Source organism: Pelecanus crispus, chromosome 3, assembly GCF_030463565.1.
Source record: "Pelecanus crispus isolate bPelCri1 chromosome 3, bPelCri1.pri, whole genome shotgun sequence".
In the NCBI taxonomy this organism is placed as follows: domain Eukaryota; kingdom Metazoa; phylum Chordata; class Aves; order Pelecaniformes; family Pelecanidae; genus Pelecanus; species Pelecanus crispus.
The window spans coordinates 126,285,628-126,429,806 of NC_134645.1; the positions used below are offsets into that span (position 1 = coordinate 126,285,628).

Genomic DNA, 144,179 nt, shown 5'->3' on the forward strand with positions numbered 1-144,179 from the left:
GTACATAAGATTTCCAGTAAAACTATTTTGACTTCCTGTGAAAGAATACATATTTTTTACCATAGCTTTGTAGTACTGATAGGTGCTTTGGCTGTTCTTCACTGTACTTGGCCAGGCTGTATCTGGAAGAACAAAAAGTGATTACAGCTCCTAAGATATGGTTACCAGCAGTCAGATCGATGAAGGGGTTAAAAGTGAGACAGCCCTATCTTTTACTTCAGTGGAGGTGTAGTTGTTGATTTAAAGCGCTCAGTAAATGATTGTTGGAGATCTGCCATGTGTAGCAGAGCATTCAGAAAGCATACCACAGACTCTGCTTTGTCCCAAAGAGCATTTGTCTGGCAACATCTCACTTTAATTGTAGTCTTTTAAGGTACCAGAAGGCAGGCAAAACTCACCAGCCAGCAGTCATGGAAGACGAGGTCTTTAACAACATTTATCAGAATGCTAACACCACCGATATCTGTGAGATTCCAGACTCTGAGGAAGACAAAGGGGATGATCTTTATAGTCATGACCATGAAGATCCAGCATCTCCTTCTTCCATCACTACTATCCCAGAGAGCGTGGCTAGTAGTCAAGAGGGCTCAGAAGACAGCAATTCTGTGGACTCTCAGCATGGGGCTGATGAGGAGGATGGTTCTTCTTCATCTCTCCATGGTGCTGAAGAAGACCACCCGTACCAGGAGATGGAACTGATGAGCCCGACTCTGGAAGATAAACACGTAGAAGGCATGATGTTTGACAGCAGCACGCATTTTCCTCCAGGTTTCCAGTTGCGTCGGAGCCAGAGCACCTCTTCCACCTCCTCAACTTCCCTCAAGTTCCCCTTTAACAACAACTTTGGAGAAACTGACAACTTTCAGGAAGATTATGAGATTTTCATGTTTGTAAAGGTAAGAGTGTGGGTGCTCCTAAGAATACAGTAGTTTTAAACCCCAAATCAATGTATGTGTCCTCCAGATCAGTAAAATGCAGCTACCTGCTGCTTTGTTCCCAACTCTGCTGCCTCTGTGCTGAGGGGGCCAAGCCATTCACTTACCTCTTACACCTTAAGGCACAAAAAGAGAAGATTTGTGTTGTGTGGAGATGCCTGGAATTTCTTCTTTCCAAGTGGAAGTATGAGTATGGTGAAAGTATCCTGATTGTTGCTGCAATTCATTTATTCTGTGGTATCTCCCTGCTGTTACAGCTAGACTATTACTACTTGAACTGTTTTAGTTAAGCTAGTTCAGCTATCCCCGTGTTTCACTTTCTATCTAGTAGCTAACAGCTCAAAAGAGATAGTTATTCATGCTATAAAGATGACTAAATATATAGTTTAAATAATGGCAATAAAATTTCCACAGATATCCCCGAAAGAGGTCTTTCTTTTATTTCTGTGATTATTTAGATGAATGTATTTCTGTGATTATTTAGATGAATGTATTTCTGTGATAATTTTAATGTGTTTTTCATTAATTTCAAGTTAAGTTTAAATTACTGAAGGGACTTTCACACTTTCTCTAACCTTGTAAAGTATTACTTAGATTTCTAAACCATAAACACCTGTGTTCTTAAATAAACACGATACTTCTCTTCATAAAAGCTCTTGTTTTCAACATTTCTCAATATTTATTAGGCCGTAACACAGACCTGACAGTTCCTTCTTTTTAACTACGTAAGAGAGAAATATTTAAGTTCTTGTTTCCCTTGAATAGGACCATACACCCTAAGTGTGATACTGTTGTTTCAACAGAAGTCTTGTGAAGTTTGTCACTTTTCCACATAAATAAGATTATCAGAATCTGTTCCTCGGTTCTGCAGGTGCTTTGAAAACAGGATTAAGAGATTTTGTTACCACACATAGTGAGAAATGTTTTCAGCAATGTCTGTATTTCGTTAATTTAGTTTATTGAAGCAAGAACACGCTGTAATGTTTGCAGTGGGGTGAGATGCTGGTTATCTTGTATGAGCTAGGGGAGATCAAATGGCTTGGTGGACTCTCCTGATACTTCATTTGGTTTCTGTTCTAAATCTTGGATTTCTTGGAAAACTGAGTTAGTTAAAAAGTTATCCGACGTTTACTTGTAGGGTAAAGGAGATTGTTTCCATAAAGTATCAACAGAATCTTGAGATTCTTTTGAATACATTAAGAAAGTTATGATTTAAATATTTTTCCTTTGTGTTATGTCTTCCTGTAGATGAAAACTTGAAGGGGGCTTCATGTCTCCCTTCTCTATGTGACAGTCCTTTGTGATTACTTTTCTAATTTTTGCATAAAGATAGACCATTTAAATTATTGAGAAATTAAAAAAACCCAACCAAACAAAATGGAGATGGCTGTCAGGTTACTTTTTCTGCATAAGACAAACAGCATCAGCTGTTTCTCTTGAAATTCAGTATAACTACAGCTACTCATCTAAAAAAATGTGTATCCTTCAGGAGAGGGAGTATCTACTACTTGCTGGGTCATGAATCGTTCTGGGTCCATGCGTATTACCAGAAGGGGTTTTTGCTACTGATTTCTGTAGAAGTGGGCTATGAGAGCCATGTGTGAGGGCACTTGGCCTTTGTCTTATCTTCCTAGTACTTACGCTGTATGACTCTTTGAAGCGGCAGCTGTCCTATTTCTGTGACTGGATCGTGGTTGTTGCTGAGAATATATTAATTATGCGGGCAAAGTAATATCTATGGTGGTGTTTCTAGTTCATAACTCTCCTTGTAGTCCTGCATACGTGTACCAAAAGTTGCAGCAATTGAGCATATTTTCTTTGTTAGTAAATTCATGGTGTTAGCAACGTGAATGTTGTATTTTGACTTTAAAATAATCTCTCTTTGTTCCTTAATCTTTCACGTTGGTCTTGTCTCAAGGTAGTGGTGTCCTCTCTTTCCATGCATGAAAAAAGAAGATGCATGCAGATGCTCCTATTCAAGCAGAGATGATGAGGTTAACTTGAATTTCTGAAAAGTGAGAAGAAGGGCATTTTGAAAAGAACTATCATGGAGAAAGGATTGTGGAAGTCCTTTTCCTTGCTTTTGTTGTGCAGCATAGCGGAGTATCCCATAAAGGGGCTTATCAGCTAGTCTAGAGACAAGCACAAACTTTGGACTATTCACTTGCCTGAACGTAAGTGCCTAGTGCCGTCTGGGATGTCCTTGAGCCCCAAGACATCCCTGCCTGGCTGGAAGATGTGGCATGAGGCTTTCAGGTGATCTGTACTCTGATCCTTCTCCAGCAGGAGCTGGAGGCCTGGTGGGCAGGGTGCTGGATACTTCTGTGTGGGGGCCTGAACTGAACTCCTACGACAGCATTTTATTCCTTGAGAAACTGATGACGTTTTCATTTTTGGATTTTTGCTTCTCTTTCTGGTATTGAGGTAATAAAGCACAAACTCCATGAGTGCAGAGCCAGCTTCACTATCTTTAATTCTCTAGATAGCAAAAGTCAGCCTGTAGAATGGAAGGTCATAGAGTAATATATAACAAGAATTGTGAAATACCCGAGGGCTATCACTTCTTGCACGTAAGAACCAAATCTCTCAGTTGTGTCAGTGGCCATTATTCACAGAGGGTTCCTTTCTGATATGGTCTCTAGTCCACCTGAGGCCAGAGTTGCTCTGAAGTTGGGTTCATCTTCTGGATCTGCTTTTCTGCAGACACTAACAGTGACAGCAGGACCTTTTGCTATGGGAGAATAGTGGTAATGACAATTCTGCCACGACTTAGCCTTTCCTTTATAGCACTAATAACCTCTGTGAGTGGCTGGAAACATGAGTGTCAGACAGAGGTTGCTGCTGACTGAAAACCAGAGAAAGTGGGAAGATTAAATGGTATCTGACCTGCAGTCTAGATGGTTTAGTTGCAGTGTGCTGCCTAGAATAGAAATTTAACTTCATCAGAATATTGAAAGTGCTGTTGCTTCAGGACCGTAGTTTCAGACTTGACAACCTTTTCTGTAGTCCGTTCTATGTCATTAGACACCAAGAGAATGTTTAAATCCCATTAACTCATCTTTCACTCATTATCAGTACTCGGTAACTATGTCATCGTCGGTGGACTATTTCAGGATGTGCCGTAAGGTGAAAAATTTTGGCTTTCACCAAGGAATTCCCTGTACCTAATAGCAGAATATAGCATGTACCAACATGGAGATGTTTGTGTGAATCCAGCATGTCCAGGCTTGTCACAGCCACCTTAATGCCCTTTCAGTAACATTGTAATTTCTTCAAACAAAAGCCTTTGAAATTTGAGCAGAAATAGGTTGACATAGGGGCTGTGTAACTGAGTGCATAGAGCAGCTTGACCCCATTGTAGCTGTTGCTCAGAGGTCCTTTTCACTTGTATGCTGCATTTCCCTGGTTAGCAGTGTGTTTGTTCTGAAGGTTTCTTTGAAAATTTTAGCTTTTTGTTTTCCTGAAGCTTGAGTTGTTATTTAAAGAATAGTCCCTCTATCTTCTTTTCAGGAGAAAATTATTGCCCTTCTGGTTTATTGACGACCTGAGGTTGGCTACACATTATACTGTCTCTACACATTTGTGCTGTAGGAGCACAGTTCCCAAAAGAAGGAAGGTAATTCTTTACCCTGAGCAATAAACACCTTGTGTTGTGCAAACAATACAAACTTAATGCAGTGGTTTAGCACCGTGGAGGTGTGTTTCATCACTCTGCTGGGGTAACAGAGTTACAGATGCTGGAAGGCACCTCTGGAGATCATCTAGTCCAATCCCTTACTCGGAGCAGGAACACCTAGAGCAGGTTGCTCAGGGCCATGTCTGGTCAGGTTTTGAATATTTCCAAAGATGAAGAATCCACAACTTCTCTGTGCAACCATTCCAGTGTCCTACCCTCATGGTACAAATGTGTTTTCATATGTTTAAATGGAATTTTGTGTATCTCAATTTGTGCCCGTTGTCTCCTGTCCTTTCACTGGGTACCAGTGCTTATATTTAAGAATGCTGTTTTAAGAAAGATACTGCTTTTAACTCCTCTGTACATCAGAACTTAAACTTTTAGCTGTTTCCATTGGGATTATTGCATCCTTTAGTAAGGTTTCTTTAAGTCAGGAGCTGGGAAAGAAAGGACATTTCTGTTTTTCCTGCAAGATGCTTCCCACTACCTTGTTTTCAAGTCGGGAAGGTCTTGAGGGCTCTGACTTGATGGCACAACCCTGTGCTAGCTCCCTACTGACTCACGAAGTTGAGCTGAACTCTTGTGAATGACAGACCATGTTCTTAACAGGGACAGTGAGATTATTCGCTTGTATCACTGCAAAAATCACGCTCCTTCCCATTGAGTTGGCTTTTTTGTTGTTTTATGGAGCATTTTGGTATCTGTTGAGAAAGTTTTGTTTAAGAATGTGTAATAATGGTTTAGAACATGAAGTTACAGGACATGAAAAGAACAGCACCAAATTGTAATGTAACCACATGGATGCCCAGTCTGAAGTTAGTGCTTATGTTGGTGCTTTGCTGAGCAGAACTGAGCATTTTGTAGAAGGAGATGAAAAGTAAAAGAGTACCCAGCACAGACAAACATTTGTAGCTTTTGGGAGGCAGTCCTGCAGGGGCTTTCAAACAAAGGGATGGATATCAACATTAGCGAGAATATCAGTTTTTCACATTTTCAACCACTTCTTACTACACTCATAGTCTACAGAGTAAAACAACTGTGCTTGCGATTTTGGGGTGGTAGATATTTGCAAGCATAATTGGGTGTCCAAACACCTTTTAGCAGTGCAAGCCGGATAGTCTTTTATTTGACTCCAATACAGCACATAAGGCTGGTGTTAAACCATACCTTCTCCACCGAGGTTTGCAGGTGTTAAAAGGAGTTCTGGCTGAAGCCAGGTGGCAGGTATAACTCTCATTATGTACATAAAATTATAGTAATTTGGCTTTTTATGACATTTTCGCTTTTAAGAATATTTTTTATAATAAATGTAATGGAAGTAAGCAAATATTATTTTGGTCTTATGAATAAGCTTAGAAAAAGGTTAAATGATTCATAATCCACCTTTTAAATAGTGGTGACTGAGCAACTTGAGCAAGGAAAAGATCCAAGAACTATTTTCAGAGTTCTGCAGTCACGGCAGATTTACAGACCAAGATGCAATGTGCTGACGTTAACGTGCACAGCAAAAAAATTACTAATGGGGAGCCAATATCCTAACGGGATACCTTTTTGGATAATTTTAATGAATTGATATTTTTTGCTGCAAATAGTCTTATTTAAGATAGTTTACAAGTACAATTAAGTATAGAAATACAGGTCTGGAATATCAAGTGGTAAAAATGTGTCCTCCTGCTCTCAGTCTTATGTAGACTATCCCTAACAGAGGCTTCTTTGAAAACATTCAGTGATGCAGATTCAGGACTTACACCAATTGGTCTCTGCCAGCGCTTAATTATTTTCCTCAGAAAAATATTTTCCTTTATTAAAATTCTGTTGCTCTGAGTTATGCTATTTTTCTTTTTAATAGATAGGTTCTTTATGATTAGAAGACGGATACCAAATTTCCTTCAGTTTTTGCTTTCCTAGACTAAACAAATTCAGTTCCTTCAGCCTGCCTTCAAGCTTGAGTTCTAAACTTGGAGTGGTTTGGTGTGTTGTGGGGTTTTTTGTTCGTTTGGTTTTGGTTGGTTTTTTTAACTTTTTCCAGCCTCTCTCCTGTTAATTTATATATTTCTTAAGCTCCAGTTTTCAGGTACAGGTAGTGTATTTAGCAGTGCCAATAAAAATTACTACAGCAGGTGCATCTTTAATTCATCATCTGTCCAACCCTCTACTTGGGAGACTTTATGCACTGTATTTTAGCATATTTGTGTATCCTTTAACACTTTGTTTAGGATTACAAAGTTCATCTTCCAGCCCTGGTATTTTCCCAATAAATGCTTCTGTAATGGTCTCAACCATTTATTACTTAATTACTTTAATGGTTGGACTGGATGATCTTAAAGGTCTTTTCCAACCTCAACCATTCTATGATTCTATGATACTTGCCTGCTTGCAAGCAGCTGTAATACAGTACTACTACACAGTTTGCGCCAGCTGTTTGACTTCAAGAGCATTAGGTTTGTCCAAGTGATGTGATCAGACCCTGCTCACCCATCACTGAAAACAGCATGGTTTTGAAGTCAGAGAACTGCTCTGATATAAATCTGATGTGGAGCATACTATCACCAACGCTTTTGCTGTACTAACTCAGAAAATAGAGATACACCTGTAATACCTCCACACCATAGTATGCAGAAAAAACATGGCTTTATGGCTACCTCCTAGACCCTGTCATGGTTAGGAGCCTGGTAATCTCTTAAGTCTTATATGTATATAAACCTAGTAGCTATGTAACCTTTATTGCTGAGGAGGAAAACTGTGTTGTGGGTCTCTTCATAGCTTGATTTATGCTTATGTGAATTACTCTGTGTGCGTGTGTGAAAAGATTAGCAAATGGCAGTTCTGTTACAGATAACATCCAGTTCCCGACTATCAGTTATGAACAGAACGTGTGCTTTAGCAGCAGAGCATAGCAGTTTGCTTAATCTTTTGGATACAAAGGGTAAAAGGTCTTGCTTCTGACCTCTGCTGAGTCTGTGCCTTGCTCATGCACCTTTTCTGCCTCCAGGAAGGTCCATGAATCAATTTTCAGCTGACGCTCCTGTGCCACCTGCAGCTTTTGGCTCCAGCAGCGACTGTGGCTGGGTATAGCGCAGTAGCGTAGCAACAGCTTCAAACTACGGACCCGTATTTTCTAGGAAATTGTTACTGCACAGTGATTGCGGCAATAGCAAATACAATGTAAATATGTAGGTCATACTGAGAGAAAATTAAAATGGGATTTATTTACTTGTTTCTTTTTCTTACAATTTTCTTTTGTGACTCCCTCTTTGATGTTTTGAAAATAAAACTGTTATCCCAGCCTGGTTCCTTTTGTTATGTTTTAGGAGAGGAAAATGTTTGGATTTGTGGATTGATTACTTTTTTGCTGTCCCTGACAACTCATCTATGCAGTGGTACTGTCAGCTGTTAAATGGTTTCTGTCCAATATAGAGGGATTTGTATTATTTTTAATTGTTTACTGCAGAAGTACCTAAAGAGCAGCTCTACTGATATTGGTGTTTTACAAACACAAAGTAATAGATAGTCCCTGCAAAGTGACTGGTAATGATGTATGTAAACTATTATGGAATCTGCAAGAGGAAAGCTGCTTTTCTGCTCTGCTTTTTGTTTTCTTTAGGTATTAAGGGTTGGATTTGGCTCACCCGATGTGAGGTGTGTCTGTAAGCTATTAACTACATCTCTGCAGGATATCTAGGCTCCTTGTGCAGTAAAAAGCTATCTGACATCACACAATGGGATGTTAATTCATGTGGCCAAGGGTAGGCATCAGCTGCAGGGTGAGGTTAGTTGTTCTGCAGGCTCCTTTAGTTGTATCGAGTAGGTGCCTCATTCAGTTTTCCAACCATAGGCATCCAGTGCTGCTTTAGAAGCCTTAAGACTTCCCTCCTGGCCTCCAGCTGCCTCTGCAGAAGGCCACGGGTCTTCCATAGATCCTTTCTCATATAAGTTTACAGATTTCCTCAGCTATCCTAGGGCCTCTCAAATGCTGCTGGATATCTAGGTTTAGGCAACTGAATCAAGCCATAAACTTTCGCTGTGTACAATGGCATGGTCCCCTGAAGTTAAATAAACTGAATGCCACCAGTGAGAGTTTAAATACAAAGCCTGGATTACTAGGTTAGACTAGAAGCTAATTCTGATAATGGGTATCTGGAAACAAACTTCGGACTGATTATATCCCCCCCCGCCCCGGCTGTTTAATTTTCCTTTTTCTTTCAGTGTCCACACTCAGCAACAGCTGAAGTGCAACAGTCAACAAACATTGCAGTGTTGGACAGTTCAGTGTTCACTGTACAGTCTAACTTAATCAGATAAAATCGTCTGATACATCTTAGCATCTTTCCAAGACTGAGAACCAGCACTTTCTTTAACATAACCTTTATCCTTTGCTTAACAGTAACCCCCATATATGTTTCTTTCAACTATATTTGTTTTGTAGTTACTTTTTTATTTTAGACACCATAGTGGAAGAGAAAAAACAACTGAATTTACTAGGTTTGAATTCCTAGGTACGAGTTCAAACACAGTTTAAGATTTTAATTGTGAAAAGAAAATCTGTGTTGTTTCTTTGGGTCATAAGACCCTGTATTGGAGGGAAATGTTCCGCTGTTCTGCAACTGTATTTACTGGTCCATTAGAAATATTTTCAGTGTTCTGATACACTGTGATTGTGACTGAAAAGGAACACCTGACTATTTTTCTGTATCAGTGGCAATTTTTTAAATACTTGGAACTGTTTAATGGCAAATGTTAAGAACCTGTATGAAACTGGAACTACCTTCTGGGGCGGGGGGGCAAAAGGAGGTGGCATGTCACTCTAAAATGAGTCATTGATTTGTTATCTGCAGGTGTGATTTTTATATTTAGATGACTAGATGATCCTTTTCATATCAATGATAGAATTATGGTTGTCTTTTTACTGTTGGTATATCTCTGATATAATGTTGTAAGGCATCAGTGACCTTCATGAAGTTATAATGGTACAATTAGGAATAGAGGAATGAATTGGTTAGCGCACAGGTCTGGTGTCAGTACAGGCAAGCAGTGTTTGAAACCAGAGGTTTAATTTGTGAGTTAATTGATTTTCTGTTGCAGCCTCCATGCAGTCACCTCAAAGCAATCTACAAGTGTTAATGAAGTAAAACTCAAGAACACATCTTCCAAGAGAAAAAACAGTATTTTCCTGCTTATATGTTTATTAAAAAGTGAGGCGTAGAAAGGTAGCAATCTTTGCACACTCACCAATATGGTTTTTTGGGGGGGTTTGGTTTTTGGGCTTTGGGGTTTTTTTTGTTGTTCCTGGTAATCTGAAAAAAATTTCATGGGACTGGAGGTTACTTTTTGGGACATGAAATAGAATCCTTTTCTGTCACAGACAGCCTCATCATACAGTACATAATTCCTAAACTGATCAAGGTTGATCTAAAAACTAAGTGGCCATTATTATTCATTTTGGAAATCTGTTTCAGAATATCACTGCTCTGGTGATTTGATACCTTACTCTAATTTCTAAATGACATTTATTCATGTGCAGCTAATACATCCTTATTCCTGTGCCAGCATGGTCTATTAGCATTCATTCTTTCATTTAGCACTTCTTAAAATCGGTTTAGGCTTAGACATCCTCAGATGTTTTTGGGCTAAACCAGCCAATCCTTTTTGCCTCCATTTCTTCCCATCGTCATAGTAATTCTGTTCTTCACATATCTGCTTTCCACAAAGGTTCCTTTTTTTTCACAGCTGCTTCATGTCTCAGGTCACTTCTACTTTTATAGCTAGGCTAAACAAGCAGCAAAAAAGATTCTTTTAACAGCCTCCTGGTTTAAGATACCTACCATTGTTTAAGTAAACACATCGTTCTATTTGAGGTGAAATGTCCTGATATAAACAAATTAGAGTCAGTCAGAAATAGCTTCATTAATTTCTTCATGCCTTTCACAGTTTTTCACTTATCCTGACACCTGTTTTCCTTTCAGCAACAATAACGTTTTTCTAGCATCATTGTAAGATTCCCTGTCTGCCTGCAGAGCACCAGCAGGGCATAATTCCCACCGGTCTGGAATCTTAAGTTCAGCAGCTTCAAAGGGCTTCTCTCTGGATCCTTAACTGACATTTAGATGGGGTTGTTCACTCATCTGTGTTACTGTTCTTTGGGAAATCTTAGCATCTGAAGCTCAAGACTATATGTGCGTAGCTTGAGGGCTGCTTGAGAAGCAAATGGAAGGAGTGGAAGTTCTGCATCTGAATATATAGGTGTTTAATTTATCTTCTGACCTCTGCTCACATGTATTTGTACCATTTTTTGATTTATTTTAAGATGTATTTTGATTAAAAATCTGGCCAGTGGAAGTGTGTTATACTTGCCCTACAGAATGGATCGTTTATACTTGCTCTATAAATATGTGCCTTCTTACCTGTACCACTGATAGTGTGGTGGCTCCTCATGACAAGAGGGGCTCTGCTAGCCAGAAATGGCATGTGGCTCGTCGGTGAGGTGTCTAAATAATACTGGCAAGTCCTCATTAAATAGGAATACCAGGAGAAATAATTTAAACTTGTAAAGTTTTATTTCTTATTGTCCCTAGAATTTTTTCCTAATTATTTTAATGTCTATTAGCTAGAACCTTTCCAGATAACTACTGGAGAAAATAATGCAGGAATCCTGAATTTCATAGAGTACGCTTGTTGACCTAAGAGTCCTTTTTTTAGCTGCTTTTTTTTTTTTTTAAATATCATGCTGTGATTCAGGCATGGAAGGTTACCTTTCCTGTACATATCATGTACATACCACAGGCCATCAGGAAGGCCTGCTAGGAGCGAAGACTGCACTCATATCCCCCCCCCCCCCCCTTTTTTTTTTTTTTCATTTATCCAGGAGCTCAGTGCTGCAGCATGCTGAATGCTCTGATACTTATCCATAAAAAGTATAAAACACATGCCTAATGTCTTATGATATACAAACTTTCATTCACATTTTTCTCAATCATTTTAAATTAATAAAATTGTGTTTCTATTTAAATACTTCAGTGCTTTGGGAAAAGGAAGAATAGAAAGCAGGACTTTTTTTTTAAAAGCTGATGAACCTTTGGAAAAGAATCATAGTTTTTAAGTAAGAGGAAGTTCAATGGACAACACTAAAATGCCATCCTTTGCTTTATGAAGATAGGTTAATTTCAAATGTTATGATATAGAGAAATTATTGATAAATTTGGAAGTAAGGTATGAAACTATAAGAAACTAATTGCTATATTTTTGTTTCAGTCTCTAATGTTTCAGTCTGTCATTGTGGGGACTAAAGAAAATTAAACTTGTCAGTTCAGATGAATATTATAAAGGGCTATAGGGCAAGTATTTTTAATCAATCTATTCAATCTGGATCAAAGTTAATATGCTGTCTGCTCAGTGGGTCTTAGTGAGATTTCAGGGATATTTCTAAATAGTAGCATGCTCAGGCTGAAAATGTGAGCCCTGCTGAAATTAATGAGAGTATTGCACTGGTTCAGTGCAGAGAGGATGTTACTCAAGGTACTTTGATGCACCTGGCTGAGGTGGAGTTAATCTTCCCCACAGCAGCCCTCACAGTGCCGCGCTCTGTATTGGTAGCTGGAAAGGTGTTGATAACACCCCAGCGTTTTGGCTACTGCCGAGCAGCGCTTGCACAGCACCAAGGCTGTCTTGCCAACATTTCCCCCCCATCACAAGTAAGCTGGGGGTGGGCAAGATCTTGGGAGGGGACACAGACAGGACAGCTGACCCAAACTGACCAAAGGGATATTCCATACCATATGACGTCTGCTCGGCAGTAAAAGCTAAGAGAGAGGAGGAGGAACGGGGGACACTGGTTATTTATGTTTGTCTTCCAGAGCAACCGCTACACATGCCAAAGCCCTGCTTCCCAGGAAGTGGCTGGACATTGCCTGCTGACGGGAAGTAGAGAATAAGATCTGTTTTCTTTCTTTTTTTGCTTCCACATGTGGCCTTTGCTTTTGCTTTTTTTAATTAAACTGCCTTTATTTTGACCCATGGGGTTTTTGGGGTTTTTTTTCATTTTCTCCCTACCTGTCCTGCTGAGGAGGGGATTGATAGAGCAGCTTGGTGGCACCTGGTGGGTCAAACCCGCCGCAGCCCTTTTACCATCCCACTTCCTCACGTCCTCTCCCAGTCATGCAGGAAGAACCATAGTGCACCACGCGGCATGCGGCTGGGGCTCCCTTTCCCTCTGACCGGGTCAGGAGGGGACTGATTTCTTGGGGTGCTCCTGACAGTCAAGGTGCTGGCCCGTAGAGATGAGGAGGGACAGAGGTTTTCTTCAAACTTTTGGAGCTAAGAAGATCTCTCTCTGCAGTTGGTGTATCCGTATCTGGGCAATACATTGCTGCCAAGCTGTTAGAATATGATGCTAACAAAGTGCTGGGGCACTTTGAATCACCTTACTCTACATGCGCTGTGTGCACAGGACATCCTCTGGATCTTTGGAGACCTCATCATTGTCTAGATCACTGTAGATGACTTCCAGCACCCCTAATTCGCTCAGGTGCTGGATGCCTTCATTTGCGGTAGTCCACTTTCCTCAGTAGTTCACAAGATCTTCCTTGAATGGATCTCTTGCCCTCACACTTGAGAGAAGCCGTCTCCAGAGACTGCAAATTGCTGCTTTTTTTCCAGTCCCTCCCTGGTTTGCAGCAAGGGATCCCAGTTGTTGGGCTTCCTTACCTTCCAGTTGCTGACTGTTGGCCCCATTATCCCAGCATCGGAGCAGCTAGGCAGCAATGTGCTCACCTGGCTGGTGGCTTTAATCTTTCCATATGTCTCGAAGTTCTGATGAGGTCAGGGACCGAGTAGTTTCTGCTTCTTGTTTGAATTCTCTTACTCCTTCCTCCAATTTCTGTATCGAAGGACCAGCTTCTTGATCAAACCCTTCTTCTTCTTCCTCCTCCCTTACTAATCGATGATACGGACCTGTTGTTCTCCTTGTCCGCTGTTTCTTTTTCACTACTGGGGCAATTACCGTAGTTGTTGTTTGGGTCCCTATCTCAACTGTGGTCTCCTCAGAGGCAGTTTGGGTCCCTGCCTCAACCACAGTCCTCTGAGAGTACTGAAAGGTGGCTCGATAGGCACAGGCCAGGCCCCAGTACAGTGCTGGAAGCTACTGGTTTTCATTGGGGTAGGCAAGGGACCCTTCTATCAGGTGGCACGTCATTGTGCCAGGGTTGTTTGCCTCTTCAGGTGTAAAGTCCCAGGTTATGGGAGGTGATAACTGTCCTAGGAATCTGCCCAAGTCCTTCCACACACCCTGACACCCAGGGACCGGCCACCTCAAGGCACATTTCAGTATTGCCTCACCCAAAAGTTGTCTTTTGTTACACCAGGATGAGACCAGATTCCACAAAACCCATAATATGCCAACAGTATTAATTAGTAGTATTAAACAGCTCACGTAAGGGTGAACAAGAACCTCGGGAGCCTGCATAATAAAACCATCCACATCAATCCCGGGTAGGGAGAGGGAGACATATTCTCTCACCCTCTCCACAAGGTATCTGCCCCAGCACAGCAAGGCCATCAATGCCAGGGCAAAGCACTTAGCTGTTATTTGTATTAACATGTTCCCAAGCTCAGCAAAATAGAGATAAGCAGTGCAGCCAACAAACTCCATGACCCACACAGGAGTTTGCCCCTAAATAACTGCTGTAGCTATAGCACGCTTAATACAAAACTACCGTTGTCAAGCCCCATGCCGGGCGCCAGAAAGGACTGTGGTGGGTTTGACCTTGGCTGGACACCAGGTGCCACCAAGCTGCTCTGTCACTGCCCTCCTCAGCAGGACAGGTGGGGAGAAAATGAGATGGAAAAAACCCCAAAAACCTCGTGGGCCAAAATAAAGGCAGTTTAATTAAAAAAAGCAAAAGCAAAGGCCACACGCAAAAGCAAAAGAAAGAAAACAAAGATTTTATCTCTACTTCCCATCAGCAGGCGATGCCCAGCAACTTCCTGGGAAGCAGGGCTTCGGTACACGTAGCGGTTGCTCCGGAAGACAAATGTAAATAATGAATGCCACCCCTTCCTCCTCCTCTCTCAGCTTTTATTGCCAAGCAGATGTCATATGGTATGGAATATCCCTTTGGTCAGTTTGGGTCAGCTGTCCTGTCTGTGTCCCCTCCCAAGATCTTGCCCACCCCCAGCTTACTTGTGAGGGGGGGGGAAATGTTGGCAAGACAGCCTTGGTGCTGTGCAAGCGCTGCTCAGCAGTAGCCACAACACTGGGGTGTTATCAACACCTTTCCAGCTACCAATACAGAGCGCGGCACTGTGAGGGCTGCTGTGGGGAAGACTAACTCCACCTCAGCCACAACCAATACATGCACATGCCATCTGAAGATTGTTTGGATTTGGGGATTCATCTGTGTAAAATTTATGAAGTCTGTTTTAGTGATTGTCTGTCAGACAGAAAAATTCTTGAACATTGGTCTGAGCTGCTTGTTTTTCTCTTTTGTTTCCATGGTGGAATAGAAGCTGAATATGGAGAATGAGTAATTCTTACTTTGGCTAGAAATGGCGGTTCACAAACCTCAGAGACAATCTGTTTGAGTTAAACACCCCAGGACCCAATACAGACTGCCTTAAGGAATTTGTCCAGTCTAAATTTCTTGGAGGTCAGTCACTGAGTTGTAGATCAACTAATGGGTAACTCTGATCACCTGATAAATCTGACCAAGTACCACCTTAGAAAGAGCAGCTTTCTCAGCTGGGGAGGTGATTCACTTGCTGTAGCGTGTAAGAGGTCTGATCCCATGAAAAGCAACTACTGGAGGCTGGGCAGGATACCGCGGGGCATCTAACATGGCCCCGGAGGTCTGTGTCTGAGCAGGCTAACCCCACCATCAATTTCTCAAAGCCCAAATTTACTACAAGGTTGTATTTCTGTGAAAAAATACTAAACATATATACTGGACAAAGGTCCAGTATCAAAAATTTGTTATATACCATGTGGCCTATTTTGAAGAGGCGCCAGTCTTCTTTGGTGACCACAAGGATTTATAAATAATCAGCAATAAATAGTTTCTAGTTACATAGTGCATAGTTACAAGGTGACATAAAAAAGAACACCTTTGAAAAAAAACCACACAGATGGTTTTATATCTATATCATACTACAGGACTGCATACTTTGTTAGACTTCATGAGGCACCTTAAATGGACTTCTTTTCACCAAACATAGGCGGGGTGCTTCTCTGCTGAATCAGTAACTTCATCATGGTCCTACTGTTCATGTGCTTTGGTGCGCTAGTGCCTTGCCTTGTGTTAACGAGCCCGTATAACGAACAGCAGAAGTTTAGAGCAGCAAATTCACGGTCATTTGGCTCCTCCCTGTGAGATTGCAGAGAATGAAGTTTGGACAGGAGCAGAGTTTCTTGCAGGCATCGGGCGCTGATTGGCCCTGGGCACGGAGGCTGATAACAGCTAAAAATAGCACGGGTATAAAAGCCCAGCGAGCAGCACAGCTGCCCTGGCATTCCTTCCTCCACTGCCAGCGAGGGAGGAGACGGTGTTCTCCAAGTCCCTGCAAATATGTGACCAAAGAACATTCTGCTGCTTAATTCCACTTAACAATTAACCCATCAAATAAAGACACAGATTGGAATCTCTGACTCATGAGGGAAGCAACCAAGTTCTACTTTAAAAAAAAAAAAAAGACGCAAACTGAAGGCCAGATTTTCCAAGCAGGTTTTCTGAGCAGAGCACGACAGGTGGGCTGGTGGAATGTCTTTGGCAGTGTGCCTGCAGAATATCTGTATTTTTATGTACAAGAATGTTGTATATATACTCACATAATCACCCGTACAGGGAGTATACTCCACAATGATGGAATTCTGAACACTTGGAAAAACAAATGTGTTTTTATTTGACAATGGTTTGACTAAGTTGGCATTGAGGCATTCAGGAGTCTATTCTTAGCCTTGCTGTTGGTTCTGGGGAAATCAGGTCACTTCCTTGCATTTCTGTTCCCTTTCAAGCTCTGCCTGTCTTCTGTTTTGAACTGTAGGCTTTGGGGGAACAGTGACTTCGGTGGTTGATTGCATCGCAAGATAAACCTTCAGATGTCTGAAGTGCTTTGGATGAATAAAGAAGGCAGACATCTGTGTTGAAGACCTCCCATTGTAAAGTCTGGCAAAAGTTACACTGAATTGAGAACACGGTGTAATCAGGCATTAGGAAGTCTTAAAAATAGGTGGCAGTATCAGCCCTATCAATAGTAAACTATTCCCTTCTATATTAATTCCAGTTGTTCTGAGTCCTCCTCTTTGATTTTATGAAGCTTTTCACTGTGGAATTTGTATGGCTGGATTTCCTTTCAGTTTAGTTATGGTGGGGGTTTTTTGTTTGTTTGTTTGTTTGTTTATTTGTTTTTCTGGTTTATAATAATATACTGCAAGGTTTATAATATCCTGGAAGATGGACAGATGACCTGGCTAACTCACCTCCAGTTTTGATGCAATACACTTAATTTTCTGCAAAGGTCACTTATAACTGCTTAGCCATTTTACCTTTCATAAGACCATTCAGTTCCCTTTTAGTTTATTTTTTAATTGAGAGAGATCTCATGGCAAACAAGATAATTGCAGAGGATGTTGGTTTGGCTGTTCTGTAGGCTAAAGTCGTCTTTTTCTGGTCAGGAGACCCAGCATGAGCAGTGGTGGTAGAAACTGCCACATAGCGGCTTCCGCCTAGTTGAGAAACAGAGCTGAGAGGAGTCAATCCTTACAGCACACCTACCTCACCCTTCTGAACTCTTTGCCTTTCCCCTCTGAAAGTCAATTTTCTGTGTTAACACGTAGCCCAGAGATAACCTGCGAGTCTCTTATTGGTGCCATGCTCTGCAGGGGGATTTAGGCTTTCTCTCAACATCATGAGATAGCTTTATATATATTTATGAATTAGACTGGCATCAACTCTCACTTGCTGCTTGGGCAGGAATGGGTAGAAATTGCTAATAATGAATAAAGGGCTCCATATCTCATTAGCACTTTTCAAGCTGATGTAGGTCTCCCAGGAAAACCTAGTCCATTTTCTAGAGTTGTATCATAGTTGTCACCAAGGTCAGAGCAGCGAGACTGCACAGACTGCTCTGTGCTTTGACATTTCAGTGATCTATGAGGTTGCTTCCAAGTATTGCAGCTGGTGACCAAGGGCCCACGCCTTCCTTATAAATGTTATACCTGCCACATGTACTATGTTGAGGAAAAGATGAAAAATTTTTGGCAAAGTCTTCCATTTAAGAGGAAAAAAGTCTTATATCTTTCTAGTTAGACTACCCAGTAGTTCCAATTCTGATAGACTTAATTGAGACCCCATCGCTATTCAGACTCTGTGCTCAGAGCTGAATTTCATACTAATATTTACTTTTGGTCTGAAGCTAAGCTCTTCTTTAAGAATTGCCACCACCCTCTTTCATTTAAAGATGTGGGATGCGGTCTCCGAAGTCCTAAAAACCTGCACATGGCCATCACCTGTGAAAATCTAGTAACTTGAAAGTGTAGTTGCAGTAGAGGGGTTCATGTCTGCGCTTAACCACATTGCTCTGATTTATCCTGGTTGTCTGCATTAACTCTGCAGTGAAAAGGGTCCTCAAGCAAAGGAAAACTAAAAGGAGATATAGCCAAGTCAACGTCAGGTGCTTCGAGGTATTGAACTCTCACATGGAAGAAAGAAGGGAAAAAAAAAAAAAACCCAACCAACCCACCATTCATTTAATAACAGCTTGAGGTGATGCACTAAGGAAAGTGAGCTTATTCACTGGCAAACTTTGTGGAAATTTTATCACAGAAGTACCAAAAGGTGAAATGAAAAATGAATGAGGGCAATTCTCTAAGGAGAATGGAAGAGTTCTGCAGTTCACCGTAAGGCTCAAGGTCAGCCAGCTGCGTTAACCCAGGCATACAGCGCTGCCGTTGGTGGGGTGACCATAATGTGTGCAGAGGTTAAGCTTTGCTGCTGTGAAGAGAGATGTAAAGATGTTGATCCCTGCTATTTCATACCCAACAAGCGTGGGTTTATCAGGGAGCAAAAAGCCAGAAGCCCTTTTCCTAAGCCAAATAGTACGTACACCACAGAGGATCCTGTAATCCGCTGTGCAGATCCACGCACGTAACCTGCTGTGCAGGTACTTTATCGCTTCATCTGGCACAGCTAAATGTCACTGATGCCAACATTGGAACCCATGGGAACTCGTCTGAGTCACAAATAATTTCAAACTGAGTTACTGAAGGCTCCATCTTTTAGAAATAACATGCACCAGAGTATAGAAGGTAATTTCTGCTTTCAGCCAAATTGCTTAAACAACAGAGTGAAACACAAATGTAACCAATGAAATCAGCAGCAATTGTGCATTATTTGGGTCTTATTTACTGGGGGAAATTGAAGCCTAGCCTGAAATCTGCATGCCATTTTGAACACTTTCTGTAAATAATAATTCATAAATTGGGATTGGAGCAGTGTGCTGTGTGCTGGTCTTTTGCTTGGGGGGATTTAATCCTAGTTTGCATGTACATGCTTCAAATCCTGATTAATTTAGACTTGATTTATGACAAGAAGCATACCAAGAAATGAAAAGAAATAATCTAAATAGGGACTTGCGCTCGGAATGCTTTTAAATTAAGACAGGGATATGCATTACTCTGTTGCAGACTTGTAAGGAAAATCGTGTGATTTTAGTTCTGTGACAGCAGTGAGTCAACAACAACAGGTACATCACATTTACTTGGTGGTGTTTTTCTTCATAACACCTAACAGTACAGAGGATTTATTTTGAAAAGCAAGGGCTGAGGATATCTACATTCCTCCTTTCATCAGCTACATTATCCATCCAGCCCACAGTTCGGGACAATCTGTAATGCTCTCCATTGTATCCCCTACAATGCCACTTTCCAGAGCAGTCTCAGTCCCGTTTGGAAGTATCTTTTGTTTTTAATTGAAATGACAGTTTTGGAATGATAGTAAAATAAAGAAATAAAGGAATAAACCGCTGCCCTGTAGAAACCTCTCTACTGAATGCGGTATTAGGAGATGATTTTGTACCTTTTAAGTGCCACTTCCCTGTGAATGTTTAGCTGTGACTGTCTCAACGTGAGCGTTGAGGTAATTATCCATAATGGAATCCCTCTTCACACTGAACGGCAGTGGGTTTTTCATAGAATCACAGAATCATAGAATCGTTTAGATTGGAAAAGACCTTTAAGATCATCCAGTCCAACTATTAACCTACACTACCAAGTCCACACTAAACCAATCAAGGGTAGACTAGACTAAACCATGTCCCACAGTGCCACATCTACCCGTTTTTTGACCACTTCCAGGGATGGGGACTCCACCACCCCTCTGGGCATCCTGTTCCAACTCTTGACCACCCTTTCCGTAAAGAAATTTTTCCTAATTTCCAACCTAAACCTCCCCTGGCGCAGCTTGAGCCCATTTCCTCTCGTGCTATTGCTAACCACATGGGAGAAGAGACCAACACCCACCTCACTACACCCTCCTTTCAGGTAGTTGTAGAGAGCGATAAGGTCTCCCCTCAGCCTCCTCTTCTCCAGGCTAAACAACCCCAGTTCCCTCAGCCGCTCCTCATCAGCCCTGTGCTCCAGACCCTTCACCAGCCTTGTTGCCCTTCTCTGGACACGCTCCAGCACCTCAATGTCTTTCTTGTATTGAGGGGCCCGAAACTGGACACAGTATTCTTGAAGTTGTTAATGCTTATTAGTGTTACAGTAAAGTTTGACACTGCATCCTTGTGAAAACATATCTAAAAATAATTTCATGCTTTTGGTCTAGAACTCACTTTGCCAAACTCCTGTCTGAGCTGATTCTAGTGATCTACCATCCCGTTAAACAGCTGAGTTCCATCCAGAGACATTTAGAGCCAAAATAATGCATTTTCATAATAAGGTAAAGGAGAGCTGCTGTAGCTCATGGCTATGACAGGTTCATAGTGTCTGGGGGATGGATGTAGAGCAAGCTATCTAAAATTTGCCAGTTAAGGGGAGTGCGAAGTTTTCTGGCTTAGATTTTGCTATTCCATTCCATTTCTTGGGACATTCAGGCTGTATGCCTGTTGTATCACTTCATGTCTTTTGTTCCATGCCCTTCAGTGTGGGACAATTTATAAGAAGGAATGAAATCACAGTTCCTCCATCAAACCAACAGGTTTTGAGGCACTGTACGTCTCTGGGGTTGAGGGAAAATATCTGCTCACCCAGCCTTGGCACGAGGCTAAGGAGAAGAGCTTTGTACATCCTTGCATGTCTTGTATATCTGGAGAGGGGAACATGCAGCCTGGCCCCAAACACCTGAGACAAATCCCTTCTGATTTTTCTGAAGATCAAACAAGAACTTGATAGTGAGGCATTGTAATTCAAAAGGAAATTAAAACTATTGGATTGATTCCTTGCCTTTGTTAACTTGTTAAATAAGTAGCATGTCAAAGATACTAGTATGCAATAAATGCAGTTGCAAGTTACCAGTAATTTGGAGCTGTTCCTGGAAGTTATATTTTCATAATCCCTTCAAACATGCTGGTTTAATACCTGGTTGCTGCTTAGTTGTGTTTATTTAGGCAACTAAGCAGTTAAATAATTCCCAGGTAAAATCATAGCCCCAAATACCATTTACTGCAGCTGCACCAAGATTTTACTTCTTCTTGTCAACCATAATGGAAGTTTATTCACAACATGAAAAATATTACCTCTGTCACACAGAACTTGTAACGCCCCACTCTCACAGGATGGGCTGGGTGGCAGCACCAAGCGAGCACCGGGGGATGGATGAGCACTGTGCCCCGATCCTTCTGGGTGACTTCGCAGTCTGCTGGAGAACTCCATGATAGAATTACATTCTGGATGCTTGGCCTCTGATTCACCCCCTCGGACAAATCTTTGCTGGAAGTGAAGCCTGGATCAGGCCTGTGAAAGCTGATAGTGCATCCGAGTTCACCTACAATAGAGGTCTTATGTGGAGATGTGGCGGTTCCTTTTCTGAAGCTGTCCTCTTCTTTTATTAATGGGATGACATGCTCATATTCATTTATATATCTCATAAACCTCAAACTATAATGACTTGGCTTATGAAGAGTTCATAATTCAGTGTCTAATGTTCTTGCACGTAACTCAAAGCCTCTGCTACTTCTGACTTGTGAGAAAATGATAGGCCAAACTAAGCGACTCATTCTTTGCAGTAAAATGAGAGCGTACTAATTATTTATCAGTGTCTTACCCTTATTTTGGCTGAAGAAAGAGCTGATTTCATAACACAAAACAGAGCTGTGTGAGCAATAATAACCATTATACTCAAAAAGGTTCCACCCAGACGTAAGCGATAAGTCAGTTTTATAGGATAGCAAAGCAGTAAATGCATGAATAGATTCCTGAAGTAGTACATATATAAATATATGTATTTCCTCCTACGCACTGCCTCCTACAATGTTTATCTTAAATCAGCCATTCAGAATCTATTTTTAAACACACAGCATTTGTATGAACAAGGACTCTGTTTTGCTTGGTCTCTTCCAAGGGTTCCATAGGGAGATTTTTGAAAATCAGAGGTTTTTTGAGGTGGGCTGGGTTATTCTCTCCGTGGATACCTACAAGCACAGCTGGAATACCAGATGTGCGGTATTCACACTACGGCTTCTGTAGCTTCTGAGCACCCCATATCAAGTCCTGGGGCAGGGGATGAGTACAAGGTGGTGCCTCCTGGGTGAAAGCGGATGGGGAAGGGACCTTCCAGGGGCACTGCTGCCCAGGAGCATCTTGAACCAGGGAGAGTCTGGCCCCTTCCTGCAGCAGCTTCTGCCTGGGTGAGGGTGGAAATGGCTTCAGGGCATCTTAGCTCCCTTTATATTGCACAGTTTCCTCTCTGCTTTGCTGAGCCTCAGCACAATAATCTTCATCTTGCAAACTAATTATAATACACCACTAAACCCAGACAGTAATTGGGAAGGAAGGACTTAAATGTTTTGACACGGTGAGCTTCTACCGAAATTGCTACATCTAGAGTTTAACTTTCCGAAGCGCAAGGCATGCACACCTTCTGAAGTGGGAGATGACACGTGCATAGAAATCAGGCACTAAAGCCACAGATTTCTTTTACTTAATAATTACAGCAGGATTTGTCTGTAATGTCTTTATCTGAGCTTGTTACCCTGGGCTCCCTTTATTACCAGTGGAAAAAAGTAGGTACTTCTAGGGCACGTTTTTTCATTCTAAAATAGACATCTAAATAGGTCACATGCATCACATCTTATAAGCCCCGATATCTTGAATGCTGATTTTATTTAAACATTTTGGTTTAACATTAGCAGTGTTACCTCCTTACTGTTCTCATAGCTGGCAGTATTTTCTCTTCCAGTGCTGATATATACGCTCCTGTGATATAAATTGTTCAAAGCACTTGCCTATATCAAAACAGTGTTTTCAATGCGGCTGGAGCTACAGGTAACCTCAGTCGAGATGACCCACTTCCCGTTGTTTCCAGGAGCCCTCATTAAAGGGAAATTACATCCTCACTTGAGGTGCTAAAACAAAACATTTTTTCAGCAAAATCAAAAGCTTATAATCATGTAGCTAATAATATGTTATTTAGGGATGCATTTTAGAGATACGGTGACTATACTTGTGTTTTTGGCAGACTTTTGTAACTATTATATAATTACAATGCAATGATTCTTTTTGCTACATGTAAGTACACTTAGCCTGTGTCCTTGGAAGTTTGCCTGTAGGCCTAGGAATAATTATACTATAAATGTTTGGTAATTAATGTACCTAGTCCAAAAATTACATGTAAAAATTTGAAATCAAAGGAGTAATAACACTTAATTCTCTTATAGTTAACCTTCCAGTTATTTGAATGAGTGCTAATTAGATCTAAAAACCATAAGCGCACTTTTACGCTAATTATAGTTGATTATATTGTAATTACAGTTGCAACAGCATAATGAGATTTGCTTGTTAACCGTTTCAGTGCTTCGTGGCGTGCGCACGAAACAGCTGTTGTGGGAAATTCCCGTAGAGCTTACCCAAAGAGCCACGGAGGTGTTGGCTGCTGCTGCCCTGGACCCGTGTCAAATGCCTTGGGGTCACGGGAGGGGATTAAAGATCATCACGAAAGCACACAGCTAAGAGCACTTTCAGGAAGGGCGAGTGTTTGATCGTGTCAGAACCATACCCAAAAGGCCTCTCTGTGGCAGAAGGGGAGGGTAAATCTGCTCGTGCCTGGCAGCGCGAGCTGCCGACAGCCTGCGAGCCGGAGCTGCGGCCGTGCCCAAACAGGAGCAGAGGGCGGGGGGCAGAGGTGAAGGACGGGGCTCTCCCGGCGCAGGAGGGCACGAAGGTAGCCAGCCCCTCTGGGCAATGCTGGCAATGAGGAAGAGGTCCCACCCGCCCCCTTTGCCTTTGTCCGCTCTCCTCTCCGGTGCCAGCACTCCCTTCCTCCATGCCTTTCAGCTGTGTCAGGCCTTTCTGCCGTGTGCCACCTCTCGCTGAGCGTTGCTGCGTGGTGACCTCTGAGTCACGCGAGGAATGCGGGGCGAAGGAAGGGAGTATAGATGACGACAGGGTAGCAATAGCAGGCTGAGGCCCTTGAAAGTTTTCTTCCATACTCCACCCCAGTGTATCATCACCCTCCTGTCCCCCCGCTACAACCAACACCCCAAGGCACACATTGAGAAAGAGTTATGGCACCCAAATATTTTATTTTCCCAGGGCCCTGAAGCTCTTTGTTCTCCTGCGTCCTCTGCTCCTGAACTCCATCAGGAGTGGTGGCACCACGGGTGCTTTGCTCACCTAAGAGTATTCGGTTTCAGCTCCTGTACCGCTTTGTACCACACACAGGGGTTTTTGCACAGGCAGAGCTCTGCTCTTCCGCACGCTCCTGCAACCGATGCAACAGCCAGTGCACCGGGTGAAGAAATTAGGCTCTGTTTTCCTTACCATTCTTAGCAATAACAATATTAGGTGTTTGAAGAGCTAGAAGCGGGGCAAACACCCTTCAGAAAAGCAGGAAAAAACATCACTGTTGCTTAAAGCAATGAAACCAGCCTGCTGCGGACCTACCCTCTTCCCCTGCCACTGGTGCTCCCAGGCGTAGAATAAGGGAGGGAACAACAGAAATGCTGAAAACGGGGAAGAGCAGCGTTATTTGCTCAGAGACTGATCCTGCCGTAGGTACCAGGAGCTTGTCTCCTCCCCTGTGAGTTAACCCCACCCTCTTTTTTTATGCTCTGGGCTATTTTGGGCAGGCAGTGAGAACTGCAGTTCTGACAGATGAGGATACTGTACCAGAGGACAGCAGCACTTGTTGCTCTGAAGAAAACTACACAGCCGTAACAGGGACTGCTTCTCTGCTGCCTGCCTTTTTCTTAATGATTAGTATTTATTTATTAACCTGCAAACCTGTTTTTGCCACTGGTTTCGAGCTTTATCATTACAAATGATGTTTTAAAAGCTTTGCGAGAGCTGTTTGGAAGGGAAACCTGCCCGCTGTGCAGTTGAAACCTCAATTTGCCACTTAATAGCGGGAGATCAGCTGGTAGCCTTGGGGGTGAAAAATGACAGACTCTGTTCCGGCTAATGGGGAAGGAAAGGACCCTGAAATCGAGCTCTTTGTGAAGGTAAGTTGCGCTGTGAACTGGACACTGGTGTGACTCTCAGATCAGCTTGGTTTCCTCTGAATAATCCAACTTTAATTTTCTGGCGCTGAGCAAAAGTGGTGGTTTGACAGCCTGTTATCTCTTGCGCACATGTTCACATGTCTTTCTTCTTAGTGACATTAGAATTAAGTAATGTTGTGAAGGGAGACTCAGAGTTCCTGTATTTTATTGTTATTTCTCTCCTCGTGAGTTTGTCCTGTTATTCTTAGCCTGCTGCCTGCAATGTACTGTGTCCTAACTTTAGAGTTTAGACTTTAGGGTTTTCACTAAGAATCCTGACTTCCTTCTCCATTTTTGGGAAGAGAGCATGAAGACCTGAAGGGTACCATGATTTGATACCTCAGCAGAAGCTGTCAGGTCTGAAACACTAATGGATCATAAACCAAAAAGGGTTGAGATAAGCTGGCAGTCTTTGGATTATTTCCTGCAATACTTTTTTTTTTTTTTTCCCCTAAGAAAATGAAAACTAAATCAGTTTTACTCTCAGTTTCCTCAGCCTGAAGCTCATTCTGATTTTATGAAAGGGTAACTGAGAACAGAAACTGATTTAATGAAAATATAGAAAAATAAGTACACCTGTTATATGGCAGGATTTCAGAATGTTTCAAGTTGGGTACATCTGTTGGTCTTGGGCTATGAAAATCTTACCATTAAAATCAGTGGCACCATTCAAACCCATTACACATACAACCTTATTAATAGCAAACTTCATGCAAACTCTGTCCCAGTGAAGAGCTCAGATTTTTTGCTGTTCAGAGCATGTTTCAAAGCCTCTACGTACATCGAGGCTGAAATCCACTATGCCCATACAAAATGCAGATGTTTGCTCTCTCTGAGCCTAAACCACTCCTGTAAATCAATAAGATTATTATTAATATGTGGGAGCTACATCAGACCCTTTGCAAACAGAGTACTGAATGATTGGGAAAACAAATTCCAGCCCCTCCCTTCTGTCAAGTTGAGGATATATAATTGCTTTGTACTCCCTGATGGATATATTGGGCTGTAAGTCAAAATGTCAGCCTCATCCATGATGTGTATACATGGCCTCTTCACGCATCTTCCACGATCAGTCAGTTCAGGCGCAGCCTTTCTGACCGAGGCAGCGTCAAGGTCTTTTTCCCTAGCAAACAGATTTTACAAGAGTTTCTGGTTTGTAAATGCCTAGTAGATCCTTTGAAGGAGCTTGATGTATTAAAATGGACCTGCATGGGTCTGTACACCCAGATACCTTGCCTCTTACAAGTTGTTTCTACCAAAGTGAGTTTAATGGAGATGCTTGTGGGCTAAAAAATAGGTTAGTGGGATCATTTGGCACTCTGTCATCACAAATGTGTTCTGGAATGCAAACCTTTAGCTACTGATTTGTTTTAGTGCCCACACTATTTTATTGAGGCTAATTACGGATGTTTGTGATATATGGTTCTTTGGCTGCATGAGCTGTTAAAGTGAAGGTCATTGCCCAGATTCATTGTGTGAAGTTCTGGATACATAGGTTACAGGAAAAAATTCGCACTGCAGTCAATTGAGCCATGCCATCACCTGAAGATTTGTAACTCCAGAAAGAACATTTTTAGTAACATGACTTCCTGCATAATGCATGTTACAGAATTGCATAGGGACTCTCACATAAAACTTGTAATTTGCAGAGCTGGAGCAAAAGAATTAATTGGTATCTTCCTGAAGACTTTCCATTTAGGTAGAAAAACTGCAGTTCTTGATGTTTTGGAAAGGTGCCATTAATTTAATTAAAAGTCTAAAAAGTTGTATAGTAAAGCATATAACCAGAGTATTAAATTATATAGCTCAGAAGTTGAAAATAAAAAAAGAGAAGAACACCCAAACAAGAGATGAGCTAAAAACTGAAAAATAGGAGCATGTAAGAGAAATATGAACAGATGAAAACTTTTCTGGAGCATGAAATTTAAAAGAATAGGATATTAGTAAGGGGAGATAAACAGGAAGGCTGATGCAGGAGAGAATCTGCAAAGGAGAAGGCACTTACTCTGTCTGTCTTAAGGCTGGAAAGAAGAACAGAAAGGTGGCAACTTCTGGAGGAGTATGAGATAGTGGGACAAGTGGCAAATCTAAATATACTGGACCACACCTGAGGCAAGTTCTAATAGCAGGAGATCTTGGGGTCAATGGGCATTTCATAATTTGATTTTTGTGGAGTTAATACTTCACCTGAGGAAAAGAGTTCTCTCCTGCATCCTTGAATGAACACACAGCCAGAAAATGCAGAGATCAGTGAGAAAAATGTAGGGCAGTAGATGTGGCCTGGAGAAAACTGTATCTTCCACAAGGACAAATAAACCAGCAAGGGCTGTTTTTCACCAGCCATAGAGTCTCTAATAAAAGCAGTTTCTGTCTCAGGTTAAAAAAAGAAAGGTGTTACACAATTGCTCTATTTCCTTTTTCTATTTAACAACCAGAAGAGCGGGAGCCTTAGGAAGACGAGTAGAGATGATTGTAAACAAAAGAGCCGTGCTGTAACCTAATGCAGGTTAGCTCTCTCCTCAGCTATGCCGGGCGGCCGGGCGCCGCCGGGAACTGAACCGCTACGGCAGAGACAGGTTAAGCGGTCATCACACTGATCTGTTATCATCCCCACTGATTTTACTGTTTTTCTAACAGTGCCCTAGCCTGGATCTGTGAGGGTTTTTTTGGTGAATGACTGTTTGTTCTTGAAAGATGCTTCACTGACAGTAACCCCCCCCCAGTCTGGAGCAGGACACAAGCAGGCTGATGGTGAGAACGGGCAGAGCTGAGGAGCGCTGAGGTCCGCCGGGGAGATGGAGCCGCCTTAATCAGATCTGCAGTTTGTGTAAGCAGGCCTTTTGTGAACACTGAAACTCTCCGGCAGCAATTCCCCCTCTAAACTTGTTTGACAAGGAATTGGAAGAGGCTGCCAGAGAAAAAGGCTTGATGTGCGGTAGCGCGAGATGCTGGCAGCAGCAGGTTGGGGGAAGTGAGCGTCGGGGGGTAGCGCTTGCTCTGTGCTTAACCCAGCTTGTTGTAACTCAGGTTAATTTTAATGCTTTGTGTGCTGGAGAACCAAAGTGCTTCTGTATAAATTACACCCTGATGGAAGGTATATTTAGCTTTTTCTGGCAGTCTTGCGCCTGTATACTTGAACATAATGACTAAACTGAATGGTGCTCTTTTTACATACAGACTATTAAAATCCGTATGGGAGGATCACAGAACTTTTATGGCTTCTTTCTGTTTGCAGTGGAAACAGGTGTTTGGAAGTACATTCCTCGCATTTCAGAATTAGAGTGGTGCCTAATATCTGGAAAGTTAATTTGAAGGGAGATACGTTGTATACATGGAAAACAAAGCATGATGCAAACAAGACTTGAGAGTACAACTGTCTATTTGCATTGGTCAGGATGAGTGCAGTCTAGAAAGCAAACAAACCACACAAATGGTCCAAAGTACATTTGATTTTAAAAATCTTCCTGCTTTAGAACTACTCTATAACAAGATCTATAATAATCCATGTTTCTGGCAATCATAAGACAGTAGTATCATCATGGTAGTAGAAGAATGAGTAGTGAGCTGGTGGAGAGTTATTTCTGCAAGGAGTCATTGTCGTATTGAGTGATTAATATTCTGGTTATGTTCATCAGCTCAAGTGTGCAAGAGCTTTTGCTTAAAAGGTGTAAGGCTTCACTTCTCAAAGAGTTCAACCACAATCACACCGAACACCCGTCTAGAGAAAACATGAAGGTGCTTGCAAATGTAAGAAGCAAGAGAGACCTCTCAAAGGCCTTGAGCTTCCACACTCACTGACTTGTACATGGAGCGTATTCCCGTTTGCCAGCTGAAGGCATAAAGGCATAAGACGCACCGAACGCTCTCAGCCCATTCCTCCCATTAGGAGCTGGGTGTTGTGCGTGACCAGGCACAGTGATGGTGTATTTGCAATGTCTCAGGGATACAGTGCCAGCCAAGGTGATGTTCAAGGACTAACAGCATCAAAGTATTTGTAGGGTCCCTTGCAGTTATTTCCTGTTAGAAGATATTCACAAAGAAGAGAGGTTAGTCCTGGTATGCTCACAGTCTCCTGGGCATGCAAGGAACCTGTGAGCCCTTTGTCATCTCCAACGGTTTCATTTCGGAGAGTTTTAGGTGTCTGTTAGGAGTACGTTTAAAAGCGATGGCAAGATTTGGCACCCAACTTACTATCCCTGAATGAATGTCAGTCAGGGAGCCTGGCTGCCCAGGACAAAGCAGTCATCCTGCTGATTGAGTGTGCTCTGTCAAAAGCCCAGGAGTTCCTGCTCTCGGGAGGGCGTAGCTGCCCTTCTCCTCTCCTTTGGCCAGAATTATCCCAGAAGTTATCCCAAGGAGGTGCAAGATTTTTATGCACTCTGGAATTTCTTTTTGTACCTTTTCTGGACTTCTGTTTTTTTTTTTAAAGTTCTCTCTGCCAAAGGGTGATTTCAAACTAACCCTGGTTTGGATTTTGGTGAACTGCTGCAAGGTAGCCTTAAAGGAAGATATAAATAAAAAAGTTACTTCTGCTAGAAACAATCGTTCCCTGCTATTAAGACTTTTGTGGTTTTAAGGTAAGAGAGTCACTCTGATAAGAAAACTGATTTCAGTTTCAGAATTTCAAGGTTGTCAAAACTAATAATGGCTTTACAAACTGGGAGAGAGAACTTGACAGGAACCTTTTATAACCATATATACTATGATAACAACACAGGCTCTGTATTTTATTTGATTCGTAGACTGCCCTCAAGAAATACTTTGATGATGAGGTAGAAATCACGATCAGATCTGGAAGGTACAAAGTTCATTTCTGTTTCTTGAGAAGTTTGGGTAATTTGCTGGGTATGATGAACTCAGCTTTTGGCTTCCATACAAAATCATTCAGTGAAACTTTCTAGGTAAAGAGGAAATAGTAAAGAGAGAAAAGCACAAGGAAGAATAATTATACTGAAACATCTGGTCCAACCTGTCTGGTCCAACCTGTCTGGTGCTCCAAGACCAACAATAACATTTTTTTGGATCCTTGGTCATGTGGTTGGCCAAGAATTTCACATTTCGAGAGAGACTTAGACACCCTGCAAAGCAGACATGTACCATGCATGCAGTCTCCAACACTTTTCAGCTGTCACCCTGGAAGTAGCATGAGCGTGGGGGTTTATTATGGGTCTTGCATTTTTCATCCATTTGGAGCTGCCGAACAGATGATGGGCAGCGTGGTTCATGGCTCATCCAAAATTATTTTGGTGAGGCAGTGTATGATCAGCAGCCTAAGTCTCTTCTTCTACTGTACTGGCCTTGTGATCAGTGTTAAAGTTACCAAACTTACAAGGTTTACTGGTAGTCTGGACACCAGCATACATACTGGGAAGAAAATATTTTTACAAGGTTTGTTTAAACGTCTATAAACGTGTTTCATAAGCTCCATGCAGGGGAACTCGGGTGTTTCAGTGTAATTCTGGCTCAGTTCCTACCTTGCTCAGTTCTTTTCAAATCAGGAGTGACTCCGTTGAAACCCATAGAGTTTATATGTATATAAAATGGCCACAAAAAGAGAGTCAGGCCTCCTAATTTTGAATCACACTGTTTAAACAAGAAACTGAATAGCAACCCACTACAGACCCAGTTAAATCAGGGATATGCTAGCTGGACTGACAGTTACTTCACCAGTCATTTTATTAAGCATTTTCAATGAAATAATAGAAAAAAATAGTCAAGGGAAAAACATCCATCTTGGCAAGACCTAATTTTGCTTTAATTTTATATTGTTGAAAGAAAATAATGCAATAAATTAACAAATAGCTGCCTAGCAAATGTTTTAAAATTACAAGTTGCTTGTTTTTCCTTGTGGTGAAGAAAATATTTTAAAGAAGCTTTAGCCTGAGTTACACACCACTGAGTCTGTATGTCTGCGTGTCTGTTTTCTCTCTGAGCATTTGCAGATTTTGTTTTGCGTCAAGACAAGTGCCTCACTGGTGGGAACATTAGAGATGGCAGCGAATAGTTTAAGCAGGCCAAATTTATAAAAGGACTTGGCAGGGATATAATCAGTATCCCTGCCACCTTGAACCTTGCCTAGAATGCTTTTAGAATTGCTTGGGAAACCAGATCTCAGGATTGAGGGATTTTCAACTATGTCTCCTTCTGCCTAAGTTCATGATCTAATCATTAGTGTATGGCTAAAGGTGAATGATACCCTTATCTGCCATGGTTTGGGGTTTTTTTCCTCATATAAATGGCTGTGACTGCTTGCTTTTTATGGAACTTGATGGCGTCAATATATATTTTAATTGTAATCAAAACATCTGATTAAAGTGAAACATATTCAAATGCTTTGTTGAATATGCATAACTTTATTTCTTTAAATGCCTTTATAAAGTGGATCCATAATTTGAATGGTTAAGACTTTAGAAACATTCAGGGTGGGTCATATCCCAGGGCCATAAAAGCCAGTCAGGTTTGTGCTGCTGAGCCCTGTGGCAGCAGAGTTAGGCCAGCTTAAGTGCATTTGAGATCTTGTTTAAACTCCACCTAGTAACTCCTTCATTTATTCCAGCTTTTCTGAGCCTCATAGTCAAATCAGGTGAATACAGTATTTTCATTCTACCATGAAGAATTGGTGATACTCATAATTATTATTGCTCGTACTTAGAAATAGCCACCGGTATGCTTTGGGTGCTCTATGTTTAGCTGCAGATAGCTCTTTTTCCATCTCTGGCAGCACACGTCTCGTCAGGCTCACAGGTTGTTGTGTCATGGTTCAGCAATGACAGTGAAGCTCCAGTAAGTGTCCCCAGGAAACTTTTATTGGCAATATATGGCTCTGCTGTGGCTATTCCAGAACAACAAACATCGCAGAGATCATTTGACATAGCATCCCAAAAATACACAGGGATCCTTTCCAAGAGAGCCAGTAGGAAGTACTTTGGAGCCTGTGCTCCAAAGTTAAATGTTAGTATCAGTTCACCTGGCTATGTCAAATATATTTTGATGGAAGGCTGGGTAAGTATCATTTAGGATAACATATTGATCATTACAGCAACAACATTGCTTAGTGCTTGCATGACACCTAATTCTTCAAAATCTGGCAGATATCAGCAAAATTCCCAGCAATACTGCAAAGAGGTAACATAAACACTAGTATTGCCATTTTGCAGGTAAAAGCTCTGGTAGAAGATTTTCCAAATTATTCTTTTTTAATAGAGTCAGACAGATGTTAAAGGTCTGTGGGTTTGTGTGTTAGTTTTATACATGAATAAAAGAAGGTTTCAATGATACCTTTTTTTTTCCCCCAGCAAAGGCTGAGTCAAAGTCATAGGGAGAATCAGTTGGCATAAGGAAGGGTTGGCTTTGTGCGGGGTTCATATTTTATTCAAATCTATAAATCTTATGTGAACGAGGAAATCAGAGCAGGTACCTAAAGTGCTATAGTAGGTACTTTGAAAATAGCTTCGAGTAGTAGGTTTGACACAGGAAATTTTAACACTGACAAAGTCCAAAATAGATCCTTATTCTCTTTCCTTCCTTGCCCCTTGCTCTCCCCATTTGTTTGCCCTTCTGTATTGCTGACATGCAGTAAAACTCATCTAGATGCGATAACAGTGATATATATGTACATCTGGAGCTATGAGTTAAAAAAAATCTTTGATTTCTGTAGGTCTGATGCGTTTAATCAGCATCATGTATTCCTGGCATGATTTTTGATACTAGACTTACGAGTTGGAAATTATTACAGTGGAACAAAAGTCATTCAAAATGTATTCAGTTGTGTTCTGAAGATCCAACTTGGTAGTTTTATCTAATAATACCTAAGGGTAGAACTTCCTGTAACTGATTACATTTACAGCATGTCGTTGCTGTTTGCTACGCCACTTGAGTGCAAGTTCACACATAAATGTAGAACAGGTCGATAGGTTGTTTTCTCTGACTGTGTTAAATTAAGTGATTCTTTGTAAATTAGAATCATAGAATCGTTTAGGTTGGAAAAGACTTTTAAGATCATCCAGTCAAACCATTAACCTAATTAGTATTATTCTGTCCCTCTCAATAATAATTTCATAACTTATCTTTTAGAGTATTTATGATGTCACCCTTCTATATATATCCTTTTTTAATCATGGTGTTCCATGATAGAACACAGATTCCTCTTCGATTCAGCGACCCTGGTGTACCACAGAAATTGCATGGCTACAGCATCATAGGAGAAAATGTGCTCGAAAAGAGACTGGGACACGAAGCACCTGAGATACAGTTCTGTAACATGCCATACATAACAAAGTTTTGACATGTTAAGTGTTGTCAAAATCCAAATCAACATATTTTTTACTTTCCACTCAGTGTTTCAGCACTTTATCTTAATACAGAGCAACAGCCACAGCTCCCGCCAGGTGGTATTTATTTTTTTTGTACAGCTCTAATCAAAACATGAAAAGGTCCTGCCATGCAAATTCTGCAGCATGTTAAGGTCAGTAATATTGCTGGGTTACCACCCAAGTTCTTGGGAGGCTTTATTTACTTTTTTGCTCTTCTGCCTCCTTCAGCCACCCAAGGCAAGTTATTCAGGCTCTCCTCACCTTGATAAAATGCTGATCCCAGTTCTTCTCCACCAGATGTGGACTCATTGTGAGAGCAGGGAACATTCTTCACCCTTATCCTCAGCATGGCATCCTGAACGCCGCTTAAAATAGAAGAGGAATATATGATGGGATGAGGTCTCTGGTATAAAACTGTCTCCTGACAAAGTATATTGAAAATCTCGATTTCATGGACATAAAAGAAATCAAACCAGAGGAAACTGGGCATTTGTCTGCTCTCAGGTACAGGCTGTTGGGTGCTTTATTAAGTGTCTGGACATGAGCTCTAGCCCAGAATTTGTGCAGCCGTGTCAGCAGAGCGCTGTGCCCAGGCAGGTAATGGTGCAGCGGGGAGCTCAGTTTGAGCTACCTCCTGCAGCAGCTGAGCCAAAGCTCCTTTCTGCTGGTACCCTGTCCACTCTTTCCTGCCCTCCTTTTTCCTTCTCAGGGTCTTGTATCATCTGTAGTGCCTTCCTTTTCAACTTCTCTGTTTTTTCTGCTTGTTCTCACAGGCATTCAGACTTACAAATTTATACCAGTGTCCTAATCCCCATGATTTCTATATTGGTCCCCAGGGTACTCTGGTTCAACTACCCGAGAGGTATTGTACATCTGGAGCTCAAGTGCTTCTCCAATTTTTTTCCCATGCACCTGATTGCCAAAAGATGTTGAAATAGCTCCTTTATATGTATTTCTAGCAACTCTGCATAAAACTGAGATAAAGCACTAATTGAAATGTATTTCAAGAGGGTTATGTTGTAATAACTTATTAACGCCTCTGTAGGACAGTAGGAGTCGAACCTATCCCTGCTATAGCTACTTGGGCATAAATGACGTTATGTTAAGGATGAAGTTGCTCAGACAGTGATAGTTTGCTCTTCTAAATCTTCATTCCTGATAGTCACTAATTTTGTGGGCAGAGCAGGTGACAGAAGCAAGTGGCATTTACCCGTGTGTGCTTGATGCAAAATGTAGTAAGAATGTTCAAGGCCTAATATTCAAGGCCGAAGCTGATTTTCATTTACTTTAAATTCTCTAAAACTTGAATTTCACACATTTAAAACTTGCAAAGATTATATATGGGAATAGTATTTTTTTTTCCCCACCTTATGTAAGTCAGCCTGTAAAAAAGCCGTTCCTGGACTATTTTTGTTGCTTCTCTTGCATTTGTTGGTTTCCTCTGGACTAAGAAAAAAATGCCATGACTCAATTGTCCATTCACCAATATTTCAGGTGTTAATACCTGTTCTTGATACTGGGAATGGAGTTTACACACAGAAGGAAGTTTACTTGATGTAGGTATGGCTTTAGTTTCCCTTTCTGTTAACCATGAAGATGCCAAAAGAGATATAAAATTGTCTAGCTTCTGCTGCTAATAAAGTAAGTAAGTATAATGTTCTACTGTTTGGAAAAGGGCAAATCATAGAATCATAGAATGGTTTGGGTTGGAAGGGACCTTTAAAGATCACCCAGTCCAAGCCCCCTGCCATGGGCAGGGACACCTTCCACTAGACCAGGTTGCTCAAAGCCCCGTCCAACCTGGCCTTGAACACCCAATGATGGAGCATCCACAACTTCTCTGGGCAACCTGTTCCAGTGCCTTACCACCCTCACAGTAAAGAATTTCTTTATACCTAGTCTAAATTCTATCCTCTTTCAGTTTAAAACCGTTCCCCCTGTCTTATCACTACACTCCCTGATAAAGAGTCCCTCCCCATCTTACCCCTTTAAGTACTGGAAGGCTGCTGTACGGTATCCCCGCAGCCTTCTCTTCTCCAGGCTGAACAACCCCAACTCTCTCAGCCTGTCTTCATAGGAGAGGTGCTCCAGCTCTCAGATCATCTTCATGACCCTCCTCTGGACTCACTCCAACAGGTCCATGTCCTTCTTATGTTGGGGGCCCCAGAGCTGAACACAGTACTCCAGGTAGGTTCTCACCAGAGCGGAGCAGAGGGGGAGAGTCACCTCCGTTGACCTGCTGGCCACATTTCTTTTGATGTAGCTCAGGGTATGGTTGGCTTTCAAGGCTGCAAGCACACATTATCATAGAATCATAGAATCATAGAATCGTTTAGATTGGAAAAGACCTTTAAGATCATCCAGTCCAACTATTAACCTACACTACCAAGTCCACACTAAACCAATCAAGGGTAGACTAGATTAAACCATGTCCCAAAGTGCCACATCTGCCCATTTTTTGAACACCTCCAGGGATGGTGACTCCACCACCTCGCTGGGCAGCCTCTTCCAATGCTTGACCACCCTTTCCGTGAAGAAATTTTTCCTAATATCCAATCTAAACCTCCCTTGACGCAGCTTGAGCCCATTTCCTCTCGTGCTATTGCTAACCACATGGGAGAAGAGACCAACACCCATCTCACTACACCCTCCTTTCAGGTAGTTGTAGAGAGCAACAAGGTTTCCCCTCAGCCTCCTCTTCTCTAGGCTAAACATGCCCAGTTCCCTCAGCCGCTCCTCATAAGGCCTGTGCTCCAGACCCTTCACCAGCCTTGTTGCCCTTCTCTGGACACGCTCCAGCACCTCAATGTCTTTCTTGTATTGAGGGGGCCAAAACTGGACACAGTATTCCAGGTGCAGCCTCACCAGTGCTGAGTACAGGGGGACAATCACCTCCCTGCTCCTGCTGGCCACACTATTCCTGATACAAGCCAGGATGCTGTTGGCCTTCTTGGCCACCTGGGCACACTGCTGGCTCATGTTCAGCCAGCTGTCTACCAACACCCCCAGGTCCTTTTCGGCCAGGCAGCTTTCCAGCCACTCTTCTCAATCCTGTAGCACTGCATGGGGTTGTTGTGACCCAAGTGCAGGACCCGGCACTTGGCCTTGTTAAACCTCATACAGTTGGCCTGGGCCCATTGATCCAGCCTGTCCAGGTCCCTCTGCAGGGCCATCCTACCCTCGAGCAGATCGACACTCCCACCCAACTTGGTGTCATCTGCAAACTTACTGAGGGTGCACTCAATCGCCTCATCCAGATCATCGATAAAGATATTAAACAAGGCTGGCCCCAAAACAGAGCCCTGGGGAACACCGCTTGTGACCGGCTGCCAACTGGACTTAACTCCATTTACCACTGCTCTCTGGGCTCGGCCACCCAACCAGTTTTTTACCCAGCAAAGACTACGCCCGTCCAAGCCATGAGCTGCCAGCTTCCCAAGGAGAATGTTGTGGGAGACGGTGTCAAAGGCTTTGCTAAAGTCCAGGTAAATGACATCCACAGCCTTTCCATCATCTACCAGGCGGGTCACCAGGTCATAAAAGGAGGTCAGGGTGGTCAAGCAGGACCTGCCTTTCATGAACCCATGCTGGCTGGGCCTGATCCCCTGGTTGACCTGCACTTGCCTGTTGAGTTCACTCAATATGAACCACTCCATAATCTTCCCCGGCACTGAGGTCAGGCTGACAGGCCTGTAGTTTCCTGGGTCCTCCTTCTGGCCCTTCTTGTAGATGGGCGTCACATTGGCAAACCTCCAGTCATCAGGGACCTCCCCTGTTAACTGGGTCATGTTGAGCTTCTCATCAACCAACACCCCCAAGTCCTTCTCCTCAGGGCTGCTCTCAATCCATTCTCCACCCAGCCTGTATTTGTGCTTCGGATTGCCCCAACCCATGTGCGGGACCTTGTGCTTGGCCTTGTTGAACTTCATGAGGTTCGCACCTCCAAAGAATGTGTGCTGCTGCAGGCTAGCAATGGAGTTCAAAGTATGATGAGCTAATCCATGGAGAGGTATGCTCCATCTCAAAAAACATTTGACAGCTAAGCTCAACAACTGTCTGCAATTCAGAAAAGGTAGTTTAGCATACGTTTTAAATGTTCCATAGTTGCTTTAAAAAAAAACCAAACCACCTCACCTTAGTAATAAAACACAGGGTGATAATAGAAGATCTATAACCTTCCTGGATGCTGATACCTATTAAGTGCACTTAGACCCCAGTTCTGCAAAGGAGGCTGTGCAGGCTGCTCCTTGCTTTCGCAGTGGCAGATACCTTGGCAAACCAGAACAGGGCCTGGTTCAAACACGGAAGAAATCTTGGATTTCTGTGTCTCTGAAAGACAGCACAAATTTGGTCAAAACCAGTCTGATAGAAATTATGTTCAGAGGCTGCTCGCGTGTCTTAAAATATCTCTTGGTGTCCTGGCTGTGATAATGGGATGGGATTAGTTCAGGTAGTGATTAAATATGTAATTGCTCTTTGTCTGGATATGCAAGGGCCAGGCTTTGGAAAGGCCTCCAAAGGCTGAAACAGATGCTGGCTTGGCCGGGGCTCTGAACTCTGTGTCGGTACGGGTCAGACCTTGTGGCTGAGATGAAGGAAGAGCTAAACTGGGAGATCTGACAGCTGAATTCCCTTTCTGTTTGTCATGGAGCCATAGCCTATGTCATGCCACATCCCTGTGCCTTGGCTTCATTTCCTATGAAACATTTGCACCAACATTCATTTTCATATCTGTGTAGCCCAGTAGCTTCTCCAGCTAAAATTACTTTCCTTCTTTTCTCTTTACATCAAAGAATGACAGTAAAAGCTACTCAAGCATTGTGGTTTAACACGTCACAAAATGCTGACTTAATTCTCCAGCTGGGCAGGTCCTTCTCTATATCAATTGCCAAGCTTGTCCTTCCCATAACATTTCAGCACCCAAATAAACATCCTGAACCTTGCCACCCACTGCATATAGCTATTGTTGTTTTGGGTGCTGGTGCATGTCTGTACCTGTGTATTGTCCAAACCAAGTGGAATTCAGATAAACCGGCCCTGATGTATCATCGCTATTGTTGTTGGTGTTTTTCTAGATTGTGATTCAATTTGCGTGGGTCAACAGGCACGTTGTGTTACTGCTTTCCTTTTGCTTTTAGCTGCTGAATGGGCAGCTTCAAACAGATACGAATGCATATCATGGGAGGAAATTATTTTCTTTCACTGCCCGGTGTTTTGTGACAAGTCATTGCTGCTGATTCAGTGTGCAACTGGAGACCTGTTTAATTTGTTTATTTTATTTATAGCATTTTTAAAAAAACTGTTCCTGGATGAACAGGGGTTGAATCATGGAATATTCTTGCAGGTTATAGGATCTCTCAGAATGGCAGTTTAGTCATTTATCTGTGCCCAGTTCTTTTAAATACTCAGGACATGCCAAGAGAATCCAGTGCTCCAAACCCCTTCATTATTAAGCCTTTTTTTCAGACTTTCACTGTCATTTGGATAATTTTAATTTTCTTTTCTTGTCTGTTGACTTGCACATGCAGTTTGACAAGGAATGGCATTTTTGCTTTCATTTACTGAGTTGCCCTTTCTTCTATTGAGGTGCTCTAACTATGGATTTTTGGTTTTGTTTTCTTTTTAAAGTCAATATATCTGAGTCCCCCAGTTAAGCTCTAGATCCAGTTCTAGAGCTGGGTCTTGTCTGAGGTTCAAAAGTGATCTGTGGTTCCTCTGCATTAAGCACTCACCCTGTTCCAAGATGGAGCCACAAGGATCTCCTCAGAGTGCATGAATGTAATCCTTTGCGGTTTACTTCACCTCCAAGTACATATTTCTCTAAAGACCCTGTAAGTTTTACTTACCACTATTCAGTCTGTAAAGAAGGCAGTTGAACATGCATGCAGGAAGACTTGTTTCAGATTGGGAAGTATCTACCTGCCCATCCTGGTATGCTGAAACCAGCACCCTTTGATAATGATCTACTGGGGGGGAAATCATCCTCTTACTGGGCTGAGCAGGACCTCTGCCTGATGGCCTGATGGTCGGGTGTTTATCTCAAAAGAGATGATTCTGCAAAAATAATAATAAACATTTTTCAAAGTGCTGATTATAGACAGCTACTCAGGTCCAACCTTGGAGAGCCTGGAAAGGATGTGACCAGCAGGGGAACTTAGAGGGAGTGCTGTCCAACTCCCCTGACAAAGAGACAAACCTTGAAACGGCGATTTTCTTTCCAGGGTGTCGTGGTTTAACCCCAGTCAGATCCCCCTGTCACTCCAGACATACAGATGGGTTCTGCCCCTGTATAGCTTGGTGGCATTAGGGTACACTGTGCACCAGTGTCCACTAGAGCCTTATACTCCTGTGGGTCTGATGTGCCAGGCCATCGAATCCACACAGTCCAGTAAACCCGGTTGTCCCTTTCCTCCAGCTGGCTGGAGGCAGGGCCCCTCTAATCATCGTCATAGTATTTGTTACTCACTTCTTGTACATATGAGTCAGGAGTCCCTTTATTAAGATCAGAAGTAAGGTCAGCCCTTCTACTCTGTCTGGGGAACTGCCCACTGGAAACTGGAGCAGCAATTTTCCTGAAAGAACCCCCCTGTCCTTGCAGTTCATGTCCCCGTGCCTCTAGGATCGAAGTAGGTTTTCCATCCCACTTCCTCATGTCCTCTCCATGGTCACTCAGGTAAAACCACCAGGTACCCCTTGGTGTGTACTCTCTACTCTCTCTATCCTCTCTCTTGAGCAGAAGAACACTGACTCCTAATAGCTGAGATATTGGTCCGTATAGGTAGAGAGTAGCACCTATTCTCTTTGAGTTGCTGGACCTCCCGGCACAGTTTCTCTACAGCTGAGATGACGGAGGAAGAGACACTTTCTTCATATTCCCGCAGCTGGCTAGCCACTTCATCCACTGTTGGTGCGTCTTCATCTTTCCAGGCCAGTATTGCCAACAAGTTGGCATATGATGCTGGTGGGCTCTGTATCACCTTCTGCCACATGGGTCGTGTGCACTGGACTTCAGTTGGATCTTTGGATAACTGCTTGTTGTCCAGCTAATCATAAATCACCTCCAGCACGCCTAATTCCCTCAGGTACTGGATACCTCTCTCTCTATGGTGCTCTATTTGCCTGGGCGATATATAACATCTTCCTTGAAGAGATAGCTTTCCTTTGTGCCTGACAGTAGTCATCACCAGAGGCTAAGGACTTGTGCTCCTTTTCCAATTGCTTTGTCAATGCCCCCATCCCTAGAAAGGGATCCCAGCTGCTTGGCTTCCTTACCCTCTAATTCCAGGCTACTGGCCCCATTATCCCAGCATCGGAGCAGCCAGGTGATGATGTGCTCACCTGGACAATGGCTGAAATCTTTTCGCATATCTCGCAGCTCACTCAAGGATAGGGTTCGGGTGGTTTCTGTCTCATTTACGAGTTCTTCCTCTTCCTCTTCCTCTTCCTCTTCCTCTTCCTCTTCCTCTTCCTCTTCCTCTCCTTGTGATGGCCCTGATTTTTAATAATCCCTTTCTAAACAAGCTGAATTTCACTTCCAAGATTTCTTCTTGTGTATGGGGGCAGCTGGTACCAACGCAGGTTGGTTCTCTGGTTCAGCTGCAGTGCCTGTCGCCAGGGTTTGAGTAGCCACAGTGCCTGTCATGGAGGTAGATCTCTGGATGGTATTCTTAAATAGTTGTTTAACCCTAAGCAAGAGCTGACACACATTCAGGAGACATAGCGATAGGAACATGCTGGTTTGAACATCCCAAGGATATTCAAAATTCTCAAGAGCTATTGTAATTAGACTGGAGGAGAAGGGGAAGATGGAGGAAGGTGTCTCACCCATAGGTTGGCTCTCTGAGGAGAAAAAGTAAAAAGTGTAACTATTAATAATTTCTGATAGATGGTTCCCAAAGTACAGAGGTGATGGAAATGCTGAGTACAAATACAAGATTGGTCTCATGAGCAATAATTTTTTCATACCGTAAGCCACTGTTACACAGTACAGCAAAGCGGTAACCTTAATCCATCTACCAGAGGTGATAAACAGCACATAAAAACTGATAAACAGTATATATGGTAAGTAGGGTGTTACATAACACAACTCTGAGAACAAATGCAACAACTCTGAGAGCAAGTAAATCAACATTGTGACCAGCGATTACTAAACTAATATAACAAATGCTTATAACAAATTTGTTTTAACATGCTCTGGTCAGTTCTGTCGTTATCTCAACCCTTCAAGCCCCACACTGGGTGCCAAAAAGGATTGCTGTGGTTTAACCCCAGTTGGCAGCTAAGCACCACACAGCCGCTCGCTCACCCTCAACCACCCCCAGTGGGATGGGGGAGAGAATCAGAAAAAAAGAAGTAAAACCCACAGGTGAGATAAAGGCAGTTTAATAGGACAGCAGAGGAAGAGAAAGTAATAATAATGATAAAAGAATACACAAAACCAGTGGTGCACAATGCAATTGCTCACCACCCACTGACCAATGCCCAGCCCGTCCCCGAGCAGCGATCGCTGCCCCCCAGCCAACTCCCCCCAGTTTCTATACTGCCCATGACGCCATATGGTATGGAATAGCCCTTTGGGCAGTTTGGGTCACCTGTCCTGGCTGTGCCCCCTCCCAGCTTCTTGTGCACCTGGCAGAGCATGAGAAGCTGAAAAGTCCTTGACTGGTGTCAGCACTACTCAGCAACAACTAAACCATCGGTGTGTTATCAACAGTATTCTCAACCTAAGTCCAAAATACAGCACTATGCCTGCTACTAGGAAGAAAAATAACTCTATCCCAGCTGAAACCAGGACACAGGGGAAGGAAAAGCCTCTCCCCCCTGACCTTGGCCACCGTTCCCAGCCCATCTGCGCATGTGGCAGCACCTTGATGCAGCTCCTATGGGCAAGGGTTTTTTTCCTATTTAGCCCCTGGGTACTGAGGATTTAGTTATTTGTGGGTTTTTTTTATTTTAAATCTTATTTAAATATTTATTTAAAATTTGTTTTAAAAGCCATATCCAGGACCTTCGAGAGTGAGTGCAGTTAGTAGTAATCATGTTATGCCATGCTGTCAGTCAGAGTGTTTTTGTATTGACTGACATTTGGCTGTTCATTGGAAGTGTGAATTTATAGGATTTCTCTATATTTCTTATTTTTCAAGAACCGCCTGTGTGCTTGAGACGTCACAATAATAAAAAAAATCTCTGTTTCAGAGAGAATTATAAGTAAACAAGAAGAAATAGCTAATTCTTCGGAGCTTATTTAGGTACTTGAGTGAATTGGGCCTAGCTGTACAAAAATGTAAATAAAATATTTGGAAATTCTCTTGCCAAATGCTAGTTTCTCAATTACCTCATTAACCTGGATGTTCCAATAAGCTTTTTTTGGCAGGTGCTTGGCATATGCACTTCAGGTGACATTGTGCAGATTGCAGTTGTTCAGGCTAACAGCTCTCCGACAGCCTGCAAGTGGAAACTGCTGCTTTCTCTGAGCAGGAGCACAGGATAAAACAAAATGCTGCCAGAGAAACTTCTTAAATGAAGCAGGGTGAGATTCAGCCCTTCTCTAGATATGACGGTTAGGCCTAATTACCTGTCTAAGAGTGTGGCACCAGAAAGTGCTAAGGTATGAATCATAACTGATTAACCATGCTGGGAAAGAGATTAACCATGCCTGTTAACAGATTGCACAACAAACTGTAGATATAAAATAGAAAATAAATAATATAATTAACATATATAAAGACATAATGTAATATATAATAAATATAATATTGACTATAAAATGTATAACAATTTATACAAAATGCAAAATATAAAACTGTAAATATAAAATACATAGAAGTGGTGTAGAAGACTGGAAAGATTGTAGATTGATAGCATGAAATCTCTGCCTAATTCATCTAGAATGAAATCTAGGTCCAAAGCACACGCAAAGCATAGAAAGTACGATGTCCCGCTTGCAGTGCTTTAAATATCCAGCTCTATCAGCCCGAACCTGAGTGTTCAGGTTAAACTGGAGCAAGAAATTTTAGTGAACGTTTTCCTGTAGAACTGACAATAGGAAGAAGGTGCAGATGAGATTTTGTGTCTGTTTTGTTAAGGTTGAGAGAGGAAGAAAACTGTGAGAAAGAACTTGTTTGTAAGAGTGCCAAACAGTGATTAGGTCTGCAGTGTTGCAGATCAGGAAAGGATCATGAAAATCAGAGGAAAACCAGAAGCCAACAGAATAAAGATTAGACTTACAGTGTATGGTTGAAGCATGTCTTCAGAGGAAGAGAAGGTGGCACGGGGTTATGAACTTAATGATAAATGGGTGAGGGAACTTACAGGGCTTGAACTCCATGTCACACTCCATTTCCACCATATCAAATGGGATTTGTTTAATGTAAATACGGCAGTTGGGTGACAAAGTCAGAGAAAGAGAGTGGACAGGCAGGGGAACGGGTGGGAGGTGGGGGCAGATTTCAGTGTTGCCATCACTGACTTGGTTGGTGAAGCCAATGAACAGAGTATGTGGCTCAAAGGTGAGGAGCATAAAATGAAAGAAAATCAAGAAAGTGGTTATTTTTGTGGACGGAAGAGAGTGAACAAGAGAGATTTGGGGAGGAGCTTACTGATTGCTTCTGAGACAGGTATGGTAGGAAGGAATAGGCTGGAGAAGCGTTTTGCTGTACGACCATGCTGGGGTCACTGCTGGTCTTCTTGTACAGTGGTTCACTTGGAGCATGAGGGGCCTGGGTGAGAGAGGGACTCAGGAGTGATGAGAGAGAAAAATTAAAACAAGATTATATTGGGAATAGACAGCATGGTCAAGGATCCCAGAAGCAAGAGGACAGTAAGAGGTAAAGAGGTGCTAGGGAAATTGCAATAGCATAATTAAGTAAGATCATAGAATCTTAGAATCATAGAATCATTTAGGTTGGAAAAGACCTTTAAGATCATCCAGTCCAACCATTAACCTAACACTACCAAGTCCACCACTAAACCAATTAAGGGTAGAGTAGTAATTTCGTGTTTCCTGGCTTGGGGCTGGATTATTTTTTAATGAAAGTGAAAACTAGGAATCATTAAGGTTGGAAAGGACCTCTAAGATCATCAGTCCAACCATCAACCCAACACCACCATGCCTACTAAACCATGTCCCAGAGTGCCACGTCTACCCGTTTTTTGAACACCTCCATGGATGGTGACTCTACCACCTCTCTGGGCAGCCTGTTCCAATGCTTGACCACTCCTTCCGTGAAGAAAATTCTCCTAATATGTAATCTAAACCTCCCCTGATGCAGCGTGAGGCCATTTCCTCTCGCCCTATTGCTAACTACTTGGGAGAAGAGACCAACACCCACCTTGCTACAACCTCCTTTCAGGTACAAATACAGCAGTTTTGGCTGACAAGAAAATATTAAAGGTGAAAAAACATCCCTTCAACACTAAACTCTGTAATGATTTCTCTGTGAGTAGCTAGGAATCTGAAAATTTGTTTGTATTGCATTTGTATTCTCATAGCAGTAAGGCTTGATCCAAAAGGTGGTAATATTGTACCGATAAATATTTATTTTACTGAAGGTATTGTGGGTTGCATTGGGAAGTCATACTGAGACACAAACATCAAACCAAAGACTAGTTGGAGCCTGCCATGTGCTGCTCCTCTGCAATGCAACTCAATCTGCTTTCAGTGAAAGTCGTAAACACTCATCACATCTTGGGATGAAGCTTCTCTCATACCCTCTGCAGCGCCTTTAAATTTGGAGATGCAAAAGAAGGTAGAAAGACCAAGCCCTGCCCACTGCAGGATACCTCCTGAAAGTTACCAATTGCTCTTTCATCTTTAGTCAACAGAAGTCACCGATGGACAGTATTTATAAGACGTTAAATAAGATACAAAATGAGGCCATCGAGGGCAAATTATGGCCTGCGCTGGTGGTAAATGCCCTTATCAGCAACACTCCCCCGTTCAGACCTGTATTTGCAGTGCCTGCAAGTGACTCTCTATACTAACAGTGCAAATAAAGTCATGGAATTTCAATAAATAATTCAGCCCTGGATCTGATTTCAGGTTCAGCATTAACTTTCAGCACCTGGCTGCTGTTATTATTTGTTAGTCCGATACGCTGCTTAGAGGCACGGAAATTTGGCTGCAATTCATCGACATTTGCAGAATGTACTATATGACCAGATTACTGTCCCTGGCTCAGAGATTTTTAACAGACATTCAAATTCCAGATGTGCACATGCTCAATTCTTACAAGAAAAACTGCATGCAGGATCCTGGTACTGTAATGGGAACTGGAGCTCTGCATAGAGCTTGCTTTGGAGAAATGACTCCTTTATTTGCACCTGATCTCTACTAGAAACAGGAATAATTTGACTATAATTTGCATTGCCTGTGACACCTTTTGACAATGAGCTATCTCATCTTTTTTCCTGCAGCTTTCCTGGGGGAATTAATTTTTTACATATCTAATCAGCTCTCAGGATATGGAATCATCAATATTTGAAACACTTATAATTGGTGCTTTGTGAACAACTAAAACAGATTAAGTCCCAGATTCTTTTTCCAGAGCCCATAAAGCCACTTGTAATTTTAATCACTTATTAGAAAGAAACTAGTGAATCCGAAATATGACAGTGCTCTCACTGAAGTCAGTGGAATATTTGTCATTAGTGGGAATATTTTGTAAAATATTGACTGTGATGGAAGCAGAACTAGATCAAGTGCATTTGAGTATAATCTATTAATAGCTGTGGCACCAAAAGGCCAAACCCAGAATACGACCCTATAGGCATAAGCTTCCAAAACATAGGAGCTGCATTCTGTATGTGCAGAGCATGAACAGCCATCTAATACGAATATGTTGCAGGACAAATTTGTCTTAAAAAAAGATTCGTGGCTTTCTTGTTCAACATCCTTGCCTCTTCCTATGAGATACACCAATGTAGCCAAGACAACCAAGCAATAGCTGATGCTTGAACATCTCTATTGACTTTAACTAAGATTTGGATTAATTTCTGAGTCCTGCTGGGGCCTGACTCCCCAGATCCTGTGACTAAGGTTCCTTCTACCAGTTTAACTCACATACAGCAATGCAACTTATAGAAAAAAAAACCCCAAAACCCACAAGCGATGGGGTAAATTAGCTACCTTTAGCAAAACCCTACAAATAGGATGTTTGTGGTCGACTTCCCTGGGCATGAGAACTTCACCCTGCAATGCAAACATAGACCACTAGAGGGGATTTTACTACCACTCTATGTCTAGCATATGTCTATCCTGAAAAAAAACTTTCAAAACATATGTTCTAGTTCAACCACAAGATGTTGGCTACAGACTGAGTGAAATCTATGGTTTGTATTATGCAAAAGGTCAGGAAAGATTATTATAATTGTCCCTTCTGGCCATTAAACCTATGAGTGAGATTCTGGTCCCGTCAAAGTCACAGGCAAAATTCCCATTGACTTTACCAGGGCCAGACTTCATCCTGTGCAGGTCAGAGGAAAGCAGAAGTCTGTGCCACCAAGCATCTAGCAGTGACAGCAAGAACAGCTTTGCTGTCAGAGTTACTAATATATACTGGATTTTATATAAACTAATATATACTTAGGATTTTAAAACATCCTATGCACCTTCTCTGCTCTGCAGTAGGATGAAATAAATCAAGACCAGTTTTACCAACTTTTTTTTCTTTTGATTTCTTCAAAGCCTCCACTAATGCAGATTACACAACCTCCTTAGAAAGCATGCTTTGTGTTTCATTATTCTTATAATTACACTGGATTTTTTTCTTCCCTAAAGCTTTATTGTTGCAAATTAAGCAAAATATTTAATCCTATCCTCTGTGGGCATGAACAACAATGGATCATCATCCTCTTTGTAAAACAGTCTTCTACATGCTTGAGGACTGTTGTGTAGTGGTAGAACATCACATGTACATCGCATTATCTTGTTGCTGTTGCTTGTAGATGCGTACGCTGATGATTCATATTGTTTGTGATTGACATAAAACCTCCTTTGCTTCATCCTCGCAGCCTCACCAGCTGTTCCCCATCCTGTATTTGTACATTAGATTTTGTTCTTCTTACGTCTTATACCTTGAGGTTTACTTTCCTAAATTCCATTTAAGTGATTTCAGACAATTTGTTCCAACTTCTTAGCATCATTTTGGAGTCTACTTCTCTCCTGGGAAATACCAATAACTTCTCTGTGCTTGTTGCTGTCAGAAAATTTTGTAGGGTTCTGTCTATTCCTTCCTCCATTTTGCTCATGGAAACATTAAATATGACTCATCTTGTCGTAGACCTTTGTGGTACCTCTATTTGTTAGGTGTTTCTAGACTAACAGCAAACTCGATTATTACTACTCCATAAGTATTTTTTTCAACCACTCATACAGGCACTTTGCAGATATTTCATACAGGTCCTATTTCCCTACTTTGTTTATGAAAATACAATCTGGAGCTTATATCAGAAGGCTACAGAAGCTAGCTTCTATATACCGGCTGCTGCCTGCTGCTTCCTCCCTACCCACTGTGCTGGATACCCTGTCAGAGAATAAAATTTGGTTGGTTTGATATCATTTGCTCCTGATAAGTCCTTATTGTCTTGTCTTGCCAACTTTACATCTCCACATGTGCTTGTGAGCTTACTGTTTAATCATTTGTTCCAGTATCTTTCTGTACGTTAAGCTTATGTATCTGTAATTTCTTGAGTTCTTTTCTTGTTCCTATGGCATCTCACTTGCAACTGATTATTGATGGATCCCCAAAAAGCAAAGCTTTTAAAAGCGGTTCTCTGTGGTTACATCCAGTGGCTAATGTGGGTACACAGGACCCTGTGCCAGGATACTGGTAATTGATGGGAACACAATTGCTTTGTTAGGTTGGAAAAGACTCAGGAAGAAGTGTAAAGGATGATTGTTATTAGTCTATCAAGGCAAGAAAGAAACATATCTGTCCAGTCCACTATGTCCAGAAGCACATGAACTTTGTGCATAATCTGCTAATGAGAGCTGTGATGAGAATGGCAATTTTGGGTTTTGAAGAATTTCAAGATTTTGCTCTAAATTGCTCTAAGTCTAAAAAACACATTTTAAAACATTTGCAGTGTTATTGAACAGAAGCTGTGGGTTTCCTTTGAGAAGGGAGACTGAAACAGACTCAGTAATTCTGAAAGGAAATTTTGGTGGCTGGTGGGTGGGCTGCAGGGCAGCCAGGAGCCCTGCGAGTCCTGGCCGAGCTGCATGTTGGGACCCCGTGCTCTTAGGACTTTGTGTGGTCCCAGCACCCTGCCCATCCTCCCGCTGGACTGCCGCGGGTAGCCAAAGACCAGGGCTCCAGGCATATTTCCAAGGTGGTATGGCCAAAGGCATTGCACATGTCCACCAGGTATTTGTCAGATTCCAAGTGTGCTCCTCAAAAGAATATTCTTCCAATGGAGATTTTTTTTCAACACTCTTACATTCATTTTTTGCCTAGTTGCTCAAGAAGCTCACAGTCAGGGATACTCCCAAAGCAGATCTAGAATATTCTTACTAAGACTTTTAAAAACAGCTGTTTCTTCTGGGTGGCTCCTGGCCTGATTTTCCAACGGTGGAGAGCTGATACTCAGCCGCCTTCAGATTGTCTCACAGGATCTAAAACTGCTAGCCACTTTGAAATTGTCAGCCTGCATTTACCACCCATCCTTTAGCTGGTCTTTTGCTGACATTAAAAGAATCCTTATAAATGAAAGCCATGCTATATGTGGTTTGTCTCTGTGATACTGCTGATGTTACTTAATGACTCTCACTCTTCTGGGGGCTTTTCCCTTACACATCACCGTATGAAAATTAGATTTGGTATGCAGAAATTCCTCACAGCAAAGTATGATGGAATGTGATCTCCTAGAAAAAAAAGGTATTTTGGTCCCATCCTTAGTTCGGGAATTGTTGTATATATTTTGGGGTAGAAAGTTTCATTATAGTTCCTACTTCCTTTGATTATTTACTATCAATAACTCATTAAGCTGAACGCATGCAATGATAAGTAAGGGATCTACAAATATAAATGAGAACAAAATAATTTCTTGGTCCAGCGTGTCAGATCAGTCTGTGCTTTTCTACTCTGTTGATATTATCAAGTCATAGACCTTGAATCATTTTCACATGCTGAGTCTACCTGTGACTAGTCTGTAGTTTCCTAAATTCAGACTGTACCTGACTGATTGGAGTTCTGAGGCATCTCAAAGTTTATTTCAAAGCAAAACATATTTCATGCAGAACATATGCAGTGACCAGTGGCTCTAACAAAGCCCTTGAGGAAAACCAGGACCTATTTGTACAGGTTGATCACTGTGCATGTAGCTATTCTGCCACCAGGACCTCAGCTGATGTGGCAGATGAATCTGCTCTGCTTGAGACAACTGATCTTTAACTATGAACATCCTAAGCCACCATGAAAGGATCACTAGGAAGAGGCTGACCTATATGATTGATTCTTTCCTGCCCATGCTGCCATTCATGTGAATAGAAAAGCTGAAAATAATGAATTACCAAACCTAAAGAAAATATTTGTCGTCTCTTAACTACTGATGACCACAGGGTCTCTACCTCCTGAAAATCCTCCAGAGTACAAATGCATCTCTCCCAAAACTGCAGAGATCTGAGAAGTACAACAGCAGCTCCTTGGAGATCCTCAACTCTACTGACATGCTGCTCAGCCTGTTTGAACCAAGTGTAACAAGCCAGCTCCCTCCAAATTGGCCGACAGTACAGACCAAGTTAAGCTTATGTGCATCTATAATATATGTCTGTATGTATGCCAGACTTGGACAACATTTTGGCTGGCTTTTGGGGAGCTGGCTAAAGAGTTTCACCACTTCCTTTTTGTTTTGTTACTACCCTGACAGTCTTTCTAGCAAACGCTCTATTTTTATTTGACATATATGCACTTGGTCCATTTCCATGTGTGTGTGCTTAGGAATATATTCCTGCTCTATCTTGCCCTCCCTTGGAAGGCTGCTGCTAAGAGTTTCTCCTAGCAAAATGAAATCTCGGAAAAAGTCCAGTGAAGTTAAAATGCTGCACAGCAAATTTATTATTGTTGTTATAGGCCCCTATTCAGGAAAGTACTTAAGTATGTGCTTAAGTCCCATTGAAATCGTCAGGACTTAAGAACATGCTTGAAGTCAAGCATATACTTCCTCTGAATTGGGATGTATTTCAGCACATGCTTAAATGCTTTCCTGAACCAGAGCCACAGTCAACAAGAGTGTCCTGTGATACACAGGACTTGTGCTACAAGATTTACTTCTTACTTGAGACCTACCAGTGCTGCTCTATGAATATACACGTCTTAGCTTGCCTCCCCGTTGGTGGCACTCCAAATAGCTTACTGGCTTTTACATTTGGACAAGAAGTTGTGAAAGAAAAGAGACGAGAAACTGGAAAAAAATGATCCTTACTAAAGCAATACCTTGGCATGTCTGATCTCATGTTGCAGCCAATGATTTTTCCCTACAATGGAGATTTGTGCTATTGTGTGTGTGGTATAATTACTAAGACAGATTTTTTTTTTTTAATGGCACAATAAATAGGATATTTCCTGGCCTGCTCTGCATTTCAAATAGGATTTTCACTTCCCCTTTGGGTTCTGAGAGTAAGGAGAGTAAGTGTCAAAAGCCAGGCACTTTCCCAATTTTAAAACAGAGAGGGTGTAACCATGTGTAATGTGAGTCTAGATTTTGATTGTAGGGATGATGAAATCAAATCCCTCCTTAATCCTTACTGGGAAACATTGAGGTAAATTAGCTTGCCTGCTTTGGTTAACTTGTTAAAATCCTTTTGAAAAAGAAATGTGTTTTAGTGTCATCAAAAATATCTGCCTACTTTACCACAGAGTCTAAGAGAGCACTGAACCGTTGTGCAGAATGGCCTCAATGCAGTGAAAAATGAAAAGAGAGGGGAATAGATAAAACCAAATATATTATTTTCCTGGAAAAAACACAGTCCTTTCCAATATGCAACTCTTTCCAGCACTGCCATTTTTAAGCTAGATGCTTAGTCATTATTAATGATGGTATATTTCTTTAAAGCTGCTGTATTTTGGCAATGACTGGAAATGAAACTTGCTTTTTTTCCCCCCCTTAAGGTTAGTTGAATTAATATACAGTTGTCTGTGTGCATTGCAGTCACTGTGCATGTACCAGTTGGAGTATTTTTGGAACAAGTGAGGAAGTTTATTCCCGTTATTTCATTTATAGCAAAGTAGTAGCTTGAACTTGAGAAGAGCTCCCTGTTCATGTCATTCAGCTGTGCTGTGCAGTGGTTTGAGGCTCTGGATACTACTGCTACTTTACAAAAATATTTGGCACAAGGTCATAAAATCACTGAGACTTTTTTTTCTCCCCCCCGAAACCTTCTTAATATTTTTCCTTGGTAATGTCGTGTATATCCCCGACTTGTGCACACAAATATCTTTAAGGTTTAATTAATTCATTAAAAATAGCTGAAGTATTTAAGGAGGAGTGCCTTATAAATAATAAAGGAGAACATCTTGTTCGTTCTTGCCATTAGTCAGATAGAGGCAAGCAGCTGGTATGGTGGTGGGGTTTTCCTGATGTGATTATACCAAGTTCCAGAGCAGGACCTTGCATCAATTGCTGTGAAGTACCTATACGGCTGGAGGTTAAGCAGAAAAGCATCTTTTTTTAGTAGCTAAACTAATAAGACTAAGTTTGTGTGAAGCAATGGGAGCAGAAAGTGATGCTTCCAAGATGGAGCAAAATAATTCTCTAGCGATTAGGCCTCCACGGATTTCAGGCTTATCTGTTAGTGGGGTCTGCATTCATCCCACCTAAATTCAGACACTCAATGGATTCCATCAAAGTGAAAAGTGGCCCGATTCATCCTTTGGATGTGCATCCCGGGCTTGCCTGCACAGGAGATCTTCCCTTAGGCATCTCAGTTAAACTTCAGTGGGATGAGCATTGGCCAAAGAGTCTCACCCAGCAAATCCTCGAATCTGTTTTACTCTTCCACAGTCACTCTGGGAATTTGCCTTTTCAGGTGAGGTCATTCTCCACAGGGAACAGGAGGGACTGCTCATCTACAGAGGGAAGGTGGCTCCGAAACCCTTTCACAGCTCTGGGAGTTATAGTGCACTTTAAAAACTCTGTTTCCTTGATCCTAGTTCCCACAAAGCCTCAAGTCTATCCCTAGTTGCAATCATTAAATCAGAAATATCTGGTGTTACTGGCAGGGAGAGCACATATATCATCAAATTGCTCCTTTTTATAAGTGGTTGATCACTTTTGCTGTGCTTCAGGGAAGCTATGTGAGAAAGCTTTTGTGCTCATTTGTGAATAACAGCAGGGATAGATGGTGTTTCTCCAGCTTGTCAATTATTTGTTCTTTTCTTTCCATCCACTATTTGTGTTCTTGATCTTGATGAAGGTATTATTTAATTCCTGCACTTCTGAGCCCTTAACCTTGGACAGATACATAATAGGCTTGTATTTAGGCACTACTGGGGTGCTTTAAGCAAGCTGTTTTTCTTTGAAGCTAAAAGTGACTAAGCCTGGGAAGTTCTCTGTTCTTCCTCATCTCCTTCTCTAGTTAATAGACTTCACAAGGGATCTCGAGACACTCTATTAAGCCTTTGAAGTTATTACCTACTAAGGTTTTGCTCTTTCTCAGTGCTGAACATTGAATTACTGACTGCTGTTAGAAGCAATGAGAAAGGATTCACAAACCCGACAGAGCCTTGCCTATAATTTCTGAAGAAAAAGAGCTGAATTTAATGGATAAATTGTGTTGCTGGGGAGATTTTGATTCTCTTCCCTCCTCTGTCACCAGTTTGCCTTGTTATTTGTGGTAGAGTTTTCAGTTATGCCAGTCACATGAGATCAAAACCCATGAGTCAAACTCCACCCAAATCATGAGCCTGGCTTCCAGATCCAGGAGCTTTGAACAGAGATCATATCATACTTTTTCTTTAGTTTATCTTTAATTTCTGGAATTTCCTCTGTCGATTCCCAATGTGTCTCTAGCAATTGATGTTTCCCACTCTTTTGAAGTGTTGGGAAGATATTTTCACCACTTGGGGCTGTTGGAGGCCTCGTTTGACCTCCACAATTAATTTTATTTTTGAAGTCTAAGTGAATCTTATTTCTTCCAGACTCTGCATCTTTCTCCTGTTCCCAATGACTTCTGCATCCCTTAACCTCACATGACCCATCACTTCTGTGTCTGCATTGCCATTCATCTGCCTTGTTCCTCCATTAATCCTCTCTGGTCTTGCGAGGGTTTTTTACCATTGCCTTGCAGGATGAAGAATGTGTAAAAGATACAGATCTGGGTAACCCTTAACATTTGTATGAGAATATATAATTGGAGAGAGCAGGGAAATGGTCTCCCTGAGTCTCTTTCCTGAAAAAGGTGAAATTGTTCCTTACAGCACAAGAAGAGGGTGATGAGGACAGGCGAGAGATTGCCTCCATGCAGGATGGAAACCTGCAGGCGGGCCAGAGCTTTGCATGTTATTGTGAGACAAGACCCCTTTGCTCACAAGGTATTTGCAGGACTTGCCAAAACAGAGTTTTACACTCACTTTGAAGGGAGTCAGGTGAAGAGTGAATCAAACTCAATGGAGTTATAAGCCAAAGTAAATCCAGAGAAGGTAAGATGAGAATCAGCCCTTTTCTGTCTGCACTCTTTTGCCCTCTAATTCAGTCATCAATCTGTTTTTCTTCAAATTTTAGGTTTGTAATATATCGTTTGTAGACTCAGTCAGCCAACTCCATTATGAAGGATATGATTATGATTGAGATGGTGAAAAAGCCAAGGGGAAATTTGGTGTCATATCGCTGTTTTCTCCTATAGCATTTGCCTCTTTTCAGGAAGGGTAAGAAGTTAAAAGTTCTTGGCAATGGTTTAACAAGCCAAAGCCAAAACAACAAATGTGACTTTGCAGTAATTATTGCATGCAGTATGGTGGTGCCTGGTATTCCCATGGTAACATTGTCATTGTTTTGCCAGGAAATTTGCAGAACAGACCTCACTATTTAATTAATAAAATTTTGCAAATCTAGGCTACTCACACCTCAGGCAGAAGGAAAAAGGCATCTTCTCTTGCTCATCCTCATGCCATACCACTCTTTCACCCACGTTGTTTCTTGGTTCTTGCATATGCCATGTGCCAGGCTTATCGCAGATCCATAATTTCAAGTAAAAGCACAGCCAAACTGGACCCCCATATCCAAATACCTGTAGAGTCTGAGTGTTTGGAACTGAGTCTGAACCCAGAGAAAAACTCTTTACATAGCCCTAAACTTTACGATAGGTTGTCTCCAAGCCTTGAATCCACACTCACTCCATATTCTGGTGGATGGGAAATCTGGAATTTGTTTTTAAACCCAGAATCATCAAAAGCTGTGTTCAAGACATGAGAAAGGTTCATGACGCCTACCAGAAAATCTTTCAGCTAAGCATGTCACATGCAAGGCCTGAATTTGTATTGGATGCATCTCAAAATGTTTCTGGTTGTGCTGTGAATGTTTCTCAGAACGGCAATAATTAGAAGCGATTCCTTCTTTAAGGCAGAGAAATGCTACCTCACAGCTTGAATATTAATAAGATAAAATTTATGAGAGCAAACAGAGTAATGTAATATTTTCTCCAAAGGAAAAAGGCATGTATTTGCTTAGCTCTTTCATCAACTGTTTTCGGACACACACTGTGTGCAAAAAATACAGTTATGCAACCCATGTGGGTCAACAACGGAAGGTTGGTTGCTTCACCAGGATTATAAGAAACTTTAAAACACAATGGTACCACAAATTAAAATGGAAGTCTATCAAAACCATTATCATCCTGAAAGCTTTGGCCACAAGCATAATTATTGTAGAAGGATGTTGTCCTTGGACGCAGCTTTGGCTCAGTTCAGCTAGCGTTATTTGTATCCCTCCATGGCTCAAAGTCAGAATTTGCATGGCTAAGGACCATAAATTTTTAGAGGAAAAAACAGGCTGTTTCCTCAATGCTAACACTAGCAGTTTTTTATTGTTTTGTAGTGGTTTGTAGGCAACTCATTAGGTACTAGAGATAGGAACAGACAATGCAGTGGCTGAAATCTGTCTTGAACCTTGGAAGGATTTGGGTGGAGATTTCTGTCTGGATCTGGTTGTTTGTGTCTGAAGCTGTTGCTTTACTGGACGTGAACAAGAATGAGTGAATGTCTGGAGTGCTTGGGTTTAAATCTAGGTCTGAAAATACACATTTTGGGGTAGTAAAACAGTGAAGCAGATCTTAGGCTGATATAAGCTGCAGTCCACAGACTCAAATAGAGTAGAAAATCTGTCCTGAGTCTTCTGGCATGTCCATAAACAGGCAGTCCTGTAGGGATGAGAGTAATTGAAAGTATATACAGTCTCCTGGACGTTGCTTGCCATTGGCAAGGGACACATCTCCTTCACCCAAAGCTGCCCTGAGGCGAGGCAACAGGTTGCTTGCTCAAGCTCCAAACAAACACTGAATCCTGGAGTAACTCCATTCTTGTGTTGATGATAAACTATATCAAATAACAGGCACTGTCAGTTATTTTAAAACTGGTTATTTTTCTTTCAACATCCAATTTTCCATCTTGAGGGAGGTAAATGACTAACGAGTCTGAAATCTATTTTTCCTCTCTTTCCATCCCTCAGGCTGGTATAGATGGAGAAAGCATTGGGAACTGCCCATTCTCCCAGCGTCTCTTCATGATCCTGTGGCTCAAAGGAGTTGTGTTCAATGTCACCACTGTTGACCTGAAAAGGTAAAATTTGTTCAGTTTAATTGAAAATAGTTATATGATCCAGTGTTTGCCCTATAGAAAGGCCCCACCAAGGTTAATCAGATTTGTATCTAGCCTAGAGAGTCTGTGGTGCACAACAAAATAGTTGGGATTCAGGTTTGGGGTTTTTTTTTTCACTTGTGGAATGTTTTTATATTAAACAGGGTGCTTGGGGTAGTTTCAAAGTTTTCTAACCACAAACTACAGAAAAAAAAAGAAGAGCAAACTGATTTTGTAGGAACTATAAATACCTGTGCCACTACCTGACCATAAAGATTACTGATTTCATGACTTTTTCTCTCTGTGCAGGAAGCCAGCTGACCTACACAATCTAGCTCCTGGGACCCACCCACCTTTCTTGACTTTTAATGGAGAAGTCAAGACAGATGTTAACAAGATTGAGGAATTCTTGGAAGAGACTCTTGCACCTCCAAAGTAAGAACGTGGGATTTTTTCAGTCAATATTCCATTTCCTAGGAATGAAAGATGTCCTAAGAGGAGTTCCTAAAAAGCACTCCCTCCTACAACCTTTACTTACAGGAGTAATATTTATTTATGAAACTTGCTGGCTTCAGTAAGATGACTTCCATGTGTGAAGGTTACTTGTATGACTAATAACTGCAGAATGTTTTCTCTGTACACATTTCAGGATGCCCTTGTATGCAGAATTAAGGAGACCAATACTAGAAAATTTTTGTAGGGGTCTGGTGTCCACATTTTACAAAGCTAAAAATAACTTGGAATAGATGCCGAGAATTGCCACACAAAATATCTGTGCCAGGAAAAGCATTTTACAGCAAAAAACTGGAAGTTTCTGAGTTCTATGGTGTATTAGAAAGGTTGGAAGGGGAACTGATTACAGAGTACGAGAGGCTCTGGAGGCAGAAAAGTGCTCATTATTCTAGTCAAGAAATGACAAGGGCCCATGACTGGAAGTTATAACCAAACTAATTTGGATTAGAAACAAGGCACAGATTTTTTCAGTATGGATGATTAACCACTGGAACAAGCTACGAAGGAAAGGTTTAGATTCACCAGATATGCCTAACTTAGTCAAACATTTCGGACTTAATAGGAGGATAATGGGAAAAAAAAAAGTTGGCTTGTGTTTTGGACTTTAAAATCTAAGAATCAATGACAATTGGCTCAGTTCCTTATGGAGTGTTTTACCTCCAACTGAATCAGCAGCTATAGGCCAGTCCTGAGGCAAGAGATCAGATATTTAAATTTTCTATACTCTGGTCCAAGACCACTGAAATCAGTAGGAGTCATTCGTTTCTGTTGGTCTTTCAAATCGATATATTCCTTTGCACCAGATGTCTATAAAAAACAATTCAGAGACTGAAAACTTTATGTTCCTTCACCTGGGTAATACTAACATGCCTTGCTATTACATCCTGGAGTACATTTTCAGCGCAGGGAATTAGACACGACTGCCATTCATAATAGAGAGAGCTGACTGCCAAACTCCCCTGCACCTTTCTGGAAATTTATGCTTCCTTCTGATTTAAGGCCACTGTATCTTGGATCGTGGTCACATAAAGTGCCAGTGCAATTACCTTTGTCGTGAAGCCATCTTGTGTAACCATCCAAACGCCTGCCTTGACAGCCACAGATATTACTAAGAGGGACTTGCCAAGCTGTTGTTTTGAGATAAATGACAGCGCTAATTGCAGTTCCTCGTACAGGGCTTTTTTCTTTCTTCTTGTAAATTGTGTTTGTAATCATCACTATGTTGCTGGTAACAAGATGTTACTCTCCACACCGCTTCTCCCTTTTCAGGTACCCCAAGCTGGCTGCTAAGCACCGGGAATCAAACACTGCTGGAATCGATATCTTCTCCAAATTTTCTGCATACATCAAAAATACCAAGCAGCAGGATAATGCTGGTGAGTAGGATGATTACCAAATGTGCCAGGGAGTCTGTGTACTTGGAACTGGAATAATTTTGCCATTCTCCCATCATTTTATTGTAAACTCTGTTCATATGACATCAGGTACTGCTGCTGATCAACTTGAGATGGTAGGTTCAGTGGACTCAATTCACACGTCCACAGTTGAATTGACTACATTTATACTTGTAAATAAAACAGGCTGCAGAGCGTTCCATAGCCCCTTTGCCAATTGCCACGACATGGCTCCTGTCCATACAGCCCAGCTTCCTCACCAGAACAGGACCCCATACTGCTCACTGGAAGTGGCTGGCGGCTGTGCTACCTCCTCCACTCTGGCCAGGCACTGCTTAGAGGAGTGCTAATTGACTGGACCCAAAGCCATGCTAGTACTAAAAATTTAGCAGTGAATGACCGGGTGAGAGCAACACATGCCCTGACCCTTCATAATTTGTTAAGTGTGGCCATCAGACTCTTGGCCCACTTATCTCATGATTATGTTATGCTGTTATAGCTAATTTGCTCATACAAACTGAGTTATGTCAAGACATTAAACATAAAGTAATTAAATTAAAGAAGTGGCTTTAAGAAATGTAATTGCACCCTGTAAGCTCCAGAATTTCCCTCACATTTGCCTGTCAGAAGAAATACCCGCCCCCGCCCCAAAGCTGGATGCCATGCATATTTACACACATCCTACACTGTCTTCATAATGAAATTGCTTTTCTTCTCCACATTCCTTTCCCCTCAGAGAGGCAAGACTTCAGCTAGTCTAAGCTCCTGTTGCCATGAAAGCTAGTGGCTTTACACTGCCATAGCCCTTGAGATGATCTAGTAGAATATTTGCAGTCACTAACTGATGTACATCTTACCTTGTATTACTAGTTTCACAGAGAGAGACCTAAGGCATGTTAAACACCATGCGTTCAAATCATATCATTCAGAGAAGACTAGATTTTTTCAGGTTCCAGCTCTGCCACAGAGCTTGTACGTAAAATGTAATTACAATCGCACATCTGTGCAATTATATTTCATTGCCTGGGGCTGACCCATGACATGAAAATGGGTAAATGATGATTTATGTCAGATAACAATCTGCTCCTTAATATTTTTGTGTTGTTAACAGAAGGAAATAATTGCAGTGCTTCACTTCTCAGGGATATTAAAAGGTTATTTTTTTGTCTAATGCTAATGGGATGCTCAGCTAACCTCTGTAGGAAGTTGTAAAAGGAAGGAAAATTAAGAGTTAGGTTAAATAGATGTTACAGTGAAAATAAAATATCTTGGCCATTTACAAGGAATCTTTATGGTCTGCTCCACAACTGTAAATCTTGAATTCAGCAGTGCTGCCCCTTGCATTCTAAACCAGCGCTGGTGTCTGTCCACATGCATAATCCCAACGCGCCACTTCTCAGTGACTCTGCAATATGCAAATCCCTGGACTCATAAGGGCTGGCAGCTCCAGCCACTAAAAAATGGCTGTCCTAGAGATGTCTGCATCTGGCTATAACCAGAGCTGGAATTCAAGGTCAGATATCTGCTGCTGTGAGATAAGGAATCTAACCCTGCAAGGTGCTTGTGACTGGGTCTCCACATGTCTCTACCTGATCTAGTGGGTCTCTACCTGATCTAGTTGAAGATGTCCCTGCTCACTGCAGGGGGGTTGGACTAGATGACCTTTAAAGGTCCCTTCCCACCCAAACTATTCTATGATTCTATGATTCTATGATTCTATGATTCTACATTTACTAGCTGCAGTGAGATTAATGGGAGCTTTCACTAGTTCTGCCTAGCAAACTCTTGGTTTAGGTATTCTTGGAAAAAAAAAGGAAAATGCTTCCCAATGGCAATTAAGCAGACCAAGGTTATAGAGAAAAGAGTTGTTAAGCTTCTGGAGAGCAACAATCTTTGCTCCCTGCAAACACCCTCACTCCATTTCATTAGCTGGTTCGTGCTCTTGTGATATCCAGACACAACACAATCTCTGACCATACTGGTAGTCAACTTTCCTCTTTGAACTAGAGAAAAGTTTTTAGCATAATTCTTTACAGCTGGAGTGCTGCAGTGCAAGGAGAATAAAGCAGAGGTGAGCAGAGTATAAGTAGTACCTACACGTTCTTTCTATCAACAGAGTAAAGTACCTGAGCACCTCGGAGTCCTTGGGACTATTGGTGCAGACTTATGTCATGTGGGAAGTAAACCTCAATTTCAGCAGATTAATTGACTTTCAAGGGCTAAGCAAGAATAGCTTTTCTCTTATCCCAGGGACATTTTACCTACCTTCCTATCCATTTCATCTGAACCTACAGCGGTTACTCTGAAGGCTGATTTGCATGGCAGATAATGAGTTAATTAAAAGGTATTTGTGTTAGATTTCTTGAGCAGTGAAAAGACTATGTGCAAAAAGGAAAGGACAACACCACTGTATACGTATTTCCTAATGAACCTATTTCTTTTTGATTGGTATTTTTTAAAATTGCAACACAAATCAAAAAGGGATCTGGGGCTCTAGCCCTTATCTGATGCATGTAATTTTGCACTGGGTTCGGATGAATTATCTTTCCTATATAACAGTAAAAGTAGTTGTATATAGTTCTGTAATAATAAAAAGCATTTCATAAACATAAGATGTAATTACTTAGGAGAATGTCCTTTTCCCTGTCTCCATATGAGCAAGTGAGGTCCGAAAAAACAGATATTGCTGCTTGTGGTTATTTTAAATGGTTCCTATACACCCCAGCTCTCAGATAAAGGTAATACACGTCTCGTAGTCATCCTCTATATCAGCTCCTAGCTCCGGCTGATTCAAGTGCTTGGGTTAATCTGGAAAGCCATACCAGTGACCAGGACATCAGTTGCACATGATCAAAAGAGACAAATAGAAGAAGACTTGTTAATAAATCCAAAATAGAATGGAGAACCCAGATCATTACATAAAAAACAATTTTAATTTATTTTAGTTGGGAATAGGGGAGTGCTGAATACCAAGTAAGCTGAAGCACCAAGCATCAGGTTGTTTAAATTATGTTTTCTTAACTTGGGAGTCAGGGAGGTGAATTCATTAATGTGTGGGATATCAGGCTGGGAATTTGTAGCATCAGCCTATCTCTAGCTGCAAGAAGTGTGGGTTAGGTGCAATTATACGTGATCATTCTTCGTAGCATACTGGTTTAGCAGAGATCATGCGGTCTATGTAACATGAGATCTCACTACAGCCTGTGGCTATTAAATCTTTGTGGAAAAGTGGCGTGAAGTGGTTGGGATAATTAATGAGATTTATGCAGTATGAGGATACTGGATGTGAGGAATAATGAGAACCTAATGCTCACCAAAGATAAGCCCAAGCTGGTGTTCCTCCCAGGAGGGTTTACAACCAGGGTCATGAAACAGTTTCAGAGTTCAAGTGATGCCATCAGTCGGCTATGTCATTGCAATATTTCCTATCCTGAGAGAGGTGGTGAGATGGCACTGATAACAGAGTCTGTAGCCTTTAAGTAGGTAAATGATTTTTTTTTCTGATAGTGGAAAAGCTACTGAAGATAATAAGATTTGTAATTTCTTGGTTTAGTGTGTGTCTGAATTCTTGCATGTAAATGAATAGATACAATGATACATATGTCTGTTTGTTTCTAAGATTGTGATACCCTCTGCTGGCAAATATGTGAATATATAAAGCAAGCAACACAATCGGGGCTGAAACATCCCCTTAAAAAAATAGGTTTTCTTCTATCGAGACAGTTTCCTCTTACAAATGCAACATTGTCAGAAGAGAAGTGTTTCATAGTAACCTATCAATTTTGACAAAGTTTTCATGGAAAAAATAATGTTTTTTCTGGATGAGTTAAAATTACTTTGAAGTAAAATACTTTAACATTACAAAGAAAAATAGTACCTTTTTTTCTGGATTCATGCAGTACTTCATTAGCCACATACCGTTATGTTTTTTCCCTGGCACAGAAGCAGGTGATAACCTTCTTCTGTAAGTCTGTATGGCAATATGTTATTGATCATGATTCATTTACTTACCAAAGGTATTTGGCAGCTAGGCTGCCCTGATTTAATAGTTCCCTGAATTTCTGATTCTTTTTTTCCATCTTTGTTTTCCTAACTTCTCTGTCTTATAATATAAAAACGTTGAAAGGTTTGGAACGGGCTGGTGAGGGCTATAAGCCCAGAAGCAAACATGCTCATGCCATATCACACTTTAGGCTTCTTGAAAGGGAAGGAATTGATTCCAGATTCTCAGGATGTGGCAAGCTGTGTTTAAAGAAAGTGTGTGCATTTGTTATTTCAAGTCAGTTCAATTACAACGGGCTTGATTCCTTCCACCCCCCATGTCACTCGATAATTTTATAACGGGCCTCTCCGAAGGAGTCATCTCCTCATCATGGGATTAGATCCACGCCGCTTCAATGGCACAACTGGGTTATTCAGTCCTCCAGCTGTTGCCACCAGGCTTCACCGCTTGTACTTGAAAGGACAAGTGCTCATTCACACAAGAACGGAAGTCCTTGGGAGAGCTGAGTGGCAGTAGTCTTAAAAATTATTTCCTGGATGCTCTTCTTAAGTTTTCATGGCCAATTTGAGAGTTTTGCATTGCTTAGTGATTGTTTAATATCTAGGAGGACATCTTGTCTGAGCACAGGAAAGTAAACCAAGATCTTGTGAGTTTACTTTGGTTCCTTTGGTTGATGCTGAGCAAGTCACTCAAGCTCAGTACAGTAACCAGGGTAGCAACAATTTATGTATTCATTGGAGGAGGATGAAATTTAATTAATTGGAATGCTGTGTACATATTCAGTATCCTGCTTACTATTTTTTCTTGCGAGACTGTATACTGCAAACCAAGGGGTCAACCTACAGTAACCACCCATTAACTGTCCCGCCTAAAATTGTAAGTTCTTTGGCTCATAGAATGAGCTCTTTGATTTCATTTATGAGTTTAAAAAGTTGTTCTTGAATTGAGTTCTTAGGGGGCACCAGCTCCAGTGTGGGTGGGCGCATTCATTAGTGGTACGGAAGGATATTTCACTGTACGGCTCTTCAGAAGGCGCTGAGCCGGGAGACCACCAACATGATTTCATGCAGAGGAATTTCCAGCCGTCTGACCAGAGGACTCCGCTTGTCTGGTTTGGATTTACATCAAGAGGCCAAAAATAAAAGCACATTTAAATCATTAACTTACATGTGATTAAATGCCGTTCACCTCTTTCAGTAGCTACATCACACTTTGTGGTTAAGTGCGTGAGGTGGGAAATGTCTCTCTTCATGTGCTGTGTATGTACGTATACAGTAGATATGCACAGACACATACAGGACTGCAATTAAAACTGGCCTACATCAGTTTTAGGCAGCTTTGACTCTGTGGAGTTGCTCCTGCTGAGAAGAGAGTCGGACCCACAATATTGGTACGTGCACAGGCTGGATGACGTGCTCTGATCCTTTCTATAGAAGACATCACATACCTCTTTAAATAAACAGAAAATCAGATCACTCTAAAACCCTACGTAGAAAATTTACAGTAAAAACAGCTCTGTGGTGTAGACCCTTTGTGGCACCTAAGCTGGTGTACGTAGCTGGGACAGGAGCTTCTTGACGTTGTGGGTCAGTCTGTGTCGTCCTGACAAGTGTGGTCTGGTCTGGTCCGTACAGGAGAGCAGAACATCTGTCCCCAAAGCATCTCCATGCTTGGTGAGGAAGGGCTGGAGGTCACCTCTCTTCCTTCCAGCCTGGCTTCTCACATCCAAAAGGGTCAGAATATAATGGTAAACGTGACACAGCTTGTCTTGAGTCTTTGACCCTTCTGGCCTATTCTGTGCCTAAAGGCTTCACCCTGTGCTCAGCAAAGTTCCTGGCCAAGCTCCTCTTGACTTTAAAGGAGCAAGTTTAAAAAGCTGTTTGGATGCCCTTGAATTGACAAGGAGTTTCCTGTGACAGGGATCTTGGATCAGGCTCTGATTCAGGGCCAACATTAATGCTTTATGCTTTTTACATAGATTTTCAAAGTGCCATATAAATATATAGGTATATATATATATACACACACACGTGTGTGGGTGATGTCTGTGTATCAACTTGCCATTAAAATTTTTCCTTCTTCCTCTTTAGTTGCAGAATTTCCCTTTTCCACTACAAAACCCCACACCTGTCCAAGGCCCAACACGAGCCACAGTTTGTCCCGTGCTGTGATGATATTAAATTTTCTCTGTCATGCAGCTGGGAAGGACTAGAAATAGCTTTTAAAATTGTTTTAGAGAAAAGGACTTGCTTTGTGATGGAACATATCAGGATGACAGATCTTTAGCTTTGGCATTTTGAAGCACAAAAAAGCTATTTCAGAACATTTTAAACAAGTTTTTATGGCTCCCTCTGAGCTAAGTACTGTTGGGCTCGCGGTAGCTAAAGTGCCTGGCAGCTTTACAAAACCAGCCCTAATGTAAAAAATACCCAGTCTTTAAAACATATGTAAAATAGCTTTTCTGCAACATTTGTGGCACATAAAGTACCAAATACATGTTGGTGAGTGTGACATAAAGCTTTTATTGCCATTCATCTGGGATGACCCATATAACTCACTCATGATATGTTAATAAAACCGTTCTCCACTCTGTCCCTTTATAAAAACACACATATAAAGACCACTAAAACAGTGGTGATAGCTGTGTGCTAACTTAAGTAATGCCGCAAGTTACATTTATCATCCGTCCTAAATTGCTTTATCTGCTTTCTGCCCAGTAATCAAAGACTGATTCTAAATCGCTCAGAAACAGCAGTTTGCAAAATAAGTTTGCTTGAGAAATAACTTTTTGAAACTTCTCCTCAAAATCATGCTGACTGGAAGCCCAGAGCCATCAATCTTCTGTCTGGTACCAGTGACAGCTGTAAGGACCAATATCTTTTAAGCTGCCAAAACTAAGAACTGAAATTTTATGCCATTGGAAGGAAGAGGTTTTCAGTTTCTAAAATGATAGCAAATCATCATCTTAACCTTGGAAATATGTACCTTCCTAGGGAATGTTTCTGAACTTTCCTATCATTTAGGTTTTTTCCTTCTTCTAAGACCTTGCTAATTAAGGTATGAAGATTTCCTGAAAGAAACGTGAAAAATACTACCTGAAAACAATACAGAACTGAAACTAAAACTCTGTGTAAGTCCAAGTGTGACCAGACTGCAAGCCCTCCAAGGCATGGAGGTATGCCTGATTAGCAATCTTAGATGCAGCCATTCTGGGAACAGTAAATATTTACAATTAATGTACTAGCATAGTTTTCTGATGCATCTGTGCTGCAGTAACTTTGAAACCATAGCATGCCATAGAGAGGGAGAGAAAACATGGAAGTATATATATATTTATATAAGACAGAGAATATGCAAAACCCTAAAACCCAGTTGACGATATATACTGCAGCCAATGAGGTTAACGATATGCTCAGATTAAGGCATGTTCTCAAGCCTTTGCTGAATCAGGGCCTATATGCACAGTCCAGGCCTAGACTAAAATGCTTGCAATGGGAACAGTAGTTGGCAGATGCTCTTCTTTAAGAGGGAATTATTTCCCCTGTGTGTTTGAATATTCCTCCAAGTGCTGCTGGCTTTACTGGGATGCTTTGTTCTGTTTCCCAGCCAAGCTCCCATGCTCACACACAGGAGCAGTAGCACAGCTGGAAGTGGATTAGAGCAATCTGGCGGCAGCAGTCCTGGGAGGAATTAAGCGCCTCGCTGCTGGAATGGGAGGCCTAAATTACATTATTATTTAGAATTGAGTTTTAACTTCATTGCTCCATGGTTTCGCACTGGTGGGTAACTCCCCTCGTTGCGATATGCTTGGTGCATCTTAAGTATGTTCCCCACAGCAAGGACTTAGATGAATTTATGGCCTTACTCAGTAAAGTGTCCAAATCTTATATAAGCAAATATCCAGATTTAAGCACCCAACTGGTCTTATTGTCCTGAGAGGACTGCTCTCAGGCTTATATTTAGCAATTGTAGAGCAAGCTATCACATGATAGAGAGCCCAGTGACTGGCTCCTGGAAGTCAGTTTGCAAAATTCTTGGTGACTTCAAAGGGAGAAGGATTGGCCCAGAATCTGTTTTTCCCAAAACATATTTTTTGTTTTATGCATGCAAATGTTCTTCATAAAATAACAAGGAAGAGAAGAATGAGACATAACTGAAAATCAGTGTTGCTAATTTTCTTTATTAGATCAGATCTTAAATAGTTGACCTTTAGCTTGAAAACAGTGCTGGGAATAAGGTGACTAAATGGGAACTGGAGACATAATTATTTTATAAATATCCTGATTCTTCTGATTGCCGAAAAAAAAATCAGAATTTCAGAGAGTTTGAGGCTAGAAGGAACTTTGGGTTATTTAATACGATCTCCTGCAAATCACATCCCAGTCAGTTTTGCCCACTGAGCAAACATGTTATTATGTCAGCCTTTAGAGTATAAGTTATTTTGCATCAGAGCAGAGAATGGGAGAAACTGAAGGGTCTTTGATGCACAATGCCCCTCTAAAGGGGTAGAATTTACTGGATGATAGATGCCCAGGTGATGGCAATAGCTGGTCCTTATTCTGCGCTGCAGAGGAAAGCAAATCATGGTGATTCAGCCAGTCAAAGCTGAAAAACAAAGATTTCCTGGACCTTAACCTGGAATCGGGATGACTCTGAACATGTGAGGAAGGCATCTACTCAGCAAGGCTTTCTGCCCCACTCCAAGGCATTGGTCCAACTGTTACCGTCTGTAGAAGAGAATGACCAGATGGCCACGGATAAGCCCCATAACACATCTGATTAATTACATACTGGGAGAAGATACTGTGATATTTCCAAACATCTTAAGTCTTGAAGCATGAGATTTAATTACAGTCATTGTCTTAATATTGAGTAGCAACTTCTCTGTGACGTTGAGGGTGGTGCAGGCAACCTACCTCAGTTCTTGTTCGAAGATCTAAAAGATGATATTAGGGACTTTAAAGTGCCATGACCTGCCCATGTGACTCTATCCCCATCCAGCCCAGCTTCTCCCATTTCTGCCAGAGCTGGATTAAAGCCTGCCTTTTCTTAGTCTCTTTATAAACACCCCAAGAAATAAGGCCACCGCCCCTCCCTCCTTGTTTGTTCCTTAAATAGTTCATTGCTTTGGCAATGTGGAAACTGAATTTGTCCAGCTTCCAAGCATTAGACCTTTTCATGCCTTTGTCAGCAAGGCTGAAGAGCTCCCTGACACTTCCCAGATGTTTTGTCCTTGGGTGAGCGTCTGTGCACGTTGGCCTCTCAGCCTTCTCTCCGATAAGCTAAACAAAATACTCTTCAAACCTGACATTTTGAGGCTTGTTTCCAGTCCTTGAGCACAGTCTTATTGTTCTCTTTTGACCTCTTGCTTGAGTTTTCAAAGCCTTTTTTAACTGGGGACACCAGAACTGGGAAAATTATTCTTAATACTTGTCGCAACAATACAGTTGCAACAGAGGGAATATGACCTCCCTATTAATACTTGAAATTTTTTAATACATCCAGACATAATTATAACTCTTTTTGCTGCTTCTCCTTTCAGAGAGGTTAAGTTGAGGCATAATCATGATGATCCCTAAGTCATTTCATGGGGCTTGCAACAAAAAATCTGAAAAGCAGAGAAACAATGGAAAAAAATTAAGATGTGAGTCATTTGTAAATCTCATCATCTCATGTTTTTTTGTATCTGAGTAACAATTTTTGAACACAAAGGGCAGAAAATACTGGAAATGTTAAAATAAAACTATTTGAGACTGAGATGTGCTAAGTGAACTGAGGGATTCGGGGACTCGATGAGCTTTAAAACTTCATCCTCAGGTACTGCTAGCCAGGCATTGCTGTGTTTCCCTCTCATGTGTCTTCACTCCACCACTGCTGAAGTGAAATAACTTACTTGAAATCAGTGGAGTGCAACTGGGATTATCCTGGTGTAAACAAAAGCAGACTTTATTCCTCTACATGCCTGGGATTGAAAGAAATTGGTATTAAAGATGCAAGCACCAACAGCCTGTAAAGGAACAATCTTCTTTGCTTAAATATTAGAACACAAGGGGTCCCCACAGCACTGTCACTAAAGCCCAGTTGCACTCTCTACCAGAAGCTAACTTTACTCTTATTTTAATGCAGAAACATGTAGTTAGTTTTTCTTTGTTAGTCCCAGAATCATCTTGTTTGCTCTTTGGTAGTAAAAAACCCCTTTAAATTGTAAATAAACACACAGCATCCTAAAAATCAAGATATCGGAGTGATAATCTTGTACTATAAATACATGGTTTTGTAATCTGCAGAGCTTGATGATGGGTTTTTTCAGGTTTCTGATGCAAATCAGCTGCTGCTTGTCTGCAGCTGGTTTAGGGACACCTGCACAAGACTAGCATCGCAGAGGTCAGGATTAGGTGCTCGGGGACGTGCTCTAGAAATGATGCTTGTCACTTAACGTGCTGCTACAGAGTTACGATGATTTGTGAAATGCAAGTTAGGTACTGTTCTTCCTGGGGCACTTGTAGGCCAGTAGTTTTACACTCACTTGCTTCCTGCCCTCAGGGTCACTTGGACTCCTAAGTGACTTGGAAATGAACCCTTCTTTTGGTGTCATCTGAACACCTGGGTTTTCTCCTTAAAAAACAGCATTTGAAGGTGCTCCAATTGCATTTTTCATGATGACGTTACAAGTATTACATTTATTTCTTGCCTCCACTGTAAAAATGAATAAGAAAAGGGAAGGAAGAAACCTGAGGTTTTAGTCTAAAACTAGAAATAAGTCAAAACACATTTCCTAGATGTTTGAAAATTATATGTTTAATTTTCTTTTTAAAAGACATTATCGATTCACCTGTTTCACTGGGTTTAATTTGGGAGTAGGACAGTTGGTATCAAAAAGTAGGATGATGCCCCCTTTTTTTGTTATGTGTACAGTTTATTCCCCTCAACCCGAAACATACGTCCACGACTGGTGCATTAATGCTTTTACCAATGTGAAGTTTGTGGCTGAAGAGTGCTATTATTCTTATTTTGTATATAGGAAGTTGGAAGGCAGAGAATTTAAATCATTTATATAAGGTCGTGTAGAAAAGCATGGGAAGCAGAGACTCAGGTCTCCTAAATCCAGGTAACCTCTTAACCCTTGGATCATCATTCTCTGGCTTAGGAAAGGGTACCTGGGGAATCAAGGTCTGAGTCTCTCTGAGACTGAGACATACCTTCTGTGGAGTTTTCGAGATAGATCTGTCAAAATATCCCAGACTTTTGGGATGAAGCTCTAATGGATCAATCCACATCATCAAGGGTTTGTAGATGGGGTGGGGACGGAAGGGAAGAGGGGTGATGAGGGAGAGATCATCTCACCTAAGTTTGTCTAAAAGTTATACATTAGTCATTCCTGGCTTCTTTTGTGATCAATGGAGAGGGACATAAATCCATTTCTAAAGGGCAGCTTGATTCGTCTTAAAATATGGATCTAAAGCTGGGAGAACTTCCTTTAGAGGTGCCTGTGTTTCGTTGCCATCTATACAGGAGACTTGGACAACTAGGTTGGACTGATTACCTAACACTTAGATGGCTAAAGTTAGACAAGGTGAATCTTACCCATAAGTAAATCAGTAGATTTTTGATGAGTCTGGGTTCCTAAGGTTGCTTTGCATATCTAATGTCTGTATTTCAGCTCCATGTTCCTCTGAGTGCTGGCTGAAGCGCTCCTGAGGTTTAGCACCTCTGTTTCTCCCACTGGACATACACAGAACATATGCACCAACATATATGGAAAATACGTACCTATTTATGCCTGGTTTAGACCATGTCTGAAAGGCAGCCTATGACCAAAGTTTTGGTTTGCATGCGTGCACCTGCGTCCATGTGACTTCTCTATACACACCTGAACACCGACCAGGAGTAAAAATCCCTTTTCAAGTCCTAGCTCTGACTGATCTGGAGGATGAATATGAACCCCTGTCCCCTAAGAGAAACCCCTAACCAGGAAAGTAGAAATGAGCAATAAGAGACACTAATCTATTTCTCTTCTGTGTACACAACTAAGTATTTGTTGATTCATTAAGTGAATAGAAACAGACAGATCACAACTTTTCAGCATGGTTGTATGGGCATTTACCTTTATTGTGGGAACATGCTCAAGTCTCTGTTCCAGTGAATATTGAATTATTTATCTAGAGTGGATCATCTTTAATAAGAGAGGTGACTCATCCCAGAAACTCCCTTTGGCCCAGAGTTAGACATCTAAATGCCTTGGATGCATGGGAGCATACAACCTCCATCCTTCTCTGCATTTCCAATGGCTCTCTTAGTGACTGCCCACTCATTTACCTCTCAATAAAGATGCTGCTCAGAGCTGGGGATTTACAAGGCAGAAACGTGCCTGGAAAGGATGTTGCAATGCTCAAATTGGCCATGTACTTGCCCTTTGGGGAGTAAGCCCTAACATTTAAGTAACTTTAAAAAACCCAGGGAGGTGTTATCCTACCTCACTTAGGTGAACTGTGAAATTATATTCAAAGGGTAGGATTCATCTTGCCTAACTTCACCACCCTGAAAGTAAGGTGTCTAGTCTGAGCTAGTCCTTTAGGCTTCATCTGTAATTCATGCAGCGAGAAGGGCATGTGTGGAGTGAGTCACACCAAGTTTAAATCAGGTGTCTCAGGCAGTTGGAAGGAATTGCCCTCTGGAGATGCTTAGTACTTCTGAGCAGAGACGGAACCTACATAACCAGCTTAGACAAGACACCTGACTCTTAAATGGCTAAACAGAAGAAATCAAGGCAGCACTGAAATCTCAAGGGTTATCTTGAAATCATAGAGGGGGGAAGATAAACTGTTCAATATGTAATACAGTGGCGCACATATTGCAGTCACAGCTCCTCCATGTGAGAAGGATTAATCTATACAGATTAAAGTTACAATACCCTGTTGAGCCTGCCTGAAAAAAATGAGCAGGATGGAGAAAAAAGAGAGTGAAAATATGAATCCTTGGTCTTCAATCAGACTGTCAGACTAGTAGAATGATATTATTTTCTTACCTTAAATTGCTGCTTCTTAGCTGGTTTCTCTCTCCTACCAGAAAACAGTATTGGGTCTCATATAATATCAAACTCTGTGAATCTGGAAGTGATCAGGAAAGGTGGTTTGTTTTTTTAAAGGAAAAATAAATCTCAGATTGTTTGTGTGAGACTGTGAATATTTATGTACTGTTCCCCCTTTTCCCTCATTGAGTATTTCACCAAGTTCATTTGCGTGTGTTACAGGATAAATCTTACTGGAGGGCAGTGGAAGAAAGCAGTAAAAAGGAAAAGCATCAATCAGTGATCCAGGGTAGCAGCAGGAATCGTTGTTCATTTTTGTACATGGATCATTGTTTGTTGAACTTGTCTGGACTTGACAATTAAGAAACTTGCTGTTCTGCCGAGGTCAGTCTCAGGTGGTTTCAGATGATGGCTACAAAAGCCATTATGTGGCTGGGCTTCAATGACTTTGAAGCCTTGTTGTCACTGTGCTTTCCGTGGTATTCATTTATGAAGAGGGCCATATATATTTTACTTCAGCTTGGAGAAAATATTTTGTGACAAAATGTTTATTTGACATAAAATGCCACGGGGGGTGTGAGTAACCTGAATTATTGGCAAATGTGGGTTGAATTTGGTGAATAATGACTTGTTTTGAAAAGTAAAAATACTTTCTCTTACACTTTTTGAAACAAAAGGTTATTCTCTTTTTAATTTGGAAATAACATGTTAATTCTGAAGATTACCAACATTCTAAAAGTGATGTGAAAATGATTGAATGTCTAGGCACAACTTAACCAACCATCCGAAAACATGGTTTTCTTTTTGTTTTCATGTTTGTTTGGAAATCTTATGGTATTTTTCTTTAAGTTTGTTTAAAAAAATTGAACTAGTTTTTCTCTTTTTTAATGTAAATCAAATAGTTTTTATGTTCAATCTGGCCAAAGAATCAATTGTTCTTAGTGCTTTTATTCTGCCCTCTGTGCTTTGCATCTCTTCCCATAATAACTATCAAGTAAAATCCTCATCCTGCAAATGGTTCCACTCAGACGCATAAAACAGGAGTCATCTCACCTAATTTTAGCTATTTTAAATTTAGGTAGCAAGTCTGCCTATTCACAAGAGAGAGAGAGAGAGGCTCCTCTGGTAGTAATTCAGCTTTTCCTAGGCTACTATTTTAGGATGGAATGATTTGCCTTCCAGTGGCTCCTTTAGGCCACAGAGATTGGCGTTTATGTGCTTTGTCTGCTTTGCTATTTCTTCTCATCCCAGCATTAAACAAGGAAGGAAATATTTGGAGTTCAAGGAAGGGGAAGAAGAGTCCTTGTCTGACCTCTGCAAATGCTGTGGGTGTGGGCAGTCTGAATCAGTTTTACTTTTTCCGAACCGTTTTTCTTTTACTACTTTCTAGTTACTTTCCATTTTGCTTCAGCCTTATTTGACCCACAGAAAACAGAGATGGAAATGACCAATGACGCTGGAAGTTTTATGGCCGGTATTATTTAGGAGGTCAGATTAACTGATTGTAACAGTCCCTTTTGGCTTTAAAAACTGCTGGAGAAATCCTAACCCCACTGAAGTCAACAGCAAAACTTCCACAGGCTTCAATATGGCCAAAATTTCTCCCTGAGTATCTAGTAATGAATCTTTGTCATCTGGCCCTCCCCTTAACTTGCAAGATTGCTCCATGCATTATATTTTCCAATGTTTTGTTCAGTTGTGGTATAAATACTTCAAGACACAAAGATTTCTCTTTGTCCCCTGGAAATAGTTGCACAGGCTAATAGTTTAAGGAAGTTTTTGCTTGAAGAGTTGAGTAACAGAGCCAAAGTGTGTTCTTGGTTGAACTGGAGTAAATATGGAATAGTTTGTTGACAATGTGGAGTTACTCCTCTTTTATGTTAGTGTAACTGAGAGCACAATTTTGCCAATTATTAATTTTTGTTACGTTATTTGTATTTCTGTGCATGTCAGGATTTGTTAATCTCATTGTTCAACATCAAGTAACCTTTTGCTGAAAACAGAGCGTCATTGTGAATTAGGTATCATCAGCTAAATTGAACCTCACCCTGTGCATTTGACAGATGGTAATACATTCATTAAATGTTCTGTGGTTGCTTTGAGGTTGGAAAGTGCTATTTTTCTGGCTTCTAACTCAGGACTCTTAAGTAAAGTTGTATAAAAGCATAGGTTTGAAGGGAGAAGGAAAATCACAAAGAGCTTGTGAGGTTTTTTTTATTAATATCATTGTTTACTATTGGGGAGATGACACGGCAGGACTGTGATTGCTGTAGGTTGTCTTTGGCTGCGTACGTAGCCCAGAGCAGAGTAATGAAGGGTGAGAGAGATGGTTCCACCATGGATTTTGTCACATACACAGGTAGAATTTCTTGGAATTTGAAGTTATACTAAATACATCACTGTGGAGGCAATATGGTGCTGGTGCCTTTGTGCTTGGTGATTTCACTGTCCAGCAAGATGGTTTCCAGAAGTTCAGACATTGCAGCTGTTGCAAGGGTAACCTGATGACAGGGCTCTTCTCACAGAGCTGGTCACATTTGGCATCCCTAAGTTCATACTGAAAGTTTGCAGGGTGGGGAAGCAATTGGAGGTAGAAATTTCAAAAGCAGCACAGAGCCACATTCTTAGGCATAGTTCCACTTGGTGGTGTAATACTGAATCCTCCACCCTGACATTACCAAGACAATGCAAGGCTGAGAGTAGACACTTCAGGACAAGTTCTCCACACAGCTGATTTAGGGGTCACTTAAACCAAGTGTAGAAAAGATGACTCCACTGAAGCTCAGGGTGTTTAATTCAAACCTACTCATTTAATTTACTCACTTCAGGGAAGATTAATCCCACCCATTGACTTGCAATGGAGCCTCAGCTGTTATCAGCAAACCTATGTAGTTATTTATATAGATGTTTCCAAAAGGATAAGTTGCCAAGGGAATTAGCTGCTTAGCCACTTCTGAAATTCATTGTGGGTAGTACGGTCACAAATGGGGAATTAGTCACTTTTTAGTTAGTCACATCTTTTAACATCTCTTCATTCAGTTTAATGCCGTGACTGGTATTTACAAGACCCCTGCCCTGGTGAGTGCCTGCTGTCCCTTATGTTCTCTGTGGAGACAATGTATAGAGTCATCCAGATTTTCAGAGAATAGCCATAGTATGGGAGGTTTAGAATTAAATCTGTCTTCTGCTGGATTTGCTCAGTAATATGAACCTAGACAGCTCTTTCCTCAGCAAGATTCCCAAAACCTTCAGAGCTGGAGGATATTCTGAGGAGGTTATTTCTTGGTCTCTGTTCATATTTTTTCACCTTTCACGTAATGCTTAAGTATCAACCAGATAAGAGAGAAAATGAGAGAGTTGGTTTTTCTGACTTCTACCTGTGGTGCCAGCCTTCAGTCATGATCCACTGAATGTTGAGTTATTTATGGAAAGTGAAACAGTTCAACAGGAGAGCCATACAAATTACTTGATACTCCGCCGGTGGAGTCTCATCTGGCAGATCTGGGCTGGCATCACATTGAAAAGGCATTTGAAACACAGTCTTCCACTTCCCAGGAAAATGCTCTCCCTATACCACTGGTAAAACCACAGCATGTCGCCCAAAATTTTTTGTAAGAAACTAAAAACTGACCTGCTTTTGATACCTCTCTCTTCTGGGCATCACTGGTGCATTCAAACATAAGGTGGTTTCTATGGTTCTACCACCAGCATTAGACATTTGGGTCTCTCTGGGTTGTGGGGCTTAGAAGCCTCTTGCTTCAATATTTTTGAGATTCTTTTACACGTCCTCCTACTCTGAGTGGGGGTTTCCCTGAGCACCTTCTCAAGGAACCTAAGACTTCAAATCGTACAGATAAATCCGAATGTGTCAGGGTACCTAGAAATTAGGATTTGCAACATGGATATTTGCATACGGATTTTAAGAAATTACTTGAAAAACATTGACAGGCTTTAAAAATCTGACCCTGTGCACCTAAACACCATTTGAAATGGCAATTTTTGGATCTTAATTCTCTTAGCTTTTCAAAATTCTGTCACTGTTCAGTTGGAAGAAAGGCAGTTCTCCCTTGTTCACTACTCTTCTGTTTTCATGGTTGTTCTGAGATATTTACTAGGATCAGAAAAGTTTTGGTTAATTAAATGGGGTTGTTGGAGTCACAAGCAGCGGTCCAGTTCTTGACTATCAGGATATGAGATGGTCCTGACCTTGCGGTGATTTCACTGGGAGATGTCAGGATCCTGTGGGTTCCAGCAGAGCCTGTGAATTAGGTCATAGATGCATTGAACCCTGAATATACACTTATTTCTGGCCTAAAGCTGTTATATACAAGTGCCAAGTATGAATTCAGATAGATGTTTTTCCCACTGTCACAAGTAGGCTTCACTCCAGGCATTGTTTTTGAGACAGCCATGACGCACTTTGATATATCAATAAGAGGAAAAAAAAACCCCAACCCTAATAAGTTCCAGAAAAGTTACATAAACACATCCCACCTGATGCTCCTGTCTTCGTACACACACCTAACTGACCCCATGGGCCAGCATGAAGCATCTAATGTAGTACTGACGCTGGAAATATTGCACAGATGACTCAGAGAACCGACGATCCTACTGGGTGAAGGGGATACTGGAAAATGCTCAGCGTTGAGCCAGTTCTCTAAAATCTGAATGTGCAAAATTGAATTAGATCACAGTAATTCAATTCCATTGTCTCTAAATGAATTCCTTGTAAGAGGACATAGTCTGAGGCTGACCAAGAGAAGGAGAGCTATCTATTCAACAGGTGTTATGGGTCAAACCAAAAAGAGATTGCTAAATCTTTTGAGTGTTGCCACATGAGGGTATATTACAAGCTATGCAGTTATTACCCTTCAGTAGAAGTTGTGCGGCGGAGCACAGCTGCAGACGATTAAAGACACCACTGCCAGGATCTGACAGCAGAATGTCAGTGTCAAAATTCGATCTGAATTGATTAAATAAGGGATGGCAACACTTTTGTTTTATGGATGGCAGCACTTCAGTCACTTTAGATACTCTGCTTTCAGAAATAAAGTTCTTTCCCTCCATGCTATGTTTGTTGGGGTGTTTTCAGTTGGATTGCCGTCATTTCTTCAGTCAATCAATTAAGCCAGGATTTGCCACTGTGTCTAAGAGTCAGCCACAAAAGAGCTGGTATAGTTCCCTGGTGCTTGGCCAAGAGGCTTCAGTGGGAGCAAGACATCAGGCAGCTTAATCTGACTTCCACCACTGGCACAAGGTTTAGGGCAGCAGAGAAATCATGTTCTGTGGTGTTCGGCTCCTGCTCTCTCAATGGCCCTGTACGCGCCGCCTTTTTCTCCATGCCAAAAACACAGGGGCGGCTGAGAGCAGAGCCAGCGGAGCTACCTGTGCCAGCAAGCTGCTCTATGCAGGGCAATCACTGCAGTCTTTTGAAGCTTTCTTTGTGCTCCATAAATATATTTATCTCCATAGGCCTTTGTAGTGCTACAGCACCTGAGTAACTTGACACATTGAGTAGTCTCCCCTAAGTTAAATGGCAGTAAGTTACTCAGAGATATAAGATTTTACAGGATTAGGCATTAAATGCTGACTCCAGGCCAGATCTGCAGCAGGTATAAATCACTGCAGGTAATTTTCACCAGCTGAAATTCTGGCCCTAAGCCCATGAGTCGTGTTGTTATTTTTTCACATTGTAAATTCTTGCTCTTTCTTATTTATATTGCTTTAGCACTTTAGGGGGACTTGTCATGTCTGTGTACAGACATTCAGCTTTCTGTAAGTGCATTATTGCAATCAAGTTTTTTTTATTATCCTGCCGGTAAAGCATAAGAATACAAATTCTGTCCCTGGGTTGATATTTTTAAGTAAAAAATTCACGCTCTGCTGTATATTATGTCTAATTGGCATTTTAAGCCTAGAATTTGTGGAGCCAGCAGTAGTGTGGGACATGGTCTTTAGTAATTGCAGTGAGAGGTCCAAAGTCTCCTCTCCATTATGACACCCCATTTGAGACCTATGAAAAAAAGAATTTGCACCTAAGTTGCACCTCAAGTGAGAGAGATCTTAACAGTGGCTGAATATCTCATCTCTTTTGTATAGTGTTGTATTTAATTATTGTTATGTTACTTTCATTTCAGTTGTAGTGTATCTTCCAGCTCCATAGAGCTCTGGTTAGCATCTCTGGAGTTATTGCTCTTTATTTATTCTGGAAGGGTTGTAAAAGTAGAAACTACTACAACTTTTTAGAGCTGAAGTAATTCTAGAAAATTCCTCTTCATTACAGTCCTACCTGGCTGCTTAGAAAAATAATGTAGTGGCATACAGATCTCCAATTTACTGTGTGGTGGCCTCAACACACCAGAATAATATCATAGGGTGTATATGCTTTATTGGTGTATTATACTGACAGGCTGTTCTTTCCTTCCATTATCGCTTTCACTGTTTTTTTTTCTGTCCTAATCAGGAGAAGACATGGCACAACAGTTTCCTGTGTCCCCGTTTTCCATTGCACGATGAGCTTTACTCTCAGGCAGACCTTTGCTGGGCTACTTTGTCATGTGTAGGCATTGGAGCACAGACTAACAACAAAGAAATGGTTCTTGGCTTTTTTTCTAGATACTACCATAGCCATTGACGATGAGTGTTTCTAAATAATTCTTACTCTGCCCTAATTGCTTATTCATTGCTTTTTGGCAAAGCCCTTGAAAAAGGCTTGGTGAAGGCTCTGAAGAAGCTGGATGACTATCTGAGAACCCCTCTGCCAGAGGAGATTGATGCAGACAGCACTGAAGAGGAGAAAGTGTCTAAACGCAAGTTTCTGGATGGAGATGACCTGACTCTTGCTGACTGCAACCTTCTGCCCAAACTCCATGTTGTCAAGGTAAAAGATGTGATGCAATGGTCAAAGAAGCCTTATCTGACAGTGAAGTGCCCTGCTCTGACAGCCGAGTGCTGAAGCCAACATGTATTTCAGCACAGATATCTTAAGTTCTTGAAGAGCAGAGTCTGAAACACACTTCTGCTCCGCAGTATTTCCTATAAGTTAACTTAAGTAACTTTGTATTTAGTACTTGAGGAAATTGTCGCATCACTAGTTAGCGGCAAAGACAATATTGAGATCTAGGTATCCCATCTCTTCATTTTTACCCTGCTGCAAGTAACAGCAGTCTTTCATGTTAATTAGTTCCCATTATACTTAAGAGAGATGTCAAAACTTAGTCAGTTTCCACCCATTTGTAACTTAAGAGCCGCAGTCCATCTTTTTGGGGAATATTCGTTCCAGGTGGTATTTCACACAGAGAAGTTAACAAATCAAAGTCACTGCTGAGGTCCAGGATTTAAGTGTACAATGGTCGCTGGTATAGTGCAAATGGTGTACATCATCTTGACTTATAAATGTTGCATTTATTTAATTTATCAGATGACATGTTTCTTTAGAATAAAGCAAGTACCTGGCAGACCTTGGCAAGCAAGAAAGCTAAGAATTAAAGCCAAGTCATGCATCTAATTTGGCTCCATGAGCCAAAACATAAACTGAGCCTGGGAGCTGACTGCACACATGCAAAAAAAAAAAAAAAAAAGGTGCATAAGAAATATCCTCACAAGTTTAGCTCTTTCTTTGGCTCGTCTTCATTGGTGACGTTGGAGTCAGACAATGGAAAATGAATGTGTGGCCCCTTACTGGTTGCTGTCTCCTCAGCATGAAATGAAAGAAGTCAAAAGAGAATTAAAATCTTTCTCAGACAAGCATAGCCATAGGATATTGCCTGAAAAGCATTTTATAGGTGGAAGAAAAGGGTAAATTATTTTTTTCATTTGATGGAAGATGTGTGCTGTAAATTGTGAAAATCTTGACTTAAGTTGCCCAGAAGGTTTTATCTTCCCCATGTGTGTGTGAAGCATCATTGAAGGCAAGAATGCTTAATTAAATGCAGTTTAGGACAGGATTTGGACTTGCATATACCAAGTGGATCCTGGTAGTAAACCCAAATCACAGTCATTTCTGAGCATATGACTGTCCTAAGAAATCTGAGATGGAAAAAAGCTCTACCATGTGCTTTAAAAATAAAGGGGAACTCTGTGGCACATATGTATGTAATTTATGCCCAGGAACAATTTTATACCGTCAGAAAAATTAGAGATTGGAAGCACTCATTAAATCAGCTAATCCATCCCTTCCTATCAGCTAGTTCATTCTGTCACCACAGGATTATTCTATATGGTATATTCTTACAGGAAAACTGAAATGTCCCAATCTAGCAAGCTACTTAACCAACCAACTAGCTTTAAGCACAGATTAGTCCCATTGACTTCAATGTGACTATACAGGTGCTTAAAATTGAACTTAACTATTTTCCTGAATAAGGGCCTGAGTGTTTTTAGAAATCGAAAATTTCCCTTGATAGACAATTTCCTAGTCTAACAAGTCTTGAAATAACCATTTTCTCCCCCAGTTTATCCTAATACTCCTGTTTCTAATGTCTGCTAAATCATCTTGGTTTCTCAATCATGGTACCCATACCACCCTGAATTTTTCCTTTGCGTGAACACAGATTGAGCCTTCCAACAGCTGTAGGTGGTTACATCCTCTGACATCATTGGCCAGGCAAAATATATTTCATATATTATAAATAGAAATATAGTATGTATTGAATATATGTTAAATATAAATATTTTAAACATAAATATAATAATATTAAAATATGTTATATATTAATTGCTACTAATGACTTTCCATCTATCTTCCTTTTTATGATTCAGCTAATCAGCTCTTTCCTATTTGGCATCTCAGCTTTAAGAGCTGATGTACATAAGACTGGTAAAAAGCACCAAACACCAATATGGTAAAATTAATGAACTTGAGGTATCATAAAAGTCATAATATGGTGATAGTTGCCAGGCCATTGCACTGGACTTTCCTTAGGCCAAGTAGCATCCTTGCAAGATATGGGACAACCAATGGTCACTTTTCAGGCTTTTATATTATAAGATCCTGATTTTCCAAACATTTCTCTCCTTTGCTGTTGATTATGTGACAAGAAAGAGTAAGAAGCTCTCTAAAAAGGAATCTGAAGACTTATCACCAGCAGAATGCTTTTTTTCCCTCTTTTACCTTTGGTTTAGATTGTTGCAAAGAAATACCGCAACTTTGAGTTCCCGACAGAGATGACGGGGCTGTGGCGGTACCTGAAGAATGCATATGCCAGGGATGAATTCACCAACACCTGTGCAGCAGACAAAGAAATTGAGCAAGCCTACGCAGACGTGGCCAAGCGGCTCAGCAAGTCCTAACTGACGTCAGCGGTGGCTCAGTATCCCCTTTTACAGACTCTTCTCCTTATTGCCTTAAGATATACTTTATCATTATGCTATCTGGTTGGCATCCCTATGACTTCTCCTGTTCAAGTGTATTGGTCAGGGACAAATCTGCTTCTCTCTGGAGAAAAGAGAAGGCAGCTCTAGTGTGGGGGGTGGAGACCCTTTGAAATCTGAACCTAAGTTTAGCTGAACTAGTATTATTCGCAATCAGTATTGGAAATAAGTCCACTTTACTAGTGTCTTGTTTCATGTTGGGGGTATATCACCACCTGTATTCTCTGGAGTTTTAAAAATAGGATATTAGCTGACATTTCGAGTAAGAGAGTTAGGAACACATAGAACTGATTCTTCTCTAGGTTATTTCAAGGACACTTTTTCCCCCAGTGCTACTGAGATCCTTGAGGCAGGAGCAAAATATGAGAGACAGAGAAGGGAAAAAAAGGAGTTTGACCCTAAGGGAGAAATGGTCTTAGCAGTTATTTAAAAAAAAACCTCTCTGAATGCATATTCTGTCTTAGCAAGCCCAAGAGTTTATAGGGTATTTATTTTTAACTTGGCGCAACAGGGGGAAGCCTGAGTGAATATGTCAGACTTGCAGATGCTGCTTTGCATAAAATTTGCATGATGTTGTTGGATCCGAATGTTTAAAGCGAAAAAGAGTGAATGAGCAATTGAGCAGGCAGCCCTTGGAAGAGCAGGGCTCATGCCAAAATGCCCAGTGGATCTGCTAGTTGGTAGAGACACTCAGACACAGCAATAATGGGGGCAGCAGATTGACTCCAGCAAATAGAGGGAATTGGCACAGCTAACCAAACCACGTAGGATATTGTCATCTTGACTGTATGGTTGCCAGTTCCTTTATAATTGCTATCTTGGGAAACTTGGATAGGCAGTACGCTAGCAGAAATCCATGCGTGATGCTTTAGTCCCGCTCCTCCAGGGTTTACCGATCCAGGTTACACAGTTCTGAATTAGGCTTGTTTTCTAAAACCAATTATTTTGTTCTGTCTGTAGTGTCTGCCTGACACAATCTGCTTTAGACTAGTGATTATTTACATGTTACTTTAGCAAATTCAGAATGACAGCTCTTTTGCATGCAACTCATGTGCCCTGATACGTACAACTGTGCACATGGCTCTCGATTTTCAGTTTGGGGGGATTTATCGTTGATTTCAAAGGTAAAATAAAGGTGAGCTGTAACCTGATGTGGCTGCCCTTCGGATCAGAGCTGCAGAGAGCTGCACTGGTTTGAGAGGAACCCCAAGCTGGTGAGCTGTAACTGAGGGGAACCTCGCAGCAGGTTTCTTTGCAGCCAGAGAGCTGGGGGACTGGAGACAGCATCAAAAACCAGCCTCTGCCGTGTGACGCTGATGACAATCCGAAACCATCCTGTTGCGTTGGTGGGATTATTCCACTTTTCACACTAACCCAGCTGGGAGCAGAATGTTGCCCGTTGACTGTGAAGATAGTTTGTGGTTGACTATTGTTTCACATGCAATGGTCAATTTATTCTGAACTTTCCAAAACCTTGGAAGAAAATCCACAAATGCCCAAGTCTTCCCCCAGAATGGGCTATTTTAACAACGGCTAGACTGGAAGGCAAAGGCTCACTCTCTTTAAAATATTGCTGAGAAATCAGCTGGCTCAGAGAACACAAATAGCAGCCAGAAAAATCTAATGAGATTAGAAGTGTCTGCTCAAGCACATGTGGCTTGTTAAAAACATTTCTTCATGAGATTGGAGTTATTTGTGATTTTTCTTTTTTTGTAAATTAAGGCAATTATTTATTTATTTATTTTAATTGACTCAGTCCTTTCTGTCTGTCTTTCTGGTTTTCTTTTCACTCAGCATGCTGGTCAAGATGGCTCTGCCTGTTTAGAAAAGTGTTACTAGCAATGCTCTGCAAATTTGTTTCTAGTGCAAAGTCTTCTGTCTGATTAATGGCCACTGGGATTTTTTTACTTTCAGTATGATTTGGCTGGAAGCATGCTAATCAACAGAAGCTACATTTTTCTCAGTTGTCTTTTTCCAGATTTGTACTTCAATTAGTGGCTTTGCTTAATCACAGTTGCAGTGAATCTTTGAATGAAGGTGCAGAGGCAGGTGCAGATTCTTGCTCTGTGCTTATTATATTTAGCTCCTTAAAGAAGATTGTCCAAACGTGCAGCAGATCTCAGGCAGGGTAAGTGAACCAGTTCAGGGTCTGTCATGATTTCTTCCATCTCTGTGAATCTTCACCAATTTGCTGAGTCTCATGGTTCTGAAATGTTCTAATATGTCTTACTTTAGTTTTGCTAGAAGAGGGCCAAAACACAGTTGATCTCAGTGATTTCAAATTGCATTTGTTTTTAAAAAATTATGTTTAAAAATGGTTGGGCTTATACCAAAAAGAAGACAAGCTGTTTGTAAGATGATTTGCATGTTCTTAAAATCTTTTTAGGATTTCGTTATAAAACCGGAAAATCCCCAAGGTACCTTCCTTTTAATTAATAATAAAAAAAAATCGTTAAATATCTTCATTTTTGTAATAACACCTCCAAAAAATCTAGATATAATGTACTGATGGATATGAGAAAGAGTAATAGTAAAATTAAACATTTTTCAGCTACCGTGCCTGTTCTGTGTGAATTCAAGTCCCACGCTGCATCCTAACTTTGCATCTTACTCATAGCTCTGTTATAGGCTGATCCACGATTATGGACAGGTTCAGGCATTCCCTGACCTTTGTTTGGGTTTGAAATCCAAGCTCATGTTTTCAGATCTGTAACTTTCGCTCACCTTTGTGCTTTTTGGCTTTAGCCATAGTCAGAAGCAGGAAATACTGGAAATCCTACACACAAAAGTGTTTTGCTAAGATTTTTGAGCTCGGTTCTCAAGACTCAGGATCCATCACCAGTGAGATTTTAAAGGGCTCCAGACTCTTTTAGGCAGGGTATTTTTGGTGACCTTCCATTGTATTTAGAATTATAAGTAATAAATATTAATCATATAGGATTGTATATCTACATTGGCAAGGCAGCATTTCTGAAAAGAATCTAAGTGACAAGACAGACATCGCAGATTTACAATAACTTTGTTCATAAATTTTTTGCAAGATGTAAAGAAAGACATAGTGCAGAGGGGGAAGAAGCCAACAATGTGGATTTAATCATCTACATTTCAGAAATGCAGACCAAATGTCTGTAAAGATGTCCATTTTATCCAAACATTTCTTAGATATTTATTTCAAAGCTCCCTGTTCAGTCAATCCAACACTCCATTCATATTGGAACTAATATTGATTTTTCTTCTATTAGCGGTGGTATGGGAGTGTTAGAAGATCCTGTATATTTGTTACTCTTCTGTTAGACTATTTGAATTGCCAAGAGGTCATCTTGCTGTACAGGTAAGATGAAAGAATATCTGTGTCAAGACTATTTAAATGAGGGCTTCTGACAAACATTTTTTCCAAAAGAAAGAATCATATCATGATATTGCTTTATCAGGATTGGTGTGGAATATAGAGGTACAGGTTAGAAGCTCTTCTCCTATGTTTGCATCAGCTGAAAAGCCACTGCCAGGGAGGAATGACGGTCTATATCACAAAGAAGTTGCAAATCTTTCTTTCCTACAAGAAAGTTCAGCTGAATGGCACATAGCATTTATTTTGAATATGTATTTATTTTATTTTAACTCCTGGCCACCTTGCCCCCTCTCTCATCCCTACTCAAAGTCAACTCCAACTTAGCCATAACCATTCTGCTATTTCCTCAGTGCTAAGTAGCAGGGTGCTCAGGGATGGGCACACGAGGGTGTTGTAGTGTAACCCACCCATCTTGTGGGATGAAGCAAAGAGAGCCCCCTTTCTGCATTGACTGAGTTTGGCTAATTAGCTAAGTTCAAGGTATTGCACAAATTTAGGCAGTGCAAAATCCCACTTATGTAAAGCCCCAGAGGCACATGGAAACATTCACTTTTTGAAATGAATTGGTGTTTTAAAGAAAAAAATAACTCCAAAGTCATGTCCTCCTTCACATGTATTCTTTTAAGCATTAGGAAGTTTGCAATTTTTTATTATTCTGCTAGATATATTCATTATTCTTGAATTGCTTTTGATATTAAGAAATATTTTTTCAGCAAGATTTTGCCTTTCTGCTGAATCTTTCATCTCTTCATTAATTTTGATGTCTGCAATGACCTAGTAATTCCAGAGGAGGCAGGAAAGCTGAGAGACTTATACTTGTTGGGAAGTTGAAGGAGGTAATGATTTTTTTGGAGAAAACAGTAATAAAAGCATTTCTAAAAAATATGTCTTTTCATCTGGAATACTTTAACCAAGAGTGATAGACTGTTTAGTCTGGACTGTGATTTCCAGCACAGGCCTGAGCAAGCCACCGTGTTTAAGGCAGCTTTGCCTAGGGATTTCCCCAGGATACATACAGATGTTCCCTCTGTGTCACAATATTTCCCATTTTTTTGGTCAGGAGGGATCTGCTGGTTTGTGTTGGGACTGACCTATTGGAGCCCACTAACTCAGTGCTAGGCAGTGAAAATAGGGGTCCTGTTCCCTTCTCTTCCCTTCTAGCTCATGTGTGGGGAAAGCAGAAAGCATTAATCTGTTTTATTTCCTTGCCCCACATCCCAGGTATCGCTCCAGCCCTAGGAAAGCACAGGAACCCCATCCAATGCTCGTTTTCAAAGCTTGATCAGTTTGTGTTTTAACATTTGACCTAAAGGTCTGAAGAGCCCTGCGTAACTCCTCAGGCACTCGCCATGCAGCATCACAGGACTCGGCAGCATCTCAGAGACCGCAGTAACCATATTGTTCCCCTGTTACCCCAAATCATTCCCCTTTCACCATTTATTGGAGAGGTGCTAAAGCTGAAAATACTCCAGAGGATGCACTTGAAAGTGGTGTATTTTGAGCTGTGCTCATCAGCTAGCCAGCTCTGCATGATGGCATTGTCGCAGCTCAGCAGGTCGTGCCTCTGCTGCCAAACGGACGACCCATCGCCCGTCGGAGTAACAGCGCTCGGGTAGGAAACGCCGAAGCTGCTCAGCCAGCGATGGTGCAACCACGATGAAAGGTTTCACTGCCACCTTTTCTCCAGCCCGGCTCTCTAGATGAAGTGTGTTAGCAGCTCAGCTGGGGCCATGATCCAGCGCTAATGAGCATTTCTAGCTTGCAGCATGTGAATAGAGACTACTCATGTGTTTAATGTTAAACATGTGCTTGCCTGCTTGCCTGGATAGGGGCCTAAAAGTCATGACAGAAAAGCCTGTATTAATGAACAGCATTATTATTCTCCTTCCTTTGAAATCCAGTGGCAGAATTCCCAGTGGGGGAATTCCCAATAGGAATTCCCAGTAGAGCCCAAGGCTACATAAGCACAAAGATGTTTCAAGTGTGAAGATGTCCTTAGAGAACAGAAAACACTCAAGGAGAAAAGGAAGCAGCCGTGATAGATAGGGTCTTATTACAGAAGGACGCCAGCTCTGTCCCGGTATAACTGGAGGGACAGCACCAGCGAAGTCAGGCTTCACTCTGCTTGGTCCCGGGGAGGTTCGGAGCGGAGCTGGGACCGGGCCACGCTGGCCGTGTAATGCCAAGGCACGTTCTGCTGTGTCTCCAACCACACTCCCTATGGTGGTACCCCACAGCGTAACGATGCCTCCATTGTGTCTGCCTTACTCTTATTATGAAGTGGCTTGTCTAAAGAAAATGAGGAAGGGTGGGGGATTTTTTTTTTTTTTTTTTATATATACATGGAGTAAAAACAATCCAAATATGCTTTAATGGTTCTCAACATGATACTGTCAATTCTCACCACAGGGTGGAATTTGTTGGTGGAAATTAAATTAAATTAAATTAAAACAGAAAAGCTTGGCTATTGCTAATGGGTACTACTGGGAGCCCTAAAAGCAGTTTGTAGTGTAGAACCATAGCAGGAGTGAACATCCTTTAATTCCCAGAATCACTTCAGTTTCACGGGGTCATTTCAGCCTATTCTGCTGCACTGCTGAGAAGTTGCTCTTTCCCTGTCTCCCTAGGTCTATAAACTCTGAAGAATTTGGGAAATGGCTATGGGCACCACATTAATCTTTTTCTTTTTCACTTCCCCCACCCCTCCCACCCCCCTTCATTAAATTAACTACTTTAGTTTGGAAATAAACGACAAGTAAATAACATTTGCAAACAGCAGATTTCTCTACTTTTTCATTAAGGAATTTTTAAGAGTTTTTGGGAAATTAGAGGTTATCCCCAGCTTTGGGAATAAACTGTGGTATAAAATATATATAGAAGCATGATTCTGATTAAATAATTTAAGCAGGAAAATTACAGTTGGTTTTAAGGAGCTTGCTTAGGACTAAATGAACAGAATAATCCAGATATTGCAATAAGGAGTTAAGATTCAGTTCCGATATCTGGGGTTTTGTTTTTTTTTTTTTAATTATTGATTGTACAAAATAGAAACTATATATATATTCACTTTATTTAACTGCATTATTTAATTCAATAACACTGTAAAGTGTGTTGAGATGGAAGGTGGCATAAAGAGGAAAACTCCTACCCTTGAAACAGTACTATTATTACTGAGTCTTTGAATTCGTTCCCACTGGAATAAACAAGAGCTGCACCATTTCGTTGTGTAGAAGCAGGACCTCAACTTCACAGATCCAGATAGTCTGGCAGTCTCTGTGGAGGACCTGCAATTTGCTGTTTAGCAATCTGAGTCTTGCAGTGGGCACAGAGCATTTCGGAAGGTGTCCAGGACGGTCCTTGGGTGAACAGATAGCATTGCTTGCGAAGGACCACAGTGAACCCCCTGCTGTTATAAAATGAGATTAAGCCATCATGAGATGTGGACTGGCTAACCCTGAACCAGACACATTTGCCTGCAGCGCAGCCGCTAAATTGGTCTGACATCAGGAACCACAGCGTCAGAGCTTGGCCTCAGAAGTGAGTCAAAGCAGCATCTTTGTCACCAGTCATTTTCTATTTATAGTGACACAGATCTATTTTATAATCATGGGGAGGCACAACAGGAGTGTGCTTTGTTCTGCCTAAATCGCGTTTCTCGTGCGGGTGCGTTTAAACACAGCCTTTGGCCCCTTGCCGCACACCACACACACCCAAGGCGGGCAATTCTGGCACAACAATGCACACCCTGTCGTGCTTGAATGCTCAAAGACTCCTGTGCTGAAGCAATAAACTCCTGCTAAATGGCTTAAAAATGTTCCCTTAAGTGTGCTGAGCTGCTACGCTGCCTCACTTCTTATTTCCAATGCCATTTTGTGTCTAAGCCTTGGGTTTCAAATAAACCAGGAATAGATTGCATTGTTTAGTGCTGGAAATTACTTGGCATTATTAACCATTAGAAATTGGGGTGAAAAACCCCAAACCCCAATTCAACCCTCTTTCCTAGTGCAAAACTGACTGCTTATGCATGCAACTATGTTTTTGGAGGCTGTGAATCAACTCCCAGTAGCTGCTTGGTTTGGTTTCTGGAGAACAGGTCCTCATCTCTGCAAATCCTTGTAGCTATGATGGTACTCCTCCCTTTTTTTTTTTTTTCCTTTCTTTTTTTTTCTTTTTAATTGAGGGCCCTGCTCTGTAATGCCTAGAAATTTGCAATCTAGTAATTCATAGATTTATTTTTGTAGTTTGACTGTTTTCAGTTCTAAAGCCTGAAGATCAAAACCAAGTTGCATAGTGACATTTGGGGGTGAACAGAAATCCTTTTTTTTTTTCCTCAAAACCCACTCATTTTCAAATCCTGACTCATTTGGGGCACAACCCTGGTTACTTAGAGGGGGGTCTGAGGTTAAAAGAAAGGAAGGGGAGCCCACTGTACAGGCTACTGTCCTTCCACTGAGAAAGGATAGCAGGCACCAGTCTGGAAGTCCTAAGAGGTATATGGACATGTTTTCCATCTTGAGTATGAAAGCAACCTGTACAGAGACCTGAATGGCCCTAAACTGACCCACAGTTGCTTAAAAAGTGCAATGCCGTGAAAAAGCAAAATTTGGGATATGAACAATGACATGACAATCAGGCATGGTACCTCTTCAGGGCATTATATAGGCAAAAAATATCTCCTTTGAAAGTACACTCAAATTTTTAGCTACTGGCCGAGGCCCAAGTGCATGGCTGGATTTTCTCCACCAAAATATCATTAATCTCAGAAACACCTAATGGCTGTTGGGATTGTCACCACCTGATCTGCTGGGGTAAAAGCAAATTTGGTAACTCTTCAGGAGAAAGCAGGAATGGTCTTTAAACTCAGACCTGGTAAGCTTCAAAGAAAAGTAATTTGTTTGTAAACAACTATTTTATAGTGGTTGACAGTGAAAAGTAACTGTGCGTCTAGGGGTCTCCATCAGATGAGGCAGACAGACGGGATCAATCCCTTCACATACCTGTGATTTTCAGTTGAGGCACATCCTCTGTTACTGGGCAATTTTAGATTAGACTGTAACCTTTCAGGGTAGGAACTATATATTTCTTCCCTGTATGTGCAGCTCCTAACACAACAGGAGCCTGATTAGAGCCTTTGTGTGCTGCTCTAACCTTTGTAATATATAACAATAGGAATAATATAATTAAAATGTCATTGCAGTTCACCCTTAGTATTATGATTATGCAGCTGTACTCTGTCAACTATGAATAAAATTAATGTCCTTTCTGTATAATAGGTAGTATATTTTATTATTGAAGAAAGAGTTAAATTTCATTTTTAAAAGCAAAAAAGTGCCTGCTCATTGTTTCATTTTAAGCTTTTGGATAAATAAGCAAACATTTCTTTTGTATCCTTCAAATGAGTATGTGTTAAATGAAGAAATCCACCTTCCTGAATTAGAGCTGTTTATAATCTTATATTCCAAGAGTGATTAACACCTGATAATTTCAATAAAAGTGGTTTATTTTCTCATTGGGTTATTCCTGAACTTTTGTTTGATTTGTTAATTGTTTTTTTAAAACAGGCAACATACCCTTGGCTGCAAGAAAAAACATGCACTCACAGCTTGAATACAGCTATAGCCATCACTGGATCTAAAAATCAAGTTAACAGAAAGAAAGGGAAAGACAGAAAGGACAAATAAGCTACATCTATGCTAAAAGAAGAAACACGGCCAGGGTATAAGTCGTGCACTGTGCCCAAGATGTTGGTGCAATACAGTTAGTGCAGCTGGTGGCACCGTGTTGGCCCGGACCAGGGAGCACTCTCCAAGGCAGCGTCCAAGTGCAGGACACTGCATATGAGAGCTGGTGGGGTTACAACACAGGCCTATAAAATAATGGCTGAGGTGAAAGAGGGAATGATCATTCAGTATTTCTCATATCACAGGTTATGTGTTCCTAATGAAATAACCAAGCAGCAAGTTTAAAGCAAAGAGAAAGAAGTGCCTTTTTACACAGTGCATTATTAAACTTTTGAGCTCTTTACCAGAAGATGCTGTGCAGGTCGAAATGAATATGGGGTTTAAATATGGACGTGATAACTTCATGAAGAACAGATCCATTAATGATGTTAAATGTGAAAGTTGGATGCAATTTCCAGAAGTCCCTAAATACCAGGGCTGGGAGACCATCCAGGGAGAAGTAGGTTTCCACTTGCCTTATTTCTTATATTGCTTCTGCTGCAAGAGATTAGACGCAGCTGAGGCAGGGCTGGGTGGCTTGGCTCCAGGATGGCCTTTCTGATATTATGGTACACAAATGTGAAGTATTGTAAATTTTATTGCAGCACAAAACTTTGAATTTAGCTTCCCCAAAGCAAACCACTTCCAGAGAGGCATTAGAGACAGAAGCTTGGAGTCCCTCTCACAGCAAATGGCAGGGAATCACCATCCATCTGAAATAACAAGAGTTCATCATCCAACAGCTGCAACTGCAGAGGAACAAATAGGATTCCTCCCAGTTTACGTTTCAACTTTCCTTCTGGTCACCAAAGACTGTACCCTTTGGGCCATATCTCTCTAGTACCACATCTCTCTTGATGTCATGTGTGATAGAAGAATGTGAATTTGTCTCAAAGTCTTCAAACCCAAGCAGGTAAGTGTCAGCTTATTGTTTCTGCTTTGACTAGTGCTGAAATAGCTGTTCAGCTGTGCAGAACTGTAGAAGTCCAGGGCCTAGGCTCATTGCTTTTGGACTAAGCCCTCAATGTGCAAGCACTGAGGTGCACCTTCATAGCAGAGGTGGTCTTTCCCTTCTCTCTGATCATGGCAGCCTGGAGGAAAACCAGGACACCTGCAAAACTCACCACCGGGCATATCAAAGGCTGAATACATAAGGTAGTACAATCCCTTTTTTGCCTAATTTGTAACCAGTCCTGAATGGAAGTACAGCTTTGCTGTTCAGCCACTCAACTGCATGAGGGTTTACCATGGCCAGCACTGCTATGGGTGGCTGGTAACACTGCCATGCATTTTCTCATAGAAACCCACACCTTGCACAGCTCCATCACGTCACCGCATTGCCAGAACCACACGCATGAGACTACGCCATCCGGATGAGCATCTCTGAGAGCAGCCAGTACTGAATACTTCAAAGGGTGATGCCAGGGACCCCAACACTTGGGGTTTATCTTACTGACCAGACAAAAAACATGTTCCACGCTGGTGGTGGTTTTCTAGTGTTTATTTCATTAAAAATAGTTACTGATAGCTCTGGCTCCTCTTATTGTACAAACAATCCTGACACTGGTCTCACGTTCTCTGGTCACTGGTCTAGGTGATATTTTACGGTAGTGAGTGCACCAGATCCATCAGGCACTGTGTAAAATAAGAGGTTTCTGTGCGTGAGTGATTGTAATTGCAGACCTGAATGATGAAAAATGGGGTGAGTAACAACCTGGATCACTCATAGCTTTTTCTGTCTTTATTTTATCATTCCTTACGCATCTGCTCTGAACAAGCCAAAACTTTCCCCTTTCCACAGCCGTGTCTCTATGCTGCTGGTCATTTTTTTGGTCATTCGGTCTCTGAAGGATCGCTTCTACCCAGCTAATCGCTCTATCTGTCAGGGATTTGTACTGCTGTCTCTCCCTGCTTGCCATGTGAAAAATAGAGTCCTTAGCGGGCTCCACGGAGCTGCTGGCACCTCTTCCTTCAGGGATGGGGTGGGGGGGAGTTTTGTCAAGGAGGGTTTAGTTTGGTTTTTCTTTTTTATCTCAATACCTGCTGTAACACTCTACACATCCTGCTAGACACGCTGCAATCAGTCCAGTCTGCGCCAGGCAAGAGTTTAGACATTTCAGGTGTCATCCATCCTTCATATCTCATGCATGCCTTTCCTTTCATGAGCCCAGCAGATGCCTTTAATTGCCAGCCACTGCTCTTGGCTTTCCAAGCAGTAGCAGAGGAACTATGGAGTCCCTCTGGCGAAGGATGAAACGAAGGGGCCCAGCAGTGTTATGACATTTTCTTGCACTGAATTGGCTTTGGGAAGAATGGGCTCTTTCCTCCCATTAGATAAGCACAGAAATCTTAAGCAGATGCTTGCAAAACATCAAACAAATATATACTTAAAAAAAATAAATATAGGCTATACCCACATGCCCCATAATCTGGCCAGTATTCAGCCACCGCTAACAGTATCTAGCCTTTCTCTGGTGAAGCCGGGAGGAAAAGGAAAAAACTGCAGTCTAGTCAGTCCGCAGCAGGACTGCAGCTGGCTGCTCCAGCACCATCATCCCAGGGCTGAACAGGGCAATGCCAGGAGCTGGCGGACAGTCTCCAAGCCGCCCTGTTGTTCAGCAACTAGAGGGAAACACAGCCCTTCTCTCCCGTGTGTTGTGTGTACACTCCAGGGGCTTTAATCTGTTTAAGTTTCTCTTTAAATCAGCATTGCGGAATGCAAAGGGGAATTTCATGCCATAGGGAAGAAGGTGCAGCAGTCTGGAAAGCCTAAATTGCCAAAAACAAAAAGAAAGGGTGTTTTCTTTAGTACTTAAGTAACCCTTATGCTCCTGATTTCTAGGGCAGAGATAATAGGGGGGGATTTCTTCTAGTTTCCTTGCATAGGAAAGCCATGGGTTTTAGGAAAAGCTGCATGGAAGTATATGCATTGACAAGTGTGAGAAAGAATTTATTGCAAGTCCCCCTTCCCACAACCCTTTTTTAAAACAACGTTAAAGAACATTACCGGTGCCAAGAGAAGGACTTTTAAAAACCTGCTGGAGTTAAGGTCACCCATGTAATCCTCATTCACCCGCTTGTGCAGACAGGTTGTGGTACCAGCTTTCATCTGCTCATGTAGCACAGCCTGCGCAGGTCCCGCACCCTTCAGCGCCCTGAAAGGGTGATGCAATTGGTTTTCTCGGCCATGTGCTGGGCCTTCTTTATTTCTTATTACTCAGCCTGTTAGGAAGCTCTTTAAAATAGTCGTGGTATCATGTGCTTTCTACAGCAGCGTTGTTTGTAACTGCTTTACAAACATTCATTAGACCACTTCATGTATCCCTAAGGGGGAAAGGATGCTGTTTCACGGCGTGGGAACCAAGACAGAGAACTTCAGATATGAGTTTTCTCTTCACTTCACATGCTCCGTTTCACCTATTTGAGACACTATTTTTTGCAGTATGTTGCACTGTACAGCAATTTCAGGGTGCTGCTGTACCAATAAATTCAATGTGCTGGGAAAACTCCTAATCCCTGGGACAAACTGGCACAAAATGGCTCTTGTCCATACTGGTTTTACCCTCCTAAACTGGTTGGCTGCCTGCAAACTGCTTATTAGAAACAGGCCCTGGACAAATGAGCTTCCAAACAATGCTGGGGACAGATTAGTTTGGGAGGGTCCTAGGTGGCCTGAGCCAAGAGGGGTCTCACAGTCTAGACATCCATCCATATATATATATATGTATGGTGCATATATACGTATATACACTAAGCAGTAAAGGCAGGTATTTGGGTTACATTCCCACTGCTTTCAAGTGCAGCTGGGAGTGCTCAGAGCTCCTGCACCTCAACTGTTGCAACCTCAGGTCTCAGTGCCACCATAAAAACTAGCAAATTTGGCTCAGATGAACAGTATTTGGTCTTCCCTAAGTTCAAAGTGTTTGGCTTTGCAAGTACAGTAATGTTTTAGCGTAGTTTTTCTTTGTATAATGTTTGTTGTGTGTGCATACGTATGCATACAAACTTACATATATCTGTTTACACATGCGTGTGTATACATCTATGGTGGCATCCTTCCTTCAGAGCAGCATTTTAATTCTGGGTGTCTGTAATGATCACAGAAAATCAGTGCAGTTGGTTTTTGAGCCGTCACAGGGGACCGGCTGGCTTTTGCACTGCGTCTCCGCTGAAGCCCAAGTCCTAGGGAGGTTATTTATCACACTGCAGCAAGAGTCACGCTGCCATGCCCATCCAGCCGGGAAAATTCACTACCTCTTGCCACAGGGCACGATTCCCCAGGGAGAGCCCCGCGGCTGTCAGAGCTAGTTGGATGCTTTGCTCTGCATCCAGCCAGAGTAGCACTCATATTTATGGTGTATGGGCTTAAATCTTTATTCATAAAGCAGCAGCTTTAGCTTTTCATTGTCAACGTGGATGTTGAACTAATCAGAAAGGGGAGCAGGGGAAGGGTGGGGTCCGGAAAAGAGGAGTTTGTGGGAACGTAACAATGTTAAAGAAAAAACTCTGCTTGCTGTCAGTTAAGTCTCTCCATTAGTTACCTCTACCATTATGGATTCATTTTAAGATCCAGACTTCAATATACATAACTTTAAATCACTAACATCCTTCATGGCTCTGTGATTTGCTGGTTCCATATGTAGCCTCTTGGCCCATTGCGTTGGCACAGGTTCAATTCTTGTTCTTCCTTTGGGTTACGGTTTCCTTGCTTTGATGGGGGGATTGGGAGGGGAAGAAGAGGGAAAGAGCAAAAAAGGGATGGTGAGATAGACAGCGAGTGATGGGGGAGAGCGAAAGAATGGGAGAATAAAAGAAGAACAAAAGGAAAAGTAGAAATAATACAAACAGAGAGAAACAGCTTAAATGAACAGGAAGAAGTAAAGAAACAGTGCGAAAAAAAGCAGAAAGAGGAAAACAATGAGAAATGTTGTCACGAGCAGCCATCCCCATGCCACTGCCTGCGGCAGCCCTGAGAAACTGAGGAGCAGGAGGAGGGGGCTGATACAGCCTTTCCTGCGTGCCTGACACGGCAGTGCCATGCTGCTGCACGTCCCCTTGCAAACGGGCTCAGTCCCGGCCTGAACTTTATAATTAAGCTCACTGAGATTTTGTTGGGGTCTGGGCTGACAGCTGTATTGAATTTTGGTTTATTGTGTGATTTATCAGGGCCGTCGATGGGCGTTTGGATGATTTAGTGCTGCAAAAATACCTTGGAATGCAACGCACAGCAATATCTGCATTATTAATAACAATAATAATAAAGATAAATGTCCCTCCCCAGAGCTTTCGATGGCCGTGCCACTCAATTTAACATTTTAACAGTGGCATGTGGCCTCTCCATGGCACCTGGTAACGTCTGATGGATTTGAGCAGGCAAAGAAAAGGTTATTTGTCAAATGCTCAGCCTCAACTGTATGGTATTTTGAAAGCTCCAGGTCAGAGCAGCCTGAGCCGCATTCCTGTCCCTGACATCCAGCGAGACTGAACTTTGTCATGTTATTAAGCTGTCAGCAGCGCTGGGGCGTTATTTAGATTTCTGGTGGGAACTCCTTGCACATGCTTGGGGTGCTCTAGTGGGATTATATCAACACCATTGTAAAACACACACAAATGAGCTGTGCTGTAATTACCACATGAAGACCTCACTTGGCTGGGTTAATCAGCAGAGAATGGAAATACCAGATAAACACAAATGGGCCACCAGGATGTTTATTCCAGTGGCAACAATGCCATTGTTTCCTACAGAGACCAGACTTGATTCTGGGGCTCCTCTGGCAGCCAAACCACTGGCTGCTTAGCATCTGTGCCATGCACAGAAGAGCAACATGGGGCTCTGCTTCCTCCCCTGCACCGGCGTCCTACAGGCATGGCCGGCAGGACTGGGACTGAGAAGATGCAGAGGGACCAAGGGATTTAGACGATGTGATATTTGCTGTTGTGAAAAAAGAAAAAAGGAAAAAAAAAAGGAAAATGTTGTCTCTACACCCCTGCACCAGTTCCACTCAAAGGTCTGCTTTGCATGAGACTCTTGTGCCCATCAGGTAGGACAGAGGCTCTTTCTGTGCACCCCTCCCTGCAATGCTCTCTGAAGTGGAAGGGGCAATTACGGCTTTATCAGTTCCAGCTGCCTGTCGGAAAGGACACGCTGGGGAAAAGCAGCTGTCTGTGGAGTTTTGTTCTGCTGGTTGCAATTCAACAAATCACGTTTTAATGTGCTTTTACTATTCACTTTTTGGGGAGAGACACAACCTGATTTAAATTGACTGCACTACCCAGTAACCACCAGCCACAGTGGCCAAGTGGGACCGTAACAGCACCAGCAACCCGGGGCAGAACGGAAGGCTGAGATCTTCCTTCACAAATCCTCCCTGTACATCAGACATGTTTTATCTACGTAGCACCTGGGTGCTGTAACTAACGCCGTGGACGGCGGTTTGCTAAGCAAACAACTGAGCCCCTGGAAGATGTCCTTGTCTCAGGTGTTTGCTACAACCTCCACAACTCTGCCAAAGGGCGAAGGGTTGCCTGAGCACTCCTTGAGTCAATGACGGTGGTTGTTTGAAGTAGTTTGAATGAGCAGTGAGGATGGTTGTGCACAAGCCTGCCTGGCTCTGTCAGGAGCTGATGGCAGAGCACTTGGTTAATCTCTTCCTCTGGGAGGCATAAGGGATGGTGACAAATAGTGAATGGGTAACACCAGCATCGTTTGGCACAGGAAGCTTTGAAAGAGGTTTTCCACACATCCTGACATCCTATTATAGTCATGTAGCAATATAATAATGAAAACATGTAACACTGTGTCAATAATATAGGAAGTGCTTGAAGTGACTGTGCTACTCCCACAGATTTGCAATCCAAATGGGATAAAGATGTCTTACTGGAGCCTCCATTTGCAGAGAGAGGATTGTCCAAAGATAGTCACTCATCACTCAAATGGCCAGGTTACTAGTTCAGCCCTCATCTCCTGGACAGTAATGTATGAAGCACAGGATCATCAGTGCCTTCCCATTCCCGGCATAAATAGAGGGGCTTGCAGGAGGGTTTTCTCCTCTGTGGAAAGGAAGGGAAGAGGAAAAGGGTGGTGGTGAGTTGCAAGAGAAACCTAGAGACAGTGGGTTGAGGAGAGAAAGCCAGAGCCAAGAAGGAAGAGTGTTCCCTTAGGGCCTTTTTGCCATCTGCTGGGTCTACAGAAAGGTATAGCCAGGCCATGTTCTGAAAGGCTGCTCTCTGAGTTCCCAAGTGTCCCTGTCTTCACTCATTTCTGGGACCATGTAGGACACCACAGACTGAATAACCATGATAATCTCATTGCTATTTCTTCCTCCCTGCTCTGTTTGCCACATCTATCTGTGCCATGCCCCATGTTAGCTCTTCACCTTCCATCTCATGTAGTGGGTTGAGGTCCACCATGCTCAGCATTGCGGCTAAAAATGCATTTGATAAATAATACTGACCAAAAAAACGTTATCTCTTCAGTGCCACCACCACTATAGCAGACAAAGGAATGGACATCACAGATCTGCTCCTCTCTTGCTTTTATCCACTCCTTAGAGAGACCGGTGAAATCCTGATGTCTCCCAGAAGCACCCTGAAAGCTGTGAGGGTGGCTCATCATCTGCAGGGATCCAACCAGGAACCTCTTGCTGCCCTGGTGACTTGGGGTCCTGGGGGCACAACTCATTTTTATCATCAGTTTTGGAAAGTTTGAATGCACAGCTCATAGATCTTCTGCATGTCACACCTCAGTTAGGGGCTCTTCTGAGCAAGGTCTATCCCAGATGAAAAACATTTTTCAGCCAAAAGGAAATTCTCATTAAAAAATGTAATCTAGTAAAAATTTTCAATATAAAATTGATGGTTTGGACACACACTCAAATCCCCACCAAAACAATTAATTCTCGTTTACTAACCAGGATACCAAAGTTAAATATCTCATTTAAAATCAGTATTTGGAAATGAAATTACATTTTTAAGTAAGACGGCAGCTTGAAGGGAATTGTCCCTTCCAGTGCACATTTTGAAATGGGCAATTTTTGGATGACAGTCATTGTCACCTTGTGTTCCCCCTGCCTGCTTTACTCATTTGCTGTCCTCTGACACATGGGCTGGGTGAACATCTTCATTTGTGTGTACTGTGGCACATAACACAGGGGACCCACAATTTACTGCTGATGTAATATGAATGAAGAGGATGAAGAAATTATTTCTGCCTCAGTCTCAGAGGTGTGGGCCCAGGCATCCCCCAGCTTCTTTTCGTGGGTGATCAAAGCTGGCCAGATGCAGCTTGGATGGGATCTTTTGTTTCTTTGACTCCCACTTGAAAAAACGCATGGTCACATACTTATGCTTAAATCCAGGGTTGAAGTCAAGGGGATTATATGGTCTGTTGATCTGGGATAGAGTTTAGCATGTGCTTGAAAACATACTCATTTGGCTCACTGAAGGGGAGCATTTCCACCAACTTTAAAGAGAGAGTGATTGACTTAAAAAAAAAAAGCCAAGATAAGGGAGAAGGTCAATGTCACCAGATGGGGGTGACATAGCAAGAGAAGCACTGTCAAATAGCTCCAGCCTCTGAACAACATTGATCAGCACCTTTAAAAGTCAGGTCTTCTTTAAAGTGACCACAGATGGTCACTAAAAACTAGTGAAAAGTAAATCATTAGGGATATCTGAAACATGAAGATATGTAGACAAGAGAATTTGGAGGAGTTATGCAGTGACAAATTATTAATTACGTAACCCACATTTTCCTTATGGTATTATGAAATGTCTTAAGCAGGAAAATAAGAAAACAAACACCTTGGCTCCCCGTATACTCGAGCATTGCTTGTTTCATATTTTGCAGAACCAAGATTTCATGCCTTGGTACTTGCTTTCTCTTTGCCATCCATCAAGATCTGCAGCTTCAGAAGAAAACGCATCATGTATTATTTTTCTCATAGCTACAAAGCCAAAGTATATAAGAGAAAATGTAGAGCTTACTTGAAAAAGAGGGTTAAAAGTGTTCCCCTGCAAAAGGGAAAGAGTTGTGACATTTGAAAGATTTTTCTTCCTGGGACTCAAGGTTTTTACCAGTGATCTGCATCTGTAGTCTTTCCCAAAACATTCTGTCATCAAATTATTCAATGTCATCATCAAAGAATTTTTGGCTACTGATTTTCCTTTAATAATAGTTGAGAAGTTTAATGAAAGGAAAGATCTGCATAGATTTCTTCCTAAATTGGATGAAACCCTGCTCTTTTTTTTTCTTGCTTTTTTTTTTTTTTTTTTTTTGGTAATATCTCTGCTCAGAGAAAATTATACCCTCTGGTGCCAGTGATGTGCTCTGTATGTTTTGTTTATTACAGCGGTTTTAAGTGGAACCATGGGTGAGGGAGTATCATTATAAAATTCTTGATACCCCTGATATATTTGTGCAAACATAGTTGTGGGCATCAAAGGCAGTGGAGGAGATGACATTTTCAAAGCATTTTCTCCTTATTTTAAACATCTGCTCAGTCACTCAAATGCGGTACATGCCCACATGCTCTCTAGGCAGAGAGAGACCAAGGTCCTGGTTCAGACCGGACATCTGACCTCGCGTGTCCGACCCCACCTGAGTTTAAGCTGGTCTTCTGCAGCCGCCTCTCCAGCCAAGCCATGGCTTGATGGCGGTACCCGGGTGGCCAACCCCTTCCTGGTGTTTGCCGTCACCGCAGCAGGAGCATTGCGAGGAGACGTCTGGCTTCTCAGCCTGGAGTTGTACAAACCAGGAGTGATTGCAGTGTGTGCTAAAAACCTCCCAGGCACACAGGTTACATACATGCAGTGGTTGGGGGAATCAGGCGGTTGTCCCACATTTGTGAATAGCAAGTGTTGGGTCCCAGGCAGCTGCAAATTCATGCCATGTCTGCAATACCTGTGAAGATGAGCTCTGGAAATCAGGCCTGCTGGTGCTCTCTTTGCAATTCTCTATATTTTCTATTTTCTAGCACTGAATTTCTTCTGTCTCCTTGTAAGACTGCGAGAGGTGACAGCTGTGGAGGAGATAAACAAGGAACCTTTTGAAATGCAAGGGGCCAGGTTTTCTAAAGGGCCAGGAGCTGGATTTCTTCCTATTCAGTGTCTACAGGCTGGGCCAGACTTTCCAGTGAATTCAGGCAGCAGCACTGGGTGATTCCCACAAGGACACTGGTCCCTCACTCTGCAAAAAGCTTCACTCACAAAGATGTTAAACTCTCTTAGAAACCTGGCTGCTGCAAATCACAGGTCTGCTTGTTTATTTATCTTACTGTGAACCACAAGGATCAATTAGCTGATGGCTATGCGGAGGGGAAGGGAGCTGAGATTTTTTTTTATCTTCAGGAACTGCTGTATCAGTAAGGGCTGCCTGTTGCCTCTGCAGAGCTCAGTGCAAAGTCAGAGGCTCACACCAAACCCTTCAGGTGGGCTTGTCCTCAGGTAACTTTGGCCACCTCAGACCAAGGTGTCTGCCACTAGTGATGCAAGATGAGCACCTCCACAAAGCTGTTTACCTTGCCAGCTGTAGACACCTCTCTTAGGATGGGAAGAACCACATTCTCTTCCAGAGGACCATCTCAGAGTACACATTTAGCTTTAGGATGGCTGAAGACAGGTGAGAATAATCCCATGTGGAGATGAATGGGACTGCAGGTGTCCTGAACTGAAGCACTGGGCTTGCACACTTTGCTGGACTGGGCAATCAGCATCTGCTATAACCAACCCCCAAGACTGCCTGTGGTTACATTCACTGAACCACACCTCTGAAAGGGACAAATTCTACTCCAGCCCAAGTCAGGCTCCTCTCATTGCAGTGCCATAGGTCAGCGATTAGGAGATATATTACTGAGAACACATTTGTCCCTCCAACACTAGAGGTAGCTGCCAGCAAAATGTGATGAGTAGGAAACAAACCAGGCAAGAGCTGTAGACATCCCCCCACCGGAGCCAGAGGAAAAGCTCTTACTGACATCTCTGCAAATCAGGGCTGAGCCAGACAAGGGCTGTGAAGAGAGAGCCCTGTGCGCTCTAAGGTTGTGTTGGATTACAACCAAGGAAGGGAATATTCTGCAGCCTACAAGATCCCTGCTGGGCAGCACAAAGACAAATTTCTCTTTCATCAGCACAACTGGAATTAATCTGGATTTGTCCTAGTGCAAAAAAAGATCTAAATTAACTTTGTACGTTTCCCCTCCTCTCTTCTTCTCCCACCCCCTGAATATGCATTAAAAATTAGTCCCTAGCCCTGTTCTGAAGAAGTGACAACTTGAGGTCCACATGCTGGGAGTGTTTGGGAATCGTTTGTATGACAGGGTCATCATCTGAGACAGAGAAAAGGAGGTGGGGGGAAGGAACAAAACTCCGAAGAAAAGAAGGAAATCAATAAAAGACTAGTTACTCAACCCTGGGATAAATTTAGAATAAGTAAGTAAATACCTTGTTGACTCAAGGCATATTGTTAGGAGGGGCTCTGAAAGAGAAACGTGAATGCAGAATGCACTAACTTGGGAGGGCAGTAGTAGTTTTGACTGCTTCACCTGAACTGTGTCTTTATGTTGCTGCTGTTGCTGCTGGGTGGTTTTTTTTGACCAGAGACACCATGTCTTCCCCTATGCTGACAGATTAAAAGTGTCAAGGTGCAGTCCTTGGTTGTCTCTGCTGTTAAATTGCCTGAATTTTCCACAGCATGCTTCTGGCTTGATCCCAGCAGGGCCCAGTTACAAGCTGGGAGCTAGCAGAGAATGGGGACCACTCCCAGTAGCAGTTCGGATGCAGCTTTTGGGAGAGTAGTTAGCAGTGTGGACATGGACATCCAGCAAAAGGTTGCTCCCATGCTTAATGTACTGATATAGATGCAGTCCATGTGTTTATGGTCAAAATAAAGTAAAACATTTAAATATATAGCCATCATAAACAACTAGAGACAGATTTCTGGGAGGTGCTGGGGTGGGAATTCGTTGGACAGCTGAGCACCAGGTTCCTGCAGTCCTGCTTCTCTGCTGCGGTGGCTCTACTGCATGTCCGATCCTTACGTGAGCCAAGTCACCTTTGTAAAATGGCAGCAAATGGCACACTTCCACATTTTTTGCTGTTGGATAAATCTTTTGTCTCTTTAATGAGCTGAAATAACTCAGCAAACAGTCAACAAAGAAGGCCTGGGGCAAGAGCTGCAAGGCCAGGACAGAAGGAGAGGGACTGGGGAGCCAGCACCACAAAAGGTAACAGGAGGAGGGATCTCCAAGGGTCTCAGTGGGACTTGAGCCTGGTCCATGGATATTGTAGATGCTGGTGAGATCCTGCACGCAGGCTTACACACCTTCCTCACCTGGGACTCCCCATTCAGCAGGTTCATTTGTTGTGTATTGCCTTTTCTCTTTCCTCTCACAGCCTAGAAAGTATTCCCATCTCCCCTTTCTCTTCTCTATTGTATCTTGGCCCGTCTTTTCATAGGGAACACGTGTATTTCATGAATGTGTAGTCTTGCACATATGTTGCTCACGCCAAGCATGAGCCCATTCAGTATCAGAAACAGTAATTTATGGGGTAGGAAGTAGTCAAAAGCTTACTATTAATAGTAACTCCTGGCATTTGGCAGTGAGCATTCAAAATCTTTGGATGCTGGAAACGTATAATTCATTGCAACAGCCTCAGACTAGCCCAGAAGAAGAAAACAAGTTTTAGTACAATACAAAAAGCCTATCCTGAGGTTGCAACCTACTTATTTTAAGGGATTTTCTATTCCAAAAGTCCAGTTATGAAAAAAGATAGGAAAAATGCCTATTTGCAGTAGTTTCATAGCCATTTCTTATCACAATGAGGACAGGGAAAGATCAGTGCTTCCCATGAGAAGCAACCAATTCATCAAAAAAAAAACTAGAAAGGGAAAACCAAAACAACAAAAAAAAGTCAACCCAACCCATGGGCAATGTTCAACACAAAACAATATGAATGAAAAAAACAGGAAAATTGCTAAAAAATTATAAAAGTTTGGAAAAAGACGGTTAAAAATCGAAGGGAAAAGAAGAAAATAGTTTTCTTTAATTCCCTTTTGAGCAACCCCCAGTTAATGATTTTGCAGAAATTTACTCTTTTGTGACATTCTTGAAAACTAAAATTAGACTTATATGCAGACTTAATATTAGACTTATATTAGACTTATTTGCTAATACTGCATATCACTTCTGTTTCAGAATTTCCTAAATAAACAAGACGAGTTAGTTTTACTGTACTACCTCACATTCATAGTACTTCAGGATATATTAATGGTCTCTTAAGGGTAAGGGAACTGAGGCACAGGGAGACATTAATAAGAGAAGTAGTGGAATACAGAATATCTAGAGTATATCTCCAGCTTCTTCGCTAATGAGTTATCTATGGGATAATACCACCTACTTAAATTTAGACTGTTTAAAGATACGTCATGCAAACGGAAGTAGATTGAAAGTCACTGGTCTCCTGTTGCATGCTGGTGTTAAGGATTTGACTACAGGCACAAGCCGAACAAGTTTAAATAAACTAGTACAACTGTGCACAGTGGCTAGAGCAAAGCAGTGCACTTGTTTCCATAACCCATGCATTGTTGTCATGTATGGATTCAGTTGAAAAAGAGCATTTTTCTTTGACCCAGATTTAATGGAAAATGAATATTCTTCTAGAAATTTTTTAAAAATTTGAAATATGGACAATGTCAAAGCTGTCAGCCAGTCCAAATGTGGAGAAACATCTTAGGGGCACTTGGTTGCTTAGGAAGCCTGAAATGTCATTCAGCCTTTCACTGTCACTTAGTAGATCTCACTCCACCCCAGGCTGATCGTTTCTACCACACCAGGCATGTTTGCCTGATTTTTATGAAATAAGTGCTTTTAATTAATTTAGTGTCTTTACACCATGAACCCTCCCAAAGAACGCAGTACATCTTGATTTTCTCTGTGTGTTTTGAGGGAAACAAGAACCACGAATAGATGTTCATACTGGGAACAAAGACCCTGGCCCTATATGCTACCTCATCTGCCCTGTCTCTGCTCCGGCTGCTGCTCCTGAGTGTGGTCACTTTGGCAGGTATGGTAATGCTCCTTGGACTGCTTTGGGTAAAATAAGGCTGCATTTTTAACTGCCCTTTAGAAACCCCTTCTTGATATACAGTTTCAAGGGCTTTCCAATTTCTTCTGTGTATCGTATCTGTAAAAGTTTCTCTTCAGGGTACATCTTTGCTAGGAGCAGTTCTTTCAAGGACTGCTTTCTTTTTGTAGAAAGGAAACATTGCATTGGCAAAGTCTGAGCTAAAAGGGATATTTTTTTCACCATCCTGGTATCAGGGAGTTGATTTGAATAAACATGTTCTGCCTTGAAAACCAAACCACATGAAAAAGAGGGCAGCACGGGGAGGCAGGAGCTTGACAAACAGCACTGGTGGAATTGGCAGTGATGGGTCCAGGCACGATTGTTCCCAGCTGCCCACCCTGCCTCTGTGTTGGGGGTCACTACCCTGCCCTTCTACTCACAGTCTGGTGTCTTCATGCAAATACCAGCAGCATCAGTTCACACACAGGGATGTGATAGAGCTAAGGAGGCAGAAATTTCATTGGACACTAGCTGTTAGGTGGAGGCTAAGGTGGAGGTGATACAGACCACAGGAGGTGGCATTCCCACTAGCATGTCTCTTGGAGCCCTAGTTTTCCAGCCCTTTCTACCTGTCTTGCCTACTTGCACCAGTGAAAAGAGCCAAAACATGCCCAAATCATTAATTCAGCTCAGGACGACATAGCCACACTACATGCAAGTGTGCTGATCGCCTCTTGGCCATTAAATGTGGTGTTAAAGCTATCTAGGAATATGTCATAACAATTTGGCTCAGATCCTTGATGGATCAGGAACAGCAGAGAAGTGTACAGTCTTGTGTACAGAAGTGTACAGAAGTGTACACTCTCCTCTTAGCAGCTCCATATTCACACCCCTCAAAAAAGTGGGGAACTAAAAAATTAACAAGATGCGTTGCCTCCAGAAAGTGTGATGCTCTAGCAATGCATAGTGCCTGTGGCTCTGGCACCAGCGGAGCTGACTGCCGCACTTTCACCAGGGGATCACTCAAGGCAATGGAGAATTCAACTCAGAGAGAATTCAGGGAAATTGCTGTTTTAATAACAGGGCAGGAGTTTTCACCCACCTCTTTCACCCTAGCCTGAATGCTACAGAGAGTAGTTATCTGTATGAATTGGCTTCCTCAGCCAGCCTGAGTCATTTTTCTGAGTCTTAAATTTTAAGGGATTTTTTGTGGCTACACATTGACTCTGGTTTTGTCCCTGGCATCCCTACAGGAAATTCTGCTCCACAGTTTTGGTGTCAGACTCAGCAAAACAGCTCTAGACTGAGTGGCAAGAGTTAGACCCTCTGGGAGAATAGAGACAGCCTGAAGAAGCAGGGTGAGGAGAGGTTGCCCCCGTTGCCCTTGTTATTCTAGTTTTGTGGATAACCAGAAGGTTACAGCCTTCAGCACTTCTGCCAGTCAGAGCTATTTTTAATTAAAAATAAAACCAGGAAGTTTTTAATACGGACAAACCAATAATGGCTTGTGTCACTGGCAAGTTCTAAAAATTATACTGCTGAGTCTTTATTAAAAGACAAACCCATTTTGTCTACTTTCTTTTCTATATTTTGTCATTTTTTTGTTTTGTTTTGTTTTGTTTTGTTTAATTTTATGTTCAGCCATGGGCCCAAATATTAAAAAGAACTTTTCTTGCTAAAGACATTACCTATAAACTTGTGCAGAGGCTGACAACCCAGTCTGAGACACTGGTACAATACTGACTTTCACGTACAAACTGAGAAGGCTATGGGCAGCAGTACGTTCTACACTAAGCAACATTACCCTGTTATTATAGTGCATTTATATCTTGCTCTGCTTTCCAAAAGCCCACAAGATATCAGAATATATGTGGTAGCCCATCAGCGATCAAATATGAATTAACTGGAAGATGTGTAAGGAATCAGCTCAATAGAAAGCAAAAATGCATGTGATGAAAGAAATTATGTATTTGGCTGGAAGGAGGTTACTGGATCAGTTTTTTCAAGAATTATGCTTGTCATTAACCATTTCTGAAGAATGAGCATATTTAATATGGTCATTAGTCACTCTAGCACAAAAGGCTTTTGACATTTGCTGATGACACAAAGAGAAGGACTGGGGTATCGTGCAGAGAGAACTGATGTCCTGAGGGTGAGAAAAGCAGAAATAGGAAAATACTCAATAGAGCAAAATACAAGGATTTCACTTTAGAATTAATAATGGGAATTTTTGCTGGAATATCAGAGCCATCAACTGGAAGCAACTGAGATGGGAAAGGCATTACTTTATTAGCTGATAACACATTTATTCAGAGCCACCAATGTAATGGAATCAGAATAATACAAAAGTCTTCCCAGGATGGAAGATGTTTGCAGCAAGGAAAATGTTTTAATGCAGCTATAATGCTGCAATATTGCCTACTTTCTGGGTACCCATTGTCACGTGGACAAGCCTGAGCAAATCAACCCTGTGAGAGCAGGGTACCGCTAAATGGGCTAAGCTGGGGTGCAGAAACAGAGTCACCACATTTGCAGAAAACTTTCTTCAAGCCAAATTAGCTTTCACCTGGCAGGTGACTGGATCTGAAGTACCTCCTGCAGAGCTGTGAAAACAAATCTCCTTGTAGGCTCCTCTCCATTAACACCTTTTGCTGGAAATGCAGCAGCACCTTTCCAGTGCTGCTACCCTACAGTTGTCCACTTCAGTGTGCCAGCTACCTCTTCTGAAGCATCTGATACCAGTCACGCTCAGAGACGTGACCATGGTAAGATGAGCAGCTATTTCCAGTTTGGCAGCCTGGCAATTTTTGTTTCCCTGGGAACTGGCAACTGCCCACATACACTCAGCCACTGTGTAGGAATCCATAATTAATGTCACATTTGCTCTACCATCAGTCTAGACACATTTGTCTAAACTATTGTTTTTAAAAAAGAAATTAAAAATATAGAAAATGTCAATCCCCAACAGACAGGGAGTAGACAGTAAATAAAGCCTGGCAGGCTCTTTTGCCTTTGATCACTTTTGCTACATTCCTAGTTGTCTTTTGAAAGGGTCTGGCACAGATTTGCAAAAAGTGATTTCCTTTACCCTCTTTGAGTTTAGAGTTGCCCTGCATTAGTTGGCATCACACAACAGAAATGCTGTTAAAGTAGCCACCATGTTTAGGGTTTAGCAGAACTATGTTGTAGGTTACTTGAGCACCATTTGCTGTTGTGTTATTCTGATGTAATTTTCCTCAGCCTGCAAATGTCCAGAAGGTTCAGAAATAGCTTCACTTACCTTTGAAGTTCAGTCATTTGTGAAGTGTCATACTGAAGGAATAATATACAGAGGCTTTTGGATCAGAAGTATATCATTAAACATCCAGATGAAAGCACAGGAAAAATTTCAGTTGGTAGGATCCTGATTTGATATCTTGCTTTACAGCAGTCAGAATTTGTTCTTTAAAAATGCCAGGAAAGATGACCATATAATTTCTCAATAAATGATGCTATTTTCTAACAAAAAAAGAGAAACCATTCTTCTTTCTCTTTTGTTCTTTCCTTCTTTCCTCTCCTTCCTTCCTTCTTTTTCTTTCTTACTCACTCTTCCCCCTAACCTTCCCCCTTCTTTCTCTTTCTCTTTCTCTTTCTCTTTCTCTTTCTCTTCTCTTCTCTTTCTCTTTCTCTTTTCTCTTCTCTTTCCTCTTTCTCCTTTCTCTTTCTCTTTTCTCTTTCTTCTTTCTCTTTCTCTTTCTCTCTTTCTCTTTCTCTTTCTCTTTCTCTTTCTCTTTCTCTTTCTCTTTCTCTCATTGAATTTCAGTCCTCTAAAGCTGTGTGGGTAGACTGAAGAGCTCAGAATATTTCTTTAGGACCATTTGTAGACTTTGGGGACATTGTGGGGGAAAAAAAGCATCCTTGGTATAGGCTCAGTTTTGTATAACTGCTGCAAGCAGGCGTTTGGCATCCCCTTCATGTCATCTCTCCAAGAACAAAGCTCAGGAAGCATGCTGAAAGACCAGGGTGTATCTTCTAAATCTCAGTACAACACAGGCCTACAAATGTACATAACTTTCATCCAGGCACTTACATCTCCCCAGTCCTTCTACCTCGTGCACACACATGTGCACTGGACTCCCGTTCCCTTTCCCTGAGTGAACATCAGCAAGGAAACAATGACCTGCAAGTCGGCTGAGGAATAAGACTTACAATTAGCAGTGAAATAAAAAACAGCTGGGTGCAACTGAATAGCTGTTATTCTGAGCACATGAACCTGAAAAGATACTGTTTATTTTATAAGACAAACAAAATTTCCCTTCTGTTTGATCTAGGAGAGCATCTACCATTGGGAGCTGTCCATTTTCATTTAGTCTTCCTGGTGCCAGGGCCCACTGTGCAGAGTTATAAACAAAGAGCAGAAAGTATCACTTTCCTTGTTAATTTGACAGTAAACAGTATGAATTTGACTGTGCAGCTGTTTATTGATACCACCCCCCCCAACAATTTAACATACAAAACAGTAGCCAATGTACTGGGACTGCACAGTTTATAAAATTCAAGGAGCCCAGAGTGGCCATAATCTCTTGTAAAGAAGACATTGGGAGGTACTGTGATTTGTGCCTTTTGCCTTGCACCAGGGCAAGCTATGGAAATGCATTACTGAGATCAAGATGAGCAATTTTTTTCTTCATAGGTTTCTTCAAGGTGGTGTTTCCAGAACCATTTCTTATTAGCTTTTCTCTGATTTCTGTGAGGTCAATGAGAGTATTACCACCAACTTCCGTAGAGTCTGCTCAACTAGCTTGCCATATCTTGACACTGAAAATAGGTCTTCTGTGTTTAATTATAACACATTCTTACTAAAATAGATGAAATGCTGTATTGTATAAAATAGTGACTGGCAATATTTGTGCTGGAAAAAATGAAGCTGACTTTGAAGTTGGTCCAATGTTGTTGGGAGATAAAAATTGGAGGAGAGGAATCATGCAGAGGCACATTGATTTGCTTATATAACCACATACATCTGGGTTGATAGGAGCCAGACTACAGCCTTCACCATCAGCTCCTAGGATGAATGTCCTTAGACCATCCATCATTAAGGGACCATGAAGGCAATCCTTTCAATCATCAGTTTTCCTTCTAAATACCTTCTGTTTAACAACCTCCTTTTGGTAGGATTTTAATCTTGCGCTGAGATGCTAAATCTTCTGCTTTTAAGGGTAAAAATAAGAGAATCACAGAAAGATTTGTAGTTCCACAGAGAACAAATAGTAGTGAATGATTGTACTGTCTCCCCTTGGTCCAGACTGTTGAGGGACATTAGTCATTAATGCCAGTTGTGCTTGCAATCTGTGGACTTGGTTGGAAGATATGGATCATGTAGGAGACCAAGTAGTTACTGCCATGAAATTTCAAGATGTCAAGCTCTGCAGGTTTAATTCAGATGACAGAGATAGTGAATGGGACAGAGATGTCCTAAAGCAGCAGCTGGCTTCTAATTCTGTGCCTCACTTTCTGGTTTTGAAGATATGAGTGGATCAAGCTGCACTCAGAGGGCAGTCTTGGATGTAACGCTTTGGCTCTAGTCATCAACAGCAATGGTTCTGGGGCCTGTAATTCACTCCAGCCATCTCTATTTCCTAGTAAAGTAAACAAGATGTTTATGTGCATAAACTCACAAAAACTTTTCTTTTAGTACATAGGTAGGCATTTGCCGTTGGTTAATTGGCAACCTTTCCAAAGCAGAAGTACTCCACCAGGCTGACTATTTTATAATGTCTTCTTGGAAGAGGGTGTTTTGGTCCTTGTAGACTGTGGAGAGAGGACAGGGGGGGTCACAGTGTATTGTGCCAGGGCTGGAGCACCATGACAGACTGGTGGGGCAGAAGAAGTGTGTCTTGGAGAAAGCAAGGAGGCTGGAAGTGTCTATTTGTATTCTAGGACAAGACCCAGGAAGCTGGCTCTGTTTGGGGTGTGTGAGTAGGTCGAGGCTCACTTTCTGTCGGCAGCAGTGTCCATGTTAACCACAGGGCCAGGCTGCCACCAAAAGGCTTGATAGGAAGGTGGCTGGTGTTGCAGAAAGGCATCTTGGGAGGGTGGGGTTGGCACTGAGGATGCATTTCCCTCATAGCAGTGGAGGCTGCAGAAGCTCTCCCCAGCCAAGGATTACTTCCACCTTTTCTTCATTTGTGCTTGTTATTTTGGCCTAGAGCTACCAGATGCTGGCAGAGATCTTCAGCCTCCCTGGGGCAGTGAGGGAGAAATTCTACAGAGATGCCATCTTGCTGGTTTTATTTTCTCAAGAATAATGTAGACATGTCCGTTTTCTGTGTGGCCATAGCCCTGTGTCACACTGCTAGGGTGTAAAGTGTTCTGCAGAAAAGTTGATGCCCCCATCCACAGAATATTCAACCTACATAGATAATGTGCAAAAATAGACAACATGGGCTGTCATATTTGAGAAGCGAGTGTAATAAAAAGAAAGTTAAGACATTCCTTGCCTGATTCACATGATTTTTGCTTTTGCCTTTTCTTTTCTCTTACCTATTTTGTTAAAGCTTCCTTGGAGTGATGACTGGTGCTCTATCAGTCTTTTGGACGAAGGATTGTTTTAAAGATTGTAATGAATGCTTGGAAGAATTCATACCACTTGATTATGCCAAGTTTTGATTGGATCCCTCTCACTTGGCAGAGATGGTGATATCAGCTTTGATTTCTTTTTTAAATCACTGTGCCCAATATTTAAAGTCAACAGTCTGATAATTAAAAATATATGTATGATTTTCATTGGACTGAAAGCAAATTTAAGTGTACACATAATACCCTTATGTGCATTGACGATTTAAGGTGTAGCAGAGAGAGGGAGCTGAAAACTGCTTGTCACCAAAGACACAGAATTCAGAAGGATAGTATGGGCATACCAGCAGAAATACTATGACTCCATTTGCTTTGAGATTTTTCAAAGAAATTGAAAGAAAAAAGTATTTAATGTCCATATTTCCCTCCCACAACATAAATAAAGAGCCAAGTGTTTGCAATAACATCCTGACACTCTTCTGGATTTTCACTGCATGCAAAAATCAAGAACTGATCTGTGGTGCTCATGGTTGCCTTATGACAAGCTTTGCTGAGAATTGTTCTTCCAAGTGAACCTGAAGGATGTCTTCTCCTCACTGAGCTTGACCAAGCTTATCTCAGCTGGAAAATGTACTTTTCCTCCTCTTCTGGGTTTTGTACTTTGGTGGCACCAATAGTAGCTGTGCCCAGTGACGTATCCCATGTCCAGCTGGATCCTGAAGTGGCATCACTGAGTTAATTTTGTGTTTTTCTGTTTTCCCTACATGATACCACAACTTCAGCAAGGGAGCATATGTCTGAAAGATAGAAAATTTCCTACAGCCAAAAGCTTACTCCATACTGATTACTTGCTCTTTCACACCACTTTGCGTATTGTCTTGTATCTGAGGTAAGGGGCAGTAGCAGGAAAGCCAAAGAGCGGTTGTAGCCGTGGTCCGGTAGTGTATCTCACTAAATCACTTGTGGAGCCCAATTAATAACAGCAGGCCAGAAAGAGCAAGCCTAGCACTTCCCTTCAGCAGTCACAGAGCAGCCCTTGCACATCCCTTTCCACTCATTTTTCTTCTGTGTATGTTGGCCTGCCTGTTGGCTCTAGATATGAAGACCAGTGCTTGGACTTGGTGAACCTGGCTTGGGTTTGGCTCTCTTGCCAAGCTTTCATTGGAGCCAAGGCCTGTTGAGCATTTACATGAGCAGGGTCTTAAAGATCTTTGCAAATGATAAATTACATACTTTTTAATACTTTTCTTTTGTTGTTTTGGCCTCAGAACCCAGTTTTCAGGTTTCTTGAGTTCCTGCAGACGACAACTGCAGGAGAGCTGTCCCTAACTCTAAATTAACATCTAAACTGTGAGATTTAAGCTTCAGGGAGCCAGGAACAGGAAAGGTCCTCCCAGTTGAAACTAATTGGATCCATGCTCCTATATCCGTGACTGTTTCCAAAAGGGTATAATGATTCCAACCAGACTGTTTGCTCAACGTCAGTCTAAATTTAACTTCATGCTACTTTGCTTTATTTTAATTTGACATTATTTTCATGTTTATTTTACCTAATAAGTGAATCATTTAACTATAAAAGACTCATTTTGGAGGGTTAAGGGTGGAATCTGGAATGGGTGAAGCTTGGAATAGCTACTGACCTGCTCGATTATGCTGGAGTAGGGCATGAGCAATGATGTCACATCAGGGAGGCAAGCCAGACACGTAGGGGTGAACATGCATGCCATTCTCTCTCATCATTGGAAATGTCAATAGACTTGCTTGAAGGACAGATGCAGTTGAATTTATGATAAAGACACCCTGAAGTCTCCACCAATCAGAACACATTGATGTTATTGCTGAATTTCACTTTGAAGAATGGATTTCAAGAGAAAACTATTGGCATTAATACCACAAAAACACCATTTCACTCAATCTGCAATATCATGATATAAATGAAATATGAGACTTTGAAGGTGGCTACTGATTAACTAAACCTCACCTGAGGGGCATACAGTCTGAGATTCAAAAAGTGCACTGTGAAATGGGGTTAAACTGTTTCTGAAAACTGGGTCCTTTCATCTTTTCTCAGACTATCTTCCAAAATAAGTTGTCAGTTGCATTTGAGATTCTTTAACAGTGAATTGAGTTATTCCTGATATGCGTTGTTCTGAAAGTATAATTTAGTAAAAGATATGTTAATGTCTCCTGACTTCAAGGGAATTTGTTTCCTTTGTTGTCACTTGGGGTGGGATTCATCTTGTATAACTTTAGAAGACATGTACATCTAGGATAGTCACCCCAGGCAACTTCTATAAGCAAAGGAAAGAAATAGGATCTCTTGGAGATTGCTTCATCTAGCTTATTTTTGTTATCTGTATTTGGAAGAGATATATCATGACTTTAAAATGCATTTCTTCTTACTGTTGAGAGAGTTGGGGAGAGCTGGAGAGCCAGGAGAAAAGAGGGCTCCAGGGAGACCTTACTATGGCCTTTCAATATATAAAGAAGGCTTATAAGAAAGGTGGAGAAAGACTTTACCAGTGCCTGTAGTGACAGGACAAAGGTCAATGGTTTTAAACTGAATAAGGGGAGATTTAAATTGGACATAAGGAAGACATTTTTTATGATGAGGGTGGTGAGACTCTGGAACAGGTTGCCCAGGGAAGCTGTGGATGCCCCATCATCGGAAGTGTTCAAGATCAGGCTGGATGGGGCTTTGAGCAATCAAATCTAGTGGAAGATGTCCTGGCCCATGGCAGGGTGATTGGTCTGGATGATCTTGGGTTCCAACCCAAACCATTCCATGATTCTATGATTCTATGATTCTGTGACTATAAAAAGAGTCCAGAGTGAGTGTTTCTATGCAGAAGTCTATATTTTAAGTGTATACCTGTGGTCAGGTGTACTTGGTCCTTGTGGTCTAAAACTGAAAACTTTGAAATAATGTGATCTTACCTGCTGTACATAACAGACTGTCACAGTTTACTTCATTACCCCTGTCCTGGATCATGTCTTGCCTGGCCAAAGCATAACTTTCATGTAACTACCCATATTTTCCAGAAAAGCATCTGTTGCTGGTCTAAAGATCTTGTGCACAGTCTGCACTAGTTATTTCTAGACCTATACTTACATCTGTATCTACTAAACCATCTTTTGTTTGGCTGGGATAGGTTACTGAACAATCCAAATCACTCAGTATTGAGGCTCTGTCTTCATTTATTATTTAGCCACCTGGAAAACTTTGTGTAATCTGAAAATTTTATGAGCAGCAATTTTTATACTTGTTTTCAGAACAATGATCAAAGCACCGAATGACATGATGCATTACACCAATCCCTGTAGGAGCCCAGTGGATGCACCATATTCAAGACTAATTTCCTGTTGACATTCCTATTTCTGAGATCTGTTAGCTAATCATTTCTTAATCCATTTCACATATGTGCTGCTGAGACTGTGCAATGCTCACGGTTGAAGGAGAATGGCGGCACAGTCAATTGACCTTACAAAAGCCTATATACCTCATATATATATACCTGGATGCTCACAAGTCCATGGGGACAGATGGAATCCACCTGAGAGTACTGAGGAAGCTGGCAGAGGAGCTTGCCAAGCCACTTTCCATCAGCTATCAGCAGTCCTGGTTAACAGGGGAGGTCCCTGATGACTGGAGGCTTGCCAATGTGACGCCCATCTACAAGAAGGGCCAGAAGGAGGACCCAGGAAACTACAGGCCTGTCAGCCTGACCTTGGTGCTGGGAAAGATTATGGAGAGGTTCATCTTGAGTGAACTCAACAAGCAAGTGCAGGTCAACCAGGGGATCAGGCCCAGCCAGCATGGGTTCATGAAAGGCAGGTCCTCCTTGACCAACCTGATCTCCTTTCATGACCTGGTGACCCGCCTGGTAGATGATGGAAAGGCTGTGGATGTCATCTGCCTGGACTTTAGCAAAGCTTTTGACACCGTCTCCCACAACATTCTCCTTGGGAAGCTGGCAGCTCATGGCTTGGACGGGCATAGTCTTCACTGGGTAAAAAACTGGTTGGATGGCCGAGCCCAGAGAGTAGTGGTAAATGGAGTTAAGTCCAGTTGGCAGCTGGTCACGAGCGGTGTTCCCCAGGGCTCTGTTTTGGGGCCAGCCTTGTTTAATATCTTTATCAATGATCTGGATGAGGCGATTGAGTGCACCCTCAGTAAGTTTGCAGACGACACCAAACTGGGTGGGAGTGTCGATCTGCTGGAGGGTAGGATGGCCCTGCAGAGGGACCTGGACAGACTGGATTGATGGGCCGAGGCCAACTGTATGAGGTTTAACAATGCCAAGTGTCGGGTGCACTTCGGGCACAACAACCCCATGCAGCACTACAGGCTTGGGGAAGAGTGGCTGGAAAGCTGCCTGGCAGAAAAGGACCTGGGGGTGTTGGTTGACAGCCAGCTGAACATGAGCCAGCAGTGTGCCCAGGTGGCCAAGAAGGCCAACAGCATCCTGGCTTGTATCAGGAATAGTGTGGCCAGCAGGAGCAGGGAGGTGATTGTCCCCCTGTACTCGGCACTGGTGAGGCTGCACCTGGAATACTGTGTCCAGTTTTGGGCCCCTCAGTACAAGAAAGACATTGAGGTGCTGGAGCGTGTTCAGAGAAGGGCAACAAGGCTGGTGAAGGGTCTGGAGCACAGGCCTTATGAGGAGCGGCTGAGGGAACTGGGGTTGTTTAGCCTGGAGAAGAGGAGGCTGAGGGGAGACCTGATCGCTCTCTACAACTACCTGAAAGGAGGGTGTAGTGAGGTGGGTGTTGGTCTCTTCTCCCAAGTAGTTAGCGATAGGACGAGAGGAAATGGGCTTAAGCTGCGCCAGGGGAGGTTTAGGTTGGATATTAGGAAAAATTTCTTTACAGAAAGGGTGGTCAAGCATTGGAAGAGGCTGCCCAGTGAGGTGGTGGAGTCACCATCCCCATCAAAAAATGGGCAGATGTTGCACTTCGGGACATGGTTTAGTCCAGCCTACCCTTGATTGGTTTAGTGTGGACTTGGTAGTGTAGGCTAATGGTTGGACTGGATGATCTTAAAGGTCTTTTCCAACCTAAACGATTCTATGATTCTATGATTCTATGATTCTATATCTCTGAAGATGATATTGTAGACCAAATGCATTGTTTCAAAAGAGAATCAGGTTAATTTGAACTTACTGAGTGGCCCCAATTACACCTTATTGAATCACTTTTCTGCATTCCTTTAATTTTGCCATGAATTGAAATAATATCAGTCTCTAGCTATCTGGTTAGCTATCTCCATCATCTCACTTTTCTGCCTTGAAAACTTGCACATCGGTTGTGATCTTACTTCTGAAATTCTCCTGAGCTTCTATGGTTATTAAAAAAAAGTATCAACTCACCAAAATCTCTTTCAGGTAGTTCTTAGGTGTAAATTACCAAGATTTGTTGAATTAAAAAAACAAAAATGATTTTGCTACAAGGTCCATTCTGTTGAGCTGGAATACAGCCATATAATTGTCTTGCTATTAAGCATCAATGTTTTCTTATTGACAGGGAAATAAGGCTTTGTGCAATCAGACAACCTGTATCAAATAAACTGAGTTAGACAGATTTGCCTGAAGTTGTCTTGGACTCTCACCCTCTCTCCACCACAGTAATCTGACCCTGCAAAATTTCACAATGAGCTTTTGGCAGTTGTTCCCCTAAGGTCCGTGACTCTTCCGATAAAATCCTAGACACTGATCGGAAAAAACCCTTCAAAGCTAGAGAGAGAGAGCACATTATTACAGTGGTTGACATAATGACATCTGGAGGAAGACATTACCACTCAAAAATTGACCATGGCGGTGTGGTGAGCACTGTGGCTTCTCCTAACTTCAAAGCTCAACATGGTAGTTAACAGATGACAATACCCACTTCCTTGGGCCTTACTGAATATACTTACTGTGCTTCTTGAAAATTATCTTCTCCACCACATGAGTGACCAAAAAGAAAACTCTACAGAAAAAAAAGTCATTAGCATCTGTACTATGGAGTCAAATATGCCCATGTTTATATGGGGCTTTGATGTGTGTGAACAAGTGCTGACTCTAGATTTTGTAAATGTAGTATAACATGTCCTTAAATATTTTTAATGCAGTTTTTGAATGCAGTGAGAATATGAAATCTGTTATCTCATATTTAGCAGGTCAAAGAAAAGCATAGCTCTGCTTGTGCTGGTCCAGCTATTTAGGAGCTTTTATCTATTTGTCTGTCTGTCTTGCTGTTCTTCAGTCTGGGGAATCATTAAATGCCCACATGCATAATTTGACACCAGATATTTTTCTGTTGCGTGCTGAGCAGCTGTGTTCGAGGGGAGAAGGATGGGATTAGATAAAGTGTCAGAAGTAGGAAAGAGACTGGGAGAAGTCAGAGAGGAAGGGGAAGAAGGAATGAGCCCTGGTTTTGTGCCCATTGCAGTCTGGATGACTCCCAGCATTTCTATTGCTCATTATTCCTTTGAAGTCAGTAAATGTCTGTGAAAATTACTGGTGAAGTTTTCTCACCTCTACCTAGCTCTGGTAGAAGATGACAGTTTACTCCCACTGCTACTTTCTCTTTTAGCTTTAATAGTGGTTGGTCCATAGTCTGCATCAATAGAATCCAGTCCTTCCCACGACCCAGGTGAATGACAGCATGATGGCACCTGATGAACCATGGAGGGGGAAGGGAAAGTGGGAGTTTTTTGAGACCTAGCTTATTACTTTAAAAATAAATAAATAAATAATCCAACCAACCTGAGAGAACATTTTATAGTAGTAGAATCAAGCACTTAGAAGCTGATAAATGCCAGAATTAAAGATGTCAATCAACTTCAAAACATTGCCTTCTGGCATTGTAAATTATGATACAGTCTTTAGTTATCTCATCACATACAGTTTCTTCCTCAAGGCTCCTGTCTCTATTATTGCACATGTAACAATGAGGAGCAGAAAAAGAAATGGAAGTGTTGCCTATTAAGTTTGCATCAAATGAAGCAGAGCTGAGTGTAAAAATGGAGCTGCAAAAAAGGATCTAACAGCTGCAAAAGGGGAGTTCAACCACTAATTTTGAGTTCATAAATTTTTGACAATTATTGTACTGTCTTCTTCATCTCTGTATCTGGGAAAGTGTTGACTCTGATTATAAGCAATCATCTAAGCAGTCATTACTTTGACAAAGTGTTTCCTCTGAGACATTGCAGATTCTAGCTGGTTGTGAAACCATAGATACAATCTTCACACCCATACAAATTTAGAAAATTTATAGAGACATACCAGAATTGCTATTGCACCTTTACTGTTTTGACTGAAACAATAGTGATACATGATTAAATCTTTCAAAGATTTTGCCCAGCAAACTGGACAGTCCTTCCAGTTTCTGTAATCTCATTCATTCCTTTCTTGCTGGTAGAAAAGGCAATTAAAAATTCTTCTGTTTCAGAGGGCATTTTTGTTACAGACCATCAAAGCAAGCTGTGTGCTTACACATACAAGTCGTGGACATATGTGGTTTTCTTGACCTGTCACAAGGCAAGCACATTCATGGTAGAACAGATGGTCTTTGTCCAAGCTCTGCAGAAGGAGGCCCAAATCAAAGATCATCTCAGCAAAAGGTCTACAGCATCTCTTCAGTCTCTTTGTATCATTTAAACACCTCTCCCATTTACCAGGAATAATTTCTGAACACCTTCTTTCACCAAGGATCTCAATGGGCAAGTCTTTCTCACAGTGTCCAAAACAAAAGCTTTTGTCTTTACAATTAGAAAGGACTTCAGACATTGGCTACTTCTTGTGGTGAGAGATACTGTCCTAGAACACTGCTATAGTGAAATTCAAAGTGAATATCCAGCACCTACCACCCTCTGTCACAACTACATATAACAATTCTGTTCCCTTCCGTATTCGCTGAGAAATTTCAGACATGTCCATATCACATTTGATGCCACCTCACACGCAGCTATTTTCAGTTCTGTCTGCCATTTCAATTTCTAAAAATGCTTTTCTATTTCATGATGGGTTTTCATTGTTTTCATTTTCCATCTAATAACATTACTGAAAAGTGATGTGAAATAGGTAAATCGATCAGTTTCCTCTTTCATTCTCAGACTTATGCACATACATACCAGAGGGTGTGCATGAAGTGCAGGAGAGAGAAAAAACCCAGAAAATTCAGGCACATGCCTTTTTACTTCTGCAGTGAATGAAAACTGAAGGTCCTGAAGTACCAGAGTCCTACAAGACTTGCAAAGCCGGCGTGCTGCTGCCAAGAACATGCTGTCATTTGTGGCTCCTCACACTTCCTTGCCCACAAGAGAGCCTGGAGACAGGAATCCACCACTGAGGCTTTGAAAAAGCTGCGTTAGGTTATTGAGCAACTGGATTCATGAAACTCTCCTTGTTATCCTATTTGTGGTGTCTTGCAGCCCTGCAACCCATAGAAAAATGGCAGTTTCTGACTGCATTTTTACCTAGTATATTGTGTATTTTCGCACTAGACAGTCTGATGTCTGTGTTAACCCAGACACAAATTAGCTGGGAAAAAATGTATATTACATACACATGCATGCACACACCCCTCTATGCTTCAAGAGCTTTAGGTCACAAAGTCAAGCAAGAAATTAGGAAAAGCCACAGTTTAGATAGTCTTTGCAACCTCAGTTTTCTTTCCATGTACAGAAGATCCATGATGACATCTCGAATGGAATGATCACATCCTATCTCTTCTACACCATCTTATCCAGTGCTCAGGATCATTAGTCTCGACGGTGAATGAGAAGTGTAGAGACCCAGGATTTGCCGTATGACAGTACCATACTTCACGTGAGGATGTGGGAAAAAGGACTAGGGGACTACAGGGGGAGAAGAGAGTGGTGTAAGAGGCCCCATCTGCTTTCTTGCTGAGATTCCTGCTCTTGGTGCTGCGAACGTTTGTGCTTATATCTCCCCTGGTAATTAGAATTACTTCTTTTCTTCCAGCTGACAGCACGTAAAGCTTGCGCAGAAAGTTCATTTTTCATTTAAAAACTATCTAAATTGCCAGCTCCAGTAATTGTGGGAAAAGCCTTAACAGACAACCCCAGCAGCAACGAGAGGGTCAAACCCCATATTCAAGGGGCTGGCTTTTCCCTTCCCCTGCTGCTACCCATCTCCCACCTGACTGCCAGGTTGCCCATCTCCCTCCCCAGCAGCCTCCCTCATGCTGCTCAACTCCAGCAGGAGGAGCAATGGGAGCACACGAGAGGCATCCCCCATCTCCCAGCTCCCCCAGTATTACCAGCACCCCTTCCACAGCCAAGAGCAGCAAATTATCTGGAAACTCATATTTGGCTCAGGGCTGGAGGAAACTCCAAAGCTGTTAAACTTGAAAAAAAGTCTCTGTGGAGTGTGTGCGACCTCAGAGTTCCCAAAGGCTCATTTTGTAGGATAATTTCACCGGGTAATTTCACCGGAGAAGGTTTTCGCAGGAAAAGGCATGTCCCTGACATTAGGGTAAGCCCCTTGCTGAATTCCAAATCTCTGCTCCAGAGAAGAGGGATAGTAGAATTTTTTAATGAAACACCTATTTGGGTTTTGTTGTGCTTTATACTGTAAAACAATGGATATTTTTTTTTCTTGGGCTCAGTTTTGGAAACAGGTGAATGAACCACATTTGTAAAATTTCAGCCCAAATGGTTAAATTTACAAAGTTATGAAGAGCTATAAAAAGAGTGTCATAGTGGGAGGAAGTACAGGTTTCCTTTACTATAGGCCAGGATATGAAAGCCACGTATATGCTATAGGACAATATCCTATAAATAATGGTATAGCACTAAGGGCTCGTGCATTTCTTCTGCAGGTGAGGACCTGTGCTCCTGCTAGCTCCTTCCCAGTGCTGTCACAGATGGTATGTGCCGCACCAATCAGTGTTAAAGGAGGGCTAGAGTTTCCTTAATCTCCCCTCCTCACCACTGGTAAGTGCATTCCTGGGTAGATACAGGCATACACTTAAAGGAGGATCAGAAGGATTTAGAGATGCAGCACTGGTTAGGTTATTTGCTCTTTAGCACTGTCAGGAGCAACGATTTGTGGCAAACTTAGGGAATACAGCTGGTGGTGCCTTGGAGGCATCTCCAAGGTTATGTGGGAGGTAAGGCAGGATTTGGATTTCATAGGAGCTTAGAGGGATAGTGAGGACAAGTTAAGCACCCAAGACCTTTTGTGGCTCTTGCCCTTCCTGCCTGATCTCCACTAATCCCCCAACAGCTCTGCAATGAAGGATATTGTTAAAATGGGACATTTGAACTGGAAACCACTTTTAACAAAGCCAAGAGAAAGGTCTTGAAAAACTCTAGAGAAAGCCAAGCTGTCAGAAAGGAAGAACAAACACTGGTGTAGTCCTCCTGGATTTCCAGTGGTGCATTTCAAAGATGGAGCAGGGCCATGCAGATGACATCCTACCTGCAAACTCGGCACCAAGCACTCCAAGAGATCTGTGCATCCATGATGGAGGGTGATCCAAAGTGCAAGGCTCTCACCCTTTAGCAAGTCCCCTCTGGTAATTACCTGCTAATTACCTAGATGGCCACAGAGGCAGAGGGCAGCTGGTCATAAATTACCCTAAGATTCCTGAGGCTGGAAAGGGCTGACAGGGCTGAGGTCGAAGTGCAGCACGCCGCGAGTCTTCTGCTTCGCTCCACTGGGAAAAGAGCGAGACCGGCTTGGTAAAAGCCACTGTGAAATGGCAGGACATTCTTGTGGTTGGCTCCATTATAATTTGCTGTGGAAATATTTTGGACGTCTCTCTTCTTTGTTGGGCAGGGGAGGAGGAAGTGTTTGAACCTTTAAACCCAGTATGTCTGCCTCTGTTCTTACTTACTGCTGTGTGAGAGCATGAAGGCAACACTTGAGCTTAGAGGAAGAGTAGGGCTGGTTGAGTGTTCCATACCTGCTAATTGCTTTTGTTAATTTATCTAAAGGGTTTATGCCAATGTGTTGTGTTTTCCTATTTCACTATCTCTAAAGAACAACAGTTCTTGGGACAGTTGGACAGTTTAGAAAAGGCAAATTGACCTCACAAGTAATATTGATGCATTCAAAAAGCTATCCTGCTTTCCTTTCACCTGCTTTCTTTTATCACAGGGCTTTGGAAGTAAAACAATATTCCAATAACAACAAATTGTTTTTTTCAGCAACCAGCCTAAGCCCTTTATAGACAGATATCATATACAAAATATTGAAAGGGCATAGGGGTAGAAAAAGACACGAATTCAGAATCTGCTGGCCCAAAATGTGGATTTAACATCACCAAGAAAGCAGTCTGGTGTGCAGGGCATGCAAAACTCCAACTGTGAGTCCTAATACCAGAAATTTCATTTCTCTGTGCCTTGAATTATTATCCTATAAACTAGAGTTAATTATACTTGTCAGCTTTGTAAAATACTTTGAGAATTATTGGCAAAAATGACCATCTAGGAAAAAAGTGTTATGAATATTATTAGGACTGATGACACAAAGTTAAGCTGTTCCAATTTTATCCAATGGTCAAACACGCACTCCAGTTTTACAAATTACTGTGTGGGCTATCCAATTTCACGAGCACACTTGCCACTCGGTGCCACAGCTTTATACCTCTGGCTCTGTAGTTAAGGTGAACAGAGTATAATCACCATAGAATTTATGTCAATTTTGTGGAAATGTTATGATTATTCACAGCTGAGACTTCAAAGACATCTTAAAGCACTTGATAGCCATAGTTTCCCATCATGAGCCTCACGAGATCTACCTGCTGCACTTGCCACTGAGCCTGGAAATCTGCCCACTGAGCTGAAACCTGTGCCCACACAGGGAACCCAGCTCCTGCGTTTATGGAAGTGAGCCTAGAGCATCAATATTCACCTTTGTTTCCATTAATTGGCTCAAAAATTAAAAGTGAAAAGTGAAATTTTCTGGGTCTGTGCAGAGATAGACAGGGGATCGTCCATAGCCAAAGTATACAAAAGGAGGCTCTCTGGATTATCTCTCTATTGAATATTCTATTGAATAATATAAACAAACATAAATCTCCAAAAGCTGGAAAACTAATCTCTGCTGAACCTCTGCACTCAAACTCAGCCTGTGTCAGGTGTATGTTACTGCAAATATTAGATCAGATTGGTCATTTTTTCAAAAAAGATAAGGGCAGCTTAGAGGAAGTATGATAGAGCAACTCTTCCTTAAAATTCTGTTCATTAAAAATATTATTAAGATGAGAAAACAAGGTCATTAATATCATGGGGCTGATTTAAACTCTCATGCTCTCCAGCATGCTTTTGATGGATGCCAGTAAGCACTCACCTGGTCTGTACTGTCTGGCTACTGCATGGTGTTCCTGGTAAGCAGTGCAGATAATGACACATTGGGGCTTTTGGGAGTGAGGGAGAAGAAGACATGGACATGATCTATGCTGTGCCATTTGCCATCAGGACCAGAGAAAGGGGCCTGACCCCATTTAATTTATTTTTATAAATGCAGCTGTTCTGAGCGGGATCCTTCGGCCTCTCTGGCAACATACATCTTTAAAGAGCCATTTCCAGGATGGTAAAATTAGCAAATAGTTTAAAATTAACTAATTAACTGGAAGTTATACAGACAATTGTCTCTCATGGGTGTAAGCTATGCTTTTAGAACCAGAACTATCACAGTTAAAATTTAGTCAATCACCATTCCTATAGTAACCAAAATTTCTGCGCACACAGTCTTGAGATTGACTGACAAATGTTTTTGTTAATTTGTCTGCAGAAGTAAGAGTTTTCATAATTATTTCTGTTAAAAGCTAAGAAAAAAATATTTTTGCTGATTTCAATGGGTATCCGTAGGGTTAGTAAAATGGGCTGAGAACCTCTAGGACATTTGAGAAACTATTTCAAAACAGAGGCAATGCACATAAAACAATGAACCATGTAACACATATTATTTAAGTAAAACACTTCATGTTTGACAGCAAGTATCTGCTTTTGATACCATTTTAATACCTGTATGAGAAAAAAAAATTGTGAAGTTCTGTAGCGTGGGAACTTAATTAAAGTCTTAAAATAACTTCGGGTTTTTTTCTTTTCTACGGTGAGGAAATGAGAGGTCTGAGTCAAAAATCAAGGTCTTCTTACAGTACATGTACAGAAAGAGAGGAAGAAGCAGGCTCTGGTGCTAACAGATAACTGTCTGGAGAGATGAGATTATGGGCATTAAAATGCAAGTACTCTTTTCCTTGTGTTGTAAAAGAGGAACTAACAACTACATGCATCATGCAGAGGATTGAATATCAATTTTATCTGAGATGAGATGAGAAACTTGCAGCTTGGAAAAACATCTATTCCAAAGAGTATCAGCCTCTGTAGCCTCTCCAGCAGGGTCTGATCTTGCATTACAAGGTAGAGGGATCTAAATGGCCTTGAGATTGTATCTGGTCACTGTAGTTTGGACAAATTGATGCAAAAATGGACACTGGCAGGGATGTCATCTTGTGGCTTTGAGGTCGAAAGCCAATTTTGGTCTGGCACTCTGCTTGCATCGTTCTGTGATGGAGAGGGAAGCAAGCAAGGTGCTGGGCTCCATTTCCTTTTTCTCTTCCAAATGGTTTGCTCAGTGCTCTCTGCTTTCAGCAGCTGCCCTCTGGGGCTTGCAAAGCAGACAGTGCTGCTCCATAGACAAAATGGAACAACCACCTTCTGGTCTGAAATTTGTGTGAAAATCCAAGCTCCGAGCCACCAGAGGATTGCACTACTCTTCTGCTCAGAGGAAGCTCGCCTGCAGCACCGAGGTGAGACAGCCTCGCAAGTGGTAGACGAGCCCTGCTTACCTGGCACGTCATGGTGCAGCTCAGGAACCTCCAGACCGGAAAGCCAAGCTAGAAGTTGTAAAGACTCATATCCGCTGTGGGTTGGTAAAAAGAGGACCTGAAACTCAGACGCACCAGTGGCTTGCACAAGCCACACATTATTCGCAGGGCCAAATTTTGGTCCTCATGCATCACTGGAAGTTTTGCATTAAAATTAAGGTTTGGTGTTAAGAAAATAAAATGCCTAACTTGTGTCATGTCTTCAGTTGCATATTTTTTTTTTTTTCTTTTTGAGCAGTGAAATGATGTCTTATGCATTTGCAGCTAAATATGGCTACAAGATTAAGTAAGCATGATAAAAGATTATGGAAATGCTCTCACCACAACTCAAAGTGCAAGTCACAGTGTATGAGAATACACATGTTTGGGGGTTAGGTTTATGAGAAATAAAGATCTGAATGATGCTGTACTTGCGAGTCATGGGCGTTGTGTTTTCTTAATGCCAGGAGTGATTTATTTCTTGTAAACAGTTTTACTCAATTGGGGCATCCAGTTACTACAGACCTTGTTTGGTATAAAAACTAACGGCATAGAAAAATATTGCTCTAGCAAGGTTTAACTGGTTGTCAGCCCAAACATGTGGCTGAACATGAATTCCACTGCTTGAAATATCCTCTAGTCGCTCAGCAACATCTTAATGTCAAGAGGAGATTATAGTCAGCATTCCCATTGAGCCATGACTCAGAGGAACTGTATGGAAAGAGGACATTTCCAGCAAAAGCATGATATGGAAACTAAACACAGAAGTGCTGGAAATCTTCCCTCCCATAGAAAAGAAGAAATGTGAAAGACTAGCTCTTCTGAAGTGGAAGTTCGGCTGCTGCTGGGAATGTTATGAAAATACACATTACATGCATGGTTCCTCATATATAACTATGTTTCACAGCACGTTTCATCACCCACCTTTGCCCTCCCTTTTTTAATTCAGAAAAGATGCAGGAAGAAACCTTGCTTCTCAACAAAAATAAGTACAAAACCTTGGGAAGGTGACATTTTTGCAAAGCAGGAACTCTGATAACTTGAAACGGTGTAGTTTTGCTTGTGTTGCATAAAAGCTGGCTATTAACATACCTTAGATACTTTGAGAGGTATGGAAATGCTTAAAAAAAAACATGGACTGAAGAGATTGGCCTCAGTGAAATTTACATTAAAAAAACCCAAGGAGACACTTAAATATTCATAGTTTCCATTTCTAATCTTTCTCCATGTAAGTTTCCTGACATACATAATTCTCAGCTATGTTTATGAGATGCCCGGCATTCTGAGGTCAGATGCATATTTCTTGTTTGGATCCAAATAAGTTATTTTAAAAGTTCTGATCCTGTACAGGCTTGCACACAAGAGTAACTCAAAAATGATCAGGACTATATGCAGTTTTAAAGCCAGCCACATACTCGTGTGTGTGTGTGTGTGTATATATATATATATATAAAAATATATAAACCTGTGCAGGATCATGTGATACAGAATCTAGGTGAGAAAATAATAATGTATATGTAATAGGTCAGACTTAAAAGGTTGTGAACAGTGGCATGAATACATCTGGAGGTCAGTCACTAACGGTTTGCACCAGTTTATACTGGGGCCAACAGTGATTATCATCTTCGTTAGTGACCTGGTTGATGGAACAGAGTGGACCATCAGCAAGTCTGCAGATGATACAAAACCATGATGAGTGGCTGGTAGACCACATGGATGCACTGCTGTTCAGAGGGACCTCAACAGGCTGGAGAAATGGGCCACCAGTGACCTCATGAAGTTCAGCAAAGGGAAATGCCAAGTATTACCCCTGGGGAGGAACAACCTTATGTACCAGTACAGGCTGGGGGCCACCTGGGTGGAATGCAGCTCTGCAGATCTGGGGTCCTGGTCGACACCAAGCTGAACATGAGTCAGAAACGTGCCTTTGCATTCATCAGCACCCTGGGCTGCATTAGGAAAAGCATTGCCAGCAGGTCAAGGGAGGTAATCCTTCCCCTCTGCACTGGTGAGGCCACACTTGGAATGCTGTGTCCCAGTGCTGGGCATGGACATGCTGCAGCATCTGTCACAGAAGCATCTGCCTGAGAGACCTGGGACTGTTCAGCTTGAGGAAGAGAGGGGTCAGGGGGATCTTACCACTGTGTATAAATACTTGGTTGGAGGGGGCAGGGAGGAAGAAGACAGAGCCAGACTCATCTCCATGGAGCCCAGTAAAAGAAGAAAAGGCAGTGGGCACAAACTGAAATACAGCAAATTCCACTTAAATATAAGAGGTTTTTTGCTGGGCAGTGGTCAGACACTGGAACAGGTTGTGCAGGGAACTTGTGGAGTCCCCGTCCTTGGACATATTCAACGCTCAACTGGACACAGTCCTGGGCAACCCACTGTAGGTGACCCTGCTCTGAGCAGGGGCTTGGATTAGGCAATCTCCAGAGGTGCCTTCCAGACTCAGTAGTTCTGTGATTTTGCAGTTCTGTTGAAGAGAATGCAATTATTTGGATTTGTCCGATGAATGATTTCCTCATTTTGCTTAACTCATAAAACCCCATAAAAGTTTATAGAGAAATGAAATGATGGCCTTTGTTCCAAAAATTAAAAACCTGCTCTGCTCATACCAGCATGTGATAAATTTCACTAGCGTTAAAATAAAAGTGTGAAAAAATAGGCTAAAGCAGCCTTAAGTCCCATAAATGGAGTACCCAGGTAATAGCCTTTTGCTGAAAGGGTTGTCTATTAACATTTTTTTGCAGTATTTTTCTTTTGACTTGAGAATTTTCCAGTTTTCTGTGTGCAATGATTAAGTTCCTAGCAGGGAATGGCCTGGGTCCAGTTATGACACTGACCTTAGAAGTCATTTGTAATGAGCATCTGAGCTGAATTTCATAACCAGGAACAAAATTTATGGGTGTTTGAATCCTGAATTGGATATGAATTTTGTGGTTGGGGTTGTCTGAAATATTTGTTGTTGGTTTTTTTGCGGGAGACCTGAACCTCACTGTGCTCTCTGCACAAACTCCATTAAAAGTGGCTTCTTGCATTAAAAAGCCAACAGTCTAAAAAATCTAACTTTTCTGCATTCGAAAGCCAACCATTCATCAGAGTAGTCTGACACTGTCCACCTCTTAGATATACCAATGCAGTGGGAGGTGTCTGGTGTCTGGGGGTTGGAATAAAATCATCCAGCGGGATACAGCTGACCATGAGCCACCAGCTACATGAGAATAAGCCAAGAGATAGCCCTGGAATAAAAGCCACTGAGCCATTGCTGGTCAGCATGATATGGACTGGGATAAGCTTTTTTTTTCAAGTTGATCATCTTTAGACAGTATGGCAAAGGAGATGTTGAAGAAGGGAACCGAAGTAATGAAAATAGGGTCGGTTTACAGGTATTTATGGGAAACTTCTTCCAAATTCAAGGGGCAGCTTGGAAAAATACATGAAAGTGTGTGTCAGAAAAAAATAGCAAATAGACAACACTGATTAGCTTCATGGGCAGCTCAGAGCCTCTAGTTCCTACTAGGCAAAGAGATACACCAAAATGATGCTAACCTTTGGAGACATGTAATTTGATTTCTTCAGCTGCACTTTGGAAGAGAATCCAGGCTCTGGTTATTGTAGCACTACAGATACTGTTACTGCTGGCGTAAACGGGAACCTCTTCCAAATACAGATAAGCAGCAAAGGATGTAATGTTGAATTATCCTGCCAGTCTAGAGGTGACCCTTCTGAAACAGGCTTGAGGCCCACAAGTGCATGGCAATGCGGTGAGGTATATCCCACTACTGCTTTCACTATATCTTTTCTGTGGCTAGGAGAGGGCTTCAGTCCTCAGGGCTGTCAGCTGGCCATCTTTCCTGGGCACTAAATTGTTTTAAAAAAATAAATATCTCTGGGCTGATGTGTGCACTTAGCCTTGATGAAGTCATTAATGTGGTTTCCAGCAAACTGTTCATAAAATTCATGGCTGTACTTAATTGCTACCATGTTCTTCCTCCTCACATATTCTTATATTAATAAGAAAAAAGTACCGAAACCCTAATAAACTGCACACAGAAGAGGAATGCTTGAACTGCTGGTCACATCACCACAGATATGCAGGCCAGTTGTCAAACTGGGGATTATGTGTCACTTAAGGCACTGAATAACGGTGCAGCCGGTGAGGTGGCTCAAGCTCAGTTCTCCTGACCTAAATGCCGCTAGCAGAGGTGCATCGCTGGGTGTGATGGTGGGTGGGGAGTGGAGGGGGGTGCAGCTTATTTACTCTTAGTGTTGTGTCACTTTTTTGGTTGGTGATCTACTCCTGTGACACTGAGCCACGGATGGGCTCACTGAAGAAGACAAACCACCAATATTCCTCTAGGAAAAGGTAGGGTTGTCCCACCAGGGACAGTTTTTCTTCCTGAAAACTCCTATGTGGTGTTTCTGAACTTACACCTCTACAAAGGGCCAGAACAATGCCCAGGTGCTGCCCAACCTGCTTACTTCGGGACTTTTTATTGGAAAAAGGGAAAAAGGGGAGCATGAGGCTAATAGCTGATGGGAGTATCAGACCATTTCAGGTATGTGAACTTGTTTTTTACCTCTAGCTTTGTGCAGATTTAAAGAGTCGGGTTAATCTCACCTAACTTTAGCTCTTTAAAAGCTAAGCATCTTGTCTAAACAGATTGTTTAGCCTCCCTGTATGGTTAGCACCTTCAGAGGCCATTGATTCTCCCCTATTTAGGGATATTTTAGCCCTTGGTAATCTCTCTCTACTCCTGATCTTAATCCTTTCCTGATCTTTTCCTCCTGAGTGCAGAGGGAATCTCAATGACCAACCTGGGTTACATCACTAATTTTTGGAAAGCCAGAAGCAGGTGAGATAAGTCCCACTGTCTGTGATTGCATCTCAGTCCCCCCAGCTGCTATCAGGCTCCAGCTAGCACATGCCAAGAGGATCTGTGCTATGTGGAGTGGCAGTGCCTTGCACTTGCATTGCTGTTTCTCTCACTTGAGTCGCCAGTGAAAATTTGAGCAGTGATTCTGCACCGAGATGAGCATTCCCAGGGAATCGCCTTGATACACATATCCTATGAGAACAAGATCTTTTGCTTTGTAGGCATATCACAATGCAGTGAGATCAATGGAGTTACGCCAAGCAGGCATCCAACCTTGCGTATCTAATTTATGCCAACACACAGGTTGCTGGAGGACATTGTCAGAGCGCCAGCATCCTCCTGCAGCCAGGTTAAATGGTTTGTGCTGCAGAGTGGACTGACGGGTGTACAATTCAAACTACTGCAGTGCCTTTCTAGCAAGTCTTTTGTACTGGCCTGGGGTTTTGGCTTTGTGGACAGCTTAATGACAAGGGTCTCGCCAGTCTGTGCAAATCTGTGCCAATCTGTGCAAATCATTTGATCCACTTCTGAAATTCAGCTTGGGAAGCATCTGGCTGGGCATAATGCTTTGTTCCACCTCTACATGAGACTGAAAATATGTTTTCCCACTAGCCACTGTAGATGAAACAATCTGTAAGCAGAGCATAACTATCCTGGGCAGGGTTTAGGCAGAAGATGAGGAATGAAGCCTTCAATTTGAAGTCGTCCTGCTGTAGGAAAATCAGGAAAAAACCCCTTTGTTCCCATCTCCTTCCAGAAGCTGACATTCAAAGCTTAGCAAGAGGCATCTACAAAATGTTTGAGGGCTAAACGTATCACCATCTGGAATGGGATTGCCAGAAAGAGAGCGAGAGAAAGACTCCTTTTTCGCAAGTAACTTGCTTAATAAAAATAAAATTCCTCTTGCGTTTCTGACATGGGACTGTAACCACTCCACCCTAACTCGCTTTGTCATGCTCAGATCTATGAAGTAAGAGGAAATTATAGAAATTTATCATGTCTGGGTTCTCAGGATTGATTATTACTTGCTGCTTTTATCTTCCAAACAGTCACTAAATCTAATTGCCTTGTTGTAATGGATTAACCCCTGTGGTCCACGGTAGCATTTATATTGTGTTCAAAGAGACTGTTACAGAGTTAGAGTACTTTTTTGCAGCAATATACTTTCATAACATGTAGGTGCTCTTTGGGCATAACTCAGCTTTTGTGGGTCTTGGGGGTCTAATTGGCTCACTGCACTGCCTTTCTGCAGGGGATGAATTTCACATCACTTTGGGAGCAAATATAGACGGGTCAAAGGGCCTTCCACAGCATAACCATTTCTTTTAAATTACAATGCAAGCAGATTTTGAAACCCTGTGTTCAAACATCAGCATCTGTATTGTAATCAAAAACATTCCCTTGCTGATATTTGTGGGATTAGTATTATTATTAGTCATAGTACCTTAGCCCCTGGGAGACCTGAACTCTAGGGTCAGGTCCCCAGCAAGGAGCTGTATAAATACAGACCCTGTGTTAATAAAGTTACCACCTAAGCTGTCTTACATTGTGTTTGCCGAGGGCTTATGGCTTATACACAGGCCCTCCTGGTGACTCAGCGGGTCCTGGTGACTCTCCAAGTGTTGGTAATGAGATCTTGTACCTCAGCGGTAAGCGTGAGGCAAGAAACAACAGATGGCTGTGGACAGCAATGGCCAGGGAAGGAGACAACTGCTACTCCATGTGACAATCAGTAGTCAAAGTATGCTGGCACCCCAAATCCTGACAAGTGTCTTTGGAGATGCAATGGGAGAACAATGTTTTAAAGAGGGGTATGAAAGAGGAAAATGCAGTAAGAATGAGAAGAAAGTGAAAATTCATAGGAATGAGGGACAGGATCTGTGAAGACATCATGTGGAGTAGTGCCGCTGATGTTAAAGGAGGAACACAAACATCCCTGTTTGTATTGGGAGGAAAGAAGGAGAGTGCTGTGAGATAGAAAGGGAGCAAGAGAAATGGCACCAAAGAAATGAGGAAGGTTGTGTTGCACCTTTCAAAGCACTGGTGAGATCTGACTTGGAGAAAGTTCATAAGAAAGGGAGATGAAAGGGATGACAGTGAGTCAAATCTGAGGTGGGGGAAAACTGCACTGAAGGGTTGGGTAACATTAGGACATAGAGTTGTCTGGAAATAGCTAAAAAACATTTAGCTAGAAGGTCAGTAAAGTGACAGGAAGATGTACCGGGTAAGAGGGAAATCAGCCAAGTCTTGGGCTTGCTGCAAGAGTCTCTGCACGCAACAGGGGTGAATGAGAAGCAGCTGAGGGTGAGCCCCATATGTGGGAGGCAGGGCAGACCTGACAAGGGGGAGGAGACACAAAAGGGAAGGGTAGGAGTGAGAAAGTAGGGATAGAACCCACCACCAAAGCAGAGACCAGCAACAGAGGTGCTAGAGAGAGTACGGGCCATGCTTGATGAAACCAAGTCTAATGGGCAGCCAGCTGGTAGAGTGGGAGAGGTGGTAAGCCATGAATCTGCGAAGGGATGCCAGGACAGCAGGTAGATATGGAGATATGCCTTTGTAAAAAGCCCTGTAAATGAGACTTGAATCAGGTTTGAGGTTCATAAAAGGATTTTTAATGGAATTATTTCAGGTCCCTTCTAGAGTGAATAGGAAGCAGTTGTGATCCAGGCTCCACACTCAGAGTAAATATGATCTAACACATTTTCTTCTTTATCATGGAAGACACGATCACAATCTCAAATCAGTGTAACTGAATGTTTAATAGCTTCAAGCAAAAGAATAGAGCAGGTGAATAAATTTCTTTAAATTACTTACTTTAAAGAAGGGCAAATTGTCAGATAAATTTTTGTGGGTGCACAATTGCCAATAATATTAGTTTTATTTCACTTTTTACAATGTACTTTAATTAAAATTATTAGGGAAATCCTTGTCTTAACCATTAGCAAAATAATTGCTTTTAAAGATCTCATTCACTCCCAGGTTGGTTTTATATCTTAATTGTCATACTGATAAGTGTTTAAATGAGGTGCTTCACAAAAATTGTCATTAGAAAATGGAATCCATTTAAAGTCTGTTAAATGAAAATACCTTTTAATTACAGAAATTGCTATGAAATGCTTTCCCACTGTCTGTACACCTTGAACAGCACAGTTTAGGTTGTGCTGAAATGGCTCAAGCTGAACTTTTGTTTCACCTCTGAGTTTGGTACAATGGTTTTCAGAGGTTAGCTCAGGAGACTGCATTGCTGATCACTAAGTCGACGTCTTCTGACCCATCTTTAACTCTGATGTTTTCCCACTGTAGCAAGTCACGAGGATTCACACGAGCAGGCTGAGATTCCTGTGTCTAGGGATACATTATTACTGTGGGTATAACCATGACATCTTTGCAAACAACAAACCTTTCTTATCTGAGATGAGCTTAACTGTACTACTCAGAATCGGTATTGCAGAATAATTTATAGCAGTTCATTGGGACACAAGCTGATAGAGAGAAAGAAAACAACATTTTTACATTTTTATGCACAGTTTGTGCAGGGAGCTGTAGCCTGGGTTAACTGCTTCACTGCCTTTTAAGGAAATTTAATGAGTGTAGACCACAGAAATTTGCCTGTTAAGAATGTAAATTCAGTGCTGTTTTCCCTATGCACATATTTTTATGCAAGCTAAGGTAGTTCTGGATATTTCTGTGGTGTGCTTCAGCATCCATATTTTGAATATTAGTATAACCTTTGTTTCAATTCTATCTAGCGGTGATGAGTTCCCCAAGTTAATTGTGTGTAAAGGCTTTTGAGAAGATATTAGCAATGCTTGAGAAATCTGCTTTTGTTTCAAAGCCCAGGCAATGCTGGGGTTGTGGCTCCTCTGTGGCAGCCCTGGTGAGAGCCCAGAGCCCTGTTACAGCACTTTCGGGTGTGCTCCCACGGTGAATATGCTCACATCATAGACAAGTGCACTTATGCAAGCCCACCAGCTCACGTCCTGAGGACCTGACCTTTTCCTTGGCAAGTGGCCAAGACGGTTCGTGAACATATGTGTGCACATGTGTTTCTGTATGTCAAACGTAGAAGGATGATTCTGGTGAGCAGAACAAGAATTTTTAAAAAAAGGCAACGGCAAAACAAAACAAAACAAAAAAATCAAAAGCAAAATAAATGACTAGTCTCAAAACAAATTTGGTACCAGAAGGCTTCTCCCATGTTCAGACATCTGCAGAAGGCCCAGGCACTGTCAAGAGGAGGATTTAAACAACAAACTAAACAGTAGAGTACTGTATTTATGTGGGACCAACATGACAAACTCTATTTAGGTTTTATACCAAAAGCTTAACCTTTTGCAGTCTGTCGGTTCGAGCTGCACTAACAAGAAGCAATTACTGCGGTGGATTTTTTTTTTTTTTTTTTTGCTTATGGTGTAAGGCCCCAGGCTTCTTAGTGTGGCTTCTCTCATAGCTGGCGCACAATAACAAGGGTATATGCCAAAGCTGCTCTAACTTCTCCAAGGCAATGAATCAGAAAGAGCTGTGGTGTTCTAATCTGAACACTTTCTTTTGCTAAGCTGGAAGTCCATTGCTTTCTTAGAAACCAGACAGACATTACAATACCTCCTGCGCTCTCATGTATTCCACCATAGATAGCTCACTGGAGGCATATATACACACATTTTGACTAAGCAGCATGATGGATGAGGAGTCTGGTGACATACAAAGTGCAATTTGCTTTATTTAGATGTCTGCACCTCTCCTGTAGAGAGGGGATTACAAGGATGGGCAGAGCAAGCCTTCCTTTCATGCTGGTTCTTGGCTCCCAAGATGTCTCAACATGGAAAACAGCTCCAATCACAGATTTGGTGAAAGAATAAAGGCCAGTTGACAAAAGTTCAGATTCAAGAAGTTATTAAGAACTCCTAAGGGTGTCTAGGCTCTTCGCTTTCCCTTGCAGTCTCAGGGTTGACATGATGCCTTGAGATTTCATGATCTTCTGTCAACAATTAGCCAGAAAATTAAAACTCATAACAGCGTAACAGCATGTCTTTACATGGCAGAAATATCTGCTTGCATGCCAAGAAACAGAAGTGGAGATTCTGTGGGAGCACTGCCATTTGGAGACACCTGCCATAAAACTATTTATATGCATGTAGATGTGTGTGTGCTTGTATCTGTCTCTGTGTATGCATGTATGTGTGTGTGTAGATGCATGCATCTACCCATAAAGTGGATTGATGAATATGCTTCATACATTTGAAACAAAACAACGTATTTTCTTCTCCAAATTTCCCCTTTATTCAGTTTTTGCAATGCCCTCAGATGATTCATTCAACATATTTTTAAAAACGATTCCTTTGGGTTTGGCTTCATTGCATGGATTGATCATGACCACAATAAATTGAAGGTCTGATCTAATATTCATTCACCTCAAAGGGAAGTTTTCCATTGGAGATATTGCCTAAAGACTAAGGGGACTGGAAGGTCAAAAATCTGTCAGTTAAATGGGTACACACACATGACACCTGGAGTCACAGTTCTTTCATTCAGTAGTAACTGAGTATAACTGAAAAAATAAATAAACAGAGGCTTGAGTTGTTTTCATGGAGATACAATCAGTTTGAACAGCTGGAAGATTCACTGTAGTTCAAGTCTATCCTGAGACTTCTTTTCTAGGAAAATTAGTTTATTTTATGTGATGTATGTGCTATGTGCAGACTGCAGGCTGATAGTTCACCAAACCCGCCCCCCCAAACCAATAAGTCCTATCTCATTTTTTTGGATTCCACGATTCCCTTGAATTTATTCTATATTCCATATTCATTATTACTTATTAAATAATTCTTGTAAATGATTCTGAACTCAGTGGTCAGTCATGGCCAAGCTTTTAACTGTGGAGTGTCCACAATTTACTCAGTTCAGAGTATCTGTTCATGTGACACATTTGTACACTCACTGCTTTAAACAAAGTTGTTTGCACAATGGATGCAGCTACGAATACTCATAGCTGATGATGCACATTATTTTCTCTGAAAACTCTTAGAAGACTTCCTTGTAATTCATGGCACTGGAGAAAAACATCAGCAATGAGTTTTTTGTTTTTTTTTTTTTTTTTTTTTTGCTAAAATGTTTTGGATTAATAAAAAATAAACGGAACACAAGCAAACGAGATTTTCATCTGTAGATGAATTGTGTATATGCATGAATATTGTCATAAATATATAATATAATGTAAATTCTGTTTGCTCAAGTCTTATTAATATGAATTGTGCATTCTTCTGTGTGTGCGTGTATGTTTTTGTGTGTTTTCTAATGAATGCCTCAATCAAATATTTTTACAGCCTATGACATTCCTGCATTGTCAGAGACCTGACTGAGGCTTCAGAAGCTACATCAAATATTCTGCTATGAAAATGCACCTCCTTTTTTTTAGCTTTTGTCATTAGTGCCTTAGCTCAGTACAACAGCAAGTGATGCAATGGAAGTGCACATGGTCCTGTAACCTTCACCTGTTTTACCTTGTATGAATTTCAAGATTCAGTGTGGGCAATTTACCTAGTGGCTGACCTTGAACTACACTGATTGCACGCACGGTGCAGAGGGAATTCTGTAAACCACAGGTATTAATCATAACCAGTGAGCATCAATGACTGATCTAGTTCAAATGATACACCTGCAGCAGAGACTGGATCCCAGTACCTGTGCTTTTGTGTATTCAGACAGAAGCTATTTCAGCTCTGCTATCTGTACAGACCCTTTTAGGCAAGTATAAGTTTTATTATAGTTGATTGTATGGCCCTAAAGATGAGCAGTTGCCATTTCCTGGAGCTCATTTCCTGGAGCTGCATTTATAGCTCATAGCTTACTACTGAGATCTTAGTTAAAGGCAAGTAAGAGCTCTTGTAATTTAGCTGTGAAGACACTGCTCCACAGAGGGAAGAAATCATCTACACGCTGATGCTTAAACCCATATTGTTTTGTACACAGCAGCCAGGGACCAGCCAACTCCTCATCCAGAAGCTGCAAGGCAGTTGGCTGTGGAGAGCCCCAGACTGCTGGCTGACAAGTTTGGAGCTGTGTAAAGGCTTGAGATGAGGAGGTCAATCCCAAATTTGGGGGAGTCCAAGCGAGGAGACCCAGGACACTTCATGGATTCCTGGGAGTCATCCCTGACAGGGAGCAGAGGGAAATGTATTCATGTGTGTTTGTTAAAGAAATAAAATGAACATGCTTCATGGACACCACATGCAAACAGGAATATATAGAAGATACCTTCAGGAGCTGTTGGAGGTTTATTGGCTTCTTAAAAAGTGTTCTTTCATTTTTTCCTCCCAGGCCACATCTTCTAGCAGTTCTCCCATCCTTGCGTGAGCTTCACTGCTGTCCTCTGGCTTCACCGTGATCAGTGTATACTCTTCCTTAAGAGAGGTGTCAGAACTGGATGCTGTGTGTCAGCTGGGGACATACTGATACTGAAGAGAGCAGGAGGGCTGCTTCATGGTCTTGTGGACTACCTTGCTCTTTGTTGTGTTCGCCTTTTTTTCCCAACAGCATGACATTATTGATGTACATTCATTCAATTTCTGATCCATTGTAATGCCTTGACCTTTTTCAACAAAACTGCCAGTCATCCTCATCTTCTATTTGTGCAGTTGATTATTCTTACTCCAATCTGGACTTTTGCATGTGCTGTTATTAGATTACACCCTGTTCTTTCAGATAATTTCTCCACTTTGTTCAGCTCATCTTGATGCCAATGCATTCTTCCGGCATGTATGTAGCCTCTCCCCTGCTGTTGAGACCTTTACATTTATGCTGTCCATCATGCAAGTCATTTGTGAAAGTACTGGACAGTGCCAGGCCAAGGCAGACTCCTCTGTATGTTTTATTTAAAATCATAGAATCATATAATCTTTTAGGTTGGAAAAGACCTTTAAGATCATCCAGTCCAACCATTAACCTACACTACCAAGTCCACACTAAACCAGTCAAGGGTAGATTAGACTAAACCATGTCCCAAAGTGCCACATCTGCCTGTTTTTTTTAATGCTTCCAGGGATGGTGACTCCACCACCTCTCTGGGCAGGCTGTTCCAATGCTTGACTACCCTTTCCGTGAAGAAATTTTTCCTAATATCCAACCTAAACCTCCCCTGCTGCAGCTTGAGCCCATTTCCTCTCATCCTATCGCTAACTACTATTTGCCGAAACCTGAGCTTGATTTTCAGGAAGGAGGTAGAAGAACTTCTGAGTTCAATAGCATTGAATGACCATCATGACCTCCTTAAAGAAATGCAGAAAGTTTATCTGAGGATTGGAGTGGGTGTTCAGGGTACAGAATAACTTACAACTGTACATGCAGATAGACTGACAACTACCGCAAAAGAAGGCACACGAGCAAGATAGCACTGGGCAACTTCTCTTGTTTCTCTCTCTACCTACACACACTGCCATTAAGTGACCAAATGGGTCCAGAACTTCATCTTGTGCAAATCTCTACTAGGTTACAGCAGCTGAGCCTCCAGCTTCTTGTCTCCAGAGCTGCAAATCCAAAGCCTTTCACACATACAAAGTTAAGCTGGGAAGTGAGTTTCTTCACTAAAACCCACAGAGGTGTCAATGTGCCCTGGCACTCTGGAGGATTTTGTTCTTTCTGTGTTAGAAAGGTTTAGTTGGATGAAAGAGGTCACTTTGCATAATAAAGTGGAAAGTTTTCATCTGTGGTATTCTTCCTGGGCTGATACTAACATACGTTGTATGGTCCAATAAAAAATTAATTAAAAATGAGGCTGCTAAAAATGATGATGGGAGTATTTGGAGGGAAAAAAGCTCCATTTTGGAAGTGAAATGAAAGCTTCAAGTAAATGCTGAAGAGTGTTTTACATGTAATTCTGAAAAACTGTCTATGAAATCTCAGGAATTTTTAAAAATCTATTGATTCCTTATGGCAAGTGATTTATGTAAAGTTATGAACATTAGTGTGATCACGGTCTTTTACTGGTAAAAAAACCCCAACTAAAGAAAACTTAGTATAATATATTTATATACATATTTGTGTATTTCATAAATGGTTCACTGTAACATGCAAATTCCTTGGCTCTCAACACAGCTCTACACAGATGGTGAACTTTAGTCAGCTAAATAAGCGCAACATTTCACTTCAAACTTTTCCTTTTATCTTTCACCTTTCTCTGCTGTTTCCCTCCCATCTTCTTCTGCCAGCTACTCCACAAAGAAGCCTGGGAACAACTATAAGGCAGTCTCCTCAGATCACTTAATATTACTTCTGTGAAGACAGGCTGAATTCAAAGGCTCCATGTGAGAGACTGGGAAGATCTTCATTTCTCCCTTGGCAGCGCTTTTATGCTGATAAACAGTAGTTTGCTCTGCATGTTTCAGTTAGGAGAGATGATCTGCACAGGCTGACAGCATTAACAGCCTCCTCCTAGACTAGTCAAAACCTCTTTTAGCTCATTTAGGGCACCACGTACACAAGCCGTACATAGGCTGCATCAGCTTTTAAACGAGATCATTTCCAATATTAACACCACAATCCCTTGGCTGTGCCAAAGCACAGCAACCACATGCTGATTGTGCAAAGATTTGATCAGTGGCTTCATAGATGCTCAAGGCTGGAATGGGGACTCAATAATTAATTGATGCAGTGAATTTAAGGCCAAAAAGGCAATGAAAAGACATTTAATGTGGTGGTGCACCTATCAGATTATTCAGAGTAACCTGGCTATAGACTCTAATAATTTTTGTTTGATAAAGCCTTAATTTTGTATTGGCTAAAACATACCTTTGACATTTTTATAGCCCCTTGAAAAGACCCACAGGTGAATATTTCATTGCTTTCCTTGTAGTTTGTGATAATGATTAATCAGTTCCTTTGTCATATTTCTATTTGTAATTTTTAGGGTTTCCACTCCCACTCTCACTGATTGATTAAAGAGACATTGTATGCTGGGTCTTTCCTCCTTGAGAACATTTTCACAGACTCTGATTGCATCACTGCTCAATTCCTTTCTTGATAAACTCCATGGACTGAACAATTTTGACTCAGATTGAGTTTCTCATTGAAAGTTATTTCCAGTAATTTGAGATTTGCCTCTAATTTTTCAAAAATTTCTTTAAATATGGAGTCAATGGGAATGTATGTATGAAATATTCCATCATTGGTCTCACCAATACTTACATAAAATTACCTTTCTGCTTACCACCTTTCTTTTCATATTTCAAGTTTGTCCTTATCCAATAGTGTCTTGTTGGAGGTCAATGTGAATTAGCTCCTTTTCTGAGTCATTGCTTTCAAGAAGAGAGTGCCCAACTCTGATCCTAGGTCAGACCTTTGATCTTAGGGGGATATTTTTGCATTTACGTATACTAAATTTGAGGCATGAAGTTAATCTTTGTGTGAAAGGTCTGTGGAAAAAGGGGGACTGACTTAAGGGTTTTGTTGACCTAATCCCACACAGAAGCTATTCACTTCATCAGTCAAACAAAATTGGAGACTTATCTGGTTTCTAATAATGAAAAAAAAAAAATCTGTTTTGCTCTGTATTGCAAAGGAAAGTTTTAAATACAGATAGGCATAGGCTATAAGCTGGTATTTAGATTTTGATGCAAACCTTCGTATGGCCTGAACTAATGGATGGAGAAGTTACTTGGAGACATTTGATGGCCAGTCCACTTGCATTAAGACTTCTTGAACTGCCATACAGCTGAAGGTGAAAGTCTATGAGATAAATATGTCTGCAAAAGTGCTATTAGCCTGAGTGAGACATCTGGCTATTTCCTCTGCCCTGAAGAGAGCTTGATATAAGTAAGCAACTTTTGTTTAACAAAATAATTTTTTCTCATTGCATTTTTTTCTTCTTCTTTTTGCAATAGCCTTGGGTACATTTTCCTATTGCTTTGGCAAATGGGTCAAACTCTTTTTCTTTTACTCCCCTCATTTCAATAGCCTGATTACTACCAGTTGTTGGTAATGTAACATGTGTAATGTTTTATTCCGTATACTTTATTGAGCATGGATGTTGGACTCTGGCTTTTGGCTGGGACTGACCAGCAGAAGGAAGGAAGGTCTGTCTAGTCCATGATGAAAAGATGAAATTTCCAGATGTTGAGGGTTTTGTTTGGAAATATGCTCCCTCCTATGTGTGAAATACTCTAATTTAAAACCAAAGTCAAAAAAAAGAAGATAACAGACCAGTTCCTTTTATAATCTCCTTTTTAATACTGCAATTTTTCATCTTTCTTTTCTTCTTTCTCTAGCTCATGTTAATTCCACAGATGCTCAGGGGAATGGGAGATTCATAACAAAGTTTACTGATCCTTTCTTTTGCTTTGTTGCAAAGGAGTGCACAGCGAGCTAGGTGGTAACCCTAATTCCTGCCCTCTCCTTTCCATTGTCCTCAGGGAAAAACCGCCATTTCATATTTCCCAATCAGATGTGGCATTTCCCTGCTTTTGGATCATTGCTTCTGTCAGTGTACAGGACAGGCATTCACTGGAATGAATAAATACTCCCTGATTGAGAAGATGGCTGTCCCTGCTTCATTGTCACAAAAATTCATTAACACCACATGCTGAAATTAGATAAAAAGTGATGAAGGTTGCAGGAGACATGTGGCCTGGTTCATGCAGCTACATAATACCCAGGAATGTGACTTTCCACCAGTCTCTCTTCTATCTCCTTGCTTTCAGGCTCCATCAGGATATGATCTGAACCATTTCACCCCAGAGCTCCTATTTTAATTACTCCTGCTTTTCTTTTTCACCAGACCTCCAGCTCCTTGTCTGATCTTAGCTCCCATCAACTCACTCACTTCATGTGTTGTATGACAGAAGTATTTTTTCTGGGCTCTGTACTTACAAAGGGCTGAAGCATTTTGATGACACTTCAAGAGTAATTCAGCTTGAAGGGAGTGCATGGTGTGGAAAAAAATCAGATAAACCTTCAGAGAGAGACAAATGAACACAGGGTTCTATGATGAAAAATATCATGCAGCATTAAGGCAGGCAGAACAACTCTAAAAACCTGAAGTTAAAATCTGCCTTACAGGTCGTACAGAAGACAAGGTACATCTGATCTTCAGGAAATGCAGTACCCCTTCCTCTTTACCATCTCTTCCACTATTGCAAGCAAGATGCTCAAAAGCCCCTGGGCATTCCCTGTCTACCTGCCTTCTTGGCCAGCCTAAAGTCAAATCTAGTTGCAGAAAGCCAAGAAAAACTCAAAACTCATGAACAAACAAACCAAGACATTATCCTGTCCAAAGTGGATTTTCAAATGCCAGAAGTCACCAAGTCCATGAATACTGCTGTGAAGCCAGTCTGGGACTAATCTACTTCAGGTGGTTTAAGAGATGCTCTGGTGATGGGCACCAGTATAACACCCTAAAATTGATAGCCTAGATTTTTATAAATGATGAGAGCTGCACACTGCCCTAAGGTTAGCAGAAGTGCGACGTGCTCAGTTTTATTGATGTTGTGTTTCTTTTCTTTTCTTTTCCAACAGTGAATACTGTTTAAATTACAGAAGAAACTTCCACCAGTCCTGATAATAGGGGTGGGGGATAAACCTGGCTTGTAGCTCTGAGTAATATATACCCCTCACCCCAACACTGCAAGATATTAGCTCAAGGCTTGTCAGCCTCTTGGGTTTTAATTAATGAAGTTCCTGTTAAGGACATTTTTTTCATCACTTGCTCTATTCCAACACATTTCTTTCATTTGAAACCTGAGCGTTCTGCCAAGTAGGCCCACAATGTCAGAAGGGGAGGGAGAGCCTGTCTAAACTACAGTCGTCTCTCTGTTCAACTTGATTCAATTTAGTAGAATTTCACTTTGTCGAATGACAAGATGCTGTATTTTGACAGTTGCCTATTTATGCTAAAGTGGAGGCATAATAAAATCAGTTTGGCGTCTGGCTTGCTCTATGTGTAGCTTTTACTTAAGAATCTGATGATCCTTTTTTTGGTTTGACTGACATTACTGTTTAGTTTCTGATTTGTTGTGTTGGATGGTTTTCCCGTGGTTTGGTTTTTTGTTGTTTTTTTTTTTTTTTAAATAAAAGCTTTCCTAAGAAACTGGCATTCTCTTCCTCGAACACACCCTTCCTCAGCTGCAAATCTAAAAAAGGAGACAGCATTGTTAAAAGGAAGGAATTTTTTTGTATATTTTTTTTCCTTTAAAACTTACTGGAAAAAGTTAAATGCAACAACCGAACAAAAAAAAAAAAAGCTACAGTTTTAAAGTAACAAATGCTGAGGCTGTGAGCAAGAGGCATTATGTTACTGAGGCAAAAATCCCCCCCTTGGCTTTGGTATGAAGTTTGTCTGATGATGTGCTGACAGATCGTATGTTGGTATGTTGGTATGTTCATATGTTGGGCTCCCCACCATAACATGTGACTGCCTTCCAGTAGCCCATTCCGAGACATGACTGGCATTTGTCATCTGCTGTCTGCTCTTTCTCATACTTTCCCCAAGAGACAAGTGTGTGCAATAGGGGATTTTGCTTTCCCAAGGAATATTTTTAAGTGCTTGCTGATTGTCCTATGTTGGAGGAGGCAGCTCAGAGGTTCCTGCATTTCAGTAGAAGACAGTGGGTTTTGTGATATTTATTAATTCCTGGGGAATCTAATTCTACACTCAGCCCAGGAATTGAGAAATCTTGTCCTTACCTTTATTGCAGAAAATTCTCTTGATCCAGAAAAGTGATTTTTTTTTTGGTTTTGACCTTCATCCTGGAGTTTTTATTAGGATAGGGAACCCCAAGAACACTAAAGCCCTGCATTGCAGCAAGCCACACCTGACATGGTGCACTAACAGCAACCACTTTCCTTCCTCCCCAGATCAGTATTTCTGGCAGGAAGGATACACAGCCTGTGATCTCAAGCCCCAGAATGTAGCGCTCTACATTTAGCCCCATAGCAGCATTTGCAATCCCAGGCCAAACCTGGACTTAAAAGACAACCCAATTTGTGAGCTGAACCAGAGAGCACTTGTGTCAAGAGCATTTCTGTGGTCCTCTCTACCTGAAGGCAGGCGAATTTTGAGAAGGAAGAATTAGTAACCCTGGTCCTGGGCTCATCTCAAAGCAAGACCTGCCTGCTAAAATAATGGTTTCCACAAGGAAGAACCCAGAAAGATAGACTACTGAGGAGCTACGATACTCTCCGCTTGTGTCTCTTACCCAGACAATCAAAGCATAGTCCTGGGCCCTGAAGCTCTAGTAGGCACATGCTACTCAGCTTAAGGCCCCCAGCTCTAGTCTTAGTTGCCCCAGCCTAAATCAAACCCTGAGCTGTACAGACCCAGAAAGATTTTAAGGTATCTCTTCAATCCCATTCCTGTGTTCTTCATGGCCAAGGTGGTCTTAGATGTTGACCTTTCCTCTGGGGTTTTCTGAAGAATCAGTCCCTGTGTTGGTGCGCATCAAAAAAACAGAGTAGAAAACCCACACTTAAACGCTCTGGTCAATAACGTGCTTTATTTTAAAAAATAAAGCCGTATTTTATGATCTGTATATTAGATCCACTGCAAAACTGGATTTTGGGTACCTTCTGAAGAAAGTAGTTTGTCATGGTCCTAATTAATTATGATCAACACAAATCCCTATTCATGGCTGGGCACCCTCTTATCCCAATTATCATCACAAGGTTTTCTTTCAAGCTGAGCACTTAACTGCAGCCCTGTCATCTGGAGGGATGAAAAGCGTTGGTTTCCAGCTTGTTTTCATGCCAGCAATGAGGAGGTCCCACCCTCATCCCTGGCTCCAGCCTTGGACCCAGAGCTGGGCTCTGCCCTGAGCTCTCGCTCAGCAGCACAGCAGCCAGACACAGCTCTGCACCATGCATCAGTATTAAAGTCATTAACAGCATGGTGGCTGTTAGAAACTGTAATGGGAGCCTATAATTGCATAAATATATCATCTATCTTTATTGAGGCCTGCATTAGAATCTCCTTAAAACTTGTGGCTAGTTGTCATTTGTGTAGTTTGTCTTTTCTTACATGCGTGTTGCCCAAGAATTACAAGCATAAAGTCATTTCAAGCTCTGACTTCATGCTGAGCTATTTCAGGGATATCAGACTGGA

The 144,179-nt window shown here is 41.7% G+C and overlaps 1 protein-coding gene across 2 annotated transcripts; it reads left to right on the forward strand.

The window, feature by feature from the left end:
- The first annotated feature begins 410 nt into the window (after nt 1-410).
- On the forward strand, nt 411-80,621 carry CLIC5 (chloride intracellular channel 5). 2 transcript variants are annotated; one of them, XM_075707638.1, is made up of 6 exons: nt 411-896; nt 56,265-56,374; nt 56,702-56,827; nt 58,175-58,281; nt 78,029-78,210; nt 80,454-80,621. In XM_075707638.1, the coding sequence occupies exons 1-6, from the start codon at nt 411-413 to the stop codon at nt 80,619-80,621; spliced, it is 1,179 nt and encodes a 392-aa protein (XP_075563753.1). The 2 variants fall into 2 exon arrangements, with proteins under 2 accessions (XP_075563753.1, XP_075563754.1); XM_075707639.1 differs by lacking the exon at nt 411-896 and adding an exon at nt 49,886-49,906.
- Nucleotides 80,622-144,179: the final 63,558 nt, after the last annotated feature.

Coding starts and splice junctions, on each gene's coding strand:
- CLIC5 (XM_075707638.1), top strand. CDS start 411: ATGGAAGACGAGGTCTTTAACAACATTTATCAGAATGCTAACACCACC. Junction 56,828..58,174: donor GAGACTCTTGCACCTCCAAA/GTAAGAACGTGG, acceptor CTCCCTTTTCAG/GTACCCCAAGCTGGCTGCTA. Junction 78,211..80,453: donor CCAAACTCCATGTTGTCAAG/GTAAAAGATGTG, acceptor CCTTTGGTTTAG/ATTGTTGCAAAGAAATACCG.